We start from the raw sequence: 144,179 nt of genomic DNA on the forward strand, positions 1-144,179 counted from the left end.
AGTTATTTATTTACATTTTCTTTATAATTAGCAAGTTCTTCTAGCTTGAGTTTGTCTATTACACTTTTTTGATACACAAATGAGCTTAATTACAACATATGTGAATATAGCCTCTCATTTTCTACCCTTCCAAATGTGGAATGGTAGTAACCATCGACCATTAATTCCATAAGTAGTGAAACATAATAGGGTGGTTAGATTGGAGAATGGCGGAAGTACTCCAGTTTGAGGATCAATGGGCCAGCTTGAATATTCACATTACAAGTCCATGCATCATTACCCATTTAGTCACATATGTGTCTTGTCATCTCCTAGAAGTAACTTATTCTTTTGAATGGTCTATATGTTGTAGCCCATCTACTCCCATATGTGCCTTAACACCTACTGGAAGCAACCCCTTCATGCTTTTGAATGGACAACTCATCATCAATATCTATATGTAGGTGACTCTCTCTCTTCTGTCCTTCAAGACTATTAGCCTTTCCATTAGGCTCACTAGGCATATTATTGTTCACAACTACAAGATTGAGGGACTAAGTGGTGGAGGTTATAGAATCTTAGCCATGATTATGCAATAATATTTTGAGTTCAAAAGAATAATTCCCTACAAATTATCACATCCATGAACATAAACAATAGCAAACTAATTATTGTGTCAAGTTCTAGAACAAACATTCCTTTTCACCTCTAAACTCTATATAACAATGCATATTCATTGCCATTATCGAGGCCTTGCGCTTCTTGAAATACACTTTTATCTAAGTACTTTTTGGTTCCTTTGAGACTTTCTATAGAGAAATAAAGAAACCAAGCATTGATCAGAAGCCTCTCCAAATGACCTTTGAAAGCTCATAGTGAGAAAAAGGGTAAGTCGGATAAATGTAAAATCACAAGAAATACAATGAAATTCCTTTAAAATGTGAAACCCCAAGAAACCTTATAATTCAACCAAGTGTAAAGCACTAAGGTTCACATTTCATTGTGCAAAACCATGTATGTGTCTCAATGATTCCTTTAAGCTCATGAGACATGATCTAACTATCTCTATTAGTGCACTTCAAAAAGGAAGTCTGAAGGATTAATAGGGCAAAAAACTTTTCACACACGCACACACACACGCACACACAAATAGTACAATGCTTAATAAGGGCCAAAAAAGTGCTACTCACCTAGGAAGTTGCCCTTAAAATGCAACCCTTGGTTTCCCCTTATTAATGCCATGCATGCAACTAGGCCAAGAATTTCCTATTATCAAATGGCACACCCCCCCTCTCCCTTTGATGGAAGTAATGGCAATATAGAGGGGATGTGGACACTTAGGGGCATCATTAACTCTATCAGGAATAAAAGGGGGACAAGGATGACCCTTAATGGTGTATTTACCTTTTACTTCTAAGAAGAATGAGATCTTTTCAATGGACCTTGCTACCATGAGAAACCCATGCAAGGTCCAATAATTTAAATGAGATGACATTCCCTTCCAACTCTAAAATAGGCCATTGCCTAGGGATCATTGAATGTACCACCACCAATGCCACCTTACGCTAGAACCAACCATGAAAGAAACAAGTATCCTCTCCAATCACGCCCAATTCCACAATGAAGTTGAATAAGGAACTTGAGCTCCAAAAACAAATTGAGTTGCATATCCAAGTTGAAGGCCCTCCTACAAAATGGCAAGCAAAATTGAAGAGGTCTCAATAAGCACAAAGAGAAATGCATTAAAGCTTAATGCCTCAACACAAATAAATTGTCTTCAAGAAATATGGCTTTCCCTACATGCTAAAGCCATGGAAGATTTGTAAACAAGGAAATTATCAAGCTATTCTCACTTTTGGTGAACTCGATGATAAAATTAAAAATTTGAGACAAGGTCACAAACTCAAAAACACAAGCTATTAGTTGCAAAAGAGCTCACCCCAATTGAGTTGTAGGAGAGATTGCTAAGGCAAAGGCAACCAAGAAGGCAAGCAAATGAGCAATAATATTATGTAGCAAAGACTCAAATCTAGGAGTTTCAACAGCCCCTTAAGAGGAGGGTCTCTTTTGCCAATGTTAGAATATTTGAAGTGTGATTAATTTTTTTGGCTAGTTCACATCTAGCATTGTCATCTTGTGTGACTCCACAACTAGGACCTAACAATTTAATTAAGCCTGACTCTTGCTTCATCAAACACTTGATGTATGTAGATCACAATGCCGAATTGCCTAAATTAAATACAAAACCTTTAGTCATCAAATTGATGTTCACATCTAAATCTACACCAGCTTATGATGAAATGTCATCAGCATGATCTTGAATGCGATAACAATTTGCTATTATTCCACATTCAAGTCAGCTGTAATGACTTCCAGTCACAAAACATGTGCTCAGCTGAATACTTTATCTGACTTGGTTTTGAAATCTTGGTACAATTTGGCCGTGAGCTCTTATGAAGAGAGCTCATGTCACAACACAAAAAAAGGACTTACATTAGCATAGCTTCAGCTGGTTGGTTGACATACAGTAAATCCACACGCCATTTTAAATCCAAATCCTAACAAAACATCAACATTCGCTAGTTCACATTGACATTGTACTCCCATAACTGCTCATTCGTAAGGTGGGTTCCAAAAACATTTCCCGTTGGGGTTGTCTTCTCTGACCCACTAAGCATGTTCTTCCTTGGAAATGGGAATACAGTTTTGTGAATGATTCACATTGCAGTAGCCTGTCTAGACTGAATTGAACTAAAATTAAGTGTGCACACATTTGCAAGCGTATCCTTTCCTCTTTAAGCAACACTCAGCCAGACATACATCACTGAGCAGGGAGATTGAGCCATCCATTGCAAACTTCAGGTTTGCTTGTGTCTCTGCATGCTATACATTTCAAAGCTGTGTGGTAGCCTTAAAAACACTTGGCATCAGATCTTAAAATATCCTGACAGAAAAAAGGCACGACGCATTCACCACAACCACTGGGAAACCAAAGTAGTGCTCAAGCAATGAGACAGGCGAGCTCGTGTGAAAAAATAAGCACGTCTTAAACTCACCATACAAAAGAGGAACATGAAAATTTTGCACTAGGAACTTTGAGAGCCATGCTTTCTGGTGGGTGTCGCTTTTAACACCTCAACCCAGATCTGGACCTGCTTATCCCCTCCCTTTTCTAACAGAGGTGAGGGACCTGCAACAGGTTTTTTACAGGGTGGTGCCAGGGATGCACTGCTGGGTGGATCAGGGGGTCCACTGGGGAAGCTTTCTTTGTGAGGTGAAGTGATCCTACTTCACAACTAAAGCCTTGGATGTTTTCTGCTTCTTAGATTTGTCTCTACACAATGGACTGTTACAATAGCACTTAAATGCCTTCACTGTATGTGTACTATCATTGAAATCAATTCCATAGTCCCTGCAAAAGAATTAGCCATCATAAGTATGCATATCAAATGCATAATCAAAGAGCTTAGCACAGTTTCTCGTGCTAATTTGATATGTGATTTCAGCAAAAAACAACTTGATAGGACCAAACCACCTACTGAAAGGGCAAAAAGACTCCATGTATAACTTGCACAATATCCAAGCATGATGTACACTTGAAAGCTTAACGATCTTTTTTGAAAGTAGTATAAAAAATCCTATGTGACTGCAAGAACGGTCAGTAACTCCATTACATGGTCTACCTTGTCAGATCAGCATATGTAAAATGGTCCTAAAGGCTTTTGATAGTATCCCTTAATCCTACAAGGCATTCTAGTTTCATCAGCAGCTGTCCTCAGGTATTCTGCTGCTACTTTCAAAGACTCTGTGGAACTGTTTAGGAAATGAAAGGAAGGTGACAAGTTAGAAGTGATCTCCAAGTTGTTGCTACTTTCCCAAGTAAAAGGCCAATAGATAGATTATGATATGAAAATGATCTCCATCATACTCCCAAATTAAGAAAATTTTCACAATCAATGTTTTTAACGTCATAGACACAGCACAAGTTTCTGCAGGAAAGTAATGTTCTCACTATACTCACACAGAAATACAAAAATAGCTAGAGCCATAACAAACAACCCACACATCATGCAAAGACCAGACCCCTCAACACCCACCAGGTGAGTTCTTCCATCTCCTCTATGTCATGTAGAGCAAAGAAAGCTGCCTGCAAAATGGTCACATAAAAATGGACCCACACACAAGTAATGAGATGCATCAGCAAAGAATAATAAAGAGCATCTTATGGTTCAAGCATGACTGGCTATGGATGCCTGTAAAAAACCAAATACGAGGTGAAACATCACGTAACATGATAGTAATGTGTATCTCTGGTTTCAATCTGTACAGGTCGCATGAAAAGATTTGCATCGTTGCACCTAAAAAAACACGAAAATTTCCATCACTGAGAACCTGCACTTCATAGTTCATATTGAGAAATAGCTGCAGCCCTCACTAAATGCTTTGACCTCTTTAGTAACTTGTTCACAACTTAAGTTTGAGAGTGTTATGCTTGCACGAGAAGCTTCCCTTCAAACCAATGAGGCATTAATCTTGTTATAAGATGCTCATATGACCATGCTTTATTCACCCTGCTATTTTGGGATCTTGCTGGGGTAACAGAATACAGCTAATTTTAGTTCTTACTTGCACCTTCAGATCCTACTTGTAATCTCGAATATTACCTGTGATCATTGGCATCCTACCTTCAACCAGATACAAATCTCACCTGTGGTTGAGAAATCGTGAAACATTCCCAAAATTTGTTGCATCCTGCACATGTATGCAATGAATAGAAAATTCAGAAGAAAACTGACTTAAATCAGTCCCAAGCTTTTCCGTATATCAAGGCTAGTGGTGTATGAGTCATATGCTCCTTCAACTATAAACATGGAGAATCAAGACACAAATTGTACCTTATCACCTAACCTTAACAGCAAGGCAAGAGGGTGAAGGTGCCACTAACACAGAAGAGTCACAGATACTTCAAAACACAATAGTAATATAACTGCCGGAGTTCTAATGAATGTTTTGTTAAATTAAAGATGTGGCTGCATGTGTCATTTGTATAAAGTGTTAAATCATTATCAACCACAGTTTCAGCTAAACCTGTGTCAGGAGTTTTTACTGCTAACTAGCAAAGATAAAGAGAATTTGCAACAAGAAAAAGATTTTTGATTCTGTTGGAATAACATTTGCACAAAAAATGAAATTTCTGTGGAGGCTTGTGAATGCCATTGAATAGGACAGTTTATGTAGTATGTCCCTTGCAGTTGCAATTGCAGTAAGACTGTCACAGCTACATCATCATCAACAGATTCGGGGAGTGGAGAAGCCACACAGTACACCAGTGGTCTGTAAAGGCCATGGATGTCCCCTCCTCTAAAGACGAGATGGGCTTCATGTCCACACAAAGGCTTCTCAATAACCCTGATGCTTCTTTCAGGTTCCCCCCCAAAAGTGATAGTATCCAATTAGATTGTGTTAGAATTTGCCAATTCTGGGCAATGCCCAATGTAATTTGTCTGGTGTGGATCAGTCTTTAGAGTTAAGTTAAGACTTTAAATGTGGTGATACTAGGCTCTACAATTAAGTTAATCCAACTCTAAATAGGGTGTGGGAGTTTGGTTAGGCTAACCTTAGACCTTAGTTGTACTTTGTACTTTCATTCTCTGTCATGCAATCTTGAGCTAATTCTCTCTTGAGCTCACACCATCTACATTGTTCATTGTCTCTCATTTCTTTTTTTTTTCGTAAAAGGTAATTGTATTAATTACGAAAAAAATACAAGATTACTTGATTACAAGAGACATGACGACAATCTGAGCCATCATGTGAAGAGGTTCTAAGTACTACAAGGTACAACGTCATGGCAAAGACGCAGAAGAAATTGCCATATGCCAGGGACGTGAGTTCTCCCTAGAGAGCAAATTAAAATGCTGGAGAAGATCTAACTGCCAACACAAGAGGCCCTTAAGCCTCGCAATATGCCGCTTAACATTATAGGCGGAGTCAAAAAGAAAAGCATTCCGAATGGTCCAGTTATGCCAACAGCCCCAATATCGAAGAAAATGATACATGAGCTTCATATGTGGCTGTGCCGGAGTGGGGTATTTGGGCTGCCCGAAAACCCAATCAAAGGGGCGCAGGGTGAAACCAAACACCCCTTGCCAAACAGCCGACAAAAATAACCAGACTTTCTTAGCGATGGGGCAAGAAATAAATCGGTGGCGGGCGGATTCCACAGTAGTGGTGCAAAAGAAACAGTTGCCATTGGAGATTCGTCGCTTGGAAAGAGCTGAAGCAAGCGGAAGACCACCAATCATCACTCTCCAAAGAAAGACTTTATATTTGAAGGGTGTCTTGTTCAACCAGCCCTCCATCACAGTCGCCCTCCACCATGACCGGGATTTACGTAATCCCCATAAAGCATTCGCTTTAGTGACTAGCCATTGATGATCTTTAATCAGAAGATGATACACTTGGTTAGCAGAAGCTTTGCTTAAAGTCAGCCGGCCTTGTAGGTCCCAATCCTGCCAAGGATCCGAAGCAAGGGCAGGAAAGGGCTGTCGGCTCTGGAGCACCCTCAAAAGCTGTTCCCATAAAGGCATGTATCCACGAGGGATCCTGAAGAGCCTCCTGGCTGTACGAAACGATATAAGCACATGGCGACTGGCAAGGGTGGCATCCGCAACTGAAGACAAGCCCAAGCGTGCCATCCGGTTGAATTGTGGTCTAAGCTCATGCTTACCTTCCCATGAAAGTAAACGCGAGACTGCCAGCAATTCCAATTGAAAAGAGTTAGTAGCTAAGCGATCCTCCGCTGGATGCCACTGAGCCTTCTGGAGGACCTGTTTCCAGGAACATACCAAATGAGTAAGCAGCGACGAAGAAGAACTGGAGAACCGTGAATCAGCATTAAGAACAAGCCACCAAGAACTCCGGATTTGGGTATTGCCATGCAGAAGGCCATGGCCCTCAAGGAAATAACGGGCTATATCGACCCATGGATGATGATCCAAGCACATGGTGCGGAAAAGAGACCAACGGAGTGCCTGCATGTGAGTTTGGGCATCTAAAATAGCTCCGCCACCCATGTGTTTGGGGGTGCACGCATGCGACCAAGAGATCCAGGAAATACCTGCATGCAATGAGTCCTTCTTCCATAGCATGAAACGAATAGACTGAGTAAGAGCATTCAGAGTCGTAGCAGTCCAGGGCAACAATGGCAAGAAATATGTGAGCGTTGGCAACATAATTGTCTGGGCTACTTTGAGGCGAACATGGAAGGGCCAGGCTTGAGACTTCCAATACATAAACTTATCCACCATTTTCTGAGAAATCCACCGCAGAAGCTGCTTTGGGGGAACATCAACACCCAAAGGGTACCCAAGGTGCCTAACAATGGAGCCACGAGGAACAACCAGACCCTGCCAGTCCAAGGACTGCAAATCCGACTCCGTGCAGCTGAGAATGGCTGATTTGAGCGCATTGATACGAAGGCCGGACGCCTGACCAAAGAGACCCCAAACATCCAATGCTTTTCGAAGGTTATCCTTGTCCGCACGCAAAATCATAAAACTATCATCCGCCAGGGATTGGCTAATGAAGTGTTGTCCTGTAGGAAGCGACAGTCCGGCCAACTGAGAAGAGGCTGCCATATGAGATAACATCGAAAGAACTGGATGTGTCGCAAGGGCAAAGAATAGAGGGCTCAAAGGGCACCCTTGTTTGACAGAGCGGGCAAGGACAAATGGCTCAGTAACACCTCCGTTCAGCATGACTCGCGAAGACGCTGCATCGCTAATGGTGTAAATAGACGAGACATCCGAGCACCAAAGCCCATAGCAGACATAAGTTCAGCAACGAAAGACCAGTCCAGATAGTCAAAAGCCTTTTCCAGGTCCAGTTGAATCACTACTACCTCCTGATTAGAATGCCTTGCATAATCAATTGCCAGTTGAGCATTCAATACATTGTGCAGAATATTTCGGCCCTTAATGAAACCATACTGTAGAGGGTGCACAATGGCAGGGAGATGCTTATGGAGCCGATTCGCCATTACTTTGGAAAAGATTTTGTACATTGAACCCATCAAAGAAATTGGGCGCCACTGTGTCAACTTAGATGGCAAAGGAACTTTTGGAAGCAGTTTAATAAGACCTTGTTTCCATGAGGAAGGCATGATTCCCGTTTCCCACACCTGCTGAAACAAAGCCTGCAATGGTTTCGCCAGTTAGGTAGCAAAAGCTTCAAAGAACTCATTGGTGAGACCATCCCAACCCGGACTTTTATCCTTGGGCAAGTGTAACAAGACGTCCATAACCTCTGCCTCACAAATATCTGACTCCATAGTAGCTTGCATGTCCTACGGAAGCTGATTGCGGACCAAGTCATAAAAAACCGAACAGGCCTGATTAATTTGGGCTGAAGGTGGAGAAGTGGAACCGAGAAGGTCACGGAAATAATTCCTGCACATATGCACAATAGTCTGCGGATCCAGGATAAGGTAGCCTTCTGCATCCTCGAGTCTAGTCATATTCTCTCGAGCAGGAGAGGCGTGGAGAGCTCGAAAGAACTTATGGGTCTGACATGCACTATCTTGCAAAGTCTCCGTCAGATGTTGCAGTTTGGCCTGTTGATATGATTTCAACTGGAATTCTTTAATAAGATCAGCCACCCGCATGGCTAGTGCGAGCAGAAATGCATCATCCAGAGTGTCCACCAGCAGAGAACGAACCAAAGCCAGCAGGTCCTCTGCTGCCTGGCGGCGCCGCCGACAAAGAGAGGCATGATAGATCCCATACTGCCGAGCAACCCGCTGCACATTAGAGAGCAATCTTTCAAATGACGCAGTGCCCTGAGAGGAGAAGTCCAAGAAGAATCTATCAATCAATTGCTGCATATAGCCCTGAAAGATTGCATGCTTCAAGTAAGACGAATTGAAACGCAAAGGGAGTCTCCCCAGAAATTGCTTGAAAGGTGCAATGGGTTGTGCAAGGAGCTCGAGCTGCAGCGGGAAATGGTCCGACAAGGCATATTGCTGCAACACTTTTATTTCGAGCATCTCGGGAAGAAAATCATCATTCTGCATGATATAGATACGGTCCAATCGCGACCATGTTGTTGCATACTGGGCAGAATGGAAAGTAAACCCTGTAGAAGACGGGTGGAGCCAGGACCAAAGATCTTGCTTAAGAACAGCAAGAGCCAACTCATGCCACATACGACTTTCCGGCGCATCCATTACCAAATGCTCCGATGTGGACTGGGAAGAATCAACACACATATTGAAATCCCCCATGAAGAAGCCCCGTCTGCCGAGTGACAAGGAGGTCTGCAAAGTCTGCCAAAGCTCCCGACGAGATAACGAATCATTCGGAGCATAGAGGCCAAGTAACCATAAGAGTTCCCCTTCGAATAAAATTTCAATCACCAAGAAGCGGCCATGAACATCATTTTTAATAAGAACCGGCTGATATTTGTCATGTACAATCATGAGCACACCCGAATAATGCATGGCCTCTGTCCCTGCATAAAACAAACGAAAGCCATGGCAATCCAAAACTTTTCCGGCTTCACCGTGACTCTTGTGCTCAACAGCGCACAGGACATCCCACTGATTCTCATGCAATACAGCCCACATGGCATGTTGCTTGTGTCGAGAACAAATTCCTCGCACATTCCACGTGGCTATTTTCATGTGTATTCAAAACAAAATCAGGTACGAGGCACAGCTTGCCTCGATTTGACTTTGTCAGCGAGAATGTCCAGGACTCCCTCGTCCAAGAAATCTGCCAACACTGCAAAAGAGTTCTGCGGACTAGATTTGGAAGTAGACGGCATATCTGCTGGCTTGGGGTTGGAACGGGGATAACGACGGTCCCACGGGGTAATGACGTTGCCTCTAGTATCAAAAGCCATCTTAGCAGAGGGACCCTTTGGACGATCCGAATACATTTTCCTGGCGGGCTGAGGACGGGGGGCAGAGGAAACCATAGCAGGAGCAGAGCGCTCGGAAAACAACATTTCCTTCCTGCGTATATATGTACGCATGGAATCTTGTGAGGTAGTAGGCACAGTATTCTCCATGCCAGCAACAACCCTGTTGCCTTTTTTTGCATGTACTTCAACCCAATCAGTGGCACGGGAATCCAGAACCGAAACCTGTTGTTTACCTTTGGCCAGAACTTGGGGCTGGTGGATAGTATCCAGCGACGGAGCATCACACACCATATCTTCCATGGGCGGCGCAACATGGCCAACATCTGAAGTGTGTTGTTGTTCCGGGCATTCGGCCATAAAATGCCCCAACTATCCACAGGAAAAGCAATGGCCTGCAAAATTACCCCATTTCAAACGAAAGTGTAACGGATGCATGCCAGAGCAATTGAGGCGTAACCAAGCAGGCCTTTTTCTTGCAGTGTCCCATAACATACACAAGCGGTTGCGATTCACAGCCCTGAGACTGGGAGGGACCAAAACAGTGCCCACAGCGGCCATAGCATCCTTCAATAGTGGCCAATAAACAGCCGGACAATTTTCCACTTCTACCCACACAGGGCATTCACGTTGCAACAGACGCTGAAAATCTACCATTGGGCGCTATGGAACCACATGAACCAACCGGCGATCAAAAAACAAAGGCAGTTTAGACAGGAGAGCAGCACGGTGCGTCTCCGATTTCAACAGGACCTCAAAAAACCTCGGGACCCAACAAAAATCTCTTCAACACATTCCCCTTGTAGCAGACTGTGCAGCCACTGACGAATACGGGAAAGCACCGGGATTCGACCAGTAAAGAAGAGTATCACAACACGATCATAAAACACCGAAAAGGAGCGTAGGACAGTTTTTGGGTCCACGGTGGCTTCCAGAACATCTTCAGGTGCAGAGTTAGAAAAGACTTCCTGATTATGTTGAACATAATCGCCAAGCAAAGTGTTGGCAAATTCCAGCAAATGCTCCCAGTCAACATCCTAAGAGTCCACAAAATCCGAAGCAACCTGAGCATAGGAACGATCCTGATGAACACCGATCTCTTCCGAAGTATGCTTGGTACGTTTACCCGCAGGCTGGATGTCGGGACCAGGGGGCATCTCTTCGTTGCACGGAACCATATCCTCAGGTTCCTCAGCATCAGAATCTGGGCCAAGTGCTGCCACCGTTTGGTCTATGAAATCCAGATCCAAACCAGCCATCGTGTATCACGATCTGATCTCGAAGGAGGACTGACCCTCTCTCTCTCCCGCTCTCTCTCTCCAGGCGCGTCACCACAAGATGCTCTTTGCAGGCACCCACCGGCAGCAGACCTTACGTAGGGCAAACGGGACAACAACGAGAGCGTACCGGGTGTCGGGATAGGTGTCGCAAGTCCAGGCGACCTGGTGTGCAACAGGCGACGGCGCAGGTCGAGACGTCCTAGTGTGCAGCAGGCGACGACGCAGGTCCAGGCGACCTGGTGGGCAGCAGGCGACGGCGCAGGTCCAGGCGTCAACGGGGCGCAGGTCCAGGCGTCAACGGGGCGCAGGTAAAGCGAATAGGCGACAACTCTCTCTCCAGGCGGATGTCGCGCGCAGGAAACGGGACCTCTCTCTCTCTCTCTCTCTCTCTCTCTCTCTCTCTCTCTCTCTCTCTCTCTCTCTCTCTCTCTCTCTCTCTCTCTCTCTCTCTCTCTCTCTCTCTCTCTCTCTCTCTCTATATATATATATATATATATATATATATATATATATATATATATATATATATATATATATATATATATATATATACAGATCAGTGGGCACGCTATCCCGGACGCTGCCTCTCTGACGATGGTCAGGTTTAGGGTTTACAGGAGCTGAGCGCCTCTGCACGAAAGGACAAGCACACGCAGGCGGAGCCTCGAACAGCAGCACAGGCAAAGGAGACGGGGCGGCTGCAGACGTTGCAGCGCGACAGGCGGTAGACAAGGCGGAACGAAACAGGGCGATGCTCAGAGCCGAGACGTAAGAGACGTGGGGCTATGTGACTGAAGGGCGACGGCAGGGATCCCCACGCCCAGGACAGACGACTGACGAGCGACGCTTACGCCGCCCGCACGCCTGTGGAAGCAGCCAACGGATGACGAAGTAGGACAAGCGGCAGGTCGCGACCACGATGCGCCATCTCTCCTCCCTCCCTCTCTCTCTCTCTCTCTCTCTCTCTCTCTCCTTTCTCTCTCCTCCATAGCCAATTGAATCTCATGTTGGGTATAATAGCCACACATGCAGGTTCTGTCTTGTCGCCACCAGCTAGCACCACCCACTTGTGGTCTGTGCTGCCACCAGCTCGGCTTAGCTCTTGCAGAGGAGGAGAAGCTGCTGAAGTTCAAGGAGCTGCTGCCCTATGAGCGGCCACCTCAGTCCACCACCCTATGCACAGCACAGCCACCACCTCCACTAGTCAGTCCAGCTGATGCCGCCCAGTGCTGTTCCATAGTGCTGTACTGTTGGGAATAAAGGGCCATCGTGCCTTTTATATGTGCATGGATGTGAACACACCCTTAGCACATTGTACTTTCACACATATATCTATCTAAAAACCTAAAGTGGTATTCTCGTCATTGTACCGAAAAACGTGTTCACTCTCTACTCTGCTCTCTTGCACTCTCTCTGACTCTCTCACAGCGTCCAACGACTGCCTACTTTGATCTCCGTGTCTAACCTTGCCCTACAAACTGGTATCAGAGCGTAAGGTGCTGCAGACGGTCGTCAAGCTGGGGCAGAAGACCAGCGTGGTAACGAGAGGTCAAAGGCGAGCAGGAGAGTCACAAGTGTGCTGCACTGTCAGTCGACAGTCTAGGAACCCAAAGTCTCCATAGGTGACCAGGTCTGAGATCACGCTGCAGACCAGCGTCGACAAGGCAGCCAGGCGACAACCATACGTAGACACGCGCCAAACGTGACAGGCGCAACAGCTGCTTGGCTTGTGACGGTCCACAATCGCGACCAGCAAAATTGAGGAACAACTAGCGGGCTGCACAGATGCACTGACACGCGACCACGCGACGGGACAGCAGGCGTGAAGCACGGACGACTGGAGGCGATTGCTGCGCGACACGACGGGAGGCTTGCACGCAACGGGGACAGACGACCGGACTGCACGGACGACGGGCAGCAAGTCAACGGCCTATTTTTTTTTATTTACTTCTTTTTTTTACCCTCTTTGCCAAGTGTTCACACCTACAAGCACAGAGTGCAAATCTGCGCCTTGAAATTTGGGGGTTTTCCCAAATTTGTGCCCGACACACATTGCAGTGTCCTTTGGACCAAAAATTGCAGACATTGAATGCGCAAGCCTCAAAATTTTTTGGGGATTCTCAAATGCAAGTGAGATTTTTTTCTTGGATGAGTCAATTTCATTGAAATTTGTGCAATCTTGGCCTGAAATTTTGGGGCTTTTCCCGGATTTGGGGATTGTGATGCAAGACAAGACAATTTGTCTCAAAAATTGCAGGAATTTGTGACATTTTGTCCCCGACATTTGGGGCTTTTCATGTACATGCACAAATTGGGGTGAAATTGACCCAATTTCTAGACATTGAGGCACATTGGACCCCGTGCAATTTGGGGCTTTTGCGATTTGGGCAAAATTTGTGCAACATTTGGTCTACATGCAGGTTGAATTCCGTGCAATTTGGACATCAACACTTGGTAAAATTTGAGGGTTTTGCTAAAATTGCTTTATTTTGGCAAAATTGGATAGTCCTATGCATGACAGAGGAAATGCAGATGTGTGTTTGACGCTTTGAGCACAAAATTTTGGGGCTTTTGACCGTTCGTGTCAAATTTTATGCCCGTGGGTACATGTACAACAGAAATTGCAGCTGAAATTTTGGGATTTCTCCTGTAATGTGATGCACATGCCCTTTGGAACAGCTGTAATCAGTTGGATAATGTTGTAGCACTTGGTTTGGTGCTTCTGAAAACTTAATTACAGATCTGACATCTGTACTTTTGCATGGTCATTTATTGCTGATTGGTACCTGTTTGTACCTTGGTCACTTGGGTGACAGTTTGGGCCTACATTTGCTGGTTTTTTTGTCACATTTGGGCTGAAAACCATGGCTGCAGCAATGACAGCAGTAATTTGATGCATATAAAGAAGCTTGAAGGCGCACATAATTTTGCAGTGTGGCAAAAACAGTGCTACAATATCCTATTACAAAAGAAGCAGGCAAAGCCAATCAAAACTAAAGGGGCAAAGCTTGCGGACATGGATCAGGACGATTGGGATGAGTTGAATGAGCTTGCACGCTCAACCATAGAGCTATCGATTTCTGATGCCTTGCTCTTCAACATTGAAGGTTTGGATTCTGCATATGCTATATGGACTAGATTGGAAGAACTGTATGCACACGAGAGTACTGCAAGTAAAGTGTATTGGCTGAAAAAGCTTATGGATTTGCATACGAAAGAAGGTACAGCAATGTCTACTCACTTGAGTGAGTTTAGCTCCATTTTCAGCCAGCTAGTTGCCTTGAAGTTCATGATTGATAAGGAATTTAAGGCTACTTTCTTGCTTTGCACTCTACCAGAGAGTTGGGATACATTCAGGACTGCTATGAGCAATTCTAATGTGATCCTTTTGTATGCTGATGTAGAGAGTGCTCTACTTATGGAAGAGATGAATCGGCAGAACAATGCATCCAGTAAGTCTTCCAGTGCTTTGCATACTAGGGGCCGATCACAGTAAAAGGGCAAATATGATGGCAAAGGACGCAGTAAATCACGTGGCAAAGATCTTGAATGCCATCATTGTGGCAAGAAGGGTCACTTTAAACGTGACTGCTACAAATGGAAGAAAGAGAAAGGAAAAGGCAAGAAGACAGATGATTACAAGGAAAAGAAGAAGGGCAGTTAGCCTAAGAAGAGCAGTGTAAAAATTGAAGAGGTGAATGTAATCACTCATGACAGTGACAGTGGGAGTGATGTACTCTTTGTCTCTTCACATTTTGGTACACATGCTCTACTTGCAGATATAGATGATGACATGCATACCTGGATTCTTGATTCAGGTGCTTCCTTTCATGTCACCCCTCATCGTGAGTAGTTTTCCGCCTATACAGGGGGTCGACATGGTGTTGTCCATCTTGGGGACAACTATGCATGTGAGATTGCAGGTATTGGCAGTGTGTAGTTACAGCTTCAGCATGGCTCTGTCTTTACACTTCAGCATGTATGGCATGTACCTCAGCTCAAGAAGAGCTTGATTAGCACAGGGCAGCTAGATGATGATGGTTTTCATATCACCTTTGGTGATGGAAAATGAAAGATCTATAAGGGATCTAGGGTTATTGCCAGAGGCTGCAAGAGTGATACTTTGTATCCACTTCATGTATCTAGTGTGCGTGACCATGTTGTTGCCGTGACCGAGCAGCCAAGCGTTTCTTTGTAGCATGGCCGGTTGGGACACATGAGTCAAACAGGAATGAAAGTGCTTTCTCGTTTGGGTTACTTGCCTTGTCTTCGTTATGCTGATTTTGAGCATTGTGATCATTGCATTTATGGCAAACATGCACAAACGTCTCACAAAAAGTCTCTTTCTTGAAAATCTTCTTCTCTAGAGTTAGTACATTCGGATGTACGTCAAATGCTAGGATTGTCTTTAGGGGGAAAGAAATATTTTGTCACCTTTATCGATGATGCTACATGGAAAGTATGGGTTTACCCTATTCGTAGCAAGGATGAAGTGCTTGACAAGTTTAAAAATTCTTGGCATTGGCTGAAAATCAGACAGATAAGACACTTAAGTATCTTCGCTTTGACAATGGTGGGGAATATGTGTCCAAAGCCTTTCAGGCATTTTGTGACAGCAAAGGGATAAAAAGGGAGCTCACTGCCCCTCATAATCCACCCCAAAATGGAGTTGTAGAGCGTATGAATCGAACCATACAGGATAAGGTCTGTACGATGCTGTCTCATGCTGCATTACCCCATGGTTTTTGGGCAGAGGTTGTTATAACAGCCGTTCACTTGATTAATCGGTCACCAAACAGGTCTTTGGGGGGGGGAAGTTCCCCAAGAAGTGTGGTCGGGCAAGCCACCTTCATATGCTCATCTGAAAGTGTTTGGCTGCGAGACTTTTGTGCACATTCGTAAAGAAAAACGCAGCAAACTTGAGCCAAAGTCTTGTAAATGCATTTTCCTAGGATATGGTGACACGGGTGAAATGGGGTATAAATTATGGGATCCCGAGAAAAGGAAAATAGTACGCAACAATGACATTATCTTCCGGGAAGATCGCATGCACAAACAACCCGAAAAGACTGAGGAGGTCTGTAGGGTTGTATTCCGAGAAGAAATACCCTTTGGACAGCAAAATGTGCCCGTTGTACAGCAGCAAATACCTGCTGTAAATGAACTTGTAAATGCAAGAAATGATACTGGAAATGATCAGCCAGCTATTGCCCATGAAAAGGAGCCATTACATGTGCAGGAACAGCCAGGACAGCAAGCTGTTGATGCTGATTTGCAGGCTGAAATGCCAGGATAGCATGTTGAAAATTGAAATTTGCAAGAACAGCCAGCAAACAATGACCATTGGGTTAAGAGATCGTCTAGGGCTACTAGACAACCTGACAAATTTATTCCTGGTGCAATTAATGTGGCTGAGTATGTCATGTTGACAGACTATGGTGAACCGTCTTGCTTCAAGGAAGCAATGGACAGACAGGACAACAAGAAATGGTATAAAGCCATGTTGTCAGAGATGGAATCCCTTGAAAAAAATGGCACTTGGGACTTGGTGTAGTTGCATAAAGGGCAGAAAACCCTTCCATGCAAATGGGTTTACAAAATGAAGGTCACTTCTCGTTTCTCACCCAAGTACAAAGCAAGATTGGTTGCAAAGGGTTACAAGCAAGAGCATGGAATTGACTTTGATGAGATTTTCTCTCCTGTGGTCAAGATGACTACATTGAGAACCATTTTGGGCTTGGTTGCAGTTGAGAATATGGAGCTCATACAGATGGATGTAAAGACTGTGTTTTTACATGGTGATCTACATGAAGACATCTATATGCAGTAGCCTGAAGGGTTTGTTGAACAAGGGAAAGAAAAAATGGTATGTAAACTCAAAAGAAGTTTGTATGGGCTGAAACAAGCACCAAGAGAATGGTATCATAAGTTTGATACATTCATGCAGTCCCAAGGCTTTCATAGAAGTCAAGTGGATCACTGCTTGTACACCAAGAAGGCAGCAAATGGCAGCCCGATAATCTTGGTTTTATATGTAGATGACATGCTGATTGCTGGCAGGGATACTCATACCTTGGATTCATTGAAGCAAAGTCTTCATGGCAGCTTTGACATAAAGGATTTGGGTGATACAAATCACATTCTTGGCATGCGAATACTCAGAGATGGATCTAAAGGCTTACTGTATCTATCTCGGCAGGAGTATATTTCCAAATTTTTGCAGCCTTTCAATATGGAGGGGGGGAAAACAATTGGGGTTCCATTGCCTCCATATGTGAAACTCAGTGCAGAGAACAGCCCTACATCTGATGATGAGAAGGCTGACATGGCCAAGATACCATATGCTTCAGTTGTTGGCAGTTTGATATATGCTATGGTTGCTACACATCCTGACATTGCTTTTGCAGTGGGAGTGGTTAGCAGATACATGGCAACCCCTGGCAAAAAGCATTGGGATGCAGTGAAAGGTATTATGAGATACCTCAAAGGCACAAAGGAGTTGTGCATCTGCTTTGAAAAGCAGAAAGCATCTGTTGTTGGCTTTACGGATGCAAACTATGCTGGTCATGCGGACTGCAGGAAGTCCACTTCTGGGTATGTGTTTACTTTCACAGGAGGAGTAGTCTCTTGAATCTCCAGGCTACAAAAGTATGTTGCATTGTCTATTACAGAGGCAGAGTATGTAGCTGCCACTGAGGCATGCAAGGAGGCTTTATGGCTTTCACGTCTGCTGGGAGAGCTTGGCATCACACAGTTACATGTTCTCCATTGTGATAGTCAGAGTGCTATCATGCTAGCACGGAATCCTGTCTTTCATGCAAAGAAAAAGCACATACAGGTGAAGTACCACTTCATTAGAGATGACAGCAAGAGCATTGAGCTTGTCAAAGTGCATACAGATGATAATCTTTTAGACCTTCTTACGAAGGGTCTTCCAGCAAAGCGGTTTGCTCATTGCCGACAGATGATGGGAGTTGGATAGATATATTTATTTCAGCTTTGTACTACCTAGACTTAGCTGATTCTTTTCTCCTCTTAAGGCACAATGCCTTTAGGTGGGAGGTTGTTGGGAATAAAGGCCATCGTGCCTTTTATATGTGCATGGGTGTGAACACACCCTTAGCACATTGTGCTTTCATACATATATCTATCTAAAAACCTAAAGTGGTACTCTTGTCATTGTACCGAAAAACGTGTTCACTCTCTACTCTGCTCTCTTGCACTCTCTTTGCTGTCTACCTCAATCTCCGTGTCTAACCTTGCCCTACATGTACCACCAGCTGCGTTTGCCTGCAGTGCTGCTGCCCAATCTGCCTACTGCTCAGCAGCACTGCCGTCCAGCTGCCCTCTGCCACCACTGCCCTTGCCTGCCGCCAGCTGTCAATCCACCACCACAGCACCACTTGTCACCTTCTCCGCCAGCTGTGCCACCACTGCTGTGTCTACCCTGCATCCTGAAGCTCTTGGACTGCATGACATGCTTCTGGAGGTAAAATCACCCGAACATTTGGGGCTTCAGCCCAATTTGAAGTCCTGTGTGCACATCTTCACTGAAATTTCTGACATTGAGCAATTTCTTCAACATTTCCATGAGAAATTTGGGGCTTTTGTGATTTTTGGGTCTGACATGCATCCCAAGAAGCGGTGCAATAGCTGGTTGCTGTTAATGGACATCTCGAGGTGACATTTCATTGAATCCTAAGGTCGTAAGTATAAAATCTGTTCAGTTTCTTGAAATTTTGAGCAAACTTGGGGCTTTTGCATTTCACGCATCCTAAAACAACAAACAGGTGCAGGTACAGTATTCAGTTTCTATTTGATACACATAAGGCATGTAAATTGGTGAAAGTTTGAGGATTTATGGCATTAAATTGCCAAGACTGACTTTTTGGGCATGCATTTTGAGGTACATCAGTGTATTGCTGTTCTGAATAGTTTTGGCACGCTTCCTCAAGAGGGAAATTATTACCTCACATTCGATCTTGTAAGACCTCAAAGGTAACTTGGGATATCCTTGAGAAGATGTTTGTAGTGTGAAATAAAGCCAGAATCTCTTAACTGAGAAGAGAATTGGCAAATGCACACATGGATGAGAGTGATGGCATGACAAATCACCTTACTTACATTTAGAGAGCAGATGTTGAATATTGATGAGGAGATGGTCAATTACCTTGAACTCTCTTTTAGAGTCTTACCTTAGTTTTCACACTTCATTGAATTTATCTTTGAGGGGGGCACAACAGCTCCTCACATTTGTGGATTTAAATTGGCCTCTTATTGCAAGAGGAACAAACTCGAAAGAATGTGCCTATGAGATCAGGTGATGTAGATATGCTCTCTAGGTATCAAAGCAAGGACAAAGGCAAGCAACAGATGAAAGATCAGCCCAAGTTTGATGTGGTATAGCCATTTGGCAAGGCTGCCAAAGATTTAGACAAAGGAAAAAGAAGGGAAAATGCCACTATTGCAAAAAGCCTGGCCATTATACAGACAAATGTTGAAAGAGGTTAGCAAAGGAAGAGGACTCCGGCTTGGCTGTCCATGAGGCATCAACCACTCGGTCTTTGGATGGTGATGTGATAGCAAACTTGGTTGAGTGAACTATACATTTCTGACTAGCAACTATGACACATCTATGGCTGATTCAGCATTTAATATTGTGAAAATGTAGCATACATGATATTTTGATAGTGGGGTGTCCAGGCACATCACTTCATGGAAGTGTTTGTTCATATCCATGCGATTAGCCCTTGTAGGGAAGAGAGTTTCTTGTGTGAACAGCTCTAGTTGTGATGTTTGTGGCATTGGTACAGTTGTGATCATTACTACAAATAGATCAGATTTCCAGCTTATGGTTGTATTGTTTATGCCTAGGATCACTAAAAATATGCTTTTAGCTTCAGCCTTCAATAAGCAAGGCTTTTAGGTCATCTTTCTTTGAAGATGACAAATGCATTGTTAGAGATAGAGAGCTTGAGTACGCTCTTCAATTATTAGGGACTTTGTACAAAGGTCTCTTTTTGTTGGATACTTATGAGAAGAGATCTCATCATGCTCTGATAGTTCGTTTCCCGCTATGCAAAATGCAGAGCTTTGGCATGCTCCCTATGGTCAAGTGAGCTTTGGTAGTCTGATGGCACTTCTATGTCAAATGGTGGATGCTTTGCCTCTTGTTGATACTCCATTTCCCCATACATGCGAGGGGTGTATAGTTGGAAAAATGCATCGCTTTGCTTTTAAGAAGAATGGTGTAGTGTGTGCTATCCAAAAAATGGAGTTTATACACTTTGATGTCTGTTGTCCTTGTTAAGCTTAGATATGCATTCCATGCTGATTAGGCACTTAAACAGCCCCAAAACAAGCTTTATTTAATGAAAACCCTAAGACAAGGAGCAGTTCAAGAGTGTTCGGTGAAACCCTAATTTGGAAGGGTCCATCCCCATCTATAAAAAGATAGGCTGCCCCCATTCAGTCCCATCTCCTCCATGCAAGTTTCTCACCCTTGTGTGCAGATCTCAGCCATCAATCTCCCACCACGTGGGGGTCCAACCTTCACGATAGCTGCCATCACCTTGTTCTACTACGGCGTTTCATTGCTGCATTTTATTGTGGCATTCTTCTGCTGCGTTTCATTGTGGCATTCTACTGCTACATTTTGCTGCTTCGTCCACATCATTAGGCATCATCCTATGCAGTTGCCTCAGTCTCCTTACACTCAGGTGCTCAACGTTTGGTGTTTCTCTCACTCTATCACTCCAATTGGTGGTCACAACACTTGGGATCCATCTCTGGTGGACGTCACTCTCCGACACACTGCTCTTCCCTTAGGCACACTGTATACTCTTACATTCATTCACTTCAGAGTTGTGTTTTTTCTATCACTTCTTCTATTTGTGTTTGAGTTTTGAGCTTTGCGTTTAGGGTTTGAGTTTTGGTTTCTATGTCTGTGTTTGTCTCGTTGTGCTTCTATCATGGTCGTATACACTGTGTTTCCTCGGTCCGAACCCCAGTAGTGCCTCCACACTCTTCTTCACATGGTATTAGAGTTGGTGCTCTTATAAAGAGTATCCTACAGATATTGTGGAGTGTGCGTCTTTGCACGAGGCACACAATATGACTCGTAACTGAATCATAATGTCACATTCACCTTCTTGTGACCCCATGATGTCTTGTCGGGTTTCTCCATCATTGGAGGCCTTGAGAAGGTATTATGGACTCGATGAGGAAGACAACACTCCATATTCACCCTCCACCATCACCCTGTATGTTTACAACCATGCCAGATATTCCAAATTTCATTAACCTCACAGAGGAGTTCAAGGAGTACTTACGCAACAAGTATGGACCAGAAGACATCCCTTCTTTTAGTTTTCCTATTCCTTCCGGGCCGGTTGGTGAGGCTGGCCACCTTTCTGATCATGGAGGCAATACGACATTTGGGACGACTGGCGATCCATCTTCATCATCTTTGCCAAGCCCTATGTCAAATTCGTAACCATTCTGAGTCGTTTGAATCAAAACCCTCTCCTGTTTTGCCTTTCGATGTGCAGGTTATCTAGATGGTCAAATATATGTAAATCTTAATAGAGGGGGCTCAAGAAAGAGATACTCCCATCCCACCCTCTTCTCTTGAAGCCCTATCACACTCATTTCAAAACGTCAACTTACATTCCACATCCGCCTCTATCACACAGGGAGTTGGACCTTCTGTCTCCACTCATAGCACATTCTCATTCTCTATTCCATATTCACATCACGGTGCCTCATTGGGGGGCATTCCACCTCTTAATACTACCACCTATCCTTTTCCACAAACCATTCTGTACTATGGGACTTCGTTACACGGAATGCCACCCTCTAACACAATTTTCTCTACCTTTCCTCATGTAGGCACATCTTTCCTACTAGGACGACTGTGATGGGCATCCCCCTCCCTACCCCTAGCTACACATACCCCATGACCTCTCAAATGCAGGGATTTCGTTCCTTTGCTTATGGTGCATCCCTCACTTTCCATGGGTCACACAGGGATTTTCATCCTTTGCTCCATGTGTCCATGTCCCTCCACCATGGGGTCCTCATGTGGTAACAATGCCGATGCCTAGTCATTCCATGCAAAACATTTGGATCCACCGTGCATACTTCTCGAATGCCTGGCGGGCACTATGGGACCCATTCCCATATATATTCCTTTCCATCACAATACCAACCCTATCCACCTTATCCAAGCACTACCACTCTTGTTGCCTCCACCAAGAACGCCTTCACGGATAAGACTCCTTTCAACGGGCCAAATTTCACTACTCGGTCGAACTATATGCAACAAGTGCTTGAGTCTCAAGGTCTTTGGGACCTTGTTGTTGGTCTTGAGCCTCTGCCTGACCCTAACCTAGCCCACCTTGATTAGATCCATCTATGGAGAGCTCGCAATGCCACAATCAATATCGAGTTGATGCACGGTTTGCTTCTTGAGTTTCACTCTAAGTTACAACAGTTCCCTCTTGCATCAAAACGTTGAAATCATCTCATCGACCACTATGCGACCAAAGATCGTTCTCGGTGTATAAACATGGACTTTGAGCTTCAAGAAATTTCCATTAAGGGGATTATCTAAAAGTCAAGTTGGTCGAAAATCGGAGGTACCTAACCAAGTTTGTCACTACTGGCTCTCCGAAGTCAGATGATGATCAGGTCACATTCTTCTTGAATAAGTTGGCTAACAAATACTTTCATTTTATCTAGCACATTATCTCAGACTACCAACCTTCTACAAGTTTGAGTGTTAGATCTTGCATTACGCGAGGCTAAATAATCAAGTCCACAAGAAGTTCTCCACTTATATCTATTCAGAGAGGTGCAGGTTGGTTGCCTCTTCTTCGGGAGGAAAAACCAACAGTAGCAAGAACTTGCAAGATGCGAAGGCAAGCCAAAACAAGGGTGACACCATTTCCTCCGAGAGGGAAACAAAGAACCTCAACCCCTTTGGCAGTAAATTCCTAAGAAAAATAGAGTTTGCACTCACTGCCAAAGGTCGGGCCATGTGGACGAGGAGTGTTGTACCAAGGCCCAAGGTCTTCCTCCTAGAAAACCACAACAAACTACTACGACTACACAGTCTAGTGGGGCTACGCCTCCTGTTGCTGCCCCATCTACTCCTTTAGCCCCCACGATTGCTAGACATGTGGCACACGGACAGCCTCGGCGGCCATCCTACTCTACTCCTATGGGGTTGACTGATTGGTCTACTAGCACCAATCCTATTGCACTTTATGCATCCCTTCCTAGGAACTCCACTGCACCTTCTAGGCCTTCTTCCCCACCTCGCCATATGCAATGGTGGCCACACACTTAGCCTTTCAATTTCAATTCTTCTGCTGCATTTACACACATGTACATGTTTGTATTATTGCATTTCTTCATTCAATTTATTTTTCATTTCAATTTTGTTTTTCCTTTTGGAGCATCTCACTACTGACCTCTGTGGTTGCAGATCTTACTCTCTTTTGCAAACTTTGTTTTCAACGCATGGCTAATGTATAGGTTTGTCTAGTTCTAGTTGGGCTGGGGACATGGGATGTGTACCGTTTCCTTCATGGTTTCATCTTCCTAGGAGTTTTGCTCTTCTACCACCATGGAGCCTTCCCTCCCAAGGCGGACCGTACAACATCTCTCTTGATGCTATCATGGCAATGACTCCTACCTCGCTCTTCCAATCGGGATGCTTCTTCTCTCTTGATGCTATCATGGCAGTGACTCCTACCTCGCTCTTCCAATCGGGATGCTTCTTCTCATCATGGTTCTCAACACCACATGAAGACTGACATTTGGCTCTTCTTTCTCCTTTGGCGTTGCCATTGTAGGTTGGGAGGGGGTTCCTACCCTTCTTGGTATTCTATAGATTTCAGAACTTGTTTTCGACATCGGCCTTCGCCCCCTCCCCCCTGTTGTACCTCCACCCTTTGCATTGCATGATTTCATCATCTTTGTACTAGGGTGCTTGGGAAAGTGAACAATTTCCCCACGAGGGACGTTGTCCAAGTGGCACCTGCTACATGAGCATTTCACAACATGTAGCATACTCATTGTGCAGAGCACTACTAGATGGATCCTAAGTTGTTTCCACCAACGGTTTGTACACCACACCATCATTACTTCCTCACCATTTCCTCGTCCATCGATATCCTCAAGTGGATGGGTAGCTTGTCTGTTTTGTGATGGATTGGACCTATCCATCCCTTCTCATTCTCTTTTCTTCTACTCAATCGTTTGCAAACCATCTCACTTTAATTTTTTTTTAAAAATCAAGTTCATTGTAGTTCCATTCGCCTTTGTAGGGCTTGGTAGAGGCCACTGGGCACTCGACGAGCACCCTCTGTTCGATGCCCTATCCTCTCTGGGATGACTATTTGGGCTCCCTTGGTAAGATAACCTTCGCCTCTCTTGTCTTGGTAGGCCATTGGGCAACCATCGTGCATCCATTGTCTGATGCCCTAGCTCCTTTGGGATGGGACGCCTTGGGCAAACTTGGTTGGCCTACTCTTCTCACCCTGTTTTGGGTCTGAGAGAGGGTGTTGAGCTAAGAAATGCATTCCAAGCTAATTAGACACTTAAACAGCCCCAAAACAAGCTTAATTTAATGAAAACCCTAAAATGAGGAGTGGTTCGAGAGAGTTTAGTGAAACCCTAATTTGGGAGGGTCCATCCTCATCTACAAATAGACAGGCTCCCCCCATTTAGTCCCATCTCTTCCGTGAAGGTTTTTAACCCTTGTGTGCAGATCTCAGCCATCAATCTTCCACCACGCGGCAATCCAGCCTTCGCGATTGCTGCCACCACCTCATTCTACTACGGTGTTTTACAGCCATGTTCTATTGTGGCATTCTACTGCTACATTTTGTTACTTCATCCACATCATCAAGCATCATCCTCGGAAGTTGCCTCAGTCTCCTTACACTTTGGTGACCAGCGTTTGGTGTTTCTCTCGCTCCATCACTTCGAATGGTGGTCACAACACTTAGGATCTGTCTCTGGTGGGCCTCACTCTCCGACACATTGCTTTCCCAAGGCTCCGACACACTGCTTTCCCCTTGGGCACACTGTATAGTCTTACATTCATTTACAGCATTCATTCGCTTCAAAGTTGTGTTTTTTCTATCCCTTCTTCTGTTTTTGTTTGAGTTTTAAGTTTTGCGTTTAGGGTTTGAGTTTTGGTTTTTATGTCTGTGTTTGTCTCGTTTTTTTTCTATCATGGTCGTACACTCTGTGTTTCCTCATTGCAAACCCTAGCAGTGCCTCCACACTCTTCATCATAGTCCTATGCGGATACATTTGATGTGTGTGGTCCTATGCAGATGAGAGGACTCAATGTCATTTGTATTTTGTCTCAATTTATAAATGACTATTCTCGTTACACATAGATGTATGGTCTCAAAGCAAAGTCGGATGTATTTTTGCACTTCAGACACTTGGTTGTAAAATTGGAAGCAAAAACAAAATTAAAGGTGCAAACCCTACGCACAGATCGAGGGTGTAGAGTATATGTCCCATGCCTTTAAGACATTCTTGCTTGAGCATGGCATTACACATTAGGTGATTGTGAGGATGACACCTCAATAGAATGGAGCGATTGAAAGAAAGAATTGAACACTCATGGAGATTACCAGATGTATGCTAAAAAGCAAAGGGCTGTCACATAAGTTTTGGCTTGAGGGCCTACAATATGCAAATCATGTACTTAATAGGGCTCCGATAGCGGCACTTAAAACAATCACTCCTTTTGAGACATGGAATGATAGGAAACCAAAGGTTGATTACTTTCAGATGGTTGGATGTATAGCATACACTTATGTGCCTAAAGAGCTTTGTGGGAAGCTAGATGACAAGGCACATAAATGTATTTTTGTCGGATATAGTTCAAAGAGTAAAGGCTATTATTTGTATGATCTTCTCACTCCAAAGATTTTTGTCAACAAAGATGTTAATTTTGATGAAAACGCAGCCTATTCTCAAGATCAGCTTGAAATGCCTACCACCTTTGAGAATTGTGATGTCTTTGAGGGTCTTTTACCACTTGCATTGGGATCTGTGCCTGTTGTAAATGCAAAAACAAATGTGTTATAGCACGTTGTTGCTGCTCCATGCCGTAGATCATCCGCTGGTCTTGTTTTGCCTCCGACACTGGACCAAGCAATTGAGCAAGAAAGGGCTGCTGTAAGTGCGGCAAAAACAGTCCCTAGATGACTACTGTTGACTCTCTAAGAGAGTAAAATTGATGCTCCTCTACCTTAACGCACTAGAAAGGCTGCTAGACAAGCTACTCATGATGTAGGGGGGGACACATTTTGTGGAAAACTTGGACGTAGATGCTCTTCTTGATGAGCAAGCATTTATGAGCTCACTTTTGGATGGGGATGAGCCTACTTCAAAGGATGACACACAACAAGATGTATGTTGGTTGCAGACCATGGAAGAGAAGTTAAACTCCATTGCTACTAATGGTACTTAGGAACTTGAATTGCCACTTGGCAAGAAGGATATTGGCACTAAATAGGTTTTCAAACTCAAACGCAAGATTGATGGTTCTATAGATAGGTACAAGGCACACTAGGTTGCGAAAGGATATTCTCAAAAAAAGGGCATAGATTTTGAGGAGACTTTTGCTCCTACATCCTGCATAAGTACCATTAGATGTGTTACTACTACGACAGGCCATCATGAATGGAAAGTGCATCAATTGAACATTAAGACAACATTTGTCAATGGTGACCTACATGAGGACGTTTATGTATAGAAACCTCCAAGTTTTGTGATTAAGGGCAAGGAGTACTTGGTCTCCAAGCTAAACAAGGCTTTGTATGGCTTGAAACAAGCTCCTCGTACATGGTATTCAAAGATACATGCTTTCCCATCATGGATGGAAAGTGCATCAGTTGGACACTAAGACAACAGTGGCATGCACGAGGATGTTTATGTATTAGAACCTCCGGGGTGTGTGGTTAAAGGCAAAGAGTACTTGGTTTGCACGTTAAACAAGGCTTTGTGTGGCTTGAAACAAGGTCCTTGTGCATGGTACAAAAAGATAGATGCTTATTTCAGCAACAAAGGGTTCAGGAACAGTCCAATTGCTCCTACTCTATTCATTAAGAATGAAGGGGAGGACTTGCTGGTCATCATTCTTTGTGTAGATAATATGCTGCTCACCGGACCTAAAGAGGATTAAATTGCATATTTAAAGCCTGAATTGAAGCATACATTTGCTGTGCCAAACATGGGCCTCTTAATTACTATTTGTAGATTCAATTCACCCAAAATCAGCATGGTATCATCATGTCACAATCATAGTATATGGAAATGCTTCTATATAGGTTTAATATGCAACACTGTAAACTTATGAGTACTCCTATGGAGCCAAGGCTACAGCCAAGTTGTTGGATGCCTTATCTACCTTTGCAACACATGCCTTGACATACAGTTTGCTGTATCTTAGGTGAGCAGGTTTATGCACAGCAATTCATTGGCAAGTTAAGCGGATCTTTTGTTACTTCCAAGAGACTTAGACACATGCCTTGATATTTCCTAGGGGGAGACTTGTAGCTACAAGCTTACAACGATTTAGATTAGGTTTGAGACTGAAATACTTGGTAGTCTACTAGTGGATATTGTTTCTTTTTGGGTTGTTCGTGCATTTCATGGCTTAGTAAGAAACAACCTACAGTGGCTATCTAGTCTTGTGAGACCACGTACAAGGTAGCCTTCAAAGTAACAGTTGAATGTGTACGTATGGTTGCACAAATCGCTAGTTGATCTACAGGTTTTATTAGGGGTTTCTACATCCATTCTCTCAAACAATCAAAGTGCTATTGCAGTAGCACGAAATCTTGTGTTTCATGCTCACACAAAATACATTGAGATTCGCTATCACTATGTCAAAGAGAGACTTTATCCAGGAGAGATCATCTTGATGTATGTTCCACACAAGAAAATATTGCATACATTTTCACCAAGGCTTTACCACATGAGAAGTTTGAGGCTTTATGCAAGTCCTTAAACTTGTTACCCTTTGATGATTGATGATGATCACTGTACTTCATCACATTGACACTACGCAAGGGGAGGGGGGTGTGTAATTAGAATTTTCCAATTCTAGGCACTGCCCAATTTCATTTCTGTGGTGTGGACACTTATTAAAGTGTCAAAGTGTGGTGTGTCTAGGAGTTTAATCCAACTCTTATTAGGGTGTGGGAGTTTGGTTAGGACAATCTTAGACCTTAGTTGTACTATGTACTTTCATTCTCCGTCGTGCAATCTTGAGCTAATACACTTTCTTAAGCTCACTCTAACTACTCTTCATTGTCTTGTTTCTCTCTTCTCCATAGCCAATTGAATCTCATAGATTGAGTGTAATTAGGTCTAAATCTTATGAAATAGAGACAATTCCTTTACAAAAATCATGTTCAATTGTCATGACAATATTAGAAAAACTTACAAGACCTTTGGTGAACTAAATGTGTTTCATGAGAAAAAGACATTCAATTTCATACAAAGGAAACACTTTGCCTTGAAATAGCACTTCATAAAATATGCCACCTATTATTGAAAAGGGTTGACAAAAGTAAAATAATGCAGTGTCACCTAGATCTCCAAGCAGAAGGATTAAGTTTTGCTAAAACAACATGGAATCCAAAATTACAATGTCAATCCAGTCACAATTGGTAACCGTAATTCACTTCCTACACAAACATATCAAATTTCTGCAATAAAAACTTACATGCCAAAAGTTTGACACTCATGCGCGAAACTCAAACTTATTCTTATTAACTTACCTCTCGGTCATATGACAGTTTGGTAAGAAATTTTGCCACACCCATTTTCTCTCTTGGCTTAGACAATCTGGTCCAACTGAATTTACTAGATCATGTCTATACACACATTACAGTTCAATCACAATCCTATACAGCACTTTAAATATTTTGAGTTGCAAAGTGAAATTTGGCTGCTTGTGAACATCCAAGCACTATTTACCATCATAGGCCAAAGAGGTAAAATGGAGCCAAACAGAACTAGAATCCCATTTCTTGCTCCCTTTTCAGTTGATAAATAATTATCAAAGTACTAATTGAGCAAACAGGCCATAGTTCGTTTGGCCACCTCCACATTGGGCACTCTTTCAACATCTGGACAGATATTAATCATAGACTCTAAGGCAACTCAGTGAGCTGCAGAAGGGACAGGAGGACTCATGCAACTTCTTCCATTCACTCCCTCACATGCCTTGGCAGGTCCTCCAAAATTGAACTTGAGCCAATTCTAGAAAAGTTTCCTCTTGAGAGAGGCCAGCCTAAAAGATTGACCTATTCTCTCCTTTTATGTACTTCCATATCTGAGTTTAGCCTTGTAATTTCACCTTGGTTTTTCAGCCAGAATGGTTTTCTTTTGTTTGGAATAAGAGGTTTTGATGAGCAATACTTTGCAGTAAACCAGGCAGAAAAGCACTCACTTACCAGTACCAAAGCTTCGCTATCAGTCAAGCCTTCATTAAAATGCCGTTGCTCCATGTCATAATCGGCATCCAAGTTCATTGTATAACTATGTACTCCTTTCTTTTCATGCTCCAAATTGTGATAATATTGTTCTTCATTTGTTGTTATCTGCCAAGTAATCTATCAGCATAAAATTCAAACCAAATAACAAATATAACTTTTGTAATAATTGTGAAAAGCTGATATACAATAAAAGTATTACCTCGCCTATGTACTCAAATACAAATGACCGTGCAGGAATTTTCTCAAGTGCGCGAACACCCCATCCCTTCTTAGTTGGAGTCATAAAAACCTAGACAAAAATGATACTGAATCTCACCACTTTTCTATCTGAATGGAATGCAGTGCAATTTCAGTTTATTCCCTTACCTGCAGCTTATTTGTAATTCCACGTTGGACAACACGATTTCCACATGTTCTACTACAGTGGCACTTTGCACAACACTCTGTTATAAAGTCCCTGCCAATCATGAAAAGATTTATATTTTCCACTTCCTCCTTCTGGGTTCCCTCCTCTTTTTGACCTTTACTTAAAAGGAAACAGTGACAGAGTAGACATTTAATACCTGGAATACCTAGGATAATCATCAATGTTGTCAATATAATATCAACTACAAGTTCGCTAAGAGTATGCCAATGGATAGATGAGTGTTAGGATTGGTCAATTCTATGGGCAATGCCCAATGTTTTAGTGTGTGACATGGACACAAATAAGTTTGTAAGTTGTGTCGCTACTTTTAGAGTTAGTCTAGCTCTAGTCAAGTTGGGGATAGGTTTAACTTACTTTAGATGTATTGTACTTTCATTCTATCATTCTAGTACTAGTATCTTTTGAGTGTGGGACTGCTTTCCACTGCAACTCACTATCTTGTGTTCACACACACACACTTTTTTTTTGTGAAAATAATTGAATTACGTAGAAAATATTTACATCAGACCATTGAGTCAGCAAAGAAAAAATACAACTGAAATTCTACCACAACACAGAAATGTCACTCAGAAAGGACAGCTGGGGTGGCTCTCTCTCTCTCTCATGAAGATAATCGAATTAAGTAGCAATATTTACATCAGACCATCAGGTCAGCAAAGAAAAACAGACACAAATGAAAGGCTACCAAGACTCACACAAATATCACACAGAAAGGTAGCTGGTGTGGAGTGAACAATATCCGGCTAGGGAGCAGCAATGTCGGGAAGAACCAGATCAGCTGAAACCATAGAGGAGATCTGCCATAACACTAAACCACGAACACGGGCCACATGACCATGGATGCCCGAGGTCGAAGAATCAAAAATAAAGGCATTCCGAGTACGCCAAATATGCCACAGACCTGTCCATCTAAGGAAATGGAAGAGGCAGGAATAATTTGATTGCAAAGTAGACATAGAAGTCATCCTTCCCATAATCCATGAACGAGCTAATATCCGCTACTGAGTCATCGAGGACCACACATGGGAAACAAAACTCCAAATTTGTCGAGCAACATGGCAAGAGACAAAGAGACAAAGCAATGTCTCATCACATGTAGTGCAAAATACATAGCGACCACAGGAGATCTTGCGAGCACGCAACACATCCCTAGTTGGAAGACCCCCAATAAGCAACCCCCACATGAACACTTCACCCTGATAAGGAACCTTAGACTTCTAGAGTTGGATGAATCTTTTCTACCACTTCTTTTTGCTATCCCAAAAATGCCATAATTTATTAGCCTTTCCAATGACCCATCTCTTGGCCTCGATCATGTAATGATAGATATGATTAGTTGATCTTTTCTCAAAATCATCAGGAAGCACAAACATCTAATCTCACCAAGGAGACGATGGTTGTAAAGCAGGCAAAGGAGAGAACCTCAGAAGCTTGTCCTGTATGGACAACCAAATGTCTTGATAGCCTTGAGGCACCCGAAAGTGCTGACGAATACACCGGAAAGAATAAAGACGAGACTGCCCAGGAATGACACGATCATAGACTGCCTACAACCCCAAACGAGCCATCCGACTAAACTTATCTCACTGCAAATCTTTATCACGCCAATCCAACAACCTAGAGGTAACCAGCACTTCTCCTTGCAGCGAATTTTCCTCCTTACAAAGATCAGGAGGGTACCAAACTGCAAAACATAACATCTCCTACCAAGATGCAATCAAATGAGAAAGAAGAAAAGACAGGGAGACCTTTATAGGCCTCGTGGAGTTAAGCACATGTCACCAAGAAACTTGAATAACCGTGCTACTATGAGAGATGCCTGTCTTTTCTATGAAAATTTTTGCAATATCTAACCAAAAATGACTCTCTACACATAATGCCAATAAAAGTGCTAGTCTCAAAGCAGCCATATGCAAATTAACATCTGATAAAGCTGCTCTCTCCATCCTTTTAGGAGTAGTCACATGCTGCCACGAAATCCACATCTGGCCCAAAGGATTCCCTTTCTTTTTCCACAACATGAAGGGGATAGGTTGAACCAGTTCCAAAAGAGACTTCTTAATCCAAGGAAGTAATGGCAAAAAAAGCAAAACCATATTGATCATGATGCATTGAGCAACTTTAAGTCTCACATGAAGAAACCAACCTTGAGATTTCAGTACATGAACCGATCATGAATACGTGATGACATCCAATCAAGGGGAGCTACATCCACACCAATAGGATAACCCAAGTGTCAGGTAATATCTCCTTTAGAAATCACAACTCCTTGCCAACCCAAAGCTTGCAAATCATTCTCCATACAAGAAACCAATGTAGATTTCCGAGCATTAATATGAAGTCTCGACGCTAAAGTAAAGAGATTCCACGTAACCATTGCCCAATTAATATTAGTGCGATCAATCTCAAGAAACATAAAGGAATCAAGCCAAAGATTGACCCAAAAGTTGGGCACCATTGGGAGGAGACAAACCAACAATCTCGCCTTGATTAGTCAACTTATCCAACAATGAGAGCATCGAGTGAGTGATCAAGGCAAATAGCAAAGGGGTGAGAGGGCAGCCTTGCTGAAGAGACCGAGACAAGCCAATTTTATATGTGATCCTTCCATTAAGTGCAATACGAGCCATGGCACCCTGACTAATGGTATCAACAACAGAAATCATGCAAGGACCAAATCCCATGGTGGACATCAACTGCCGTAAGAGACCAGTTGATATCATCAAATGCCTTTTCAAGATCAAGTTGAAGCATAACAATTTACTGGCCTGAGGCTTTGGCATAATCAATCACCAATTAAACATTCAAAATGTTATGCATTATACTCCGTCCCTTAATAAAACCATATTGAAGTGGATGAACCAAGTGCGGGAATACTTTTTGCAATCTGTTGGCAATGATTTTACAGAAGATTTTATACAAAGAACCCATAACAGAAATGGGTCTCCATTGTTTCAAAGAGATGAGAAGAAACCTTAGGCAATAACCGAATCACAACAATCTTCCAGTCTAAAGGCATCCTACCAAAATTCCACACTTGCTGACATAGGCGAGTTAATGGGTCTTTAAGTTGCTCAACAGAGCTGGAAACAGATCATTAGAAAGCCCATGCTAACAAGGGCTTTTCCTTCGTGGTAAATGGGACAGCACATCCTCTTCATCCTCTGAGATATCAGCCTCCATCAAACCAACCCATTCAGGCTTAACCTGATTACTAACCAAATTGAAAATGTATCGACGAGCAGAGTGAATAGCATCAGAAAGAATCTCTTGTGGACCCAACAAAGATTTATAAAACTCAATGCACATTTGAATGATGGAAGCAAGATCAATCACCATAATACCTTGCTCATCCAACAAACACACAATATTTTCCCGAGCGTATTTCTAGCATAAACGAGCAAAAAACTGATGAGTTTGATAGTTATTACCATGCAAAGCTTCTGCTCGGGCCAGCAATTTGTATTTAGCATATTTCTCCTCCTAAAGAGATTGAACTCTACATTTCAACCATTCACTGCATGTGAGCAAGTCATCAATAGTATCCCCTGACTAATACATAGACAATGAGTAGGCCAACAAAGATTGTGAATGCTGCAATTCAGCTTGAAAAGAAGAACCGTGCTGAATACCATATTGTTGGGACAACGCACGTGCATTATCCTTAAAAACAACCCATGCTTCCATCCCTCCAGATAGGACCCCCAAGCTAAAAGAAGCAATCAATTGTTGAATACATTCCAAAAACTGATTTTGTAGCAGAAAAGATTGGTTGAAACGTAGAGGCAAATGAACAAGGAGAGCCTTAAAGGCATGAATAGGCCTGTGGGTCAAATCCAAAACCAAAGGATAGTGTTATGACAAGACATGCTATCGCTCCACCCACATATAAATGACTGTAGGAAGAAAAGAATCACTCTGACAAATGTAGATCCTATCAAGTCTAGCCCAAGTGTTTGGATGCTGAAGAGAATGATAAGTATATCCAGACTGTGAACGATGCATCCAGGACCACATGTCCTATTTCAAAGACATAGCTATCGCTCCACCCACATATCAATGACTGTAGGAAGAAAAGAATCGTTGTGACAAATGTAGATCCTATCAAGTCTAGCCTAGCTGTTTGGATGCTGAAGAGAATGATAAGTATATCCACGCTGTAAAGGATGCATCCGGGACCACATATCCTCTTTCAAAGACATAGCTGCTAGTGCATCCCAAGCTTGCTGCTTAGGACCATCCATGACCAAGTGCGGTGAAGTCGCTTGATCCGCACATACACATACATGAAAATCACCCATAACAAAAACCTTGACGAGCCATGGAAAGGCAGTGCAAGTCATCCCAAAGTTGACGGCGTTGCTAAGCAGTTTCTACCACATTCGGACCGGTTGGTGAGGCTGGCCACCTCTCCGATCATGGAGGACATACTGCATTCGGAACGTTTAGCGATCCATCTTCATCATCTCAGCGATGTCTAATGTCAGGTTTGTACAATCCTTTTGAGTTGCATGAATCAAAACCCTCGCGTGTTTCTTCTCTTGAGGTATAGGATCCGCATGGCTTTGCGTATGTGAACTTTAATAGAGGGGACTCATGAAGCAGACGGAATTCAGGTACATCTCTAGCTTCGATTTCATTTGAGCATGTCACACACACTTCTCACTTCCCTCCCATCCCTCCCTCTTCTATATCACACCTTGATCACCTTTCATCATCTTTCCAAAACCTTGGATTACACTCCACATCTGCATCACACACCCTAGGGGTTGGATCTTTCATCTCTGCTCCTAGCAGCTTCTCCTTCTCCGCCCCATTCTCTACCTCTTTGCGCCATGGTACTTCGTTAGGGGGAATGCCACCCTTTAACACAGTGCTTCTCACCTTTCAGCAAATTAGCACACCCATAGCACCTAGGATGATTGTGATAGGCATCCCCCTCACTATCCCCAATTTCCCATCTCACATGACTACTCTAACGTAGGGGTTTCCATCCTCAGCTTATGGTGTATCTTCACACCCTCGTTGGGTTACACCTACGCAGGGATTCCCATCTTCTGCTCCCCGTGTTCCCATCCCACCTCCTTGGGTTACTCATGTGGCTACCATGCCCATGCCTAGTTAGCCCATCCCTATCTATAGATCCACCTTACACACTACCCACATGTCTGGTGCGCACTTTGGGGCCCATTTCCAAGTGTACTCCAATCCCCCATCCTACTCACACTACACTTTTTCACACTATCCATCTTCAAGCACTACCACTCCTGTTGCAACGGCCAAGAATGCCTTCACGGATAAGACATGTTTTAACGGGTCAAATTTCACCACTTGGTTGAATTTCATGAAACAAGTGCTTGAGTCTCAGAGTCTTTGGGACCTCGTCATTGGTCTAGAGCCTATGCCGGCGGACCCTCGACTAGCTCACTCTAATTACATCCGTCAATGGAGAGCCCACAATGCCACAGCCTATGTTAAGCTGATGCACGGATTGCTTCCTGAGTTTCACTCTCAATTGCAACACTTCCCACTCGCGTCAGAGTGTTGGAGTCACCTTTTCGAGACCCGTATGCAGCTCAAGATTGTACTCGACATATCAATCTCGACTTTGAGCTTCAAGAGTTCTCTATTAAGAAAGGGGATGATCTAAAAGTCAAGCTGGCTGAATATAGGCAGTCACTTGCCGAGTTCGCCATTACTGGCTCTCCAAAGTCAGATGACAATCAGGTTATAGTCTTCTTGAATAAGTTGCCCAAAAAGTACTTCAATTTCATTCACATACATCATCTCCCAACCTCGATTGGCAACCTTCTGCGAGTTTGAGTGCTAGTTCTTGCGTTACGCGAGGCTACATGATCAAGTCCACAAGAAATCCTCATCATTTAGAGCAAAGGGGGTTGGTTGCCTCTTCTTTGGGAGGAAAAACCACGAGTGGCAAGAACTCGCAAGATGCGAAGGCAAGCCAATCAAAGGGTGACTCCTCTTCCTCAGATGGAACCAAAGAATCTAGACCTATTTGGCAACAACTCCCTAAGAAAAAACGGTTTTGCACACACTGCTAGAGAGCAGGCCATGTGGACGAGGAGTGTCGCTCCAAGACTGTCTTCCACCTAAAAAGCCTTAGCAGACCGCTGCGACTGCACAAGCTAGTGGAGCTACGCCTTCCGCTCCTGCTTCATCTGCTCCTTCAGCACCCGTTGTTGCTACCAGACATGTGGCTCGAGTATAGCCTCAACAGCCCATCTCTTTCACTACCCCTAAGGGACTAGCTGATTAATTTGCAGGTTCCGATTCCGTTGCACTTCATGGATCCATCTCACCTTCCCCTCCACCTCGTTAGACTTTCCCTTCGCAGAGCCCTGCTATTGGATGTATGCGATGGTGGCCACCTTCTTAGACTAGCATGTCTCTAGGTCCTTTCAGATACCCAAGGTCATTCTGGCATTCTTTTTTTTTCGCACTCTTAGAGTCGGATCCATAGGATTTCTTGACCTTAGTTTTTCCATTTTTTGTCTTCCGCTGCATTTACTCATACACACACACATTCATTGCATTTATTTTGAGTTAGATTTTCTTTCTATTATGTTTTGCTTTTGAGCATCTCACCACTAACTTCTGTGTTTGCAGATTCTCATCTCTTTTACAGGGTTTTGTCTTTCAATGTAGGGCTAACTTGCAAATTGCTTTGGTCCTACCTGGGCTAAAGACGTGGGGATGCGCACCGTTCCTTTCATGGTTTCATTATCCTAGGAGCGCTTGCTCTTCTTCTAGCATGGCCGTTTTCCTTTCCGGGGCAGATCGTGCAACCTCTCTCTCGATGCTATCAAGGCGATAACTTCTACCTTGCTCTTCCAGCGAGGTGCTTTATCCACTTCTTCTTTCATTCCTTATGGTTCTCGACACCATATAAAGACCGACATCAGGCTCCTCTTCCTTCTTCCGAATCTACATCCAAGTTGAGAGAGGATTCCTGCCCTTCTTGGTATTCTACAGGCTTCAACACTTTGTCTTTGACATCGGCTTCTCCCTCCTGTTGTACCTTACCCTTTGCATTGCATGATTTCATCATCTCTGTACTAGGGCGCTTGGGCAAGTGTATAATTTCCCTACGAGGGACACTGTCCAAGTGGCACCTACTACATGAGCATTCTTCAGCATGTAGCATACTTTGCATCTCATTGTGCAGAGCACCACTTGAGCGGATCCTAAGTTGTTTCCACCAGCAGCTCTTGTTTTCCTCAACACCACCATTCTCCTTCATCACATGGATACCTCGTCCCCTGTTTTTCCTCATCATTGACACCCTTGAGTGGATGGGCATGCTTGTACTATTTTGTTATGTATTGGGTGTACCCTCCCTACTCCCGTCCACTGGGTCATTGTTTCTCAATCGGCCACATCCCATAAAATTCACCTCACTTATTCCAAAAAAAAAAAGTTCCATGTGATTCCATGCACCTTTGTGGAGCTTGGTAGGCTATTGGGCAGCTGACATGCACCCTTTATCCGATGCCCTGCCCTCTCTGGGGTGACAACTTGGATTCCCTTGTAACATAACCATCACCTCTGTAATATTGGTAAGCCACTGGGCAGCCAACGGACACCTTTTGTCTGATGCCCTGGCCTCTCTGGGGTGACTACTTGGATTCCCTTGTAAGATAACCATCGCCCCTGTAGTCTTGGTAGGCCACTGGGCAGCCGACGTGCACCCTTTGTCCGATGTCGTGGCTACTTTGGGGTGGGACGCCTTGGGGTCAATAAACATCACAGTGGCTGGCCTAACCTTTCGGCTCAGTTTTGGGCCTGAGAGGGGGTATTCAACTAAAACACGCTTTTCAGCTAATTAGCATTCTTAAACAGCCCCAAAACATGCTTAATTAATGAAAAGCCCTAAAAAGGGAAGCGGACCGAGAGAGTTTTAGTGGCCTCCCAAAAACCCTAATTTTTGGGGCACCCTTCTACATCTATAAATAAATAGGCTGCCCCCATTCAATATTAATTCCTTCTGTGTAGGTTTCACACTCTCCAGTGAAGATTTCAGCCATTAGTCTAGCTCCATGTGGCTGTCCCAACCTTCGCGACTGCTGCCACCTCTCTCTCCAGTCTCGCAGTGACCTAGTGCCTTCTTCCAACTGTCGCCCACTGTCTAACGCCATCCCTCCTGCTGCGTTTGGCCCTGTTCCTCATCGCTAGCACCTCCACCGTCATCAGCTCTCTACGTTTGCAGCTTTTGGCTGTTGGCGACAATAGGCAGCCGTCCTCCTCCCTGAGGCGACCTTCAGTACCCTACGTTTTGGTCCTCCACTGCTAGGCAACTGCTGGTTGATGCTTTCCTCCATTAGGTGACACTCTATTTGTTGCGTTTGCAGCTTTCTGGGGCCGCCCTCTTCTCTCTGCATTCTCTACTGCTTGCGTTTGGTTCTCTAGTAGCCTCTGGTACCATCGTTTTGCAATTCCTCTACTCTCTCACTTTGACTGGTGGTCACAGACTTGGAATCCGTCTCCGGTGGATGTCACACTCTGACATTGCTTTGCCCTTGAGCACACTGTACACTCTTATATTCATTTACACCATTCATTTACTTCAGAGTTGTGTTCTCTCTCCCCCTTCTTCTGTTTGTGTTTGAGTTTTGAGTTTTGCGTTTAGGGTTTGAGTTTTGCTCTCAGTGTCTGCATCTGTCTCTTTGTGTTTTTGTCGTGGTCATACACTCTGTGTGTCCTCAGTGCAAACCCTAGCAGTTTTCTTCACATATCTTGCCACTACTCAACCACTGCCACGCATGCAAAGTCCACTTAATTGAAGAAGGAAGAGGAGCTTCTTCTTTAGAGGGAGGAGTTATTGTTGTTTTTAAAAGAGAAGAAGCACTTGTTGTTTCACCATTCGCGCAATCTTACAAGCAATCTCTCACAGCCTTGCCCCACCATTTTCTCAACTTTGCTCGCCTATTTTTGGCTTCCATTCATTTTCGATTCTGACGTTCTTCACATTGTTGCCAATGAGGACAAATTGGATGGTATGAATTACTCCCTTTGAAGTTTCATGATTCGTAACCCCCTTATGGCCAAGAATTTATGGAATTATGTCAAAGGTTATGAAGTTTGACCTGTAGCAATTGCTCCTAGCACACCTCTCGTGCAAGGAGAAGGTAGAGGACAGCTTGCTACTACCCCTAATGTTGTTACACCTAACCAAAAGAGATGCTATTCTAAAGATACACAAGCTTTGTCTTCAATAGTTCTATCATTGAAAAGAGCCATTATACCTCGCATTCCATCTTACAAACCCTCACATGTAACCTGGGTTGTTTTGGAGCAGATATTTGTAGCTAGGAAAAAGGTCCGCATCTCTTTCTTGCAAAGAGAGTTGGCAAATGCTCACATGAATGGAGGTGATTCTATGACAAATCACATCACATTCATTCAGGATTTGTGTGAGCAGCTGCTCAACATTGATGAGGTGATTGAAGACTGTGAGATGGTCAACATCACTTTTAATTCTCCTCTAGTGTCATATCTTGGTTTTCCCACTTCACTAAATTTGTCATCGAGGGGGGCAGCTCAGCCCCTCACATTCCTAGAGTTGAGAGGCCTCTTACTTCAAGAGGAGGAAACTCGAAAGAATATGACCCTATGTTCAAGTGATTCAGCCATACTTTCTAGGTATAAATGCAAAGGGAAAAGAAAGAAAAATACAAATCAGCCCAAGACTGATGTTGGGCAATCTTCAAATAAGGGCAGCAATGCTGTAGATAAGTCTAAGAAGAAGGGAAAATTCCATTGTTATAAAAAGCTAGGTCATTATATTAAAGAATGCAGAAAAGACTTGCAAAAGAGAAGAAAATTTACTCCAATATGGCTCCAAGTAACATCAGCCACTCACACGACCAATGGTGATGTTTTAGCCAACCTCATGGAGGAGATTTTCTTACATTCAGTTATGATTCTTCTATTGATGGGTCAGCCTTTAATGCAAGAGAAACTCAGCATACTTCGTATTGTCATAGTGATGCATCGCACCATATCACTTCTAGGAAGTGTTTGTTCTCTTCTATGCATTCAGTCCCTTCTGGCAAGAATGTATATTCTGCCAACACCACTTCTCATGCAGTTTGTGGTATTGGTGAGGTGCAGCAATAAATGGCACAAATTTCTTCCTTTTGGATGTTTTGTATGTGTTTGCAATTACCAAGAACTCGGTTTCAATGTCTGCTTTTAATGAAAGTGAATTTCAAGTGATCTTTGAGGGATTACAAATGCATTGTTCATGAAAGAGAGTATGATTATGCATTGAGGCTTTCTGGCACTTTGTACAAAGGTCGCTTTCTTTTGGATAATTATGTGACGAGACTTGACAATGCGTTTTTAGTTAATACGCTTGCTTGTGCAAGGAAAAATGCGGACTTATGGCATGCTACATATGGACACATGATTTTTGCCAGTCTCACGGCTCTTTAGAGGTATAAATAGTTTATAATTTGCCTATTTTGGATACTCCACCTTCCCATGCTTGTGAGGGTTGCATTCTTGGCAAAATGCATCATTTGCCTTTAAGAAGGATGGTGCAATGCGTGCTATTCAAAAATTACAGCTTACATACAATAGTATATGTGGTCCCACGCAAACTCATGCTCTTTGGGGTCATCTTTATTTTGTCACATTTATCGACGACTACTCTGGGTATACTTAGTGTATGGCTGGCCAAATCAAATATATTTATGCATTTCAAACATTTGGTTGCCAAATTGGAGATTAAAACTAGTTTAAAACTGCAAACTCTTCATATAGACAAAAGGGGGCAGTACATGTCTAAAGCCCTTGAGGCTTATCTATCGGATCAAGGCATTGCACATCAGTCTACAGTGAGGATAACTTCTCAACCAATGGAGTAGCGGAATGCAAGAACCACACTCTTATGGAAATGACTAGATGCATGTTGAAGATGAAAGCACTTCCTTATAGATTTTGGCTTGAAGGCCTTATATGTGCAAATCATGTTTTGAATCATGGTCCTACAAAAGCATTGAAGACAATTACACCATATGAAGTATGGTATAGCAAGAACCCTAGTGTGGATTACTTTCATGTTTGTGGTTGTGTTGTGTGTGTACATATAACCAAAGAGCTTCATGGAAAGCTCGATAACAAGGCAGTCAAATGCAATTTTGCTGGGTATAGCATGGAACACAAAGGGTTTATGCTGTATAACCCTTTCACATGCAAGGTTTTTGTGAGTAGAGATGCCATATTCTTTGACAATTTATGTGGTGAATTTGAAATGCCAGCCACATCAAACTCTTGGGATGTATTTGAGGGTCTTCTTTTATATACTATAGGTTCAAGGGCTGATGATCATGCAGAAAATCAACAATTACAGCATGCTGAACCTGCTCCACTTGCCCCACATCAGCCTCAAATCGCCAAGGTTCCAAGAAATGATGATTTTAATTTCACAAAGCAGTGGTAAGAACAGGGCCTCAAGAAAGTGTGTTTATGGAGGAAGGCAAGGGTTGAGCAAGTTGCCACAAGTTTCTCTTGTTAGGTTGGTTGCAATTATCTTGCAAGGAGGGTGCTAGCCTTAGTGGAAACGAGGGGCATTACAAGGTCAAAGAGGAGTTTCAAACATGCCTTGTGTAATGAGGGGCTTGTGTTAATTAAGGTTGTTTTGTAAGCCTTTTTTGCAAGGCTTAAGTGAAGGAAAATCAAGTTGACTATGATCTGGAAGATCACCACCTTAATTGTGTGGAACAACGAGAAACTCCCAATGAGATACAACTGAGCAGAAAATGGAATGTGTGAGGTGTTGGACAACTGGTGATGCCAAGGGAAGGGACCTTTGCTGAATCTGATGCCTATATGGAGGCATCGCATGCTATTCACTTGGCAAGCTCCAAGGATGTAGTTGACTACATTAATGGTGGGTTTGCCTATAAATAGACATGGCAATGGCAAGCGCATGGGGAGAAAGGGCTGACAGGTTGTCGATGTGCCATAGAAATCTTCTTCTCTTTCTTCTTATTCAAATGAGAAGATACAATTATTTGCTTCTCAAAAACTTAAGCCTTAGGCTTAAGTTGAATGCTTATGGGACTTACAACCTCGTTCACATAGGCAAACACGCTCTTGAAACTCCCAATCAACCTATCTTTCAAACCTACCACTTGAAGCTCAGGGAGGATGGACCCATTAAAGACATTTATGAAGATGAACCATTGACTCAAAGATTTGTATATCCGAAGCCTTGTCACAAGGCGTAAAAGTAGAAGTCCCTTTTGGTTTAAATAATGTTTTGAATTGCATCTCTTGGCTACTTTCTTGATCTTTCTTGAAGATTGACTCCTGATGAGGCTGAATCATGGAAGACTGCTAAAAAAAAGGCTTGTCATACTAGCATTGGATTTTATAAACTGATCCCAACGCTCCTTGTGGGCTTGTAAAAAAGAGTTTTTATGTTGTATGTGGTGTGTTTGTAGTTATTGGTGAAGAGTGTTCATGTAGTTAACAATCCTTTTGAACTTTTGTATGAAAGAGCCACTTCTTTCAAGAGGTTTATTGTGTAGTATATCTCTACCAAAATTGTAATTCCTTCCAACCTTCCTGAGGGCATCATTGACATCCTTACCTACCCAGAAGTTGCTTGAGTTGTATCGTTGGTCATGACACCATATTTGGTTTTGTCGTTATTACCTACAGTTGCAGCTGTAATCATGTGAGGCTTCCCTTCTACTCAAGTTATATCAACGGCGTCCTCAGACAAGTGGATGCTTGTCTTAGAACTGCCAGCTTGTGTGGAGAGTGTAAGTTATCCAGACAAACTACCTAATGTTGTATATAGTGTTGAGGGTGTAGGTGTAATGGGAAACATAGGGATAGCAGTTGTCATCACCCAAAAAGCACCAACTAGAAATGCCTGTTGTGGGCTTGCCAGTTGCACCAAGCAGGGGAGATAAATAAAGGTAATGAAGCAGATATCCAAGGAACCTCACGCTGGATGGAGTGGGTCAGCCGGGCCCCTAATTGCTGATCCCTGTAGGCAGGAATTTTCTTTAATATTCCCTCCAATATTTACAAGATAAAATGCACGGGCAATGTTCAATTGATCATTTGGACTACATGGACATAAGGCTTAGTCAATACAACAAAATGGCCAACATGAACGTCAACTGCTGCCAAGCTCAAGCACTACATACAACGATGGATTGCCAGCCCTCCGATCCAATGTTATTTGAGTATTTACATTCTACACCAAGTCCATCCAACATTTATCAAACAAAATCTTATAACCTTTTTATATAGGCCGGCTTCCCTCCCTTTCTCTTTAATAGGTTTATAGAAGGTAAGGTGAGATGATATACCCATTTTCTGTTGCATATCCAGATTGAAACTGCAGACCAGGTGAAACCTTCATTAGCTACCTGTATTGCAGGAAATAAGCTGAACTACATTTAACCTGTCATATCTAATTATTTCTTTTCCTGATCATGATCCAGCCTATTCATTAAACACAGGAATTATTTCTCAAAATCATACATTTGTAGCCAGCCGAGGAATAAGGCAACCATTCGCATCATAGGCATACTCTCCACGAGTGGAGTCCGTGCATTTACAGGCTTCTGATGAACTGTTCAACCACAACATTAGTCATTCACTGAACTGTATTATTTAATTAGCTCAGAACAGCACATCAATTTCTTTCATTCAGCAAGACCCAAGAGAGAAGAATACAAGAACCATGATATCTCAGAACACCTAGGTATCTCTGCTCTTATTAACACAGAGATGAAAACAGAATGCAAGAGGCAGTATATCACAATGTGTAACCCTGCTTGATCTATTTTATATGTTAAAATTCCAAACATTCCTCCTCAAAAGCAGCAACTTGTCCGTGCACCTAGGTGCCTTTGCTTCAGAAGTGCACGGTTGGTTTTGGGCAACTTGCTGATGGGGTCACATGATTGAAGTCCATTCCTTTAGATCAACTTAAATGGGTCACATCACAGAAGGTAATATCTAAAAGAGCTAGCTGTTTTGGCAAGTAATCTTGCTATGGAGGTTTTATTGTTGCAATCCTTGAGGATGCACATTCTGATATTCTTGACATATCATGTTTGAAAATTGTCATATTTTCTTTACCATTGATCGTATTGCAATATATGTGTTGCTGATGGAGACATTGCCAAGAAGCATATATACCTTCCCCCATATTAAGTGCAACAATGGATCTATGCCAATTTTTCCTGTAGACATCCATTCTTGCACACTCATCAGAATTTATCCACAAAAGAGGCATAAATATTGAGCCATGCTCCAATCAAAATGTGTGTCCTGAGCTATAAGGCAAGCTTATAAGCAATAATACTAGGGAATCTGGATGTAATTCCAACAAACATATGACAAATCCTTGGTGTTAGTTTAAGAAAAATAATAAGATAAAGAACAGAAAGTACTGTAAGAATTGGGCCATTACATGATCCATTTGTAAGGTTTCTGAAGACCATAATGAAGACTCAAGGACCTCTATCGATTCAAGGTATGATTTGCTACAAAAATGTTCATCCTAGTCATAGTTGTCAGGTACCAAAAGTACGGTATGGTACGGTACGATAAAATACGGTACTAAATGGTACCTTAAGATTTTATCAGGTACAATACAATATTAATACGAAAAAAAAATTAACTTCATTATTTTGAACTATAGATGATAGAATAGATATTAAGAGTCTAAATAGCAATGCTATTGGAGTATATAAGATGAATACTTGAGGATAACACGCCAAAACCTCTAAGGCATATGCCGCGTGCGCAACATGCGCTACAACTTACAAGTACATACATAGGAGCGGATACATCATACATGAATGATCATACAAATAAGAGGCATGTATGCTTGAGAGAGAGAGAGAGAGAGAGAGAGAGAGAGAGAGAGATATGAAATCTTAAATGTGCAAATGGCTATTGACTATGCGCGGCACTCCAGTCAGGAAGTGGTATTGATTCAATTGGACTTGGAAAAGGCCTTTGACTATGTGGACTGGTCTTTCATTGCAGATCTCATGTCTGCTATGGGTTTTGGTACTCGGATGTCCCGATTGATCTACACCATTAGTGATGCGGCTTCTTCAAGAGTTATGCTCAATGGTGGGGTTACAAAGCCATTTGTCCTTGCACGCTCGGTCAAAAAGGGTTGCCCTTTGAGTTCTCTCTTCTTTGCCTTGGCGACTCACCCGGTCCTTTCAATGTTATCCTCAATGATTTTGCGGGCGGACAGGGACAACATTCGCAAGGCATTAGATGTTTGGACGCTCTTTGGTCAGGCCTCTGGTCTTCGCATCAATGCCTTTAAATCAGCCATACTCAGTTGCACAGAGCCTGATTTACAGTCATTAGGCTGGCAGGGCTAGGTGGTTTCCCGTGGCTCCATTGTCAGGCATCTTGGATACCCATTGGGGGTGGATGTACGGCCAAAAGACCTACTGGAGTGGATTTCACAAAAACTGGCGGCGAAGTTTATGTATTGGAAGTCGCAAGCGTGGCCATTCCATGTCCGCCTCAAAGTGGCTCAGGCAATTATGCTACCAATGCTGACGTATTTCCTGCCATTGTTGCCGTGGATGCCTACTACTTTGAAGGCCCTCACTCATCCCATTCGTTTCATGCTATGGAAGAAGGATTCACTGCAGGCAGGTATTTCGTGGATTTCATTTCATGGTCACATACATGTACCCCTAAACGCATGGGTGGTGGAGCTATTTTGGATGCAGAAACTCATATGTTGGCTCTTCGTTGGTCTCTTTTTCGTGCCATGTGTGTGGATCATCACCCGTGGACCATCATAGCCCGTTATTTTCTTGAGGACAGCAGGCTACGCCATGGTAATACACGACTTCGGGCCTCCTGGTGGAATGTCCTTAATGCTGACGCTCGATCTTCCAGTCCCTCTTCCTCTCTGTTACTGCACTTGGTCGGCTCTTGGAAAGTGGTGCTCCAAAAGGCCCGTTGGCATCCAGTGGGGGACCGCTTGCAGACTAACTCCTTTCAGCTGGAATTGTTGGCAGTATCGAGATTACTTTCATGGGAAGACAAACATCAGCTCAGACCGAGATTTAACCGCATGGCCCGTTTAGGTGTGACCTCGATTGCGGATGCTACCCTTGCCACTCGCAATGTTCTTGCATCGTTTCGGACTGCTAGGAGACTTTTCACGATCCCGCGCGGATACCGTGGTTTATGGGAACAGCTTTTGTCGGAGCTTCAGGGTAGGCAACCCTTTCCTGCCCTGGCTGTGGATCGTCCTTGGCAGGACTGGGACCTTGCAGGCCGGTTGAGTCTGGAAAAGGCCTCTACTAATCAGGTGTATCATCTTCTCATTCAAGATCACCAATGGCTGGGTGTGAAAGCTAATACTGTTTGGGGACTGCAGAAATCGCAGTCATGGTGGCAGGCAACGCTGATGGAGGGCTGGCTGAATAAGGCACCTTTCAAATGCAAGGTCTTTCATTGGCGGGTAATGATTGGTGGTCTTCCTCTTGCCTCGGCTCTTTCCAAGCGTAGAATCTCGAATGGCAATTGTTTCTTCTGTACCACTACTGCGGAATCGGCCCGACATCGTTTTCTTTCTTGCCCGCTCGCCAAGAATATCTGGTCACTCTTGTCGCAAATCTGGCGCGCAGTGGTGGGGTCCTCACTAACTCCTTTCAATTGGGTCTTTGTGCGCCCAAAGTACCCCACACCGCCACAGTTACATATGAAGATCTTATTTCACTTTTTTAGATACTGGGGATGCTTGCACATTTGGACCACACGCAATGCTTTTCTCTTTGATTCGGCCTCTAATGTACCGAGACATATTGCCAGGCTTAAAGGGCTCTTGCATTGGCAGCTAGATCTCATCCGGCACTCCGACTTGCTCCCTCGGGAGGATTTGGTTCCCTGGCATATGGCAATTGCCTCTGGGTCGTTGCCATGATTGGTGTAACCCTTTTTAGTGCATTAGTACAGGGATTCCCCACACATTGGCCTAGGGCCCTCGTGTCTCTTGTAATCATGTAATCATGTAATCTTGTACCTTTTTTTCGTAATTAATACAATTACCTTTTACGAAAAAAAAAGAGAGAGATGAAATGACATGAGATGCTTTATTAACGTCTACAAGAGGCCAAAATGACCAGTGAGACCAACAATTACCAAACAAACCACCAAAGGTTTTGGTAAAGGATTTATGAATTTTGTTACGGTTTTGTTTGGTATTACTAAGGCTAAAGCAGCTACCGATGGTACATTCACTAATTCGTGTACTCTCGGAAGGTACATTAGGCCAAGCTATCCTCTGGCCTAGTTTTATTAGCAATGTGTACTAATGCTTTGGGTTGGGCGTTGCAAAATGAGCTGTGAACAAAGGTAAAATCAATAGGATTAAGCTACTTGATGATTCTCAAATGGTGCTGAATTTATTTATTGATAACACTAACATATTGTGAAAAATGATGGGACGTCAATTAGAAACGTTTGGAACTGCTTGAATACCTTATGTATGGCCTTTGGCTCTAGGATAAATCATAACAAAACATGTATGAGAAGTCTAATCAAGCTTCCACCCCCTTTCTTGGTTGATCGATCAAGGCTACAAAATCACTACCACAACAACAACAGTCAACAACCCAAACCACCACCAACAACAACAATCACGCCAAAAAAAAAAAAAAAAAAAGCTTGTTTTTTTGTGCGATTTCGTACGAATTTGTATGGTACGGTACGGTACAAACCGTATAGTGCGAACCAATTCGTACTACGTACGAGTGCAACTATGATCCTAGTCTCAACAATGATGTCCACCTGCTTGTGGAGATTTGCCATGGTTTGAAAAAGAAAACACAATGTGGATGACCATGACTGAAAAACAGTGAATACAAACACTAACACAAAACGCAAAATTGAGGAATGAAAAGTGCTGACTAATGATTAAATGTGTACACAATGCTCACGGCAAAGATATCGAACAGCAGATGGCTCTCTTGTAAGTGGGCTAAGGGAGGAGTTTGAGTGTGCCGTCCATTGGAGATGGATCCCAAGTCCAAAACCCACTAGTCAAAGCTAACGATGATGGAGAAACTGGCAGGCAATAAAGACAGCCTGTAGGAGTGTTGGAGCAGGATGATCCACCAAGAGCAAGGCAATATTTACATCAAAAACATATCAAGCCACATTTAGCACAAGTTATGGTGGATCTCATTTCACACATTGGTACACTAGTTAAGTTTGGAGTTGTGTTTGAGGAAGGGTGTTGAGCTATCCAAATACACCTTGTAATTGTGAGAATAAGCAAAGGAGCGGAAGCAAGAAAACACAAACCTAAATACTGAGAAAATGAACAGTGAGAAAATAACACGAGAACTTAGAATGAGTAAAAAACGGTCAATTGAATCCATAACTCAAAGCATAAGAATGATCACTACAAACCATATGGGTACCTGCACATGTGATGACCAGCAGTGCCTCGAGTCTCCCTCTCTCCAACAGGAAGCAATGATATGAGATGAACGAGTGTGGAATAGAGCCATATAAACAAGCTATGGAGCATAACACCAAAGAAATCAGGTCAGCCCTATGAAACTAGCTGACCCATCCAAAAGGTGCCACCCAGCTGCCCAAATAGGCACCGAGGCTAATATTGTTAGAGATTAGTCATCCCTTGGACTAGCGTTCAGAGGATACAATTGGTGCAATCAGTTCTCTCGGAGCGACTTACACATTTCCTGTCAGTTATTCGGGCATCCTTTTCAGCAGATGCCAATTTCTGGGCAGTTTCAGTGGGCAGTCCAGTGCCACATGGGCAGGGTGATCAGATTGCATTTATTGCAGCATTGTTGGCAGCCAGATTTGTGGTATTTTGGGAAGACTTGGCAGGCCTTCCAAATCTGGTAGCAATCAGCCAGATTTGGCTAGCCAACTACCATATTTTATCATTCTTTTATTACTATACATAGCAATTGTGCAGCCTGGCTTCCTCACTTCTACTTTCAGGTTTGATGAGAGAGATTCGGCTCGAGGAGATACACCAAAGGCCCTTGTACATCTGCCCTCTTCATTTCAGCATTCATTGACTGCAGATTTCTGCATTCTTCTGTTTCTTTCCTCTCTCCCTCTTCTCTCTATTCAATGTCTTTCAATCTTGTCCATATGCTTGCACATTCACTGCACTCTGACATAGTATAAGAGTAGTGTAGAAGGGCTGATTGAATTCTTGCCACTTTTCATCACGAAAATTGCGGTGTGAAATGTTCATGATGTTTGCTCTCATAGCAAACAAAATGATATGTTGAGTTTTGCATGCCAATGCTTGGGTCCTAAGATGTTGAATGTGTTGTTGAGCATAACAGTCATAAAGAAGCTAGAAGGGCAATCCATTGTCATGAGTTCGAATTGTTTTATACTTTAGTCCCAACAGTGAAGCATTCTGGTGTGTTGATGATTGTCCATAAGAAACTTCAACCTATTTTGATTAAAAGGGATGTAATGGACAGATTTCTTGTTATTAAAATTAGATATGAGAGTAAGATTTTATGGTTGGTTGGTATCTATGTGCCAAATGAGAGTACCTATGGCCACGGGAGTTACCACGAGACTATCTTAAAGAACTTTTTTCTCATTGTGGAATGGCCCACATCTTCGTGAATTATGACAGCAATTACAATACAATCATGTCTTCCACTTGGTAGGCTGGGTCTGCTAATGGGGGATTTTAAAGTGTGCGTGGATCCTTCTCATTCCATCTCAAGCATGGCGTTATGGTTCGTCTAGCCTCATGTAGTCAAAGCTACCATGCATTCATGAGATTGGGCCTTTAGTAAGCCTAGATTCTTTGCAACTACATGTGAAGATTGTTTTCCACTTTTTGTGTTTCTAGGGCTGCTGCCATAACTAGACTATCTAGAATGCATTCATTGTTGATTCTCTTTCCAAAGTACACAATCATATCACCCGATTGGGAGATCTTCTTCATTGGTAGTTTAGCATCATATAGTATACGGGCATCCTTCCCAATGATGATTTGGTTTCTTGGCATGCTATGATTTCTTCACTTTGTTTTCCAGTCATCTAGTTCACTTGTAACTCTTGAATTCTACATGTCAAGTAATTGTGTTAATTACTCTTTATGTGTGTGTGCGCGCGCATGAGAGAGAGAGAGAGAGAGAGAGAGAGAATGCTGACCTGATGGTCTGATGTAACAAAAAGTAAGAGATACAGAGAGAATGCTGACTTGATGGTCTGATGTAAATATTTACTACTTAATTCAATTATCTTCACGAAAAGAGAGAGAGAGAGAGTTACCACTAGGGTAGCCACTTGATTACGAAAAAAAAAAGTGTCTCTTGCAGCACAATGATAGAATGCTGCTTCAATTGGTTAGATGGAATGATTCAATAAAGGTCATTGTATAGACCTCTAGCAAGGTATAAATACTTACCACTTTCTAGAGAATTTTGAGGTGCCTACAAGTATCATTTTTTCTAGAGACTTCTTGCTACTTCTAGAAAAATCTACCTTTCTCAAGAATAATACTACTAAAAGTGTGTTCACATGCAATGTGCTAACATTACACACATGTGCCAATTAAAGTGCATTCACAAGCGTGTATGTAAAATAATAATTTAATGTACATGTACATACAAACATGTACATATATGTTCACACAGAACACTTCAATCAACATTTCCAACACCACCATCATCCACCTTTCTTCCTACTCTCCAAGACACCCATGCCAACCCTACCCTTGCCAAGGACCTAGTCTCCTTCATTAGAGGTGCATGTGGAAGATTTACGTGAATCGCAACTACTGCTTGCAGCCATGTCAAAGCCACAGGCGGCAAATGAGATAGAGGAGAAAGAGATGAAGTTTCAAGCTGCACGTGATCAAGAGGAGCCAAAAGTCAGTGCACCCACCCAAAAATCTTCCTTCAATGTTGTATGCTGGATTCAAGACTCTTGTGCAAGAGTCAAGGATTCACTTGTTTTGCGATTCCCCACCACCCAGCTAGATTTTGGATGTCACAGAAAATACAACATAAGAACGGATAGTAACATTTAATTCACTTGTTGTGAACCAAACTATACACTTACACATAGAATTATGGAGAACAACAAACCTACTTTTTTAAGGAAGCTTTGATATAGGGCATCTGGTAGCATGCTATGCACGATTCAATTGAGCACAAGCAAAGCTAGAAATTGGTTTTGTGTTCTCCTCAAAGAAAGGTGATTAGTGTCAAAAGGGTATATATAAGACCATCTACAAGGTTGATAGGACCTTGGATAAGCACAAAGCTAAGCATGTTATTAAGGTATTTGCCCTAAAGCCTGAGAGATAACAATGCAACATTTGCAGCAATAACTCAAATGGCTAGCATTTGGATGGTCATAGCCTTCACTGCCCATCACAAGTACCCTATTTACTAGGTGGATGTGATGTCATCTTTCCAAATGGTAACCTTCATGAGACAGCCACATGGAGTGGCTACCCGGATATATTGTCCCAAGATTAGAGGATCTGATCTATTGCTTGTGGAAGACTTCTTTGGCCTAAACCAAGCACCTTGAGCTTGGTTTATTAGGAACCTGACTGCTTCTTTGTTCAACATGCATTTAGGGTAGTGTTTTGGGAGTCCAATTATAACCCCAACCTCTACTTCACATGAGCTGACAGTTTGGTGACCCTTACCATCATGTATGCAAATGATTCCATTGCACGAAGTCACATTGAGCAAATTGCTCGTACACAATAATAGCTATGCAATGTGTTTGAACTTTGAAATGACAAATCATGGCCTACTTTGGACTCGAGGGTCCTCAAATACCATGTGCTATATTCATTTTGCAAGTAGCACCATAGATACTTGGAAACTTTTATCAAGCTCTTAGCACAACTGCTTATAGGCTATTTCTTGTCCCATGGACCAAAGGTTCCAGTTGAGCATATCCTGAGTGAAATGGCAGCATGTGTCACTAGAGGGACCAGTTGGGTTCCTGATTTGGACAATTCATACCCAACCAGATGTTTTCACTTTATTTGCATTTTGAGTTCTTATTTTAGAAGTCCCTCCATCCACGCTGGTAGACTGCATCACATGTAATGCAGTGCCTGTAAGACACCAAGCACACAGGATTATTATGGGTTCAATAGCAAGTAGCATAGACCCAAATATCCGCTCTAGGCTTCTGCTGTACCTCAGGGTCATTTGATATAGTTTGGAGCAGCAAAGCAACAGCCTACCATCACTCCTTTTCTTAGAGAGGCAGAGTACATAGCTGGTTGTTCTGCAACTCAAGATGTCGTTTGGTTGAAGCAGATGCTAGCTGAGATTGATTTTCTACAGCAACAGTCAACTGTTCTTTAGTGTGACATTTGGAGTTGTCTAGCCATAGGCCTAATGTTTCATACTCACACAAGCCCATATAGGTCTATATTCAATAAAGTTCCCTGCTTTATTTCTTCCTCATTTCTGAACCTTTAGGAACTTACCCTTGCTGTTTCCCACCATGATGAGCTATATTCTGATTTACAGAAGGAGCAATACTGCAAACAATCAATCACCTATCAATCATCTCCATGCAATCAACATACTCCAAATCAGGTGGCTGCTGCTCCAGCCTATGCTGTTGTTTAGACCTGGTACAGCATGCTTCATTCACAAAAGGTTGAAAATTTGGTCCTAGACTCTAGTCTTCTTCCTTGAACATACATGTACATCTCAAGGAGTTTACTGCATTTTTCAGCCATTGACTTCCATCAACAGCAGTCTATTCTCTCCCTCTCACCTCATCCTTTAAAAGATTGTTAACGCAATAACTGAAATGCCTTTTCTATTGACTAATTGGATATACATTTGTGATCTGTACACTCATGGCCAACTCAAGACACAGAATGCGGTCAATTCAGCAATGATTGCTCTTTCATTTTATGGTGTAAGTTTCCAATCATAGATCCTTAATAACAGAATCTGTTATCCACTAACCAGCACACTACCCCTACCATCATTCAAGAGTAGCTTGCAAGACTATTTTCCTTTAGTTGCAGATAGAATCAAGAAAAACTTGAAACAAGTTTTCAATGTCAATGAAGAGGATGCAATTGAGACACTTTCTCTACACCACTTCCCAACCAGTCAATGAACCAGGTCAGGGCTAGAGTCTCTGTTTGGTTCGGAGCCTTCTGTTGGGTATTTAACTCACGCCTCACTTACGCCTACGCTCATATGGGAGTGTCGGTGATCAGTAGGACACTGGGGCACTTTTTACTCTCGGTAGGTGAGGTTTTTTCCCCCAGACTTATAGTCTTATTTTCATATGTGCTTATGTGCTTATGTTACACACTTATGGGCACTTACCGTGTGTCAGGTGTGAACACCCCCTACAACCCTAAGGTTTAAGGGTTGTACTTTGTACTTTCATGTTACACTCTTTCAGTCTATCGGATTGGGTGTCGTGCTTCACTCTGTCTCTCTCACTCTCACACTGTCTACTGCACTCTCAGCTGCACCTCGATCCTCCCACCTCACATTTGGTATCAGAGCTCAGCTCTGAGCTCAGCGCTAGTCTGCAGCCCCTGCCAGTTCTGCCCCAGCCGCCAGTTCTGCCCCAGGCCGTCAGCTCCAGCCGCCAGTGCAACTCCACCCGCCAGTGTCAGCTCCAGCCGCCAGCGCACAGCTCCACCCGCCTGTCCCAGCGCGCCACTTTGCAGGTGCCGTCAACATCTGTACCTGCGCGCGCCCTGCCCAGCGCGCCACCTGTCAGCTGGAGGCGCCGCCTACTCCGCCAGCGCGCCACCTGTACCTGCACACGCCCTGCCCAGCGCACCACTGGCCTGCACGAGACATCTGTCTGCAGGCACCACCTCCTGAACGTGCAGCAGCCCGCCACCAGGTTCGCCAACCTGTTCCTGTGCGCAGACATTGCCTCGGGATCCGTGCACGTTGTCAGTCAGCTGCAATCATTCTGCAAAGGTAACATTTTGCATTTTTTAATTCAAACACAGGAGTTCGAGCAGCAACAGGATCAGTTTTCTGCTTTGGGACACGTGCTTGTGTCTGTGACAGAGACACATTAAATGCACATTCTAGGGTATTTGTGACACAAATTTTGGCAAAAATTTTGGGGATTTTGATATTACAGTGTTGCTGAGCACTGTTTGCACCTTGGGAAGCGTGCATTAAAGACAGTTTTCGACAGAGTACACCCTTGCACATTAATTGCAGAAGTGTGCTTGCTGCAATTTCTGGAAATTTGCAGATTTCCAGTCCTTACTGCTTTGACATTGCTCATTTGTCTTTGGAAATTTGTCATCATGGCAAAGTAGGGAGGTGATGTATTTACGTATGTATCCAAAGAAAACAAATTGGATGGAAACAATTATTCGCCATGGTCATTCATGATGAAGAATGTATTAGTGGCTAAGAATTTATGGGATTATGTCAATGGAGAGGAAACTCGACCGGGAGTTGTAGCTCCCGTTACTCCTCCTCCTCAAGGGGCACGTGGACAACGGGGACCTCAGCCCGCTCCACCTCAGCCACTTCCTCCAAGAACTGCAGCTCAAAAAGCTTGGGATACACGTGATGCACAGGCCTTGTCGCTGATTGCTTTGGAAGTTCAGCAGTCCATCATCCCTCACATTCGTTCAGCATCTTCTTCACGAGATGCATGGCTGACTTTGGAGCATATGTTTGCAGGAAAGAATGAGACTCGAATCTCTTTCTTGAAGAAAGAGTTAGAGACCTTGAAGATGAATGAGGGTGATTCTATGCAAGATCACTTAAATAAGATTCAGGACTTGCGGGAGCAGCTCATGAATGTAGATGAGTACTTTTTGGATGCACAGTTGATATCCACCCCCTTGAATTCCTTACCTCCTTCGTACTTATCTTTTCATACTGCATTGAACCTCACCATGAGGATTGCCGAGTACCCGCTCACTTTTATTCAGCTGGTTAGTTTGCTTCTAGAGGAGGAGCAAACAAGGAAAAATAGTGGTGTGGATGCTATAATCTCTGAGCAGGCTTTTGTGGCAAGACAAAAAGGCAAAAACAGCAAGGTGAAAAATGCTCCACAGAGTTCTGGTACTTCTGGCACGTCACAGAATCAGACACAAGGGGGGACGCAAGCTAAAAAGGAAAAATGTCATTATTGTAAGAAGCCAGGCCACTATATCACTGAGTGCAAGAAGCGCATTGCCAAAGAGAAGAAGGAGTCAAGAATGTCTGTTTCTACCACTCCTTCCACTGCTAGTGAGTCCGCGTCCTTTGTTGTAGACAGGGACTATTGTTTTTACACATGCAGTTATGACATCTCTTGGGCTGATAGAGCACTTAGCTCTACAGAGGATGCTGACACTTGGTTCTTTGACAGTGGTGCTTCTAGACATATTACATCTCGCAGAGATTTGTTTGCTTCAGTTAGTGCACCTCCCGTTGGGAAATCTGTACAATGTGCCAATAATGCATCATACCCTGTTCGTGGTATTGGGGAGATTCAGCTCACAGCCATTGATGGCTCTATTCTCCGCCTACAGGATGCTTTGTTTGTGCCTGGGATCAAGAAGAATTTGCTTTCTATTTCTTCTTTGGCACGTTGTGTTTTGCACGTCACATTTGATGATAACCGTTGCATGGTTAGAGATAAAGAACGCATGACTTTGGTCTTGACAGGATCTTTGTGTCATGGTTTATATGAGTTGGATGCTCTTTCAGTAGATCAGTCGGCATACTTGACATCCACTCTTACTCCTGCTATGATACAGGCGGAGTTATGGCATACTCATTTGGGGCATGTAAACTTTGGCAGCTTGATGCTTTTGCAGCGTACTCAGATGCTGGATGGCTTACCTCTCTTGGAGAGACCTCCTGAGCACTTATGCGAGGGATACATTTTGGGGAAAATACATCGTTTCTCATTTCCCCGTGATGTTACTTTCAGAGCAACAACCAGATTGCAGTTGGTGCATTCAGATGTTTGTGGACCTATGCAAACAATATCATTGGGCAGTTGTTACTATTTTGTGACATTCATTAATGACTTTACACGTTTTTGCTGGGTCTACTGTTTGAAAAAGAAGTCAGAAGTGTATGATGCATTTTTGACTTTCACTGCACTTGTTGAAAAATCAATCTAGATGCAAAATCAAGACTCTCCGTTCGGACCGAGGGGGGGAATACATCTCCTCTATGCTGAATTCTTTTTTGAAGCAGAAAGGCATAGTCCATCAATACACTACTGCCTATACTCCACAGCAGAATGGGGTAGCAGAGAGAAAGAATCGGTCACTCATGGAGATGGCCAGATGTATGTTGAAGGCAAAGAGCTTGCCTCATAGTTTTTGGATGGAAGCAGTCATGTGTGCTTGCCATATTTTGAACAGATGCCCTACCAAAGCCTTGAAGACCATCACACCTTTTGAGGCTTGGAACAGCCATAAACCTTCTGTTGGCCACTTCCATACCTTTGGGTGTCTTGCCTATGCCCATATTCCACAGGTACTTAGAAAAAAGTTGGACAACAAGGCTGTTAAGTGCATTTTTATGGGATATAGCAGTGAGAGCAAAGGCCACAGACTCTATGATCCCGTTACAAAGAAGGTTTTTGTCAGCAGGGATGTTGTTTTTGATGAAAAATCAGAATTATCCTTGGTTGGTTTGGACACATATCAGGCCGCCCGTGATGTTTTTGAAGGGCTGCTGCCCATTACTTTTGGTGATTCAGCTAGAGTTTCAGAAAATGAACCTAATGTTTAGCCGGCTGCTCCTATGGAAAGTGCAGAAATTCAGCCATTGGCTGATCGGAATATTCAGCATAATGCTGAAACTGAAATTCAGCAAGAGCTTGCACACAGTCAAGAAGCTAGACAGTTACCTAGATGGTATTTGCAGACTATGCAAGATAGTCCTTTGGATGCACCCATGGCTGGTCGTACTAGAACGCAAACTCGTTTGCATGATTCAGCACATACCATGGAGTTTGTTATGGCAGCAAGTACTTTTGATAATGAAGAGCCTGAATGTTTTGAGGATGCACAACACAGTGTGCATTGGATGGCAGCAATGCAAGCTGAATTAGATTCTATCACTAAGAATCAAACTTGGGATTTGGTGTCTTTGCCATTTGGAAAGAAAGCCATTGGAACGAAATGGGTCTACAAACTGAAAAGGAAAGCAGATGGATCCATTGATAAATACAAGGCATGGCTTGTAGCTAAAGGCTACGCACAGAAAAAGGGTATTGACTATGAGGAGACATTTGCTCCTACTTCCCGTATGATGACCATCAAGTCTATGATTGCTTTGGCTGCACATTATGGTTGGACAGTGTATCAGCTGGATATCAAGACTGCATTTTTACATGGAAACTTCAAGAGGAAGTTTATGTACAACAGCCCATTGGTTTTGCAGTTGAAGGCTCAGAACATTTGGCATGCAAGCTCAAAAAGGCACTATATGGTTTGAAACAAGCTCCTAGAGCTTGGTATGCAAAAATAGATGCTTTCTTGCTTGGTCAAGGATTTCTAAACAGCTCATCTGAGTCTACCCTTTACGTATGTAAAGAAGGGGCATCTATGCTGATTATATGTCTTTATGTTGATGACCTTTTGCTCACTGGAACACATGCTGATCAGATTTCAGCATTCAAACAAAATTTGCAGCAAACTTTTGACATGTCTGACTTGGGAGTTTTGCATTACTACTTGGGCATCCAGTTCATACATGATGCTCGAGGTATTGGGCTATCACAGTCAAGGTATATTGGGCAGCTTCTTGAGAAGTTTGGCTTACAGGATTGCAAGCTAGTTTATACCCCCATAGAACCTAGACTGAAACTGTCATTACATGATGACAGTGATTTGTTTGATATACATACATATGCTCCTGCAGTTGGATGTCTTATCTACCTATGCAACACTAGGCCGGACATACAGTTTGCAGTTTCAGCTTTGAGCAGGTATATGTATCAGCCACGTATGTCACATTGGTAAGCTGTCAAGCGTGTTTTTGGTTACTGGCAGGGTACTCGATCTCTTGGGTTGCTTTATGCCAAGGGGAGACCACTGCAGTTACATACTTACAGTGATTCTGATTGGGCTGGTGATTATGATACACATCACTCCACTAGTGGCAATTGTTTCTTTCTTGGCTCTTCTTGCATTTCTTGGCTTAGCAAGAAACAATCCACTGTTGCCACATCGTCATGTGAAGCTGAATAGAAGGCAGCTTTCACTACCACAGTTGAATGCGTATGGCTTAGATGTTTGCTAGCTGATCTGGATGTATCTGTTACAGAGCCTACTCCTTTGTTCACTGACAGTCAGAGTGTCATTGCAGTGGCACGGAACCCAGTGTTTCATGCCCCGCACGAAACACATTGAGATCCATTATCACTTTGTCAGAGAGAGGCTACATGCAGGTGATATCAGCCTTGTCTATTGTCCTACCACCAGTAATGTGGCAGACATCTTCACCAAAGCTCTTGCTAGTGACAAATTTGAAGCATTTCGCGATGCTTTAAATTTGATATCCTTTGGTGGCGGATGATCCTTGTACTCTTGATCACTCTTCACTCCAGGGGGGTTTGTTGGGTATTTGACTCACGCCTCACTTATGCCTACGCTCATATGGGAGTGTCGATGATCAGTAGGACACTGGGGCACTTTTTACTCTCGGTAGGAGAGGTTTTCCCCCCCAGACTTATAATCTTATTTTCGTATGGGCTTATGTGCTTATGTTACACACTTATGGGCACTTACCGTGTGTCAGGTGTGAACACCCCCTACAACCCTAAGGTTTAAGGATTGTACTTTGTACTTTCATGTTACACTCTTTCAGTCTATTGGATTGGGTGTCGTGCTTCACTCTGACTCTCTCACTCTCACACTGTCTACTGCACTCTCAGCTGCACCTCGATCCTCACACCTTCAACTCATGGGAGAGTAAAGTCAACAAAGACAATAGTGATGCATTGTAGACTCAGGAAACACACGTAGCAAACATATCAAAATAATTAAGTTCGAGATATAATCAATCATGCATAATGTTTCTCTGTTCATAACACAAAGACATATACTATGTATGTTACTTCTTCCCCTTCCCAACCTAAACAATCTCATAAATCTCCAAGTTACCAACCTGTGAAAGCAAAGCTCTTTAAAATTTTATTATAAAAAACAAATAAGTAAGACCTCACCTCAGACAGTCACCCAAGCACGTGCAGTGAAGGTCTCCAATTCTGCTGAAGGATGTATCAACATGTGCAGCTGCCAAGGTCCAAATTAAACAAAGCAAGTCGGCTTCAAGAAGTTTCGAAAGCTGAGGGCTTTCAGGTAGTAGTTTGCAGAAATGTTTTCAGATACCTGCCGATATTATTGAACCCCTTATGTACAAAAAATCCTCAGGTAAAACTTCTGAGGTGTACTCATTCACACATGGTATTGGCATATCCTCCCTGTATCATTCCATTTAACATTGAAATAAAGCATTTGCCCACATGAAGAAGCCCAATTCTCAACAAGCCACACCGATACCAAAAATAAGCCCATTACAGAAGACCAAGAAATTTTCACTTACAAGCCTCTGCTTATGTCACGGCTAACCAAAAATCCTGGTACCATCACATTTGAACTCCTTTCTGTAACATTTTCATATGCATGTCAGGGAAAACCTCAAATGGGATGAAGACCTACCATGGAGGAAAAAGAATAAAAACCTCAATTGCTTCAGAGACCAAGGGTTACATGTAGAAAGGGGAAAATACAAAGGCAAACATTTTCAGGGCCGATAGTGCTGTCACATAAATGCACACATGTGCTAGCATAGGCATGTGCACATACACACACACATGTGCACACAAATAATTAAGACCATCATGAGTTCAAGACTAGTGAAAGAAAAAACCATATGTGAAAAGACTTGTCCATCTGCATTGTTACACCATAAGCGTGAATACACATTAGATATAATTCATGACAACCAGCACTTTTGAAGTAGATGCAGCCGCCTGTCAGATAACTTTAAATAAGACTTCAGAAATAACACAGTTGAAGGCATTAAAATAACAAGGAAGTTCCATGATTCAGAAATCAATCCATTCCAGTAAGTATGTTGTAGAAACAAACTGTTTTAAAGAACAGGGCTGCCCTTGTTCCATCAAAGTTTACATCGTGGAGTGTGTGAAAACCTTCAAAGCATGATGAGTTAGTTAGGCCTTGCAATGAGAAAAAGTCTTCAATTTTGACCTAACCTTACACTCTGGCAGATTTTGGGAGCAACAGTGATATCTTCTTTTTTAAGGAAAAAAAAAATCTATGAGTAACATCTTGGAAAGAATCCCTGAGGTAAAATATAAAGTACAAAAAAATGCCCTGTAACAGACTACTATGTACATCGTACATACATTGGTTAAGTAAACAACCAATCTCGTGGGCAGTAATGCCAGACAATAGCACATTTTTACTTGTATGCTATGAGCAATCATAGAAACAGTTGCACGTGGGATTAGACTGCACCCAACTTGTTCGTGTGGCTTGTCAGTCATGAGGACTCGTGATTTCTATCTTTGATAAAGCTTCTCCTCTTTATTCTTCCTAGCCAACTCCAGTGGCTACATGGAGGAAGCCCTGCTTCTCTCTGCCTGCACCAGCAGTTCATATCCCTGTTCTCCCAAACCTACCAGAGACTTCATAGGTTGGATAGTGCCAACTATTCCCTTCAGAATCTGAAGGCACAATCCATTTTGGGGACTTATGGAATATCCTGTCTTGTGGGATGATGGTGATTCTACAGATGGAACTGATTTGTAGTACAGGATCAATCCTCCCAAATCCTTGACATTTTCCTTTCCCAACTCTATTGACGTTGTGTTGGTTCAGCAAGAAGTAGATTAATAACAAGAGCCAAGTCTCCTAGGATGAGGGATCACATCATGATGGAGCAGCTTCGGAGTGAGTTGGCAACCCATGGGAAGGTGGATGCATCGAAGGATGTGGTAGTCACACTGTTTACTCATTTTCCCTTCCCCAACTATGACTTCTTTTATTCAAAATTTTGCTTATCCCATGGTTGTGAGAGGATCAGCTGCAATACACGTCGCCCCCCCCCCCCCCCCCAACCAAACCCTCCATTCATGATTGTGCCACTACCAGCCCATCATGCAGGCATGCTGCTCCTTTTGCAACCTTGCTGCTGTTGCCACACCAAAAGGACACCGTTGGGTTTGGAGGTTTTGGCAAGCAAGTCTACTGTATTTCAGCCAGTTATTGTCAGGAATCAGCCAAATAATATCTCAGATGTCATGACTTCTGCCATCAGGCTGCCAATTGCCCATGGACTGGGCTCATCAAGATGGAAAGAAGGCTTCTCAGCAGCCAAATCCAACCCCTATGACTAATGAGAGATTCATTCAAGCCCACTGACATTGGGGTAGGGGGGAAGGCAACAGGAGGGCTCCTCAGCAGGATGGGCCTCCTACAGGTGTAGCCTACACTATACCTTGGCCACCTCCTACTTGGGATAAAAAAAATTCAAGCAGATCCCTCGACATCTAGCACCCCTCCAAGAAACCCAAGAAATTGATAGCCCTGAACAACTCTTTGTATTACTCTTGAAAACCTTAGACAACTACAATAAAATCCTCCCAGCTGAATACATTGTATTTGAGACAATAGCTCAAGCAAAACACTACTTTAATATTGCCAAAAGAGCTCGGTATATGCAAGAAGCAACCCAAAGCCACTTCAGCTCACTTCTTTGATAAAAACCCTATTCTAAAGACTCAATTACAGTAGTAATAACCCTGTGAAAACACACTTACAGCAGTAGGTAATCTGCAATACAAATGTGCCATGAAATTGCCTATGCCTAGGCAAGACTCTAGGGAAGAATGGCACTTGGATCCAAGCAAAATCACTTGATCACTGAGAAGACTTTAGTTCAGGCCTGCTATTTCAGTTATTATAGTAGTAATATCTCTCTATTAAACCCTCAAATCTGTCCATAACATGTTCTCTCTTTATATAGAAGATCTCACCCTTTAGTTTGCCCTGCTTTATCTTGTGCTTTCCCTGCCTTCTGCTTTTCAAACTCAAGGAGTTTCCCTTCCAAGATCACAAGGAGAGTGTGCTTTTCATGGAGTTTGTTGAAGAGAAAAATTACATTAGATGGTGCCTTCATTCCCACAAAAACAACCTCACAGAAGCTCACATGCTTTCTCCTGATTGTTGTACACTTAGTCCTTTGCTTGTTAATTACTTTTGCTTTTGGCTCTTTAATGTGTCTTTTGGCATTTGTCCATGGGTATAGCCCACTTGAATGGTTACTCTCTTTTGTCATTTGGGCATAGACTCTGCAACATTCATTCCTACTGACTTGACCGGACATCACTTACCCTCATTACTTTGTTTTACTCATGACAAGTCAATTGCAACTCATTTTACCAGACATTCACTTCACAAGTATTTTACATATCTCATACTTCCCATCACATGCTTGTCTTGACATTAACAACTCTCATTTTACCTGTCAACCATTGGTCATGACACATGGATGAAATCATAGTATTTATATGTAACCCGTAAGTTTTCCATTGGTGAACACATAGTGCCACAACACCATTGTGGCAAAGTAAGCTAGCTCCAGCTCCCTCTATTGGATGTGCTCTTGAACATCCTGATACTAGATCTCAATGTGCTTCATGTGTGTGGATTGTGGTTGTGGAAATGCAATCTCAGCCATCCTCCTACTCAACCAAGCAACATCTTGGACAGCCGCATAAGTGGTTGGATACTTAGCCTTCATGAAAGAAAGAGCAACAGTAGGTTGTCACTTGCTGCTCCAAGAAATGACACATGTTCCCAAGGTAAAATAAAACTTTATAGTAGATCTTCGTGAGTCTATATCACCAACCCAATTGGAATCTATCCAACCCATTAATGAGACCCCCTCTCCATACAAAATTCCATAGGTTGGGGTGTCCCTTAATTACTGCAAAACCCGTAAAGTAGCTTCCAATGGGGCATGAAGAGGTCTTTGCATGAATGAACTCAAGAGGGTAAGTGCAAAATAAATATCTAGTTGGGTTTTAATGAGCCATACTAGGACCCAACTAGGCGCATGTATAGTGACATTTGCCACTACATGTAAGGAATGTTGGGATAACCTAGACCTTGGATCCATGGGGCATGAAATCGACCTACAAGAAGTCATGCCAACGGCTGTCAACAACTTAGTCACATATCTCCTTCGTGAAAAGAAAATGCAAGTGGGCATCTGAAACACCTCTAGCCCAAGGGATAAAGTGAAGAAGTCAAATATTTGCATCTCAATCTTAGTGCTCATCATCTCTCTAGTGCGTGCAATATGCTCCAACAACTCCTAGTAATGATCAAATCATCAACATACAAAGTAAGATATGTTGCTAACCCATTAGACTACTTGAAATAGAGGATGGGGTCATAATCAGATCACTAGAAACCCTGGCCATGAAAGAAGTGGTCTATCTAAGAAGCTAGGACAACTTGGTTTGGATGATGCAAAGTATCAAGAAGTTTTAGATTTATGTGAGGCAAGATGGAATTCTTATCACTCCGTGTTTTGGCCACATAAGCATAAAATGAATACGTATATTCAAGACAATCCCATCCAATCTAAGATTTGATAGTCTCTAACCTACACTAGACAACTCTGTCTAAGGCATCTTGCCCTTTTCTATAGTTTTGGAGGCATAGATCCAAATCTTTGTATTTTTGCCTTCAGTCTTTCTCTCTCTATAGTCCATAGGCTGTAGCATCTATAGCAATATTTGGAGTCCGCATAAACAAATCCTCTAAAAACTTCTTCATTCTACCTTTTCCAAAGTCCGTGGCAATGGACAGACCTGTTTCACTAGCACAAATCTTCCCATCCTTCCTCAAAATCTAATTTTTTTGCATAGCATTTCTATAAGCCTCACAGTATTTGTGATCACACTCGTTGTTGTCACACCACATGCAGCTGCAAACAATCTCTTTTCGATTTTGATCTCTAAGTATAGTAGAAAAACCTATAGACTGTTTATTTTCTTGTATTTTTACTTTTTTCATCTGCAAGTCGTGCATACCCTTGATCAATTCAGCCATTGTTTCATCTGTGATAGGAATAGCCATAGAAACACCATGTTTAACCATAGGTACAAGTGTAGATACAGAAGTAGAGATAGGAGTAGAAAGAGAAGAAGACACCGAAGTAACAAATCCAACCTACATCCTCGCTCTGCACCTTTCTCTCTTCAAAAGTACGGAAACAATATTCTTAGTATCCTATCAATTTGTCTTCAACCCCTCTTCCTTGGTCTTATCTTCCAACAACTGCTCTAGCCTTAGCTGCAAAGCGGGGGTTGCAACTTGCAAAAATAATTCCACTTTCTTTGTATTAAGAGCTAACTACTCTCCAGAATCCAAGTGATAAACTCTCACATAAGCTCAATAGCAACCAAGCCTTTGTTGGGTTTTTGAACACATTCCTTGAAAGTTCTTATTATCACCAAGTATGAGTCTTCAAGGAAAATTTCTTCTTTCATGGCTTTCTTGAATTTATCCCAATCATCATCCTTTACATAAACCTCCATGATTCTGTTTTTCAAGGCTAGAATACATATGCAAACAAAATACAAGCTCATCCTATGTGGAAGAACCCTAAAGAATTCTGTCTTTATTGCATACAATTTCAGATACTCTGATACTCTCTGTCCATCAAACAAGTTCATCAGGCTTTCACCACAATAGACTTCAACTTTATTGAAGCCTGTAATCTCTGTTGTTATTGCAAATACATATTGATGGTTTGAAGTAACTGTCGTACTTCATTAGAAGAACTTGAAGATCCTGTAAATCATGGAGATCCTAAAGAGCCTTTCCATCTTGTTGATTCTAGTCATGGCTTTTCACATCAAGTTCACCAAAGGTCGAAAAGGGGGGAGGGGGAGAGAAAGAGAAGTATATATGTGTCGAGCATCAAACCACAAGGGTTCAAGAAAAGAATCAAGACAAATGGAAGATATAAAGATTCCAAAAAGATTTTGTGTATTGCTCTTGAAAGACTTGCACAACTGCAACTACACCCTTGTGTCACAAACATTGTGTCTAAGTACATTGCTTGGACTAAACTCTTTCAAGAATATAACTTGGACACTCTATGCAATCCAAAAGTATTCTACTACAATAATACAATGAGAAAGAATGACTCTTTGATAGCCCAAAGCATCCATCAATAGTACACAAGTAGAATGCTTAAGCAAGAAACCCTATATTAAAAATCTAATGATAGCAATCCTGTCCTGAACTTGCTACAACTTGTTTTCTCCCTAACTTTTTCATCCGAACTCAAAATATGGTTGTCTTAAGTACTCAAATTGACCAAAACAAACCTCATCTACCAATCAATGTGGACAAAATTGTGAAAATCTCCCAAAATAGTTGAAAACGCCACTTTTCGTAAAACGCTTTGCTTTTTTGTATTTTTAGGCCTAGAGGCCTTACAACATTCAAGATAACTCCTTACATGTGTTTTGATCCACCCAAAGTTATCATTAAGTTAACAAACTTAATAATGGGTATTCAAACTATTTTGGAGACCAATTCTAATCCTAAAAAAACTTGTTCACATCCTGAGTAAGTATCCCATAAGCATGTATCTGGAATATTTACATAGATGTCTTTTCCTTGGTTTCCCTTATTAAACATGTACCCACACGACAATAGGGACAATGTAGTACATATCTTCATGAACACTCTTCCCATTGCCTTTGATTCTTCATCTTTTGTATCCCTTAGGAGTTTAGGTACACCCAATATCCAAGAGGGGGTCAAGAGGAGGTGGTAATGGTCATGATCATCTCTTGGTTGTGAGCCTTATTGAGCTAAAAGATGCATTACACGCTGATTAGCCTCTTAAAGAACCCCAAAACATGCTTAATCAATGAAAAACCCTAAAACGAAAAGCGGTTCGAGATAGTTTTAATGTAAACCCTAGTTTGGGAGGGTCCATCCACATCTATAAGTATATACGCTGCCCACCTTTCAGCCTCGTACTTGTGTGTTGGTTTCTCACTCTTTTCTAGTGTCCATGACAGCCAACCTTCCTCTAGTAGCTGTCCAGCCTCCATAACAACTACCACGTCATCTTCATCAGCCTTGGCACCTAGTGATTACTCTCTTGCTTCCACCTTGCAGTCTGGCGTCGTCCCTATTGCTGCATTTGGATCATTCAGCCATCGCCAACATCTTCCTCTACCTATTGAGCTTACATTTGCACTCCTACTTGGCAATAGGCTCTCTACAGTCAAGCAACTGTCCCTACAGCTGTGTTTGGAAGTTTCAGCCATTGCCAACATCCTCAAGCCCCTCCATTACTATCACCAGGTAAACTATTGCTTCTAATGATCTATGCTTTGGTCTTCTACACCATCCAACTACTACGATTAGTGGTTATAGCACTCAAGATCCATCTCTGATGGATGTCATACTCCAACACTCTACTGCTCTTCCCTTGAGCATCCTATACACACTTACATTCATTTAGTGCATTGATTCATTCACTTCAGAGTTCTCCTTCTCTCTCTGTTTGTGTTTGCATTTTTGTGTTTTTGCATTTTTGAGTTTTACGTTTTGCATTTAGGGTTTGAATTTTGCATGTCACTGTCTATGTCTTTGTGTTTCTGTCGTGGTTTTACACCTTGTGTTTCCTTAGTGCAAAACCTAGCAATTTCCGAACATGGTATCAAAGTCAATGCTCTTGTAAAGAGTACCATGCAGATATTGTGGAGGCTTGGTTTTGTGCAAGACACATAAACAACTCGTAACCAAATCACAATGTCTCAAACACCTTTCGAGACTCCATGATGTCTTATCGGGTTTCTCCATTATTGGAGGCCTTGAGGAGGTATTATGGACTTGGCGAGAAAGACGACACCCCACCTTCACCTTCACCTTCTTTTTCTTCTCCTATTCCAGATTTTAATCTCATAAGTCTCCTACCAACTTTCCTACACAATCTGGACCGGTTGGTGAGGCTAGCCCCCTCTCCGATCATGGAGGACATATGGCATTTGGAACGATTGGTAACCTATCTTCTTATCTTAGCCATGCCCAATGTCAAGTTCGTACAACCCTTTTTGAGTCATATGAATCAAAACCATCTCCTGTTATTCCTTTTAGTGTGCAAGATCCGGATGATTTTCAATATGTAAACATCAATAGAGGGGACTCTCAAAGCAAGCATCCTTCATCAGGTATATCTACATCTCTTGTTTCATATGAGCATCTAAGCCACTCTTCTCAAATCCCTCCCATCCCACCCTCTTCTAACCCGCACCTAGATTTCTTCTCTTCTTCATTCCAAAACCTAGGATTACACTCTATTTCTGCATCCAGCACCCTAGGAGTTGGATCCTCCATCTCTACTCCTAGCAATTCCTATTGCTCCACACCATATTCCAGCTATCCTCACTTCATTGTCACTTTCCACCCTAGAACATCATTAGAGGAAATGCCACTCTTTTAACACTGTGCCTTTAACATACACCATATTCCAACTATCCTCACTTCATTGTCACTTTCCACCCTAGAACCTCATTAGAGGAAATGCCACTCTTTTAACACTAGCCTTTTACATACCCCTTTCTACAACGGAATCAATCTAGCAACAACTCCCTAAACACTACCAGAGATCAGGCCATGTGCACAAGAAGTATCATATCAAGGTCCGAGGTCTACCTCCTAAGAAATCCCAACAGATCGCTACGATTGCCTCCACTCCTGCTGACTAGTCCAATGGGGCTACGCTTCCCATTGCTACCCCATCTCCTCCACTTGCCCTATCCTCTCTAGGGTGACTACTTGGACTCTCTCGATAAGATAACTATCACCTCTGTAGTCTTGGTAGACCACTGGGCAACCACCATGTACCCTTTGTCCGATGCCTTGGCTGCTTTGGGGTGGGATGCCTTGGGGTGGCCTTTCTTTCTAGTCCTATTTTGGGCTTGAGAGGGGGTGCTGAGCTTTAAAAATGCATTACATGCTGATTAGCCTCTTAAACAGCCCCAAAAACATGCTTAATTAATTGAAAAACCCAACGGAAGTAGTTTGAGAGAGTTTTAGTGTAAACCCTAATTTGGGAGGATCCATCCCCATCCATAAATAGACAAGCTGCCCACCATTCAACCTCATCCTCGTGTGCAAAGTTCTCACTCTTCAATGCAGACTTCAATCCTTAACGTTCCTCTATTGGCTGTCCAACCTCCGCGACTACTGCCACATCATCTTCATCAGTCTTGGCACCTAGCGTCTGCTTTCCTATTGCCGCCTTGCAGCTTGTCGCCCTCCCTACTCCCACATTTGGAGCATTCACCCATTGCTAGCACCTTCCACTACCTATTGAGTCTGTGTTTGCACTCCTACTACCTGGCAACAAGCTCTCTACAATCAGGCGACTGTCCCTACAGCTGTATTTGGCGGCTTCAGCCATCGTCAACATCCTCAGGCACCTCCACTGCCGTCACTAGGCATCCTACTACTTCTGTTGATCTATGTTTTGGTCTTCTACACCCTTCGACTACTCCAACCGATGGTTATAGCACTCAGGATCCATCTCCATTGGACATCACACTCGAACACACTTTTCTTTTCGAGAAAGGCTTGAAAGTTTGAAAGGTGCCTCAAGGGTATTCCCAAGGTTTGAACTCACGCACCCATGTACACACCCACACACTCAAACCACTTGAGCTACAACCTTGTTGGCACACTCAAAAACTCTACTACTCTTTCCTTGAGCATTTTGTACACTCTTGCATTCATTTAGTACGTTGATTCATTCACTTCAGAGTTCTCTCTCTGTTTGTATTTGTGTTTTTGCATTTCGAGTTTTGAGTTTTGTGCTTTGCATTTAGCGTTTGAGTTTTTACATGCCATTGTCTATATTTTTGTGTTTCTATCACGGTCATACACTCTGTATTTCCTCAATGCATACCTTAGCAGTTTCTTCGCAAGCCCTACATTGAGTCAATGAAGGGAAATTATGAGCTTTGCCTAAGTCCCACTCATTTTGGTCATTTTTTGTCCGATTGTCCTTTGCCTTATTTTTGGGCCCTCTTCAAACTCCCATCTTCTTGGCCTTGGAAGCACATGAAAGTATCTTTAGGTTTCTTTAGAATTACACCACCCTATGTATTTTTAGGGTTTCTTGCATATTTTAAGGGCACACCTAACAATTTGTCATTATCACTTCTTGCCTTCTCACTTCTAACACCCTCAATATAGCTCATGGACATAGCAGCTAGAAACGTCAGAAACATTTAGAAACGAAATGTCAAAAATGTATTTCGTAAGTTTGTTTCAAGAGGAGGTAAAATAAGAAACACGGGTTTTTTTATATAGGGATTTTTAATAGTTTTGACCAAGGAAAGAGGTTCTAAACCTCTATGGAACTCTCTCTTAAACAAAGAATGGCCAATTGAGCTTGAGTGATAATAGAGTCAATTGAGAATAATACATTACATATCCATGATCCATTATTGACTTGTCACTTATGTCAAAGTTAGTCTTTGGACAAGCTATACTATGGTTTAGAACTCAAACATTATGATTCATATATATCATACAAAGAAAATTGAAATTAACATGTAAATAGCCTATCTACAATATGGACCGAGTCAAGTTGCAACATCATGATTCTCATTTCAAAACAAACTGACAAAATGTCAAAATTGAGAATGAATTATAATATATCATAAATAACTCATAAATGAGACTAAAGTCGTATAATATTCAACTCTCAAGACAAGAATAGTACTAGATTGACAAAGTTCAATAACTAAAAAAAATCACAAAAAAATCAATCTCTCATCCAAAATCTTGAGCCCTCACGAGTCATTACACATAATCATCACTAAGTTTAACATTGTCGAACAGTTTTTGTCAAAAAAACCATGTTTTGGATTCCAACTCACCAAAAAAAAAAAACGCCCACATTTTTTATTCTCAGAAACGTTTCATACTTTAAGAAACGTTTTGTAAGTTTCAAATTCATGGAAATGCATTTCTTAGCTGCTACGCTCATGGAGGGGCTAACCATTGTATTCAGCTTTCATCTAGGATTCAATGGAGTTCCCTCTTCAATGCTTTCATCATTTCTTCTTGCTTGAGTTTTTCTCTACAGCTGCTGCCATCTCTTATAGTATCCACATGTTGGGCTGGGACTTTATCTTTGACCCAAGTTATTACTTCTCATTACAATTGTAGTCTCAACTTGTACCATGGAAGAGCATCCTGAGGGCTCTCCTCCACACCTTCTAGATCCCACACACGCTACAAGAACCCTACCATAACCAAGCCATGTGCCAAGTACTAGACTCTTATCTGCAACAAGCTACAAGAAGAGAGAGAGAGAGAGAGAGAGAGAGAGAGAGCTTTTTGGGTGTGATTTGTCCTCAAAGGCACTGAGACGCCATATTTGTGCCAATATTGAGTAGTAGTTGGCTTGGCTCTGATCTTGCTCATTTGTATCCTCCTCCCCAACCCTGGTGGTGTAGCCAAAGAAAGCAACCTCACAAGGGCTATTGAGGAATCAATCTCTCTAAACCCACTCTCATGGATCCCACTACAATCTCTATACCTCCATCCGTCCATCATACATATAAGTGTGTTTGTGTCAATGTACCATTTCTTGTCACATTCTACCATAACTCTGATCCTCAACCAAGAGCAGCATGTAAACTCTACCTGATCTAGCTTCTCCCTCATAAGTCAACCATCCTTTATCCACTGTAAGATGAATAGTCTCAATTGGTCCCTATCACAATGAGTAGGATGTCTCCTCTAGAGAAGACACATATCCAAATACCACAACATTGCAAAGTGGTTGTCTAATATCTACCAACCCACAATCTAATAGCAGTCCACACACACAATATTCGAAGAATCCACCTGTTCATACTCTACCCTTGGGGTGGTTAACCAAGAGAAACACAACCTAGTAGTGCCAAAGCACCACTTATCACCCAAGACAACCAATAGAATGTAGGAAAAACCTATCTTTGTGAGTTGTGACTACTTGGTTAGCTTCCAATCCACAACTTTAATGCAAATTTTGTCAACAACTGCCGAGGGAAAGTAAAATCCTATGGCACCTAATCTAAAACAGCCTAGACTCTTTTGCACGGCCGCTTACAGGCAGTCTGGAATCAGCAGACACCACGCCACTTGGACCAAGACAATTCGCTCTCTATACTACAGCACCTGACGAGGGACATTATAGGGTGACATTGATACTATCCCCTCTTTTTGTTGTAACCTTCTATAGTAGGCGTTGACTTTCAGCTTCATTTTTGTATCGCATGACGAGACTACCCTTAATGGACATGGTGTCCATCTCATGGGTCTTTTTGGGATTTTTGAAGATGTTAATAAAGATTTCTTTCTTTTTCACTCACTCCCTCCCTCCCTCATATGGAAGTGAACACCTAAATCAATCTGTCTAATTGAAAAAGCTATTGTGTAAAAATAAACAAGTAGTCAAAAAGAATGAAGCTAAGGCAAAAACTGAAAGTGATTAAGAATGCAGTAATTTACAGGATAGTTCTCAACCTTCCCAAAGCAGCCTGTTCCCTGCTGTGTCTATTGTCTCCACCTGATAGGACCACCAAGAACAAAGGATGCTTAGTTCTAAAACTCAAATGAGCTGAGCAAGAGATATAGATCTTGGTGTCTGTGAGCCTTCAATTTTATTTTGATCTCAGTACAAGAAAGAGAATCAGACTAACTTACATTTAATGTACTCTTCCATGCTGCAAACAACTCAAAAGCTCTTTCACAGTCCCCTTCCTCCAGGCTTGATTCAAGCTTCTCTAATAGGGAGTCATCCACACAATCAAGCACACCATGCACCTCCCTTAAATCATTAGTCACAACCATATCAAGATTCCCACAAAACTGCTCCTTTCCAGTTTTGACTATACTCTTGCTTCCTGCTTTTGCTTCCACTGGTTGAGTACAAGCATCTACCCCACAAATCATAATGTTTGCCTTAATTGCATCCTTGTTTCCACAACAATAGTCATCTGAGGTCATGAAAGTATGGATCTCAACTTTTGACTTAATCCTCTTCAAGCCCTCACTTCCATTTCTTTGTTTATGGCTTGAATCCATCTCAAAGTTAGCTGCTGTAGGTGGCTCCAGCCCAATACAAGATCTATCCTCATGCACATCATTCACCTCTAACAACGTGTATGATGATGCCTTCTTTAAAGTCCCACAACCGTTTGCGATTCCATATGATGGGTTGAGCTTATTTTCTGGCATATGAGGTATCTTGTTGCACCCATTGCTGTTAGAATGCATGCACTGCTGGGAAAAATCCTGAGGGCGAGATGCCAAGTCTTTGCATCCATTTGATAACAGCATCCTAGCCTCAGGCTCATCCTGTGGCATGACTTCAAGGCAAGACAATTTTCCTTTCTCCAGTCCTGCTCTCCTCACTGAATGTTGAACTGGTAAAGGGTCATCTTGAGTATTGAAATATTTTACCTGATCATCATGACATGAACCAATACCTTTTTCCACCCTCTTATTAACAGTACCTTTGTATAACCTTTGATGCATAGTTTTACATTTGCCACTGGCTATGCATAGTGACTGTGTGCTTTCATGTTCGTCTGAGATTACAATAGCAGAATCGGCATCAGGTTTTTGGCTTTTGACCTCAGAAGCATTTCTTTGGATTTTTGCTTTGTCCTTTCTACTCTCAAGATCCATCTTTTGAGGAAGTTGTGAATTACTGTAACCTGGTCCCTCTAACACCTGTGGGGAGGTTGATATTTTCTTTTTGAAATGCGATTGTGTTTTATTTTGATATGATGGAACATATCTTGATATACAGTGATCTGGTAAATTATCATCCTTGCTGTGATAAGCATTTCTGCCACAAGGGGTGATGTTGGATGAGTCATGACAAATCTGCTTTGCAATACCTGGTGTTTCACACTTATTCAGCAGCATTTTCTTCTTAATCAAATGCCTTTTTGAAGGTTTATTGCCACTCTCTCTGATAGGAGAGGCTTTCCTTAAGTCATGAGAAGAAAGATCCCCACAAGCCATCGATAGAGACTGCTGAATTGCCTGCTACAAGTCAGAGGAATGCACACATACTATCTGTAAGCCAATATTCCAAAAAGTTCGGCCTATCAGCTGATGACTAATTAACAAACATATAGGGCAGGATTACCATTTCTGTATTATCGAGAATATGTTCAACAAGGACAGTAAAATTATCTCGTGGAATCCAAGCATAAGCTTCCTCAACACTCCCATACACCTGCAAACAAATTCCCTTTTCAGCCATTTCTCCACACATGGAAAGCAACAATTACTGTGCTATGCCATAACAATGAAGAAAAGGATGGATTTTCGAAGAAGAAACATTAAAAAAGAGTACACTTTTATAAGTTAGACACACATTCAATAATTATAAAACTCTCATTCTTTGAATGTGCTTAATGAATGGAAAAGAAACTTCTGTAACCTTATATGAATACATCCACCATACTGCTCATATACAATATATATAGATCTATAAGGGACACTTGAATGTGTTGGATATCATGCCCAAAGTGAAAAAGATAAAGCAAAGAGAGTGATAGACACAAAGAGACTGAGAAGCAGGGGATAGGACTGCCAAGGAGAAAGAGAGAACCTTTCAATTTCATCAAGCTCAAACGCACAAAATTGTAGACTGACAAGCAATGATAGAAACTAATGTGAGTTGAAAGAGAAGTAATGTGCAACAGGTTGCACAAACATTAGAATGATTTAATAAGCTCCTAATTGGCTTTCTCACACAGCCCTATATAGGGCTTGTATCGTATTTTACCTTCGAGACGAACATCGATTCATAGCTGGCCAAATGGAAAACGTATTTTGATTTATATCAGTTTGATGACCCTCAGCATATCAAACAAATACAAATCATGTTACAAGGGATGGGAAAGCATATGCTTGGTGGGCAGGGCTACGCCCTGATGCCATAGACATGGGCTGATTTTCAATCCATTTTTCAGAAGCATTTCGTGACTAATGATGCATTGAAATTTTCCGTAAATTATTTGAGCCAGATATGGGAAAAAAGAGGTTGGATGCATATTCATACGAGTTTAAAGATTTGATACAGAAAACAAAGGCCTTGGATGATCCTCAAGTACTGCTCTACATGTGATACTTGTAAGAGTGCAAAACAGAAAGAGGAAAGTGAACACAGAGAAAAGGAGACAAAGAGAGAACACAAGAAAGAGGAGCAATGTGACTGCAATAACTGAAGATACAAGGCTGCAACAATCAACCCCAACATGTAGCTCTATGCATCAATGTGGGTGCCAAACGGTAGCAGGGGGATGAGAGAATGAGGAAGGTTAGCTAATCACGAAGGATCAATGATGGATAATAAAAGTGGGAGGGCATGCCACCTATGTATAGGCGAAAAAGAATGCCCTCCATCTAAAGTGTCTAAAACACAAAAAATGATAGACATATACAATGTTAGAGCTCCTAATGTCCTCGTTTGACTCAGACTAAGGCTCACACGCAAGAGATGACCACACAAGACACACGACTGCTAACAATACCTATCAAAGTGAAGCAGTGCCGGAGTGAATAACCAAGACAAAGAGTGAACAAAGACAAAAGAGAGAGAAAGAAAAAGATTCGAGCGAGAGAGAGTGAACGAGCGAGACAGACAGAGGCAACTTGATCCTAGCCTCGCGCCCCTACCTTCTTGCGCAGCATCACGTCCACAGACCTGCACAACTCTGCGCGGCCCCTATGCGCAAGACTCAGGCAAAGAACGCAACAAAGAGACAGAGCGAGAGAGAGAGAGAGGGGATCATGGACGCTGTCACCTGCGCTGGCCCCTGGTGTCTGCCATCGTGACCTGCACACTGCATACCTGGCCCGCCAACGTGACCTGCCTTTTACCTATCTGTAATCGTGCTGTGCTGCAGCATGGAAGTTTTGACCAGCGTATCGCAGAATTGTCAGGATCAAAGGGGGTGCTTGCAGAATACGTCCTTGCATAGGCTGGGAAACGACAGTAACAGGGACAGATAGATAGACATTTTACAAGGACAGATCTATGCCCAGGAGGCAGCAGATTACTGACGAGCAGAGACTGTAGACAGTACATTCTACTGTGGCACGTGCAATCTGCCCCTACGCACAGACAAAGAAAGCAGACCCGCCTCTGTACACAGAGAGAGAGAGAGAGAGAGAGAGAGAGAGAGAGCTGTTAAAGTGGTGATACAACATGGCTGGTCTGGATATGGATTTTATTGACCAAACGGTGGCAGCCCTTGGTCCTGATTTTGAAACAAAGGAACCAGAGGATATGGTTCCTTGCACAGAGGAGATGCCACCTGGTCCTGACTTCCAGCCTGCAGGCAAACGCACCAAGCATACTCCGGAAGATACAATGGATCATCAGGATCATCGGAAACGTTCTTATGCTCAGGTTGCTTCTGATTCTGTGGATTCTCAGGATGTGGACTGGGAGCATTTGCTGGAGTTTGCCAACGCTTTGCTTGGTGATTATGTTCAACATAATCATGCAGCGTTTTTAGACTCTGAAACTGAAGATGTTGTGGAAGCCACTGTGGATCCCCAAAATGTTTTGCGCTCATTCTCAGTGTTTTATGAACGTGTTGTTATACTCTTCTTCACTGGTAGGATCCCAGTGCTTTCCTATATTCGCCAGTGGCTGCAAAGTCTACTACAAGGGGAGTGTGTTGAAGAGATTTTTGTTGGTCCTCGAGGCTTTTATGAGGTGCTGTTGAAATCTGAGAAGCATCGTGCCAATCTGCTGACTAAACTGCCATTGTTTTTTTATCGCCGTTTGGTCCATGTTGTGCCATGGCGCCCAATGGCAGATTTTCAGCGCTTGCTTCAACATGAATGCCCAGTGCGGGTTGATGTGAAAAACTGTCTGGCTATCTATTGGCCACTGTTAAAGGATGCGATGGCCATTGTGGGCACTGTTTTGGTCCCCCCGAGCCTAAGGGCTACGAATCGTAACCGTTATATATGTTATGGGACACTCCTCGGAAAAGGCCTGCTTGGTTACGTCTTAACTGCTCTGGCATGCATCCTTTGCACTTTCATCTGAAATGGGGTAACTTTGCAGGGCATTGTTTTTCATGTGGAAAATTGGAGCATTTTATGGCCGAATGTCCAACGAAGCAACCGACTTCAAATGCTGAGCATGTTTTGCCTCCCAGGGAAGATATGGTGCTTGATGCTCCGTCGCAGGATGCGACCCAGCCACCTAAAGTTTTGGGTAAAGGCAAACAACATGTTTCGGGCTTGGATTCCCGTAACAATGATTGGGTAGATGTACGTGCCAAAAAAGGTAAAAGGTTTGATGCTGGCATGGCGGATACTATGCCTAATGCTTCACAAGATTCCTTGCGTACTTATACGCACAGGAAAGACATGTTGTCGTCAGAGCACCCTTCTCATGCTATGGTTTCTTCTGTTCCTCGCAATCATCTCACTAGGAAAGTATATACGGATGGTCCGAAGGGCCCATCTCCTAAGTTGGCTTTTGATGCTAGAGGTAATGTGATTACCCCATGGGATCGGCATTATCCCCGTTCCATCCCCAAGTCAGTGGATACACCGTCTACCTCTAAATCTGCCCGTTAGAACTCTTTTGCCGTGTTGGCTGATTTTTTGGATGAGGCAGTCCTTGACATTCTAGCAGAAAAGGTTAAATCGAGGCAAGCTTTGCCTCCTTCCTGATCTTCTTTTTGAATATACATGAAGATAGCCACGTGGAATGTGCGAGGCATTTGTTGTCGCAATAAGCAACATGCCATGTGGAGTTTATTGCATGAGAATCAGTGGGATATCTTGTGCGCTGTTGAGCACAAGAGTCGCGGCGAACCAAGAAAAGTTGTGGATTGCCATGGCTTTCGCTTGTTTTATGCAGGGACATATGCCATGCATTATTCTGGTGTGCTTATGATTGTACATGAGAAATATCAACCTGTCCTTATCAAAAATGATGTACATGGTCGTTTTGTGGTGATTGAAGTTTCATTTGAAGGAGAGATCTTATGGTTACTTGGGCTCTATGCTCCAAATGACCCTTTATCCGGGATCTTTGGAATACTTTGCAGACCTCCTTGTCACTTGGCAGATGGGGTTTCTTGATGAGGGATTTTAATATGTGTGTTGATCCTTCACAGTCCACATCAGAGCATTCGGTGATGGATACTCTGGAAAGCCGTGTGTGGAACGCATTTGCTCTTGCCGTACTTAAGCAAGATCTCTGGCCATGGCTACACCCTTCTTCTACAGGGTTTACTTTTCATTCTGCGCATTATACATCTACATGGTCGCGGTTGGACCGCATGTACATCATGCAGGATGATGCTTTTCTTCCTGAGATGCTGGAAATGAAAGTGTTGCAGCAATATGCCTTGTTGGACCATTTTCCTCTACAGCTTGAGATGCTTGTTCAACCCATTGCACCTTCTAAGCAATTTCTGGATAGACTCCCTTTGCGTTTCAACTCGTCTTATTTGAAGCATTCAATCTTTCAAGGTTATATGCAGCAATTGATTGATAGATTTTTATTGGACTTCCCCTCTGATGGCAATGCTTCTTTTGAACGATTGCTCTCTAATGTGCAGCGGGTTGTTCGGCAATATGGGATCCATCATGCCTCTCTTTGTCGGCGGCATCGACACGCAGCGGAGGAATTACTAGTTTTGGTTCGTTCTCTACTGGTGGAGACTCCAGATGATGTATTTCTGCTGCCATTGGCTATGCGTTTGGCTGATCTTCTTAAAGAGTTTCAGTTGAAATCTTATCAACAGGCCAAATTGCAAAATTTGACTGAGAATTTGCAAGATAATGCTTGTCAGACTCATAAGTTCTTTCGTGCTCTTCATGCATCTCCCGCTCGAGAGAATATGACTCACTGATCCTCAGACTATTGTGAATATGTGTATGAATTTTTTTCTAGACCTTCTTGGTTCTACTCCTTCACCTTCTGACCAAACTACTCATGCTCGCTCACTTTTCTATGATTTGGTCCGCAATCAGATTCCACATGACATGCAAACTACTTTGGAGACAGATATTTGTGAGGCGGAGGTTATGGATGTTTTGTTGCACTTGCCCAAGGATAAAAGCCCCGGTTGGGATGGTCTCACCAATGAATTCTTTGAGGTTTTTGCTACCAGTCTGGTGAAACCATTGACGGCTATGTTTTAGCAAGTGTGGGAAACGGGGTTCATACCTTCCTCATGGAAAGAAGGACTTATCAAACTGCTTCCAAAAGTTCCTTTGCCATCTATGTTGAAACATTGGCGACCAATTTCTTTGATGGGTTCTATGTATAAAATCTTTTCCAAAGTAATGGCGAATCGGCTCCATAAGCATCTTCCTGCCATTGTACATCCTCTTCAATATGGTTTCATTAAGGGCCGAAACATTTTGCATAATGTCTTGAATGTGCAAATGGCTATTGACTATACAAGGCAATCTAATCAGGAGGTGGTATTGATTCAATTGGACCTGGAAAAGGCTTTTGATTATTTAGACTGGTCCTTCATTGCAGAACTTAAGTCTACTATGGGCTTTGGTACTCGGATGGCTCGTTTGATCTACACCATTAGTATTGCGGCTTCTTCGCAAGTTATGCTGAATGGTGGTGTTACCGAGCCTTTTGTCCTTGCACGCTCTGTGAGACATGCTTGTCCTTTGAGTCCTCTCTTTTTTGCCCTTGCGACTCATCCAGTTCTTTCAATGTTATCTCATATGGCAGCTTCTATCGGTTAGCTAGATTGTCTCTTCCTTTTGGACAGCACTTCATTAGTCAATCCTTGGCTGATGACAGCTTTATGATTTTGCGTGCGGATAATGATAATCTTCACAAAGCATTAGATGTTTGGACTCTCTTTGGTCATGCTTCTGGTCTTCATATCAATGTTTTGAAATCAGCCATTCTCAGCTGCACAGAGTCAGATTTGCAATCACTGGACTGGCAGGGAATGGTTGTTCCCCGTGGTTCCATTGTCAGGCATCTTAGGTACCCTTTGGGTATTGATGTTCGGCCGAAGCAACTACTAGAGTGGATTTCACAGAAACTGACAGCTAAGTTTCTGTATTGGAAGTCACAGGCTTGGCCTTTCCATGTTCGCCTCAAAGTGGCTCAGACAATTATGTTGCCAATGCTCACATATTTCTTGCCATTGCTACCTTGGACTACTACTACATTGAATGCTCTTACTCAGTACATTCGTTTCATTTTATGGAAGGACCTCTTACATACAGGTATTTCATGGATTTCTTGGTCACATGCATGTACGCCCAAACGCATGGGTAGTGGGGCTATTTTGGATGCCGAAACTCATATGCTGGCACTCCATTGGTCTCTTTTTCGTGCCATGTGCTTGGATCATCACCCGTGGGTTTTGATAGCCCATTATTTTCTTGAGAATCACGGGCTTGTGCATGGTAATACTCAAATTCAAAGCTCCTAGTGGCATGTTCTTAATGCAAACTCTCGGTTTTCTAGTCCTTCATCATCCCTGCTTGCTCACTTGGTATGTTCCTAGAAATTGGTTCTCCAGAATGCTCAATGGCATCCAGCAGAGGAGCGCTTAGCTACTAACTCTTTTCAACTGGAACTGTTGGCAACCTCGCGATTACTTTCTTGGGAAAGCAAACATGAGCTCAAACCAAAATTTAACCGTATGGCACGTTTGGGCTTGACTTCAGTTACACATGCCACCCTTGCTAGTCGAAATGTGTTGATATCGTTTCGTACAGCCAGAAGGCTTTTCAAGATCCCTCGTGGATACCGTGATTTATGGGGACAGCTTTTGATGGTGCTCCAGAGCAAACAACCGTTTCCACAGGATTGGGACCTTGCAGGCCACCTGAATTTGGAAAAGGCCTCAGCTAACCAGGTGTATCATCTTCTCATTAAAGATCATCAATGGCTGGTTACTAAAGCTAATACTGTATGGGGATTGCGTAAATCTCACTCATGGTGGAAGGTAACTGTGATGGAGGCTGGATGAACAAGACACCTTTCAAATGCAAGGTCTTTCTTTGGAGGGTGATGATCGGTGGTCTTCCTCTTGCTTCAGCCCTTTCCAAGGGTCGAATCTCCAACGGCAATTGTTTCTTTTGCACCACCAGTGTGGAATCGGCCCATCATCGATTTATTTCTTGCCCTCTTGCTAAGAAAATCTGGTCACTCTTATCAGAGGTTTAGCGAGCAGTGGTTGGTTTCTCGCTGAGCCCTTTTGACTAGGTTTTTGCGCGGCCCAAATACCCCACACCGGCACAGTCGCATATGAAGATCTTGTTTCGCTTTCTTAGATACTAGGGCTATTGGCACAATTGGACCATTCGGAATGCTTTTCTTTTTGATTCAGCCTATAATGTTCAGGGACATATTGCTAGGCTTAAAGGCCTCTTGCATTGGCAGATAGATCTCATTCGGCACTCTGACTTACTCCCTCGGGGGGACTTACTTCCCTGGCATATGGCAATTTCCTCTGCATCTTTGCCATGACTTTTTGTAACTCTTTTGTCGTTTAGTACTCTAGAGAGAGAGAGAGATTTTACACACGATGGCTTAGAGCCATCGTGTATCTTGTAATCATGTAAACTTGTACCTTTTTTTCGTAATTAATACAATTACCTTTTACGAAAAAGAAAAAAAAAAGACAGTGAAACGCAGAAAATCTGTAATGAAGAATGCTGTTTAAGGATGCAAATATATACGCGGGTGAAAAGAGAATGTCTGCCTATGTCTCTACCTCGAAGATCTCACTCTCCATGACCCCTGAGGGCAATCTCCACAGGCTGCAACCTGAAAACTGAGAGCACAACTATGCAAAAGTGTGAAGATTGGGGCCAATAAATAGGCCACTAATGATGCACCAAAATAATGCAGGTCGGCTGCATTAAACTGCAACCTGAAAACTGAGAGCACAACTGTGCAAGAGCGTGAAGATTGGGGCCAATAAATAGGCTACTAATGATGCACCAAAGTAATGCAGGTCGGCTGCATTTAAATGCAGCCGACTGGACAGAAAACTGTCCGACTACACGGTCCTCGACTACAGCCCCACTGTCCAACCTGATATGTGTCTCCAGCCTGTCGCCTGCTAACGTCAGCTGCCACATGGACTGCCTACTGTACCTGCTGCTAGACCTGCCTGTCCAGGGAATGTCAATCTCTAACACCCCTCTCATATCTTGGACACGGCAGAAGGCTAAAGGATCTTGAATGCTATCAAAGTAAAGCCTAAGGAAGCACTTTCGTAAACAAGTCTACAAGATTGTCCTCTGTCTTGCAGTGGACCAGGGAAATAGTCTCATCCAGAAGCTTCTCCCGAATGAAGTGGTACTCGATCTCAATATGCTTCATCCAAGCATGAAGCACAGGGTTCCTGGCCAAGGCAATGCAACTCTCATTGTCGGACACAAGAACAATAGAACCTCGCTGTGGACAGCCAAGCTCCTCCAAGAGACTGCAAAGCCACACTGTCTCATAGTTAGTAGAAGACACCACCTAGTACTCCACCTCATTCGAAGATAGGGCAACCATGGGTTGCTTCTTGCTACTCCATGAAACAACACCAGCATCCAAGGTAAAGCAATAACTTGTCATGGATCTTCAATGATCCACATCGCCAACCCAATTGGAATCACTCTGTCACATAAGGACCAAGTCTGTAGCACTTATTGTGAGAAAGAGACAAGATCGAAGCTCAGCACAGAAATCAATAGACAGTGTGTGAGTGAAGCACAACACCCAATGCAATAGACTGAAAGAGTGTAAACTAAAAGTACAAGGTGTTGTACAACCTTAAACCTTAGGATTGTAGGGGGTGTTTATACCCGAACATGATAAGTGCCCATAAGTGTGTGACATAAGCACATACGAAATAATACCATAAGTCCGAGGGAAAAAACCTCTCCTACCGAGAGTAAAAAGTGCCCCAATGTCCTACCGATCACCGACACTCCTGTGTGAGCGTAGACATAAGTGAGACGTAAGTGAAATACCCAACCAACCCCCCTAGAGTAAAGAGTGATCAAGAGTACAAGGATCATCCGCCACCAAAGGAAATCAAATTTAAAGCATTGTGAAATGCTTCAAATTCGTCACGAGGAAGAGCTTTGGTGAAGATGTCTGCCACATTACTAGTGGTAGGGCAATAGACAAGGCTGATATCACCTACATGTAGCCTCTCTCCGAGAAAGTGATAATATATCTCAATGTGTTTTGTACGTGCATGAAACGCTGGGTTCCGTGCCACTGCAATGGCACTTTGACTGCCAATGAACAAAGGAGTAAGCTCCGTAACGGATACATCCAAATCAGCTAGTAAACGTCTAATCCATACGCATTCAATTGTGGTAGTGAAAGCTGCCTTGTATTCAGCTTCACATGATGATGTGGCAACAGTAGACTGTTTCTTACTAAGCCAAGATATACAAGACGAGCCAAGAAAGAAACAATTGCCACTAGTGGAGTGACATGAATCATAATCACCAACCCAATCAGAATCACTGTAAGCATGTAACTGCAGTTGTCTCCCCTTGGCATAAAGGAATCCAAGAGATCTAGTACCCTACAAGTAATAGAAGACACACTTAATAGCTTGCCAATGTGACAAGTGTGGCTGATGCATATATCTGCTCGGGGCTGAAACTGCAAATTGTATGTCTAGCCTAGTATTGCATAGGTAAATAAGACATCCAACTGCTAGAGCATATGTGTGTATATCAAACAAATCACTATCATCATGTAATGACAGCTTTAGTCCAAGTTCCATTGGTGTACAGACTGGCTTGCAATCCTGTAAGCCAAACTTCTCAAGAAGTTTACCAATGTATCTTGACTATGATAACCCAATACCTCTAGCATCATGTATGAACTAAATGCCCAAGTAATAATGCAAGACCCCAAGTCTGACATGTCAAAAGTTTGCTGCAAATTTTGTTTAAATACTGAAATCTGATCAGCATGTGTCCCTGTAAGCAAGAGATCATCAACATACAGACAAATGGTCAACATGGATCTCCCCTCTTTACATACGTAAAGGGTAGACTTAGATGAGCTGTTTACGAACCCTTAGCTAAGCAAGAAAGCATCTATCTTTACATACCAAGCTCTAGGAGCTTGTTTCAAATCATATAAAGCTTTTTTCAGTTTGCAAACCAAGTGTTCCAATCCCTCAACTACAAAACCAATGGGCTGTTGTACATATACTTCCTCATGAAGTTCCCCATGTAAAAATGCAGTTTTAATATCCAACTGATGCACAGTCCATCATAATGAGCAGCCAAAGAAACCATAGACCTAATGGTAGTCATATGGGAAGTAGGAGCAAATGTCTCCTCATAATCAATGCCTTTCTTTTGTGCATAGCCTTTAGCTACAAGCCTTGCCTTATATTTGTCAATGGATCCATCTGCATTCCGTTTCAGCTTGTAGACCCATTTTGTTCCAATGGCTTTCTTCCCAAAGGGCAAAGACACCAAATCCCATGTTTGATTCTTAGTGATAGAATCCAATTCAGCTTGCATCACTGCCATCCAATGCACACTCTGTTGTGCATCCTCAAAACATTCAGGCTCCTCATCATCAAGGGTGCTTGCTGCCATAACAAAATCCATGGTATATGCAGTATCATGCATACAAGCTTGCCTTCTAGTACGACCAGCGATGGGTGCATCCAAATGACTATCTTTCATAGTCTGTAAATACCATCTAGGCCTTTGTCTTGCCTCCTGATTGTGCATAAGCTCTTGCTAAATTTCAGTTTCAGCACTTTGTTGAATATTCAGATCAGCCAATGGCTGATTTTCTGCATTTTCCAATGGAGCAGCTGGCTGAACATTGAGTTCACTTGCTAAAACTCCAGCTGAATCACCAAATGTAATGGACAGCAGCCCTTCAAATACATCACGAGCAGCCTGATATGTGTCTAAAGCAGTCAAGGACAATTCTCATTTTTTATCAAAGAGTACATCCCTACTGACAAACACCTTTTTAGAAACAGGATCATAGAGTCTGTAGCCTTTGCTCTCACTACTATATCCCACAAAAATGCATTTGACAGCCTTGTTATCTAACTTTTTCCTAAGTACCTGTGGAATGTGTGCATATGCAAGGCACCCAAAGGTACAAAAGTGTCCAACAAAAGGTTTCCGGCTGTTCCAAGCCTCAAAAGGTGTAATTTTCTCCAATGCTTTGGTGAGGCATCTGTTCAAAACATGGCAAGCACACATGACGGCTTCCATCCAAAAACTATGTGGCAAGCTCTTTGCTTCAGCATACATCTGGCCATCTCCACGAGTGACCGATTCTTCCTCTCTACAACTCCATTCTGTTGTGGAGTATAAGCAATAGTGTACTGATGGACAATGCCCTTTTGCTTCAAAAAGGAATTCAGCATAGAGGACATGTATTCCCCCCCTCGGTCTGAACAGAGAGTCTTAATTTTACAACCAGACTAGTTTTCAACAAGTGCAATAAAAGCCAAGAATGCATCATACACTTCTGACTTTTTGACCAAAGAGTAGACCCAACAAAAGCGAGTAAAGTCATCAATAAAAGTCACAAAATAGTAACATCCTCCCAATGACTTTCTCTGCATAGGTCCACATACATCTAAATGTACTAACTGCAACCTGGCTGTTGCTCTAAAAGCAACATCACGGGGAAACGAAAAACGATGCATTTTCCCCAAAATACATCTTTCGCACAAGTGCTCCGGAGATCTCTCCAATAGAGGTAATCCATCTAGCATCTGTGTACATTGTAAGAGCATCAAGCTGTCAAAGTTCACATGCCCTATCCTAGCATGCCATAACTCTGCCTCTATCATGATTCATAGCAAGAGTAAAAGTGGATGCCAAGTAACCTGGCTAATCAACTGAAAGAGCATCCAACTCGTATAGCCCATGACATTTTTGGGATATAAAGGCTCGATAACCTCCGTGTATAGTACACGCACATTGTACATGTGAACGCACCCTTTACATGCCCTAAGTATAAATACATTTTATTCTTTGTGTACCAACACATTGTTGGTACACTCTTATCGTCTCCTACTCTCACACTGCTCACACTCTCTCAAGCTGTCACACTCACTCATTCACTCCTGCTCGAGCTGTGTCCCTATCGCTTCCAACAACTGGTATCAGAGCATTAGGTCTCGCACGCTTCCCAAGATTGACAAGTCTGGTCTGACCTGACAGGATCAGCTGACAAAAGCTGGGCGCAACTGTCAGGTTGACGTAAAGGACCAGGAGGGACCAAGATCAGTCGAGGTGTTGAGCGTGTGGCAACCAGCAGGTAGTAGTCGCAGCGTGGAGCAAGCAGCCCCAGGGAGCACGACAATTCACGTAGGCAACAGTCCCGACGACATGCAGGGCATAGGCGGGCACGACGGGCATGAGACTAGGTGTGAGACAGGCGCACGTAGCGACAGGTCCAGCTGGGCCGCCATCGGTGAGGTCAGGTCGCATGACTAACGTGACAATCAACAGACCCCCCCCCCCCCCTCGGTCAGTTTTTTTTTAAATTAAAAATTTTTCCTTTAATCTCTTCAATTACCACTTGCCTTGGCGAGAGTTCACACACCAGAGGCACAATTTCAAAATCTGTGCAAATTTGGCCAGAGAATTTGGGGCTTTTCCCAGATTTGATCCCATCTAGGCCTGACAATAAATTCCGAGTCAGAAATTGCAGACATTGTGAGAGGTGACCCAAATTAATTTGAGGATTTTACCAAATTTATCGGATTTTCGCTCTTTTAAGCAAAATTTTCCTAACATTGGATCTCAGAAATTTGGGGCTTTTCATGTATTGGCAAAGCTTTACTCAGTTGGGTCAGATTGGCTGATATTCATGCAATTTTGGACTTGAAATTTTGGGGATTTGCGTAGAATTTGGTAAATTTCTGCATCTTTTGCCCGTTTGTTGGCTAGTTCATGTACAAACAGCAGCAATTTACTTCTAGTTGAGAAAGAACAACAGTGCATTTTGCTGGTACAGCTTGTGTTTTTTGCAGATTGGTGCATTTACTCTTGTGTTCCTGATAAAATGGCTGCAACTTCTTCCAGTTCAAACATCAAGAGTTTGATGGAGATCAAACAGTTTGATGGTCATGGCTTTGACCTTTGGAAAAACCGTATACAAGGCATTTTGTTCCTGAAGGATTGTGAGGATGCTTTGCAGGAAGATAAACCCGCACTAATGTCTAATGCAGATTGGGCCAGAGTGAATAAAAAGGTTGTGGCTTGCATAAAGATAGGTGTCACTGATGACATTTTGACAGACATTAAGGGTTTAGACATAGGTTATGCAATATGGGAGAAGCTAAAAACTACTTATGAGATCACCACACCTGTTGATCAGGTGCATTTAATGCGCAAGTTGGTGAATATGCGACTGGATGAGTCAAAGCCTGTAGCTGAGCACTTTAGTGCATTTACAGGGATTCTAAATCAGCTCAAAGATGCAAACTTGGACTTTTAGTGAGAACATCTGCAAGGTTATCTTGTGTTTTAATCTTGGTCAATGTGATTTGACCATCTTCCAAATCTGTCTGATAAAGTGATATCACACATCTATATGATTTGTGCATGAATGATACATGGCATTCTTAGCCAGATACACAACACTCTGGCTATCGCATCCCAAAACTGCAATACCCATAGACATGCCGAGATCATTTACAAGTCTGCTCAACCATATAGCTTCCTTAGAAGCTTCAGTAGCTGATATGTATTCGACTTCAATAGTACTCAGTGTAACAATATTTTGCAACTTGGAACACCAAGAAACAGCCCCACCAGCAACTGTAAAGACATGCCTGTCGGTGGACCTACGAGTGTCCAAGTCACCTACCATGTCTACATCACAAAAACCCTACAAACTAAGTGCACCCTGCCCATAGCAAATACACTTTCTTTGTGTACCCTTGAGGTATCAAAGAATACACTTGACAGCCTCCCAATGTCTTTTGCCAAGATTTGACATAAACTTGCTAACAACTCCCACTGCATGAGCAATGTCTGGACGAGTAGCAAGCATAGCATACATATGAAAGCCACAAGCTGATGCATAAGGAACTCCCTTCATAGCATTTGCTTCCACGTCATCTTTCGGGCTATTGGCTTTGCTAAGCTTGAGATAAGGAGATAAGGGTACCCCAAAAGGCTTAGCTTCAGCCATGTTAAATCTGTCCAGTACCTTTTCAATGTATTTTTCTTGAAATAAAAACAGCAATTTCTACATTCTATCTCTGCGAATCCTCATGCCCAAAATATGCTCTACATTCCCTAAATCTTTCATGGAGAAAGCTAATTTCAGCTGATTTTTTAGAGCATCCAAGCTAGTCTTTCTTTTCCCAGCTAGCAATATATCATCCACATACAAAACAAGTATGATGGGGCTGCCATCTGTATCCTTTTTCATGTACAAACAATGATCTGCATGGTTGCATGTAAACCCATGAGATAGTATTAAAGTGTCAAACTTTTTGTACCATTGCCACAATGCTTGTTTCAGCCCATACAGGCTGCATTTTAGTTTACACACCACCTGCACTTTTCCAGGAACTACAAAGCCCTCGTGCTATTTCATGTAAATTTCGTTATCAATGTCACCATGCAAGAAAGTTGTTTTTACATCCATTTGATACAACTCTAAATCCAAAACAACAGTAAGAGCAAAAAGCACACGTAAAGTGGTCATCTTCACAACAGGTGAGAAGACCTCTTGGAAGTCAATCCCTTCCTTTTGTGCATAACCTTTGGCAACTAGCCTTGCCTTGTACTTGGGTTTTCCATCAACTGTTTTGACTTTGTACACCCATTTGTTTGGAAGTGGTCTCCTTCCCTTTGGCAATGATAGAAGATCCCAAGTATCATTTGCATATAGAGATTTAATCTCTTCCAGCATAGCTAGCTCCCACTTATTGCTAAACTCACATGACTTGGTCTCCTTGTATGGAAGAGGCTCACCCTCATCTGTAAGCATCACATAATGCAAGGAGGGGTCAAACCTATGTGGTTGCCTTCTTACACGTGTAGACCTACGTACCCAATGATCAACATTTTCAAAAATTGGATCTACATCTAGAGGTATATTATTTTCAGCATTTATTGGCTGCTGTAAGCCATTTTCAGCATACTGTTCGTATTGTACAGCACCTTCATTTTCATTACCAGCACCTGCATTTTCATAATCAGCAAGTCTATCTTGCTGTCCATCACCTCCTTGTGCTCCTATTTGTTGTTCATCATCATCTGGCTCAAACATAATTGGCTGATCATCAGTTTCAGCCTGTGGTATTGCACCATGAGGCTCATTTTATGAACTAATAGGTGGCTGCAAACTCTGAAATTTGACATTTTTCATATCTTCATTAGAGGCTAAAGTACCTTTCAGCAATTTTGCCTCATTGAACACAACATTACGGCTGCGAATAATTTTCTTGGACTCAGGTAACCACACTTTGTAGCCAAATTCACCCTCATCACCATAGCCCATGAAAATGCTTTTGGTGGATTTTGGGTCAAGTTTGTTCCTCAGCTCATCTCTAACATGCACAAAAGCATCACAGCCAAATATGCGTAAATGGTCATATGAGGCAGATTTGCCAGACCAAACCTCCTCAGGGATGCCATTATTTAAGGACCTGTTTAGAGAGCGGTGGTCAATGTGAACCGCGGTTTTGAGTGCCTCTCCCCAAAATTCATGAGGGAGATTAGCAATGGACAGCATCCACCACACTCTTTCACATAAAGTCTTGTTATATCTTTCAGCCACCCCATTTGAAGAAGGGCTGTAAGGAGCTGTGAGCTCCCTCTTAATACCATGCAAGTCACAAAAAGACTTGAATTCAGTAGATGTGAACTCACCCCCATTATCAGTTCTCAAGCATTTCAGCTTTCTACCTGTCTGAGCGGTCAAAAATGCATGAAAAGTTTTAAAAACAGCAAATACTTCACTTCTCTTTTTCAACAAGTATAACCAAATCTTTTTGGAACAATCATCAATAAAGAAGACAAATATGCAGTACCACCCAATGATTTCACGGGCATACTACATACATCAGAATGCACTAAGTCCGAGACATTGGACTTACAAGAGACACCAAAGTAAAATGAATTTTTTATTTGCTTTCCAAACTGACGCTCATTACAAAAATCAAGTTTAGAGCCTTTTCCATCAACCCTCTTCAGAGAGGTAAGGACATCAAGTCCTTTTTGGCTCATATGGCCTAATCTCTTATGCCATAACTCCAAGAGGCTGCAAATTTCAGCAACTACAAGAAACTTGCCATTCAAGGCTTTACAGTGCAAACAATACAAAGTGCCCTTCTTGGTTCCTTTTACAATCAGCATGGAACCCTTTTTCACTTTCCACAAACCACCACCAAATAGTGTGGTGTAGCCATGCAAGTCAAGCTGACCAACACATAGTAAACTCTTTTTAAAGCCAGGCACATATCTGACATCTTTCAACACAAGCTCTTGCCCATTTGTCTAAAGACAAATGTACACTGCCAATCCCATCAATGCTGCAAGCATGGTTGTTTCCAAGATACACCTTTCCATAACTGCCTGCTTTGGACATAGCAAAACACTCCAAGCAAGTCTACAATCCAAGTCTAAGTGACACCATCATCAACTGACAAAAGTGCATCAATCACATCAGCCTTGGTAATCTGCATATCCTGCATGTCACATACAAGGGCATCGTAATCAACTGCACATAATACATTAGCCTCTGTATCTGAAAGCTCCTCTATGACCACACTAGAGGCCACATTGGCCTTTTCCTTGCCTTTGGCTGTCTCAAATGCATCTGTCTTATCCTCCTTTTTATCTCCTGCATTCCTCTTTCTGTCACCAGGTGGTGATACTTTTTGCAGTTTCTTTCCTTATTTACTTATATAAATATTTTATTTTTATTTTCTTTAGTTGATGTTGCTTTATACCCCCAGAGTTCTCTTGGATTAAGCCGGGATCTTTGCATGGCCAGAAGAGGTAGCCATTGGGACAAATTGGACTAATGGTTTGTATGAGCCTTAGGACCGGTTCCATATTGAATAGGCACTGAAGAATAGAATGCCAGTGGTTTGGGACTGTGTGCCTAGCCACCGGAGATGGTGCAAGACAATGAGCCTGGCCAAGACAGAAGATGCACATGTGAGAATGCTCACGGAATAAAAGTTACCGTAACTGAGCCACGTTACACTTTTTGATGTGATTGCAATGATAAAAGTTGCTCAAAACAACTTGAGGAATGCAAGGGTCACCATCTCTAAAATTTAGGGAGTTACTATTTTTGAACCCCAGAATATATTCGTGTCATTATCTTCGTTTTTGCACGAGAATTAATTCCCTAGTCTATGGCGAGGTCAAATTTTGTACCAATCATGGAGAATTTTAGACCAGAAGGTTTAAACGGGAAAATTGTTACATGTATGCCATGTGGCACAAATTCTCAAAAGAGAGAGACAGAGAGCATTAAAAAAAAACGTAATAGACATGAGGGGCAAATCTAAGAGTGAAGTTTTGAAGACCTAACGGCAGAATGCTGCAAGTACATCAGCTATGGAACTCATGTACGGAGGTAGAGCTTGCTTCCTCTAGTCAACTCTCTCTCTATTCTCGGAGGAAATGCTTTGCATGATGGGTTGATTCCATCGAAGGTACAATTCTGTGTTTTCTTTGTACTTCTGCTGAGGAAAAAGCCTCACTGTCCAAGTTCGGGAGCAACTGTTGGCTTCTCCAATGCAGGAACTAAAGAAAGTGATAACCATGCCACAAAGGAACAGGGTTTTTCAGCTCTGATTTAGTGTTGTTTGTGGAACTGTTTTACTGCTGGAATGATGCAAGGGACAAAGGGTTTGTAGTCCATCTGGTATGGAACAGATTTGGATATGCTGGAAAGTAAAAACAATAAATACAGAGTTCTGCAGACTGCAATTCTGCACATGAATCATTGAGTTATACAAAAAATGCTTTCTTAAAAGGGATGTTATTCTGGTCATGCTATATTGTCCTTATGCAGCTGGGATTTACTCAAAAAAGATGAAAACCAATTGTTCGCAGGTTATGTATTTTGGAACATTTCATTTTTTGTAACTTTCCATCTTTTAATTGATAAAGAAATACGGAGAGGGGAGTCGGTCTTCGAGGCCAATCTGGTGTTGAGCAAGGGAGTGAGGTCTCTGTTTGTGCATGTGTATGAAAAGACCGGGTATTAATGGAAGGAACTACCACTTTATGTGAGTCATAGACTGGTTTCATGGTTCCATCCACGGGATTTGAAATCTTTTCTGTAAGAATTTAAGCTCGGACAATTTTGGGCACACAGGTTTTACAGAGATCACAGGACTAGAGAGATGGCAGACATGGATAAAGGCAAAGGAAAACTCCCCCATGAAAAATAGAGTTCTTCTTCTACTCATAGACACTGAAGAAGAGTATTGGTGCACAGGTGTCAACACCTTCTAGAACTGAGATTGAACCACAAGATGAGAAGCAACAAGAGGAGGACTTGTTTATGGCAGAACTCCTCAGTATGGTTGGCTCTTTCAAATAGCTGGTAAAGAATCCTCGGATGCAAAAAATTTTGAAGTCACATAATGAGGATTTTCAGGCTGATTCATTACATCATACCATGGAGCGCTCAAAAAGGCAAACCTCTAATGTGCATGAGCATGCGGAAAAGACACCAAACATGGAGACAGTCCAGTGCAACAAGAAGCACAAGCACAGGACCAGGGAGTGAATGGTCACGGCAGTAATGCACAAGTGGCACAACAGACTATTCCTCCTCAATTTGCTACTTATCCTGGTTACTTTGGTGGTGGGTAAGTTTTTCAAGCAATAGCTGGATTACCCACTAGTTATCAGAGATACTTGCCTAGAGGGCCACCAGGAATGATGCCTATTGACGCATTGAACCCACTTTATGCTAATATTGGTCTACAGCCCGGTTAGCAGACTTTGCAGAATCCTTATTTGATGCTTGGAGTACAAAATGCAAAGGCTGGTTGTTTTCAGCCTAGTGGGCATATGGCAGCTAAGATAAGTGAAATGAATGCTGATAATGCACCTAAGGGACTCCCCTTTCTACAGCCACCTATCTATAACAACCTTACATCAAAAAGTGCAAAGCCTAAAGACTATAAAGAGGGTGGTCAGGCATTAAAGTTTGAAACCTTCAGTGGTATACAAGATAAGCTGAAAGCTTTGACATTTATACAGCAATTTGATACAGCTTACACTGGAGGGAATTTTACTGAGACTTCTAAGCTGCGAAAGGCTGCAACTTTTTTGAAAGGTAATGCTTTACAGTGGTGGAACATATTGTTGATGCAAAGATATGTACCTACCACTTGGGTCCATTTCAAACAGTTTGTTTGCAGCCTCATGGTTAACTAACACGTTTGAAGTAGATGTCACGACTGCATGGCATAAATTGGACGCCGCAAATTGTGCGGATTTAGAAGAGTACAATAAGAAATTTTGGGAAGCACTTTTGCCCATGAGTTCATACGAGACAGTGCCCCTGTCAGAACAAATTGAAAAGTATTGTTGCGGTTTGCCTGAAGCCATTGACCGAAGCCATCAGGGATTATTGTACCAAGACTAGGATTACAAATATGGTACAGTTAACTGAAAATGTTGGTGTGGCAAATGCATTGTTGAAAGGAAAAGCTGACAACTTTAAAGACATTGAAAAGAAGGATTCTCAGTTTAAGCAGGATCCTAGCAAGAAGAAGAAGCAATTTCAAGAAAGGACCAGCTTTACAAAGAAATCTTTTTGGAAGAAAAGATTTCAGCAACAACCTCAGACTTCTTTTCAACAAGGCAAAGGATAAAAGATGCCACTTTTTGGCACATCATTTGAAGAAAGAAAGGCTTTAATGATGGCCGGGAAATGCTTTATATGTGAACAAAAAGGCCATATTGCTTCTAAGTGCCCACAGCAATCTTCTAAAGATGCAGAGGATAAAGATGTGCCAAGTAAAAAGAAGCCCAGCATTGGCTGAGTGCCTAATATGGTGGGAGATCGATCAGCTAGTGATGCTATAGAATTGTGAAGAGCTTGGGGAAAGATCAAAGATTCCATAGTGCTTATTTTCTTTGATCCTGGAGCTCGTGCAAACTTTCTCCCCCTGGCATTGGCAGCTAGGCTGGGTATACGTCCCGAGGAAATGGGACAAGTTGGATAGGCTGTTTTGGCATGCCCAAGACATACTGAACCTGTCACCCCCATTCTTCGTAAACTCCGTATGCACATTCAGAGTTATGTGGACACAGATGAGTTCCATATTATGCCTTTAGAGGGTTGTGATGTTCTGTTGGGTATTCCATGGTGCCACAGGAAGCATGCTATCTTGGATACTTAAAATAGAACGATTACTCTTGTACATAGGGGCAAGACTCGTATTAGATGTGAAGCTTAAAGAAGAGTCTGTCCCAGTTGTTTCTACTTATGCAATTACTTCTGCAATGAAAAATCATATTTGTGCGTATTTGGTTTTTGCAAAGCAAGTTAATGAAGTTGACAGTAGTGTGTCTATACTAGATGAAAGTAGAAGGGCTTTCTTGGATAAATTCAGTGACTGTTTCTTAGATTCGTTACCAGGAGAGTTACCCCCTGAGAGGCCTGAAGATCATACCATAGATCTTATTCCAAGGACTAGTCCACCCAATAGGCCATCGTACAGGGTCAATGCAACGCAGCAAAAAGAGATTATGACAAAGGTTAATGAGTTTTTAGAGAAGGGACTAATTCAGCCCAGTAGTTCTCTGTTTTGTTCACTTGTGTTGCTAGTTTACAAAAAGGACGGATCTTGGCAAATGTGTATTGACTACAGAGCCTTGAATATGAACACGATCAAGAATAGGTTTCCGATTCCGAGGATAAATGGCATTCTTGATTGATAACAGGGAGCAGGAATGTTTAGCAAGATAGATTTGAAAAGTGGGTACCATCAGATCAGAATCAGGTCAGAGAATATCCATAAGACTGCTTTTAGAACGACATTTGGTCTCTATGAATGTTTAGTCATGCCATTTGGATTTACCAATGCTCTTGCTACGTTTAACAGGATGATGGATAGAATTTTCCGCCCCTATGGAAGTTTTGTTGGCACATTCTTTGATGAAATGATTATCTTTTCAAAGATTGAAGAGGAGCATAGAAAACACTTAGTTAAAGTCTTTAATGAGCTTAATCGTAACATATTGCTCATTAATGGCAAGAAGAGTGAATTCTTTTTGGAAGAGATTCACTTCCTTGGGCACATAGTTTCTAAAGATGGTGTGAAGATGGATCTTGCAAAGATAGAAGCAATTGTCTCTTGGCCAGACTTGAAAACCGTTCATGATATCCGCAGTTTCCTTGGCCTATGCTCTTACTACAAAAGATTTGTAAGACACTTTGCAGAGATTGCTTCTCTTTTACATGCACTGGAAAAGAAGGATGTCAAATGGCAATGGACTGACAAAGAGAAATCAGCATTTAGATGTTTGAAGGGGAAAATGACTACAAATCCAATACTTATTTTGCCAGATCTGTCTAAGCCATTCGTAGTGCTATGTAATGCATGTGAAAACAGCATTGGTGCTATATTAATGCAGAATGGTCGAGTTGTGGCATACGAGAGTAGAGTACTTTCTATCATTGAAAGAACTTACCAAATTTATGAGAAAGAGTTATTGGATGTGATCCATGCACTCTCTAGTTGGAAGAACTATTTGCTTGGTGCTGATTTTGTATTGCAAACAGATCATCAAACACTTGGATACTTTCTTACACATGCTAAATTGTCAAAGAAACACATGCGTTGGGCAAATTTCCTATCTATGTTTCATTTTCAAATAGTGCATGTGGAAAGCAAGAAGAATGGAGTTGCAGATGCTTTATCTTGCAAACTACAGATGTCAGCTCTTTCAATTTCTTATCACCATGAATTGGATGATATGAAAGCACAGTATGCTGATGACGAAGATTTCTCTGAAATCTATGAACAGTTCATCAATGGCCAACATCACGATCATTATGTGTTCAAAGAAGGCTTTATCATAATGTCTGGAAGACTATACCTTATAAAACAGCTAAGGCCAAAAATTTTATTCGAAAGTCATGCTCCGCCGTATGCAAGACATCGTGGTATTGATGCTATAGTCAAAGCGATAGAGACTTTCTTCTATTGGCAAGCCTTGAGATCTAATGTTGATGCATATGTCAGATCTTGCCTTGTATGACAAAAGGTCAAATTTGATAGACTGAAGGCACTAGGGTTATTGCAACCACTCCCTATTCCAGAAAGGCCATGGGACAGTATCGCCATGGATTTCATTTTTTATCTTCCAAGAACTTCTTCAAGGAATGATTAAATCTGAACTATCATTTGCAGATTCAGCAAATAGGCAGATTTCATTCCTGTAACGAAAAAGGTTAAGTCAAAATACATGTTAGAGATATTTATGCATAATATCTTCAAATACCATGGAATGCCACAATCAATTGTCAGTGATACAGACCCAAGAATGACTAGCTTGTTTTGGAAAGCATTCTTTGAAAACATGGGCACTACACTAAAATTTTCATCTTCTTTCCATCCACAAACTAATGGATAGTCTGAAGAAGCAAATTCGATTGTTTTAGATCTACTGAAGTGTTATGTTTCAGATCATAAGACTTCTTGGGAACACTACATGTCATTGGTTGAGTGTGCATACAATAATACAGTGCACTCAATCTACTGGCAAAGCACCTTTTGAGATTGTGGAAGGTGGAAAGAAAGTGTCTCCAATTTTGCATACAAAAGATAACATTTTTGAAGCAGTTCGTTATGTAAAAGATTGGAAATAAGCATATAAAATGGTCAAGTATGCCTTAGAAAAGTCACAAGCTAAACAGAAAATAGCTGTTGATAGTCATCGTCGGGAATGATTGGGTCTTATTGCGTTTTGAAAAGGCACGTTTGAGAAAACAGAAGGGCAAGTAATGTTTGTTTCCAAAGCTGAGTATGCGTTACTATGGCCCTTTCCAGGTCTTAGAGAAGATCAATGACGTAGCATATAGGCTGAAATTGCCAGAGAATTGGAAAATTCATAATGCATTCCATGTGAGCCTGTTGAGGCCTTTTATTGGTGAAGTGCCAAAAGATATGGTTCAAGAGGAACAGCCTGAAGTAGAGAAATTAGATGAGATTCTAGTTCCTAAGCAAATCCTAGCATATAAGGATAGGAAAGTGAAAAGTAGAGTTATAGGAATATTGTTAGTGAAGTTCAAGAACTATTCACCAATGGATGCTAAATGGATAGAAGAGGCTGAATTGGCAGATTCGCCTCAATTATTGCAACTTTACCGAGAAGCTTTCTTACTGGAATCTACAATGTCTTAGAATGCTTTTTGAAGTAATGTACGTTCTCTATTGTATAGTTGAATACTGCATTTCATTAAATAATGCACAATGTATGGTTTACACTTAGCATTAACATGTGTATCATTGAATGAAATCTCAGTGCTTTGAAGTTGTATTTGTTGCACTTCAGTTGAATGATTATACATATTGTGACACTAACAGTTCACGGATACGTGCTATCGCCCTGTGTTGCATCCGGAAATATGTATATTAGAAAGACTCCTAGTAACCATAGTTGGATACAGGATGTGATCCTCCACCTATGTGAGACTTGAACTTATAGTGGCACAAATAGTAGTGAGGTAACTGCTACCATCGCCCCGTGTCATCTGTTAGCATGTGATACATGCGATGGCACTAATAACATGGAGAATCTTGCTATCGTCCTATGTCATCCATTAGCATGTGTGGCATGCAATCGAGGTTGCTTGCTTCTTTCAAGAGGAGGATATGTCACCAGGGGGTGATAATTTTTACAGTTGCTTTCCTTATTTGCTTATATTAATATTTTATTTTTCTTAGTTGTTGTTGCTTTTAACCCCCAAAGTTCTCTTGGATTAAGCCGGGATCTTTGCATGGCTAGAAGAGGCATTCATTGGGACAAATTTGACTAATGGTTTGTATGAGCGTTAGGACCGGTTCCATATTTAATGGGCACTAAAGAATAGAATGCCAGTGGTTTGGGACTGTGTGCTTAGCCACTAGAGATGGTGCAGGACAATGAGCCTGGCCAAGACAGAAGATGCACATGTGAGAATGCTCACGGAATAAAAGTCACCGTAACTGAGCCACATTACACTTTTTAATGTGGTTGCAATGATAAAAGTTGCTCAGAACAACTTGAGGAATGCAAGGGTCACCATCCCTAAAATTTAGGAAGTTACTATTTATGGACCCCGGAATTTGTTCGCGTCATTATCTTCGTTTTTGTACGAGGATTTATTCTCTGGTCTATACCAAGGTCAAATTTTGCACCGATCATGGAGAATTTTAGACCGAAAGGTGTAAACGGGAAAATTGTTACATGTATGCCATGTGGCACAAATTCCCAAAAGAGAGAGACAGAGAGCATTAAAAAAGAACGTAATAGACATGAGGGGCAAATCTGAGAGTGAAGTTTCGAGGAGCTGAGGGTAGATTGCTGCAAGTACATCAGCTATGGAAAGTACTTCTTCGTCTCTGACTCATGTACGGAGGTAGAGCTTGCTCCCTCTTGTCAACCCTCTCTTTATTCTCGGAGGAAATGCTTTGCATGATGGGCTGATTCCAGCGAAGGTACAGTTCTGTGTTTTCTTTGCACTTCTGCTGAGCAAAAGCCTCACTGTCCAAGTTCAGGAGCAACTATTGGTTTCTTCAATGCAAGAACTAAAGAAAGTAATGACCATGCTACACAGGAACAGGGTCTTTCAGCTCTGATTTAGTGTTGTTTGTGGTATTGTTTTACTACTGGAATGATGCTAGGGACAAAGGGTTTGTAGTCCATCTGATAAGGAACAGATTTGGATATGCTGGACAGTAAAAACAGTAAATACAGAGTTCTGCACATTGCAATTCTGCACATGAATCATTGAGTTATGATCACAGAAAATTCTTTCCTAAAAGGGATGTTGTTCTGGTCATGCTGTATGTAATGTCCCCCCCCCCCCCCCCCCCGTGACTCCAGGTGGCGGGAGGCGCCGTCCTCCCCCCCCCCCACCCCCCACCTCATAACAGAGCGGCCCCTCCTCCCTAGACGTCTGGAAGAGGCTCCCCTCGACGATATGCAGAGGTCCCCCCCCTCCCCCGGGTCATCCTAGACAGCCCTCTTTTCCGTCGTTAGCAACGAAACCCCCCCCCCTCGATCAGCGCGGTGAAGGAGAAGAAGAAGAAGAAGAGGAAGAGAGAGAAGGAGAAGAAGAGGAAGGGAGAGAGAGAAGAAGAAGAGAGAGAGAGAGAGAGAGAGAAGAGAGAAAGAAGAAGAAGAAGAAGAAGAAGAAGAAGAAGAAGAAGAAGAAGAGGGAGAGAGAGGAGGAAGAAGAGGGAGAGAGAGAAGAGAAAGAAGAAGGAGAAGAAGAGGGAGAGAGAAGAGGAGGAAGAAGAAGAGGGAGAGAGAAGAGGAGAAGAAGAAGGAGAAGAAGAGGGACAAAGAGAAGAAGAAGAGGGAGAGAGAAAGAGAGGAGAAGAAGAGAAGAAGAAGAAGAAGAGAGAAGAAAAAGGAGAAGAAGAGAAGAGGAGAGAGAGAGAAGGAGAAGAAGAGAAGAAGAAGAAGAAAAAGAGGAAGAGAGAAAGAGAAGGAGAAGAAGAGAAGAGCAAGGAAAGAGAGAGAGAGAGGCAAGCCGATGCTAGAAGGATAAGAGGAAAGCACTCTTGGAACAATGGGCTTCTTGCGTCAAGGGTAGATCTGGAGTTGGAGATTACGAAAGTATCGACAAGTCGAAGAAAGACCAAGGTTTCAACTGGGAGATGGTGCTTGAAGAACTTCGGCGTTTTCGAACCCTTTCTCTATCTATACTTATTGTTCTATTAGCAGGAATGAAAGAACTTCTATGGTTCTACACGCTCATAGGTCATAGTCTTCATTTTAATATCCATTGAAGGGAAAGGATACTCATAAAAGCTATATGTTGGTTATGTATTCTTTCATTCCTAGCTATTCATAGATGTAGATGATCGTATGAAATTTCATATGTGATATTGCCAAGTTATGAATAAACTTAATGACTAGCAAAGAAGGCTTGGAGTCTAGCCGTATAAACCCTAAGGGAAAGAGCCACCTAAGCAAATTAGGTGATTGTTATCTTAGAAGAACTTCTACCTCAGAAAAGGTTGTAAATTCCTTGAGCAAGTGTTTTGATACATCCTAGTTAAGTTCTGGATTGTGCATGCAATGGGATTGCGATGCCTTGAAGCAAGTAGTTGTGCGTTCCACTGTTTGTTAATGTGGTTTTTGGATGTTAATCCAAGTGGGGTGTGATTGATGATTTCATGGCCGAGTCTATGATGATGGGTTGCCATGGGAACAAAAGGAATGTTTTCCCTTGTAAATGTTATCAGGCTGGTTGCTTCAGCTGTGGATGATTTCCTAAAAGGATAATTAAGGAAGGATGGCGCTAGCTACCCCCCGCAAACCGCCAAACCCTAACCAAGGGGGTTATGAATCCGTGCCGGGAATGTGGACCGAACCCGCCGCAAAAGGTCTCTCTGTGGAAATTACTTGCCATAGGAAGACGCTTGGGTGCCAGTGGAGGCTCTGGCCGTAAATCCCAATGCCTCCGGACCCTACACAAGAGTTCTACGTGACTCGAGATGGGATCTCGAGGCCTTGATACTAGTTACAAGGCAGAATCTTGGTAGGATAAACCTTCGGGTTTTTATTTCCGGGATACGAAATGATTATTTCTGCGGAGGCAGAAAGAAACACTTAATTCTCCCGTATGGGCAGGAGACAAACATTTAATCTAAAGATAAGTTAAGGAAGTGTTTGATCTTGCTTTATCTTGTCTTTGTGTCAGTGCCCTAAATTACGTAAAGGAACCTGTGATTAACGGGTTAATTAAGGAAGCTGCTTTTACATGTCAAACATAATGTGGTAGGTAATTAGATAATTAAAACAACCCCCGAGGGAAGCGTGGTAGATGTGACCAATGGGTCTATCCTACGGAAGGGTGGTCTCGGTTAGCCGAGAGCTTCCCTCAATGGAGCTTATTTGATGCGAACGTTAGTTAGACAAGGACCTTAGAACTTGTTAGTTGAAACCCTGATTCATACCGTTTTAGGGGACCGGAATGGGACTATACCCTCTCGTTTCCCATTCTCTTTGAACCAAGTGCGGTATGAGTCTGCTTGGGTCCAATTGTATCTATCCAAAGTAGAGCGACTGTCGACCAGCGCTAGAAGGCTATTAGAAAGACCTAATTACAAGGAACTCGGACTTCAGGTCAATCCTAGTGGGAACGGCCGGATAAGTTCCATTGCGGGGCAGACTCCAGAGACCCTAGTTGGCAAACCCCGTGTCATTCCTTGGGAGTGCCGGGCGGCTTCTTCTAGATACATCTCTCGATGGACTGCTAAGACGTATCCCGCGATTTGAGGAGCGGGCATATTACACTGTACTGTCCTTATGCAGCTGGGATTTACTCAAAAAAGATGAAAACCAATTGTTCACAGGTTATGTATTTTGAAACATTTCATTTTTGTAACTTTCCATCTTTTAATTGATAAAGAAACACCGAGAGGGATGCTCGTCTTCGGGGCCAATCTGATGTTGAGCGAGCGAGTGAGGTCTCTATTTATGCGTGTGTGAAAAGACCAGGTATTAATTGAAGGAACTGCCACTTTATGTGAGTCATAGACCGGTTTCACTTTCTCTCTTGTTTCTTCTTGTAATACCTGTAATCAGGTTTCTTGTGGCCCTTCCGACCACAGTGATAGCAAGTAATGTCACTCTTTTCCTTTTCTTTGCTCTTGCTCCTATTTCTCTATCCTACATTTGCATTTTTCTTTTCAGCCCTACCTCTTACATTATAAGTTGAGTTGCTGCCTTCTCCACTAGACATACGTCTAATTTCTTCATTCAAGATTGAACCCCTCACCCCATCATATGAGAGGTTGGGGTTATTGCTGAGAGAAACCACCAAGGTCTCCCAAGAGTCAGGTAGTGTCATGATCAAAAAGATCGCTCTAAACTTATCATCAAAATCCAAATTTGCATCCTTGAGTTGATTTAAAACGCCTGTAAATGCACTCAAGTGCTCAGCTGCAGACTTTGACTCATCCAATCGCATATTCACCAACTTACGCATTAAATGCACCCGATTAACACGTGTGATGATCTCCTAAGTAGTTTTCAGCTTCTCCCATATTGCATAACCTGTATCTAAACCCTTAATGCCTCTCAAGATGTCATCAATGACACCCATCTTAATGTAAGCCACAGCCTTTTTATTTACTCTGACCCAATCTGCATCAGACATTAGTGCGGGTTTATCTTCCTGCAAAGCATCCTCACAATCCTTTAGGAACAATATGCCCTACATACGGTTTTTCCAAAGGTCAAAGCCATGACCATCAGACCGTTTGATTTACATCAAACTCTTGATGTTTGAACTGGAAGAAGTTGCAGCCATTTTATCACAAACACGAGTAAATCCCCTTGAACTGCAGAAACACAAGCTGAACCATCAAACACACTGCTGTTCTTCCTCAACTAGAAATAAATCTCTACTGTTAATACATGAACCAGCCACCACACGGACAAAAATGTAGAAATTTACCAAATTTTGCACAAGTCCCCAACATTTCAGGTCCAAAAGTGCATAAATGTCAGCCAATCTGACCCAACTCAGCAAAATTTTACCAATACATGAAAAGCCCCAATTTTCTAGGATCCAATGTCAAGAAATTTTACTCAAAAAGAGTAAAATTCTGACAAATTTGGCAAAATCCCTAATTTGATTGAGGTCACCACACGCAATGTCCGAAATTTCTGACCTGAATATCACTCCCAGGCATGGACGAGATCAAATCCAAGAAAAGCCCCAAATTTTCGGGCTCAAATTTGCACAAATCTGAGGTTTGTGCCTCCAGTGCATGAACCCCGTTTCGAGAAAGAAATTTCAAAAGGGATTTTGAAGAAAATAATGGTTTTTGATAAAAAATAAAAAACGGAATGAGGGGTCCATTGCCCCGTCAGGACTGGTGGTGCCTATTCTGCCGCGTGGCTCCCGTCAGCTGCCGCGCCCATCAACCCCGCGCTACCTCATTGATACAGTCATTTGTGTCAGCACGCAACTGCCCTTCGTCTGATTGTTGCACGTTGTACCGTGTAGTCCCCTGCCGTCCCACTGGACCTGTGGCTTGGTCCCCCATTTGCCGCCTGGATTGTTCGCATGCCGCTGCCCGACACGCTGGTCACCAGGAACTCCAACTGTCTGTTGGTCATCAGCTCCGCGGTTGATCCCGTCATATCTTGGGAAGTGTGCCCTCTATGCTCTGATACCAATTGTTGGAGCTCAGCTGTGTATGTGCAGAAGTTTGAGGAAGAGTGAGCGTGAAGTGTGACGGCTAGTGAGAGAGAGAGGAGTGAAAGTACGATTCGATATGAGTGTACCAACAATGTGTTGGTACACAAAGAATAAAATGTATTTATACTTAGGGCACGTAAGGGTGCATTCACATGAATAGCTCAATAATGTGTGTGTACTATACACAGAGGTTAAACAGACCTTTATCCCAACAAATACCACAATCTGCACAAAAACGAGCAAGCTCATTAGAAACAAATTCTCTGCCCTTATCCGATCGTAAGGTCTTCAATTTTCGGCCCAATCGATTCTCCTCAAAGAGCAACCAATCTATAAAGTGGGAAAAATCATCCACAATTAGCATGAAATATGAGCTCCCTCTAAGGGACTCCGTCCTCATCGGTCCACAAAGATTGATAGAAACAAGCTCCAAGGGTACTAAAAACCACCTTGAAGCCTTGCTGGGAATGGCATCACGAGTTTGCTTCCCACGGATGCAGGATACACAAGCTGTTGGCTCACCACAATATCCAGCAAAACTCAAACAAGCTATCCCATAAATGCCTTCCAAAGGTAATCATAGTTGAGGTGGCCAAACCGAGCATACCAAAGCTCAAACTGAGTTTGAGAGGTAAGAAGAAGAGAAGTCAAGGCAAAAGAATACAGCAACTTATAGACTCCATTCTCCTCATAACCTGAAGAAAGAACTTGTCTCGATCCACGATCAAGAATCCAAAAAGAATACGCATCAAATTCAACCAAGAGACCAAGGCCACAAATCTTGTGCACCAAAAGTAGATGGTGTCCCAAAACTGGCACATAAAGCACCTCACCACCTTGCCTATCTGGAATAAGATGCATGTCACCCCATCCTTGAATAGGGATAGAAGAACTATCACCAATGAGAATCTGGCCATGAGAAGGCCACAAATGAGAAACACCTGCTGAATGAGTTATGTGCCGTGAGGCACCACTGTCAACAATCCACTCCCGAGTGTATGGGACCGCCAACGCAACATCAGAAGCTTGTAGGGTCATGCCTCAACCACCTCCAAGTGGAGGAAAGCAACTGATGAGGGAGTAGCCGCTACTCCAAAATCCTTGGAAGATTTCTCATTCTTCTCCTTTTCCTTCTTCTCCTTATTAGGGCAATCCTTCTTCCAATGACCTGTCTTGCCACAAATGTGACAAGTAGACTCTTTTTCCTTGTCCGTCTTTGATTTGTCCACCTCCTTCTTTTGGTCCTTCCCTTTCTTCTAAGAAGACTGACCAACCAAGGCCTCTAATTTAGAAGCATTGGTCCCTTTCAACTACTCCTCTTGGTCCAAGACCATAGGAACCAACTCCTCCCACCGAAGAGTCTCAAACCACTCTAAAGCAATCAAGGCAAAATAAAAACCATTGAAACAAGGCAGTAACTATGAAAGAAGAGGTATTGCCATACCTTCCCTGCATTTTGAATCTACATCTGAAGCTGCCTCAACTTGTTAATATGCTCTCGCATAGAAGATGACTTGTAAAAACCATTGAAACGAGGCAGTAACTATGAAAGAAGAGTTATTGCCATACCTTCCCTGCATTTTGAATCTACATCTGGAGCTGCCTCAACTTGTTAATATGCTCTCGCATAGAAGATGACTTGTTGACACTCATCGTCCTCATCTACACTTCCAAAGAAACTCGTTTCATGGCAGTCATACAATTATACATCTGATCAAGCTCCAGCCGAATCTCCCAGGCCACCATCAAATGCTCAATATGAGAGATAACAGCTGTAGTACATGAGAGAAATAAAAACGAGCAAATGCAAGCATTGAGTTTGTCCCACTTTGCCAACTCCAACTTATCACTGGAAGAGAGTCTAGACTCGTTTTGCAAAGAAAGACGATAAATAGCCTCCGTAACAAGCTCTGCCAAATCATAGGACTCCAAAATGGCAAGCATCATAACCCACCAAATGCGGTAGTTCTCACCATCATCGAGCTTTTGATCTAATGGAAAAGTCAGTAACACAGGCTGTCCACGATCGCTCAAAACTCTGTCTCCGCCTCAAAAGACATCTTCACCTACAATGCCTGCACAAAACACAAAAGGCAGCCCCCTTTGACAGTGTAAAAGCAACCTGTTAGGGCTCTTCCCTGCTCGTCTCGCTTCTTCTTCACCTGCAGAAGACGATGAAAAGATAAAATCTACACTTGAAGGGCCCAAAACGCAACCTTCTTCCTTCTCTAACAACAAAAGCCAACAGCAGCTTCAGCAAATCTTCTCCTTCTTGCACGCCTACGCTCACATCAGCCTTGTTCTAATGCACAGCCCTCCTACTCGCCCTTGAAAGCTGAAAACGCAGCCTTGTTTCGCACTGAAATCTCCTCTTCAGGAAGGTCCTCTCCTCTTCAGTCCTTCAATGCTCTCATACCATGTCAAAGTGAAGTAGTGCGGAAGGGAATGACCAAGACAAAAAGTGAACAGAGAGGGAAGAGAGAGAAAGAGACAGTGAAACACAGAAAATCTGAAGTGAAGATTGTTGTATAAGGATACATATATATACACAGGTGCAGAGAGAATGTCTGCATATGTCTCCACTTCAAAGATCTCACTCTCCGTGAACCCCGAGGGCAGTCTCCACGGTCTGCAACCTGAAAACTAAGAGCACAACTATGCAAAAGTGTGAAGAGTGGGGCAACAAATAGACCACTAATGATGCACCAAAATAATATAGATCAATTGCATTAAATGCAGCCGCCTAGACAAAAAACTATTCGACTACAACCCCACTGTCCGACCTAACATGTGTCTCTAGCCTATCACCTACTGATGTCAACTGCCACGTGAACTGCCTATTACACCTGCTTGTCCAAGGAATGTCAATCTCTAACAATACCTTCTTAGATTGCTGCCAAACTACCAAAACAAGGTGCTTTGCAGTCCGTTATACCCGCTAAAGAATGTCTACAGCTATCCAAAAAAAAATTATAATACTTTGGTTGTAAGTAGGGGCAACAAATCGATAAGGGGTTTCCATCAAGCTGCCTTCATCTTTAGGTCAAAGAAGTCTTCTACCCCAAGAGCGACTTGCCAATCGTATTTAGTTGCATAAGAAGAAAAATGGTAAGTGCAAGGTCATCGATGATTGCTCAAAGGGTCATTGCTTCGCTTGCCATTAGACAAGTCACTTTCCTGTAATTGAGAGTGCCTCCAAAATAAGAAAGCAAAGTCTATGACTTCAATAAACACTATTGAAGTTCCAAGTATTTCTACTAAATTTTTATTAGAAGACTATTTTATTAATGCGAGTAATAGCAATGGTTGTTCCATCAATAAAATTGTATTTGGCCCTTATGATCTTTTAAAGGTCACTCTGCATATAAATGGCCAAGAAGTTACAGTTTTGTTCAATAATGACTCTACCCATAATTTCCTTTATTCTCAGTTGGTGTAGAAACTACACCTCCAACTGATACCCATTGATCAAGTATATCGTGTTCCTTATGTAGAGAGCCCCACTCTGGATCGTTGGGATCAGATGGTACCAAGTTTGGATCTTTCGATATAGCACTACCATCGACTTATGGACTTCTGACATATGAGCCTTAGCCATGTCAATGTCATTCTTGGCATGAGATTGTTCTTTGATAAATATTCTTCTTTATACATTAACTACAAAACTTGCATACTTTCTTGTAGGCTTAATGGTCATTTCTATGTGATCAAGGATTGCTTACAATTCATGATCAAAGATATGCATATAACTTCTATGAGAGTGTGCAGCAAAAAGAATATATGAACGCAAGGACAAACAAATAGAGAGAGTGAAACCAGTCTTCCTTCTCAGATAGGGTGGTAAAACATGATCAAGAACTTAATTACAGCAATTAATAATTAACCATAAACTAAAATGCACACATTACCTTAACAATCTTGAATAATAGACACCTAGTTGGCCCTAAAATTGGCATCCCTTTCGATATTTTTTTAACTTTGGTTGCTAATGGACAGTGTACAAGTTGAGATTGCACAATTTCCTTTGCTAATCCAAAAGCCCCTTGCTGTACATATAATCAACAAGCAATTTGGGCTCACTTCCCCTTGATTTTCACCCAAGACTTGTACAAAATGGAACCACCAACTGACCAAATGCTGCCCCAATTTACAATGGTTGGCTATGTCTTGGCATCTGAAATCCTTGTCAATTCCATGAATTTCAGCTACTGGTTTCAGTGTATGATGCCTATTCTTGTTGGCACGGGTCCCAAGGTGACTGTCAAACCCTAATTTTTGTAGAAATTTAGGGTTTACAGCAGAAATCCTTCAACTGTCCACCAAGAACGGCTGAGATCTACTATAAATGGCTAAGAGATGCTGAGAATGGTTGAGCACAAGCTCGAGAAGGAAAGAGAGTGCCAGAAGAGAGAGAAATTTCTGATTTTCACACGCGAAAACCTGAAATCTGATTGCTATTTGTACCATATAGCATTTAATGTTGTTGCCAACTACTCAAGAGGCCCCAAATTGCAGTGGCCAACCCCAATCTACTGTCGCTAGCTCCTAGTTGATGTTTTCCTGTTGCCACCTGCACCAGATTGGTCTTCCCTGCTCCTGGCTGCCTAAAATGGTCCTCCAATGGCTACAGATCAGACCAGCAACATCTCCTTCCTCTCTCTTACAAGCTAAATGAACTGAGTCCATCTCTTCAGCCCCCAAAAACGCTTTTTTAGTTTACATCGGCATTTTTGCCAAGTGGCAACCTTCTAAACCCATTCAACATTATTCAACCCCTAAATTAATTTTCAAATTTAAATAAGTCTGAAATTTAATTTTAGTCCTTCTGGCCTTGCCCAAAATTAAATGTGCCCATCCATAATTAAATTGACTAAGCCATTTGCAACCTGGAGTAGTCCCCAACCTCTGTTAATCCTTAGACTGGTATTAATTAATTAATTAATTAATGCTAGTCCCTAGTGTCACCACTGACACTTATTGGACAAACAACTATCCTAGGGTCAAAACTGACACCAACTAACTACCAAAACCCAGCTCACGTAACTTATCACAACTTTTGCCTTTGACACCCATTGCATCCTCAAGGTCCTTGGCCTATTACCATGAAATAACTGCCATGTGCATCACATGTGCTAAACAACCTTGCACATTTGATTAATAATAACTTAATCAAATGTTATCAACAAGATTAAAGCATCTCAAAATTTCACATCCTCATGACAGAGAGACTGCAAGAAAAGAAGAAAGAAATCTCAAGGAACAAATGTTGAATACAAAAGGAGGATTAATGAGTCCCTGCATACAGCCCATAGCATTAATGATGGTACCAAATCAAGCTAATGATGACAACAATGCTCACAAGCAGGAGATGACAAGGCATGACAAATATGACTACTAATACCCCCCCTCAAATCCTGGATGTAACGGAAGGCCAAGGGAGAAACAAATCTTCGAGTGGCAAGAGAAATGCCAATGTCGATGAAGTCTGTTGATGAAGACTATCGATGAAGAAGCTCTACCAACAAAGAACTTATACATGAACAAAGATATATACAAGAAGTCCAATAGGCAAGAGCAATCAAACTTCAGAAATGGAAGAATACCGATAGACAACCACAATATGAATTTTTGAGTGAATACATAAGAAAATGCATCCAAGTCAAAGTAATATGTTAAGGAAAGTTGGCCACTACACCGTAGACAATATCCACACTTGAAAATACCAACCATGCTATGATCTTGGGAAACCCCCTTTGAAACACTAGGGAACAAGAAATCCACAACCACATCACTGAGATCGTCCCCCTTTGAAAGGGATGGAGAATACGAGGGAACCATTGGAGGAGAGGATGAGGGATGGGAAGATACATGTGGAATAAATGGTGTACAAGTGGAGATGGTTGTAGCAATAGACAACTACCTCAGAGGACCCTGCAGAGAAAAGAGGAATGGAGCTTGTAAAGCCCGCTCTCCTACCAACTTGTCGTAATAACAGCTCCTGTAGAAAAATCCTCAATACAAACGGGCTACTTGGTGAAGACAACCTGGGTACCAAGTGTAGTAAGGCCATAAATTAAGAGGAGTGGAAAGCCCTAGTCCGAAACATAAAGGAAATATAAAAGAAAGCTCGATGCACATACAGCAAATCACCTTGTGGAGTCGTATGACTAGAAGCTCCACTATCAACCAGCCAAGGCCTCTCAAAAGACTAGGCAACCACTAAAGAAGGCTCCTCCAACTCAACAATGTAAAGGAATATTAACTCATGGGTAACCATTGGAGTAGAGGTAGAAGGCTTGAATGTTTAAGCTCCATCCTTCGCTCCCGAACGAAGATGAGGATACTTCTTCCAACATTTCTCCTCTGGATGAGTATAGGCATTTAGGCTTCTCTGAGTCAGAGTCAAAGCTTGAAGAGCTCTCTTGTTATTTAGCCTTTGAATTCCCTTTCCTCTTCTTCCCCTTCCCGAACCTGCAACAAAAGCTTTAGTAGAGGTGGATCCACTAGCAACCTCTTTGGCACGCTCATCATGCTCCAAAACAAGCAAACAAGCTCCTACCATAGAAGCTTCTCACGGGTCCTCCATGTAAGAAGGAGAGTGTAGAAAATAGCAAGCTAGGGAAATGGCAGCTGAGTCAAAAGAATCATGGCCATATCCTCTGAAGAAATCATCCTACCAAGGGATACAAGCTCATCCCTCATATCCTCTAACCTATTGATATGATCCTTCATGGAAGGAGAATCATCACAACAACAATCATCCATAATTTCTTGCCAAGAGTAATCCGGTGGGCAAATGTCTTCTGATGATACAAAGAAGCAAGCTTTGTCCACACTTCCGCTACTTTCCGCAACCTACATACATGCACTAGAACAAAATCTTGTAAGCTCATACAAAGGAAAGATTTAGCTCTAGAGTTGAGTTGATCCCATAAACTTGCATGATCCAACGATAGGATCCTCCATTGGACAAGGAATAGGGTGGGTAACAAACTCCCAAAGATTGAAGGTATCAAGGATACAGTCCACTTTACACAACCAAATCGAGTAGTTTGAACCATCAAGGTGGTCTTCTTTGGGCAAAGAAGAGAGTACGGGCACCAATATAGAGAGTGCCATAGATGGCATTTTGAGGCCAGCAAAACGGGCCCTCTGAGAAACATGGAGAAAAGGGGGAGGAGAGGGACCCTGTACAAACGAGCTAGGTGACCTCCATTCTTCAGGATGCACGCAACAGTCCTTGTGATAATCTCGCCGCTATTTGAGGTAATGAGAATCCTCCTCATCTGTATCATCAAAGCCATGAAACTAGTTGTAAGACATCTTTGATATCCTGCAAAACACCCACAAGAAACCTGTGTTTTGGCTGTAGACAGCCCCAAAATAGGAGGAAGCAACTACATGATCACAAGGAAGCTGATGTACAGGGTCTGCCTAGGGGAGAAATACTATTGCTTGCACAAAGAATGGTATGTTGGTTGAGAAGAGATGTCGCCTAGCCAAGAAACACGTGCATTTGCGGGGCAAAGGACTATCACTTGATTGAGGAAGCCCGTCGCCTCCAATAGGAGAGGGAGTTGGCAACAAATCTGGTACCTAGCATAAGAAAAAATGATGCCTACAAGCAGATTGGTGCATTTTCAGCAAAATGCTGACATGGAAGGCCGCCTGGCAGCTTGGGGTGGTCTTCTCTCCAATAGATCAGCTCTATGTCTCACTTAGGCTCTAATACCATGTGAGTACAGAGCAGAAAGGAAACACAAACACAAAGACAAAGGAACTGAGAGAGACTACAAGAAAAGAAAAAAGAAATCTCAAGGAACAAATGTTGAATACAAAAGGAGAACTAATCAATCCTGCACACAACCCATAGCATTAGTGAGGACACTAAGTCAGGCTAATGATAACAATAGCACTGGAGGCAGAGTAAGATGACAGAATCGGAGTATGCACATACGAAGGAAGAAGAAAGAAGATGGACCAAGTGAGTGGGGGAGACTATAAATAACCAAATATCCCCAAATCTCGTGCACTTGCAATCTCGGCCCTAAAAATGGGCCAAATAGCATTTAATGCTAGTCCCACCATCATTTAATGCTAGAAAAATATTAGATGTGCATGGAAAAATCCTAGTTTTCCTCAAAAACATTCTTATTTATAGTAAGCCGTTGGTGGAGCATGAGAAACATTTACATATCACCTTATGTCTCTCAAGACAAGAACAATTGTCTATGAAACTATCCAAGTGCGAATTTATTTACACACAAGTTATGTATCTTGGTCATGTAATCTCGAACAATGGCATTCAAACTAATCCCAAAAAGATTCAAGTAGTGCTTGATTGGCCTATTCCATGGACCATAAGGCAAGTAAAATCTCTCTTAGGTTTTACTGGATTCTTTCAAAAGCTCATAAAGAACTATACTCATGCTGCTAAACCCTTAACACATTTGCTTAGGGTTATCCGAAGCAAGAAAAGGCACGTTAGTCCGTTAATTGTTTGGACTAGTTAGCTCGATCAATGTTTTCAAACATTGAAACCATTGATAACCACTGCACCAATGTTGCAAATGCCCAATGATCAGGATATCCGCAAGAAAAATTTATATATGTGTCACAATGCACCGAGCACTAGACACCCTAGCATCCACCAAACTTTGGCATTGGTTACTTGGTACTTTTATTAGTTGCGTATTAAGACCATGGTTGAGTCTTATGTGTGAGTACCCACAATGTCAACTTAATAAAGTTGAATAGCACCGACAACCAGGGACATTACATCCTTAACAAATTCCCGATAGAAAGTGGAGTAGCACTTCTATCGATTTTGTAGTAAGATTGCTCTGTACAAATTGAGGTCATGACACAATTTGGGTTGTAGTCAACTGATTGATAAAAATGGCTCGATCCATTCCTATAAAGACGACTGTGAAAAGCCATGAGTTGGTTGGTCTCTTTATTAAATATCTTTATAGACTTTATGGTTTGCCCAATGAACTAGTCCATGATCGGCGGGATCATAAGTATAGTCATTTCTGGCAAAGGATTTTCCAAAAAACTCAAAACTCAATTGTCCATGTTGTTTTCCTCAAAGCATCTTGAAACCGATGGACAAACCAAAAGGACAAGTCAAACTATGGAGGATATGCTACATGCATATGTCTCCTATAGGCATTCTGATTGCGAGCATTATCTTCCTTAGATTGTGTTTGCTTATAATAGTATTAAGCATTTGGCTACTAGCTATTGCTCGTTTATGCTTACGTACGGTTATAAGCCGAAACCATCAATTACCATAGAGCTCAAGGGGATGAAATACAGTCCGTAGTCGACTTTCTACATGATATGCAAGAGATATTGATGATTGCTAGGGAAATAATTAAAACGGCCCAAGATCATGCCACGTTTATGGTAACCAACATCATGCTCCTCGAGAGCTCCAAGAGGGCATGTGGGTTTACCTTAAAGTCCCAAATATCTCTGATTCGATGACTACCAGTAAGTGCTATAAATTAGCTTCAAGATAGTGAGATCCTTTCAAGACTACCGAGATAATAGGTAGCATATCCTATGAGCTGGATTTACCTTTAAAAATCCGAGTTTACCCAAAGTTCCACATTGGTTGTTTCAATTGAGAAAGTCCCGAATTTGTTTTTAACCTTAGAACTTAACAATTTCTTTGAACTATTTGTCCTGAGTATTTGGTCAACGGAAAGACTGCTTGGAAACGAAGGCTACTTGGGAGTCGATATGTTCGTTGAAGGGTCGTTTTCCTCACTTCATCCCTAAGGACATTATTGCTAAGAACAACAATCATTCATAAGGGGAAAAGTGTTACATCCCTAGACATCCAGATGGGTGCTAGTAGCATTCGTCATAGTGGTCATGAAGTGACTTAGTGTGAATGCACTAAGGACACTTTGCAATTGGGGTAGCCAAGTCCTATTTATAGGACTCAAGGCCCTATTGTGCACAGCATTGTGTAATGGCCAACAAATCCGTACACCGAGATAGTGTGGTCGGTGGTATGGGATGCCAATCCTTTGAATATGGTCATGACCCAGAGTGTTGCTAACTCTCAAGCTCACGAGTGACCATGTTTGGCTCTAAAGATGGGAGATGAGTGTAATGTCCTGTCCCTTTTAACTATGGATATGGATTGTGTCATGTCTCATATGCAAGTTAGGTCCAAGGGGGACATCTTGCAAGCTGATCAACTTATTTATATTATTTATTGGTAGAAGATATGCTTTAAAACATATACTTAGACATACATAATTAAGCTTTCTCAACTACACTTGGAGCAAGTGCTCTATGATACCATGAACATGAAATACACAATATATGAGCTAGTGTACTATCTCATACATAAAGGATCGGTATAGAAGACACAAAGTAGCATGTGAATAAAGACAGTCTTACCATTTCGCAAACTGCAAGGACTGCTTGAAACTAATGTAACAAGCAAGTAGAAGAATTCGTATACACAACCACAAACATGAAAGCAAAAGACAATCTGAGGTTTGTAGCAATATAAAAAAGTTGGTTTTCAATCCAAAATTTATGCATGCAATGGAAATTTTAGTATGACATTAGGATTTCTAATGTTGTAAAGAGCACACACTTTTCAGCAGATACAATCTCCCCTTTCAACAAATAAACATACACGCACATAATTTGGCTTGGTAACAACATTTTTATGATTCAAGCTAGCCCAATGTATATTTCAAAATAGTTTTAAGAAGTAGCTCTTTGTCAAGAGGAACCACAATTTATTGCCAACAAGTGAACTTTTACTGAAAAGGTAAGACATGGAGCTTATATACACACATGCAATGCTAAAAAAGATTTTATTTTTTTTCATGAAGATAATTGAATTAGATAGTGAATATTTACATCAGACCATTAGGTCAACATTCTCTCTGTATCTCTTACTTTCTATTACATCAGACCATCAGGTCATCATACTCTGTCTCTCTCACTCTCTGTGTAACTAATATTTACATGAGGCCTGTAGGCTCTCACAACAACCAGAACAATCTATTACATGAACAGTACTAATAGATCACACAAAAGGAACATATGGAGTAGAGTGCACAATCGCCAACTTAAAAGATTTTTATCTTTTAGGTTGGCTAAATCTACATTTCAAAAGAGTTTCAGCAAAAAATTCTTTATTGAGTAAGGCATGCAACTTATCCACAAGGTTAGATAAGATTTCTTGTTACGAGGTCATGAAATTTTAATACTTTGCTTACCATTTGATTAAAAGTTAATCAAATGTGCTAATGTGACTTGCACATGTAAGGTGCAAGTTAATTATTTCATAGTGTGGGACCTAAGACCGTGACATCTCAATTAGTGCCAAAGACAAAAGCTGTAATAAGCTATGGCTGACAAGTACTAGGTGGTACCCGGTGTCAAAGATTCTGGCTTAGAACAATTTATTAGCCACTATTGTTCGTTGGTGACATTAGAGACTAAGCATTAATTCATTCTTTAATACTAGTCTAAGGGCTAATAACTACTTAGGGATACTTGGAAGGAAAATTGGCCTAGCCAATTTCATTATTGGCTGATGGAAGTAGACACTAGAATAATTATTAGATTAATTTTTAGAATTTGTATTCTAAAAATTAATCTAATAAGCTGGATAATGCTAGAAAATGGGATTAGTAGGCTACCACTTGGCAAAATTTGCCCATGTAAGTGAGAAAAACGTTTAGGGACTGGTGGAAGTCTATTACAGCCATTGTGAGAGAGAAGGCTGTTAGAGAGCAAGGAGATGCTACTGATGTGATTTGCAGCCGCCATGGACTAGTCCTACTGCAAGTGAAAAAATTGGAGGCCTCTAGGTGCAAGTGATAGCAGCCCACAGTCTCTCAACTACAAGTGACAACATACAAGAAGGGGCAACAACCTTTCTAGTGGTCCTCAGCTGTAGGTGACAGCTTCCATGGCTATTTGAGCAAGGCAATAGTAGTTTTTCAGCCTTTCTCCCAATGAAACTCTAAAATTTTTCTCTCTGCAACATTCTCTCTCATCCTACATGCATCTCTCAAGTTATCTCAGCAAAATCGAGCCATTTAAGTCATCAAAGGTGGACATTTTGATTAATCTATGCTTGATAAGCCCTAACTTACTAGCAAAATTTAGGATTTGACAACCACCTCAATATGTGTGCTTAGAATTAAGAGCCTAAGACTTAAATTCTAGCAGCAGAAATTAAAGAATTTCAAGGAGATTCAAGAGGCCAGCAGTCAGCCCATATCAAGTTTGGGGCTTAATTTGTCTTTCAAAGAGCAAGATGAAGGCCAATCCCCAAGCAAAACAAGAGGCAAATTGATTTGAAGGATTGTTGGTCATTTATGACAGCAAAGAGGCAATTGGAGAGCAAAGGAGATTCAAGGAATCTCATTGTATTCCATCCATATTGCAATTTAAGATAAAGAAACACCGCAATGGATGCTAGTTTTGGGGCCAACAGGCTATACAAGTTTAGGTGGTAACATTTGCATTTTCAATTTATCTGAATGTTATGCCTGCTGGAATTGTTGATCAATCAAGGAGGAGAAGGCTAGTTTCATTTCTTATTTTTCAAGTTGGCTCAATGTACACTACAAATAAGGTTCAACTGATGATGCTTTGCTACAAGCAAGCAAACTTCAAGGTAAAGGCATGACAAGTAGCTTATCTACCCACCCATCCTAAGTTATTTCATTTTTCTTACATACTTTAAGTTCTACAATTCCCCTCGTTTCTCCCAGCCTTCACTTAGGCTATCCAATGTGATTTTGTCAATCTTAGAGTGCAACAAATACGGAAGCGTAAACCCGGACTAAAAGAAAATGAAAACGAAGAGAAGAGGGAGACAGAAAAGAGACAATAAAACACAGAAATTTGCGGTGAATGAATGAGTAAATGAAGCAGGCATATATGTGTATGGGTTGTTGAATGTATCTTTGCGAGACAATCTCTCCCCCTAAAAAGACAAGTGAAAGTGAGCGGAGGCTGGCCAGCCTATAAATAGGCATAAAATAATCATCAAATGATCAGGTCGGCCGGTTTATCCTAGCAAATAATGACTAAAAAATGTTGCGCCCATAATGCCTATGCCACATGGCTTCTACACAGCCTATGTGGCTTATCTGACTACCCAAAACTGCTAGAAGATACCAAGACAATTGCATAAAATGTTTGACTTGTGCCCAAGAAATGTGAGACTATGCCCAAGAGTACTACCTATACAATAATACACTGCCAATGACTATCCAAGGGATCAATAAATCTCTAGCATCCCCTCTCAAATCTTGGACGGAGCATAAGGCTCAAGGATCTAGAATGCTCTCAAAGAATAGTATGAGGAAGAGCCTTAATAAACAAATCTACCAAGTTGTCCTCCATCTTGCAGCACACTACATCAATGGTCTCATCCAAGATCTTCTCCCGAATGAAATGGTACTATGTCTCAATGTGCTTTGATCTAGCATGGAATACAAGATTCCATATCAAAGCAATGCAACTCTTATTGTCGCAATGTAGTGTAGTAGAAACTTTTTGAGGGCAGCCAAGCTCTCTTAACATCCACTGAAGCCACGCTATCACACGTGGTAGAAGACGTTGCTCGATACTCCACCTCTATAGATAATAGGGCAACTATGAACTACTTCTTACTACTCCAAGAGATAGCATCTACACCTAATGTAAAGCAATATCCTGTTGTTGACCTCGTGAGGTCAACATCTCCAACCCATAATCAAAATCCGTCCAACCTTATAGAATCAAGACTGAATCTCCTATACCAATTGAATAATGAATACCTAGGCCGAGGCTCCCCCTTAAGAACCACAAAAATTTCATAGCAGCCTACCAATGAACCAACTTGGATTCACTCATGAACCTTGTGGAAAAATGCTAATCAATCCGAATGTTTAAAAGCCATATCAATGACCCAATCAATTGCTTGTAGCATGTAGCATCCGCCACCACTGGCAGTAAATTTGGATGGGTCGTAGCCTTCTAGTTTAGATCCATGGGAGTAGAAATAGCCTTACACCCCTCCATCTCAAAAGTACTTAAAAGCTCCTGCACATACTACTATTGGGAGATGAAAATCCCCCTCAGAGTCTACCAAATCTCATGATCTAGAAAGAAGGGGAGAAGACACATATCCATCATCTCAAACATCTCATATAGTGCCTCCTTTGTTTGCATGACCTTTTGGGCATGGTCACTAAAACCGGTCTATGACTCACATAAAGCGGTAGTTCCTTCAATTAACACTTCGTCTTTTCTCACACACACACAAACACACAAACAGAGACCTCACTCCCTCGCTCAACACAAGACTGGCCCCTAAGTCCGGCGCCTCAGTATTTCTTTATCAATTAAAAGATGGAAAGTTACAAAAATGAAATGTTCCAAAATACATAACCTATGAACACTTGGTTTTCATCTTTTCTGAGTAAATCCCAACTGCATAAGGATAGTTCAACATGACCAAATCAACATCCCTTTTAGGAAAGTATTTTCTGTAACCATAACTCAATGATTCATGTGCAGAATTGCAGTCTGCAGAACTCTGAATTCACTGTTCTTACTATCTAGATCTCTGAATTCACTGTTCTTACTGTCCAGCATGTCCAAAACAACATCCCTTTTAGGGAAGCATTTTCTGTGACCAAAACTCAATGATTCGTGTGCAGAAATGCAGTCTGCAAATCTCTGAATTCACTGTTCTTACTTTCCAGATCTCTGAATTCACTATTCTTACTGTCCAGCATGTCTAGAACAACATCCCTTTTAGAAAAGCATCATTCCAGTATTAAAACAGTCCCACAAACAACACTAAATCAGAGCTGAAAAACCCTTTGATGGATGCAACCCATCATGCAGAGCATTTCCTCTTGAGAATAGAGAGAGAGTTGACCAAAGAGAACAAGCTCTACCTCTATACATGAGTCAGAGACGAAGAAGTACTCTCCATAGCTGATGAAACTGCAACAATCTGCCCTCAGCTCCACCATTGGAGGGTCCTATACCCATTCTTTTTGATAGTCAGAGTGCTATTGCAGTCACACGAAATCCTATGTTTCATGCTTGCACGAAGGTGCATTACCATTATGTCAAAGAGAAATGCTATATAGGAGAGATCAGCTTGATGTATGTACCCACACAGAAAAATGTTGCAGACATTTTCACCAAGGCACTACCACGCGAGAAGTTTGAGGCTTTTCTAAAGTTCTTAAACTTGTTACCCTTTGGTGATTGATTATCCTTGTACTTCATCACATTGGCATTGTAGGGGGGTGTTAGAATTTGCCAATTCTATGGGCAGCGCTCAATGTAATTTTTGTGGTATGGACACTTATTAAAGTGTCAATGTAAGGTGTGTACACCTAGTGTCTTAGAAACTTAAAGTAGTGACACTAGGCTCTAGAGTAAAATAAACCTAACTCTAGTTAGTTGGTGGAGGCCGGTTAGGTCAACCCTTGACCTAAACATAAGTTGTACTTTCATTGTATCTTTCATTCTAGCAAGTACACTCTTTTCTTTTTGCTTCAGCTCACTCTCTTGCTGTCATTGTCTGTCCTCTCTCTCAATAGCTGGCTGCCATTTTCCAACAAGCATGCAATAGCTTGGTCTAAGGAAGAGAAAAAAAGAAGTAAAGGCTGATAAAGTCCATATCTTGTAAACTCCATTTTTCTCATGACCTACACAAAAAACCTATCAAGAATCTCTATCCAAAACTCAAAAAGAGTCCTTATCAAACTCAACCATGAGACCAAGAGCACAAATCTTGCTCACTAAAAGAAGATGATATCCCCAAACCCGACACATAGAGAACTTTTGATCTGTAAGTACAACCTTACCCATCTAGAATCAATTGCATATCACCTTTGCCTTTGATAGGGACCGAAGAGCTATCGCCCTATAAGAATTTCCCATGCATCGAATGTATACAAGCAAATACCATCCGTAGACATCATGCAGTGGGATGCGCCACAATCCACTCACAAGGTTAGGGGGCCAACATTGTTGCATCAAAGCAATCAAAGAAACATCCTCAACATATCCAAATGGAGAAAGGAGGCCAATGAAGGAGCAACCACCGCTCTTGAGTCCTTCGCAGTTTTCTTCTTCTTAGCATCCTTCTTATCCTTGTTGAGGCAATCCTTCTTCAATGACCTATCTTGCCACAAATGTGACAAGTAGACTCCTTGGCTTTATAAAATTGACCTTCTCATCCTTCTTCTTATTGTTATTATTTCCCTTTTGTTGGAAAGATCGTCACGTCAATGCCTCCGACGTTCAAACGTTGAGTTGTTTGTCTCGATCCATGACCATCAAAACCTTTGAGTTGTTCCTCTTCATCCATGGCCATTAGAACCAACTCCTCCCACTTAAGGGTATCCTTCCACCCTAAAGCAATCAAGCAAAATAGAATGCACTAAATCAGGGCGATAACTATGAAAGAAGAGTTATCGCCACTACAATTACCGAATCTTATTGACATGGTCCCGTATGAAAGTGGACTTAAACAATCCAACATCCGCAAATGTACCTTCATAAACACTTGCTTCATCAATGTGAGCTATCACAACCGAAGTGCAAAAGAATGGGAAGGAGCGGATACGAGCATTCAATTTGTCCCAATGTGCTTGTACATTGACCAACTCAACTTTCTCATCAACAAGAAGTTTGAAAGCATCACGGATTGTAGGATGGTCTAGAGCCTCAAGCACGAGCTTCGCCAAATCATAGGACTCCAATATAGTAAACATCATTACCTACCCTGCTAGATGCAGTTATTCTCTCCATCACACCTTTGATCAATAGAAAGAGCAGTAACACAAGGACCTTACGATCCATAATAGCCTAAAATTCCACATCAATCTCGAAAGAGACTTGAATAACCCATAATAGCCTGAAACTCCACATCAATCTTGAAAGACATTGTCACTCGAATAACCTAACCAAAAACAAGGACAACCCTCTTTGACTCCGAAAATGCAGCTTGCTAGGGCATCCTCTGCTCATCCCGAACTTGTTTCAACTGTCGGAGGCAATGAAAACTCAAAAACTACACCAAAGCCTGAAAATGTAACATTTTCTCCTTCATAAACAGCAAAAACCTACAAAAAACAGTAACTTTGCTCCTTTCCTACACTTCCCCTAATCACCTTAACCTTGTGTCAATGCGCAGCCCTCCCACTCACCCTTGAACACTAAAAACACAAACTTTCGTCACATTGAAATCTCCCATTCAGGTCTACCCGCGATCAATCAACCCTTCGACACTACTCTAATACCATGTCAAAGTGTAGAGAATGTAGAAGTGTATGACCGGATTGAAAGAAAATAAGCACAAAGAGAAGAGGGCGAGAGAAAAGAGACGGTGGAACGCAAAAATCTGCAGTGAATGAATGCTGAAATGAAGAAGGCAGATACGTACACAGGCTGTTGAATGTATCCCCACAAGACGATGTCTCTCTTCACCTGAAAAGACAAGTGAAAGTGTCCAAAGGCTGCTGGCCAGCCGATCAATAGGCATAAAATAATCATTAAATGATCAGGTCCACCAGTTTAGACTGGCAGACTGCTGCAAATAATAAATTGCAGCAATAAATAACAATAAGAAAATGTTGCGCCCATAATGCCTATGCCACATGGCATCTACACAGCCTGCATGGCCAGCAGACTGACTCCGGAACTGCTTGAAAACTCAAGATGACTGCATAAAACTGTCCAACCTATGTCCAGGAAATGCGTAATTGTGCTCAAGAGTGCTAACTGTACAACAATACACTGCCAATGCCCGCCCAGGGGGTGAATAATTCTCTAACAGTCAGTTGCTGAAATAAGCACACATTCTTTATCAAATAACTTCAACTGATAGCACATATAGACAACTTGATTACAGCTTCTCTTGGTTCTCTTGAACAGGTTTATATGTTTCAAAGCTGGCTCAATGTACGTTTCACAAGAACGTCAACATACAACTCTTTCTTGAGAGAGGGACCGTGCTTTGACACTAGCAGGCGAATTTTGACCGCGAGCCGTATTTGCACATAACGTGCAAAGTTTCTTAAACAGGTTTTTTTGTTTCAAGATGGCATCAATGTACACTTCACAAGAGCGTCCACAGACAGCTCCTTACTAAGAGAGACAATGCTTTGGCACTAGCAGGTGAGCTGTGACCACAAAGCTTATCTGCACAAGACATGCAAGGTTAGACGGGCAACAGACCTGCACCAAATGGTTGATGGCGTGAAGAACATCCGCCTCCGCGAACCCTAAGTCGAGCGCCATGGCTTGCTGGAGCAGGTCTTCAATGCGTCGCTGCTGGTACAGCTCAGAGTCATCTCCGGCTCCCATGGCTTCTCTCTTCTATCCAAAGACTGGCGATTTATTTTATGGCACTCTCGACTGTAACGTTTATTGTTACTGCACTCTCTTTCAGGAAGGTTGTGCATATGCGCATTGCGTACGCTACCAATCACAACATCGACGCAGTTTTCACACAACATGCTTGCCTTTCTTTTAACAACTTGTCACTATACACTAGCACTTGCCACTTGTCACCTTCTCATGTTTGGCCCCACTTGGAAGAGTGACTTTAAGTGAGAAATTACAACCTTTAAGAGGTGTTTTGCACACAAATAATAGTTCCAAAGAATGCCAAATAGAGCTTTTGTATATGTGAATTTCTCAAATTCATTTGCACGTAAGAAACACTGTTTAACCAAGAATAATGAAACTTTTATATTCGAGAAGTATATAGATAGCATTGAATAGTGGTTAACCAAGAATAATGAAACTTTTATATTCGAGAACACTGACAACATGCCATCATATAAGGCCATCAAGTGTAACCTATGCCCCTTTTGGGGAAAGTTAAGTAGAGGAGCCTTTTCTTCTACAAAACATGGAAACTATAACCAAAAGGTGAGTATGAACATGCCAACTACTGTACAAAGCCTCATGTGAAGCCCTTTTAGTAAGACACATGGAAAAATATAATAGGAGTATCAAGTGAGGTAGATTGAATCAAAGTGAGGCTATTTAAAGGGAGGTATTTGTTAATGCATCACTATGGTAAATGTTAAAACTATGTAGAACTTTTAGTCACTTTATTGAAGACAATCAAAGGTGCATTAAAGATCTAATTTTTCTACCTCATTAACACCTAAATCCTAGAATGTTTCATTTGCAAAATAATGAAGAGGATGTGTATTAGCTAGCATATATCATTGTGGTAAATGATAAAACTATGTGTAAAAAGTCTAGCCACTTTATTCAAGACAATGAAAGGTGTTTTAAACACCACATAAGCTCTAGAAATGGAACAAGGATTTGAACCAACATTGGTGCCCAAAAGAGGGTCCACACACTTTGCCACATACCACTAAGATACCACTTCACCATTACATATTTGTTGTGACTAGACTGTAGTTGTTTTGTTATTGGCCCCTAGCAATGCTCGCATTATTTTAATAGGACGATATTCTCTTATTGGCCCCTTTGTCCTTGATGATATTGATGGTTTTAGTGAAAATTATGGTTTTTATCTATGAAGTGAGGGATTCAAGATGGAGCTTCATCTATGCTTCAACGGAGATGTAGTAGGTTGAGATAGAAGAGAGCATACACAACATGTGTGGGTACAATGACTTGTCCCTCTTTAGGTTTTTTAGATAGATATATCAAATAGAGTACAATACTTGTAAAGCATATATTCATTCCCAACAACCTTCCACCTGAAGGCAATGTGCCTAAGGGTAGAAGAAAGAATTAGCTAAGTCTAAATATGTACAAAGCTAAAAGCACCTATACCTATCCAACTCCATCATGGTGACAATGGGCAAACCGCTCTATTGGAAGACCCTTCATGAGAAGGTCTATAGGGTTATCATCTGTACGTGTTAAAATATTGAGGATGCATGCTAAGGTGGATCACTGATGAGCAAGTAGACAATCATAATGAGACATAAGTAATGACAAAGAAGAACAATTGATATTACTCAAGCATAATGCAAGTACAATTGAATGAGAATGATTGATCAAATGAGTGTGGGGATGAGTGCCTTTTATAAGCTTACAGTAGGTGGTATTAATAGGTGGAAAAAGGTGGAAAGGGACATGGTATTCACGAACTGTGGTTTTAATAAACCATGCATACATGACCTAGTCTAAGGCTTTATTTGCAATGTGATTCTTTGCCTTGATGTTCCTTAAAAAGAGGCTATAGTGGGTGTGATTTCACAGTTCTCAACACCCCTCCTCAATCACAACCAAGAAAGGCACTGAGTATAGAGAGGTTGTTATGAGCAGAACCTTGCTAAGTGTACACATGGAAAGAAACAACTATGTAAAGCTAGAGGTTGTCACAAGGCCTCACTAAGTGTGTATAGAGAGGTTGTTATGAGCAGAACCTTGCTAAGTGTACACATGGAAAGAAACAACTATATAAAGCTAGAGGTTGTCACAAGGCCTCACTAAGTGTGTAGAGGCTGTAGTGTGCAAAGGTTACGTGAGGAGTACAAGAGCTTATGGTAAGAACATTAGGCAAGTACACATTTAAAACCTAAAAAAGTCTATCAAAAAATGAACTACAAAGGAGGGATTGGTGGTGAGTCCTATCCTTTTGTTCTTGGCTATCTTCTTCTTCTTCTTCTTCTCCATTGTTGTCTTCATCTTCTTTGACTGTTGCAAGATATGCTCTTTCAGATCTTTTCCTAGCATGTGACATAACTTCTCAATATGCCCAGTTTTCTTACAAAAATCACAAACTATGCTCTTCTTTCCTTTGTCCTTCACATAGAGGAGTTGTTGGTCTCCTCTTGGGGTGCTTACTTCTCCTTTACTCTCGATCTTCTTTTCCTCTTCAAGGAGAGAAGCTTTGATATCCACAAGCTTCAGCTTTAGCATGTTGATTAATGTGGCAGACACATTATCATACTCAGGTGGAAGACTTTTGAGGAGCACTCCAATGCAAATGTCTTAATCCATCTTCAAGATGATTCCTGCAAGTTGTGTCAACAAGCTTTCCATATAATTCAAATGAGTTGCAAGTGGGGTACTACTTTTCATGTCAAGCCTAAAAAATTCAATTAGTAAGCCATATTTGGAGGATTTTGAGTGAGCTCCAAATAAGGTTTTTAACAAATCCCATGTTGCTTGAGAGGTTTCACAATCATCAACATGATGAATGTAGATGTCATCAAGTTTGAGCTTGATAATAGCTTGAGCCTTAATATCATTTTTATCCCATATGATTGAGACTGCAGCTTCCCTTGGTATCTTCTCTTCACCACTTGTGATTGACCACAAGCCTTTCTTCATAAGGATCAGTTTGATCCTAGTTTGCCATGTGTGGAACCCAACACCATTGAATCAGCATGAGGGTGAAACTTTGCCCATTTTGTTGGCAAGAGCAGCAGCAACTAACTGAGAATAGACCAACAAAGAGTTGAATTTGAGTGTTTCAAAGGACACAAGAAGATTAGTGTTAACCAATACTAGGTAGTATCAAGATATATTATGTAGTTTGCATGGTATTCACGAATTGTGGTTTTAATAAACCATGCATACATGACCTAGTCTAAGGCTTTATTTGCAATGTGATTCTTTGCCTTGTTGTTCCTTACAAAGAGGCTATAGTGGGTGTGATTGCACATTTCTCAACAGTATGTACCTTGACAAGCCCAATGCTCTTACTGTCAAGTACATCCCTGATAAAATGATGCTTCACATGTATGTGCTTTGCCTTTGCATGAAAGACAAGATTTCATACTAGCATGATGGCACTCTGACTATCACAATGGAGGATAGGAACCTCTGTAATGCCAAGCTCTTTCACCATACGTGAAAGCCATAAAGCCTCCTTGCATGCCTCAGTGGTTGCAGCCACATACTCCACCTCAATAATAGACAATGCAACACACTTCTACACCCTGGATATCCAAGAGACCCATCCCCTTGTGAAGGTGAATATATACCCTGAACTAGACTTCTTGCAATTAGAATGACCAGCATAGTTTACATCCATAAGGCCAACGACAGATGCCTTCTGCTTTCCAAAGCAGATGCACAAATCCTTTGTCCCCTTAAGGTATCTCATGATACCCTTCACATCTTCCCAATGCTTTTTTCCAAGATATGCCATGTATTTGCTAACCACTCCCACCACAAATGTTATATCAGGACGTGTAGCAACCATAGCATACATCAAGCTACCAATAGATGAAGCATATAAAATCTTGGCCATTTCAGCCTTTTCATCATCAAATGTAGGGTTGTCCTATGCACTGAGTTTCACATATGGAGGCACCGGTACACCAATTGCTTCCCCCCCTCCCTATTGAAGTGCTGTAAAATCTTAGAGACATACTCATATTGTGATAGATAGAGAAGACCCTTTGATCTATCGTTGATTATACGCATTCCAAGAATATGATTTGCCTCACCAAGATCCTTCATGTCAAAACTATTGTGTGTAGGCTTTGTTTCAAGGTGTCCAAAGCATGAACATCCCTACCTGCAATCAGCATGTCATCCATGTACAAAACCAAGAGAATAAGGCTACCATCTACTTCCTTCTTGGTGTATAAGTAGTGATCCACTTGACTCCTATTAAACCCTTGAAACTGCAAGAATGTAACTTATGATACCATTCTCGCAGTGCCTGTTTAAGTCCATATAAACTCCTATTGAGTTTACATACCATCTTTTATTTCCCCTCTTCTGCAACAAAACCCTTAGGCTACTGCATATAGATGTCCTCATGTAAATCACCATGTAAGAACGTAGTCTTCACATCCATCTGTATGAGTTCCATATCCTCAGATGCAACCAAGCCCAAGGTGGTTTGGGAAGTAGTCATTTTGACTATGGGAGAGAAGATTTCACCAAAATCAATCCCATGTTTTTACTCATACCCCTTTGCAACAAGCCATACTTGGTACTTTGTCAAGGAACCAAAAGTGACTTTCATCTTATAAACCCATTTGCATGGTAGCACTTTCTACCCTATAGGCAAATGCACCAAACCCCAAGTGCCATTAGTCTCTAGAGATTCCATCTCTAATAGCATAGCCTTATGCCATTTCTTGTTGTCCAGTCAATCCATTACTTCCTTGAAGGCCATGCCACAAAGAAACACTTGGCAACTTGGTTATGGTGACTACATGGTCATGCACACTAGATACATGCAATGGATACAGAGTGTCACTCTTAGAGCCTCTATTAGCAATGATTCTAGATCCCTTAATATCTTCCATTTTCCATCCCCAAAAGTCGTGTGATAGCCTTCATCATCTAGCTGCCTTGTGCTTATCAAGCTCTTCTTGAGCTGGAGTATTTGCCTCACATGATGTAAGGTAAACACAAAACCATGTTGAAATTCCAACTGCACACTACCAATCTTGCAATATCACATGCATAGTTGTCCCCCAACGGACAACACCATGTCTCCCACCACTATAGTCAGAGAACCACTCATGGTGTGGTGTTACATGGAATGAAGCACTCAAATCAAGAATCCAAGTGTGCATGTCATCGTCAAAATTTGCAATTAAAGATTGTGCACTAAAAGAAGAAGCAAAGACTATATCATTGCCATTGTCACTCTCGTGAGACTGACTACATTGACTTTCTCTATCTTGATATTGCTTTTCTTTGTAGGTTGGCCATTCTTTTTCTCATCCTTGCTATCATCAGTCTTTTTAACCTTGCTTTTCTCTTTCTTACACTTATAGCAGTCATGCTTAAACTATCATTTCTCACCCCAATGATGGCACTCTACATCTTTGCCATGAGATTTGTTGCATCCTTTATTTTCACATTTTTCCTTCAGCTCTAGGATCTGCCTCTAGTATGCAATGCATTGGAAGACTTGTTGGCTACATTATTATGTCTATTTAGCTCTTCCATAAGCAAAGAGCTCTCCACATTGAAGTACATTAACATGGCATTGGAGTTACCCATGGCCATTCTGAATGTATCCCAGTTTTTAGGCAAAGTGCATAGCAAGAAAGTGGCTTTGAATTCATCATCAATGTTAAACTTCAAAGAAGTCAATTGGTTGAAAATCGAGTTAAAATCATTGAGATGTACAAACATGGTTGTACCTTCCTTCATGCGAAGGTCCAATAGCAGCATTTTTTTGAGCATACAACTCCTCAAGTCTAGTCCACATAGCATAGGTAGAATCCAACTTCTTTATGTTGAACAACAAAGAGTCTAAAACTAAAAGCTCTACCATAGAGCATGCAAGCTCATCCAAATCTTCCCAATCCTCTTTCTCTATGCTTGTTGGTTGTACCCCCTTTGTCTTAATGGGCTTCACCTGTTTCTTTTGCACCAAGACATTGTAGCACTTCTTCTACCATATGGCAAAGTTATGTGCATCCTCAAGCTTCTTGATGTGCAAAAGGTTGCTACTATCACTACTGATAGCCATGATTATAGCCCAAAGATGGCTTAAATATCACCAAATAAAAGCCTAATCTGTCACGCAAATGACCAAGATGAAAGACAAGTACCAAGTAGCAATATTTCTGAAATCTTCGGCTTAGTACCACCTACTGATCATGTCCAAGCATAGCCATGATTATGGGTTCAAAATCATACATCAGTACATTACTAAATAGCATTTGATAGCATATTATGGATAACTTGTCTACATATAAGACCTACTATTGATAGTATACAGCATGAAAATCTCTACCAAATATGCTATCATTGTACAAGCATATGCCAATGATTTAGTACCAAATCAATAACCAAAGACATCATATAGGAAGCATAAATTTGTGCCAAATGCTCTCCTAGATATTGTACTTGCAACTTGCAATTTTATACAGTGAATGACAATGTTGGCAAGTCTAAATCCAAGCTCAAAACATCCCCATAATCACCTTCGAGTTCATAGCATCCATGGTAGACATCAATGCATTGTAGAAGCACCCAAAATGGTAGGCATAAGCATTAGGTATAACATAAACCCTATGAAATGCTCTCCTCAATGTGTATTCTAGCAGCTATATCACTGTGAAAGTTGAGCCAATGAATGCTCAAGACAGTGGCAAAATGATGGCTGAGCAATAGGCAAACATCCCCAAAGTGTCCAACATTAATCACTATGAAAACCAAGCTAATGAATGCTCAAGATGGTGCGAAAATGATGACCAAGTAATAGACAAACATCCCCAAAGTTTCCAACATCAATCAGGTATAAATAAGCATCATGTAGACATCACCTCTAAGCATGGAATCTTCAGGACAAGAAGCTTCCCTATTTTACATAGCATGTCTACTTGTAATTTCCAACCACACTAACTGAGAGTGTGGAGCTCAAAGCTCAATGCCAAGTCAAAGATCAAGGCCAAGAACCAATGGCAAGCATCTAGGAGTTGCCAATGAAGTGTGTACGTGACCAATGGTTGCTAAGAAGGAGGACATGCTGATCATGACCAGTGTAGGGTTGCCTGTAAAAATGACACAATCTATGTGCTGCTAACTATCTTGAAGGGTTGAGAGCAATGATGAAATGAGGGTTAACAGAGCTTAAAGGGGTCCTAAAGAACCCTCTCACAAGTCCTCAATAGGGATACATCAACATAGATGAGAGTAAGCTCTAATTTGAACCTTCACAAGTTGACCATGGCTGCCAATCCTACATGTATTGAACTGTCTACTAAAGCAATGTTGGGGAGCTCCTCCAGATGTCCAGCTTTGATACTAGTTTGAAGTGAAGGACAAAGCTTCCTCTATGCTTCAATGGAGATGTAGTAGGTTGAGAGAGAAGAGAGTAGACACTACATGAGAGAGTATATCCTATTAATACTACAAGACATAACTTGCCTACTTGTTGAGATTAACCTTTATAATTTTCCAATCATGATGCTTGACTATCCACTATAGTTGCTTTACATGAGGGCTTCAAAGATTGATTTTGGTATGTGAGTCATTCTAGCCATGTGTTGGAATTACAATTAATGCTCAAATGTTCAAAATATTATCCACAAGGGATGGGATCAAGCCAAGAACAAGGTTGTTTCTAGAAAGTGAATCACTTGTAAAGTAAGAAAGAGACAATACACTTTATAAAGGCATTCAACATTAAAAATGTATATCTTAATGGACATTAGATTTCAACCAAAATAATAGCATCTATCCATTAGCTTTATCAATGGGTTGTTAGTTTTGAGTGCTTTATATCTAGCAAGGATTTGCATTATGCGTGCCTTTCTTATTGTGGTTATACTGCCTCGTGAGATGAAATCACCAAAGTCACACATGGATATCACACAACCTTGTTGACGATTCCTCTTTTTTTTCAACAAAAAAAAAATTCTAGTTTATAGTGTGTAGGGTAGGGACAAATGGTAGGCCATGCAAGAGCGGTCAACTTCTAAGTGTTAGGACTTTCTTTTCTAAAGATTCATATTGTCGTTATACATTTCATGTTTGTTGAGATTCATAGTGTTGTTGTATAGAATCATAGTTGTTGCCCTTAGAGCTTGATCAACATGCACGTAGCACATTTTGTCTATCAAGGTGGACAACTGCACCAACATAGCCATTGCAAATTCTAATTTGCACGCTAAACACAATGTGAAGGCAGAGGGGGGGAACATCTCAAATCATAGTGGGTGAGAAATATGTTAAATCACACAAATTTGTTTCAAAAGGGGAAGATGATTCTAGATTTCAAAAATAGATGGCGGGAACAAATATTTTAGCTAGTTCAAGATGTTCCAATGAGGACGTTGAGGTAAGTGCACTATTTGTGGGAAACATTTTTCAATGTTAATATAAAAACCTTCAACCTTATTTTTTTCCAAAATTTTGGTCATATTATTACTTTTTAAAAGTTTTTTCTCCAAATATTTCAATGTTTTTAAATTTAGCAATTCATTTACACCAAACCACAAATTTTCATGAAAACTAATAAATAATATGGTTAAAAGGTGGTAGGATGAGCCATCTTTTATGCTTGCACATGCATGTGCACCTATTAGTACTTACATGGTAACAAACGTGATGCTTGATTAGCCCAAGGACGTTGTGGAGATAAAAGCTGGATACCAACAAAGTGGTGGCTCACATTGCAACCTTTCACCACAGGGTTGCAATGTTTTTCGTATTGAGTAAAATCCCTCTAATGGCTCTCACTCAATACTAGTTAATGAGTACATTATACTCAGATGTTATCCAAGATGTGTTTAAATGCCTTATGGATCATGTGAGAAGTTGTTGTGCATAAAAGAGATTGGATACCCTTATTTTTGGTTACCAGGAGGCAAATAGTGGATTAAAAGGACATTCTTTATCATGCATGTCCAATTTGGATTAAAGTGAAATATTTTCCCTTTTCTAATATTGGGAAGTTGCCACTGAAAGGGGAGAAGGATCGAAGCTTGCACGCGAGCTATGGCGGGAGAGCAAGAGCAAGAAAGAGAGAGACAAGAAATGGGAACTCCAACAGTCACAATGTGTGACCGGGCCTTCCTTTATTCAAACTGTCACTAAAAGAATAAAGAATAAAGTGACGTGACGGGCGCCCGCCACCTGCAGTGTGCAGTGGCGGGTACTGTCAGTGTAGTAATACACGGGGCGGCACGGTGGAGGCGCCTTTACCCCCAACAACCTCCCACTTAAAGGCGAATCTGCCCTAGTGAGAGAGAAAAGAAAAAGAAAAGACAGTACAAATGTACATAGGTACAAGGGATGAGGAAAGGTGACATCTCATCCAACGCCCATCAACCTCCTGAGGAAGGCAAAGCGCTCAGTAGTGAGGGTCTTCGTGAGCAAATCTGCAGGATTCTCGTCAGTGGAGATCTTGACAAGGTCAACAGACCTGTCCTCCACGACACCACGTATGAAGTGATACCTCACCTCAATGTGTTTCGTCTTCGCATGGAAGACCGGATTCTTAGCCAACTGAATGGCACTCATAGAATCCGAATGCAGTGTAGGTGTAGCATCAATCCCAAGGTCAGCAACTAGACGGCCTAACCATATGGCCTCCTTACAAGCCTCAGTGGCTGCAACATACTCGGCCTCAGTGGTAGACAAAGCCGTACACTTCTGAACCCTGGACATCCAAGAGACAGCCCCTCTAGCATAGGTGAATACATAGCCAGAAGTGGACTTCCTACTATCTGCATGTCCTGCATAATCGGAGTCAGTGTACCCCACGACCCCTGTATCCTGGCTGCCATAGCAAATACACATATCTGCTGTGCCCTTCAGGTACCTCATGATACCCTTCACGGCATCCCAATGTCTGCTGCCAGGTGTAGCCATATAGCGTGCCACAACACCAACTGCATGCGCAATATCTGGACGAGTGGCTATCATGGCATACATCAAACTGCCCACGGCTGAAGCATAAGGGATCTTGGCCATCTGGGCCCTCTGCTCATCTGTCTGCGAACAATCGGCCTGTGATACCTTCACATAAGAAGGTAATGGACAGCCAATAGGCTTTACGTCCTGCATGCGGAAGCGCTCAAGGACTTTATGAATGTACTCCCGCTGTGAGAGATACAAAAGTCCCTGATGCCTATCGCGCTTAATGCGCATCCCAAGTATATGTGAGGCCTGTCCCAAATCCTTCATCTCAAAGCTCTTCTTCAGCTGAGATTTAAGAGCATCTAGCTCATCATGAGCTTTCCCTACTATCAGCATATCATCAACATAGAGTACCAAGATAAGCAAACTGCCATCACGGGCTTTCTTCGTGTAAAGACACGGATCCATAGCACTCCTGCTGTAGCCCTGTGACTGCATAAAGGCATCAAACTTATGATACCATTCCCTAGGTGCCTGCTTCAAGCCATACAAGCTCTTCTTCAACTTGCACACTAGGTGCTCCCTGCCAGGTTCTGCAAAGCCCTTAGGCTGATCCATATAGATCTCATCATGCAAGTCCCCATGTAGAAAAGCCGTCTTGACATCCATCTGATATAGATCTAAGTCAAGCTGTGCAACCAAAGCCAAGACTAAGCACAGGGTGGTCATCTTAACCACAGGAGAGAAGACCTCATCAAAGTCCACACCATGTTCCTACTTAAAACCCTTTGCTACCAATCTAGCCTTGTATGCCGGCTTGGGGTGTCCAGGGGTACTTTTCAGCTTGTACACCCACTTGCATGGCAAAGCCTTCTTGCCCTTAGGCAAGGCAACCAAATCCCAAGTCTCATTCTTATGCAGGGAGTCTATCTCAGACTGCATAGCCCTCTCCCAGGAGTGACTATCACCCCTGCGCATAGCCTCATCATAAGTGAAAGGCTCTCCTGCATCTGTAACCAAAACATAATGCATAGAGGGCTGAAATCTGTCAGGTGGACGTCTGTCTCTAGCAGACCGTCTCACCGCAGGCTCTGCTGCCTGTCTAATTGCATGTCCAACACCCTGGCCCTGTGGAGGAACTCCTGTAGGCTGTACTACTGGCTGTGTTGGAGCTCTAGGCTCCTCCTGAAAGATCACTCTGCGGATCTCAACCACCTTCTCAGGCTGCCTGTGCATCTTGTCTTCATGGAAGACGACATCATGGCTGCGTACTATTTTCCGCGCCTGCGGATCCCATAGGCGATAGCCCATCTCTCCTGACTCACCATAGCCAAGGAATATGCATTTAATGCTCTTTGGATCCAATTTACTCCTCTTGTCCTTGGGCACATGGCAGAATGCCTCACATCCAAAGACACGGAGATGCGCATAAGAGGGTGGCTTACCAGCCCAAACTTCCTCTGCAACCTGGAAATCCAATCCACTGGAAGGCGATCGGTTTATGACATGCACTGATGTACTAACTGCCTCAGCCCAAAAACTCGGGGGTAGGCCTGCATGGCTAAGCATAGAGCGCACACGCTCCTGAATAGTCCTGTTCATGCGCTCAGCCAAACCATTCTGGGGTGGGGTGTAAGGGGCGGTCAACTGACGCTTAATACCCCTGTCATCACAAAACTGCTCAAAAGCATGCGAGACATATTCTCCCCCATTATCTGTCCTAAGGCATTTCAGCCTATATCCAGTCTGGTTCTCAACAAGAGCAAGCCATCTCTGAAAAACTGCCAAGACATCGGACTTCTGCTTTATGGGATAAGCCCACACTTTCCTAGAAAAATCATCAATGAAGGTAACGAAGTACTTTGCGCCACCCATAGACATGCAAGGCATAGGCCCACAAACATCGGAATGCACCAATGCCAAGGGCTCACTCATGCGTGGCCTACCCGATTTCTTATGCGTAGACCTATTCTGCTTACCATAAAGACAATGATCACACGAGTCAAAACATGCATAATCCAAAGGCGGAAGATACTGCAGACCAGATAACATTTTCATTCCTTTCAAAGACATATGCCCCAAACGGGCATGCCAAAGTGATACATGTGGGATAGAGCCCACTGCCAAAACATGGTCTACAGAAGACCCAGATACAACAAGAGGATAGAGGCTGCCAGCCTTGGCGCCTCTAGCAAGCACAAGTCTGCCTTTGGTAATCTTCCAGGCAGAATCCCCAAAACAGACATGAAATCCTGCATCATCCAATTGTCCTGCAGACATAAGACTACGCGTAAGCGCAGGTACATGACGTACATCCCTGAGCAAAAAGGAACTGCCAGTGGAAAACTGCAACTGAATATCTCCACAGCCCACAATATCAAGAGACCTGTCATCTCCAAGTCTGACTGATCCAGATACAGTACGGTAAGAGTGAAACCACTCACGGTAAGGCGTCACATGGAAGGACGCACCTGAATCCAATAACCAGCACTGTGCATACATACTAGGTGTCTCAGTCAAGTGTGAAGCATCAGAAGAACTAGCTGCAAGTATAAACTCATCACCACCATCGGACTCTTCAGTCTGCGTGACATTAATTTCCTCAATCTTGACGTTGGACTTCGCAGGTACTATGCTGCGATCAGAGGACTTCTCCTGCACTTTATCTTTCCCCTTATCCTTGCGCTTCTCATTGCGCAACTCATGACACTGTGGTCTAATATGGCCCTTTTTCCCACAATGATGACAAGTGACATTTGCATTGCGTCCACGCGACTTACTACGCGACTTGCCACCACGAGATTTAGACCGACTTTTCTGCGAGTCACGGCCTCGGCCATTACCACGGTCATACCTGTCATTCCTGCCTCTAACTGTCAAAGCATGACTACCACGAGAGGCATCCAAGTTTTTGCGATTCACCTCTTCCTGAAGAAGAGCACTCTCAACATCTGCCAATTTTAGAGTAGCACTAGAGGCACAAAGAGCAGTGCGGAATACATCCCATGACTCATTCAGAGTTCCAAGCAAGAAAAGAGGAGTTACTTCCTCTCCAAAGGTGATATCCTGCGAAGTCAGGTTCTTCAGTATAGCATGGAACTGGCTCAAGTGAGCAGACATAGTCGCATTATCCTTCATGCGCAGATCCATAAGCTGCTTCAACCAGTACATCTGACTCGCCGGACTTTTCTTATCATAAAGATTCTTGATCTTATTCCATAGATCCCATGCACTCTGTGCTTCCTCAAATACATTATAATGTACCTGTTCAGTGAGAGACAATACAATCGTGGACTTGCATAGCTCATCAAGTTCAAGCCAGTCGTCATTGTCCATAGTTTCAGGCTGCTCCCCACTCAACCGAAGTGGCTTAATTTGAGATTTCTGCACCAAAACCTGCCATATTTGACTCTTCCAGTAAGAGTAGTTGGTACCATCCAACTTTGTAATGTTAAAGATGGCACTATCATGCGAAGATGACGCCATTATGCAGCCTGGAAATGCCCAAACAGTCCAAAACTGCTTGCTGTTTTACTGCAGAAACTGCCCAAAAATGACCAAAACGGGGTCCAAAGGGCGAGCAAAGTGTGCCAAAAGTGGCTGCCCACTTAGTACTAGGTGCGATACACCAAATCAGGATATTTTAGCATGAAAAGTACACCTCAGTCCACCAATAACTGCTTGCTGTAATAAATTGCAGGTATGCAGTCTAGAGAGCAAACTGTCCCAAAATAGGATCCAATGTCAAGCAAACAATGCTAGGTCCAAAGCCGGCATGAAATGGACATAAGCAAGGCCAATGACAGTGAAAAGAACATGAGCTCAACACCAAGCATGTCAAAATAACATCTGCCAGTGAAAGGCACACCCCCAGACACTCTAGGCAAAGTGTTCCTGTAACTGCCAAAACCTGACACAAATAGGTATCTGCTCAAAGAGAAAGATCCAAATATGAGACTCAGCTCATAAGCATCCTGTGAACCAAGAGTACATCAATGCATATCCATAAAGATTGGAGTATGATCCCAAAGTCTCAATGTGTATGTAGCTGCTCAAGACATAAACTGCTCCAAATACATGTAAGTGCTCCAATAGCATGCAACTGTCAAAGGTCAAGAAAGCATGTAAAATGCTCCCACTGGCACAAAAGGCGTACAAAGCGAGCTCAGAAGCTCAAACAACCCAAGAGAAAGCACCAGTGATAAGTGACCCTGTCAATGCATCAAGCGCATTCGAGAGAGCATGACATACATGAAGCACCGGTCGTATTAACCATGAACCAATACATAACCCCAAATAAGCTCTCGGTCAACTCAATGACATCCAAATAGCAACCAAGATCAGTGATCAAATAAGCCGGGAATGCTCAAATACATCCAAATCCAAGCTCCAAATGTCAGTATGGCATACACGAACCAAATAGCATATGTCACGAACCAAAGCATGTAATGCAAAAGCCTAACTGTCAAGCAGAGACATGAGGCATAGGCGGTCCACGAGCATGCCGAGTCGGTCCAAATGCCAGTGAAGACGGAGCTAATGCGAAGCTCAAAAGCATCCCATAATCTCATACATATGCTCCAAGTCGTCCCCAAATGTCAGAGATATCATGCCAAAGCTCAAAGCATACATCCGGTATCGGTAGGTAAGTGCCAAAGCATGTAAAGTACCTTCAGCCCACTGTTATTCCAGCATGTATTTACTGTTCTAAACAGTAGATTTCAGCCCTAAATTCAAGCCAAAATCATGGTCAAACCAAATGCATACATCCCCAATACATCCGGGTAGGAAGTAGACCGCATACGGGCATCAAACAAGGTAATCGGAGTAGAGTATAAGCATTAAATGCCAATGCCAAGTGTGGCTGCCCTGTTTCCAGCACTGTATAACAGTAAATAACAGTCCCAAATCAGCCAATATTTCAAGCCAAAATCATGGCATAATCATGTGCATACATTCCCAAGGCACTAGGCATCATGTAGACCGCATACGGGCATCAAATAGCACAACCGGAATGGAGTATAAGCAACAAATGCTAATGCCAATGGTGCTGCCCTATTTTCAGCCTGTTATGACAGTTTATGACAGTCCCAAATCTGAAGAAATCAGCCCCGAAAGATCAAGACCAATGCCCAAAGCTTGAATGACATCAAACATGAAGTCTATAGCCCTCTTGATCAAGGTAGAGAGCAAGAAGCAATGGCCAAGTGTGGAGCTGAAGTAGATGAGTGCTCACAGCCTGGAAAAAATGATGCAATCTGCCCTGTTGGTGCTGAACTTGCTGCTGCTCCACATGGGCTGAAAAGGGGATAATGGGGGGCTCAATGATGGCCCAAGGTAGGCACATACCAAGCCATGAAGGCCCAATGCAAAGGGGAGGGAAGATATGAGCTATGGAGCTCAAGAAGAGTGGCTGCCCTTTGTTCCTGCCCTGTTTCAATTTGAGAATATACTCAAATGCCTGCAAATGCTGAAGCAATACCTCAAGGGCAAGGCCCTGATGAAGCTCAAGAAGGCCAGGATGGAGCTCGGGAAGCCGGGGAGAGTCGGGAGCTCAAGAGGTCGGCTATGGCTGCCGGGATGGAGACCCAATGCGTGAAGCGAGTCGATGCGAAGGTCGAGAAGCACCGAGTCGAGCTCGAGCAAGAGAATGCCAAGCTCTGATACCAGTTGAAAGGTGAGAAGGATCGAAGCTTGCACGCGAGCTATGGCGGGAGAGCAAGAGCAAGAAAGAGAGAGACAAGAAATGGGAACTCCAACAGTCACAATGTGTGACCGGGCCTTCCTTTATTCAAACTGTCACTAAAAGAATAAAGAATAAAGTGACGTGACGGGCGCCCGCCACCTGCAGTGTGCAGTGGCGGGTACTGTCAGTGTAGTAATACACGGGGCGGCACGGTGGAGGCGCCTTTACCCCCAACAGCCACTAGCATTACATATCATTGGTGAGGTCTTGGAAGATCTAGGAAAATACTATCATAGTTGTAATATTACACTCTAGTTTATTTGTTATTAAATCTTAGAGATCACTTAAATGCCCACCTCTCACCTACTCGCCTATGTTCCAAGTATAATGTTGCAAGGTCCCTAAATGAGAAGACATAATGGGCATAGTAAAAAAACTAGATAGTTATGAGATGGCCTTGTGAACTTAACCGTTAGGTCAAATGGAAAGAAAGAATGAAGGTAATAGAGTATAAACTCAAGGTACTTGTATTGAATGATGTGTCACAAGGTGCACCTTTTCATATGGTATAAAGAAGATTATCATGGATATTTCAATGAATATAATATGCCAATATAGTTGGATAGTGCTTAGTGAGTCGATCAATCCTTTGGAGCTAGTCAAATTGTATGGACAATGGGTCAAGTTGGACTACTCACATGTGTCCATGGTTGGTTGAGTTGCAACAATGTATATACATAAATATTGCTACCCTCTAACATAATTGCAACTATTGAGCATTCACACCTTTTAAAATATTCTACATCCAACATCTATGCATGTCACCGTCATGGCTTTAGGAGCGCATGAGTGGATAGAGTCTTTAACCATCAGTTGTATCAATTTGATATAGCAAATTGAAATGTAAGCAATTTGTACTATTGTTACATGTGTATTTGATTCTTCTCTCTCTCTTTCTCTATAGCTCAATAATATCCATCAATAATATCCAAAGCTATTGAGACTTGGAAAATACTGACAAGTTAACATGGGACACTCAACCAAAAAAGATTCAAAAGTTGGAGAATCATTGAACTTCTTCATACAAATCAAGAATTTGTCTAATCAAATGGCATTGTTGAGGATAATAAAGGTGATTGATGAGTGGACTAGGAGACGTATCCAAGACCCCCACCCCCCCACGATGGTCTACATAGATTAGAACCCCTACTCTCAACTCTAAGGTGCTACACTAATGTTCCTAGAGGATGAGATGTTGCTCAAGAGTGATGATAGATTGATGGTGGAAATGCCATATGTGGCAAACACCAAAACTAAAAGTGAGAAAAATAAGGATGGAAACAACAAGGTTATAAGTACTATCATAGAATGTCTATATATTGACAATCAAATTCCACTGTCAAAATAAGTGACAAAAATATGAATCATTCTAACATCAAAATAACCTCAATGTATGTGTGAACCATTGACAAAATGACTAAATGTATCAGCTTCTAAAAATGGTAACTATATGTCACTAGAGTCAAATGTGTGAAGGAAGTTATCAAAGGCACCAAGAGTGAGTGAAAGCATTAGTTTCACAAGGTGCCACAAACAAAAAGTATTATAAATATTAGTGCAAAAAATAGCAAGTGATATTCTACAATTGAAATAGTGAGAACAGACTACGTCTATTTAAAATTGTATCACTATTCATTCTTCACTCCCATGACTAGTCCATGGTATTTAGAGCCAGTTTGTAAAAACACTTGTAATACTCATAGATATTGTAAAATCTAAGTACCAAGCTCACTCAAGTGTAAGAATCTTTAGGTAAAACTAAACTATCAAGGATCTTTTGTAACAAATAGAACAATCTCATGAATGCATTAAAATAGAAGAATCTCATCCCTACATTATAGAATCTTGGGGGCAATCTATAAAAGCCTAGTTTAAAGGCTGGGCTTGTAGATGGACAAGAGAGGAAGTAAAGGATTGAGGGTGCCACCTAAAAGGAGAACCTATGTACATCATATGTCAAAATGAGTATCGAGCTTATTCTTATGTATATAAACTTGTGAGCTCTTGCTTCCACTATAGCTAAAGCTTAAGAGAGAAGTGTGCGCATGAGGGAGAGAGCGAGTAATTGGAAAGAATAAATTCTTTGCTTCTTTCTTTCTTCTTCTTCTCTTTAACCATCACCATGTGGGGTTGAGGGAGTGATAGCTTCACCTTGAGAGAAAGAGAGTTAGAGTGTCTAAGAGGGTGAGGGGAGAGAGTGAGGGATTGAGAAGGAGAAGCTTCTTCTCAATTATTGCATCCATTCTCCTCATGTTGCTTTGCCACTATTCATGATGGCAATAAAGGTGAATGCAAATTGGGTTCAAGAGATGGCTTAACAACTTCAATCAAGCATCACTTGGATGTGAGGCCTTCATTAGAGCTCCATTTGTCAAACCAGATAACAACTAGGAAGGTAAGTTTAAATGACTCAATTACACCCTTTGAGATTTCTTTGTTCTTTTGATTCATAGGTTTGAGCTGATAGAGCATAGTTGGTTTTACCCTCCTCGCTCCATTTTCTTGCTATTAATACCAACCCCCTATCACTATTTTACCCAATTATTACATTTACTCATGTTGTGTCTCCTATTCTCTATCCTAAATTCAATTGATGAAATTGAAGCAAAAAGATAACTTTGATCTTTCCAAAAAGGAATCCCTTTGATGCTTGAAATAGAAGCATCATCTTGTTACTTACATTGGGAATGAAAGGTGTCTCATTGGCAATGCCTAAGACCCAAGATCAAGAACCATGACTAAAATCAAGCGGAACTTATACTTGTAAGCTCATGACTTAAACCAAAACTTATCACACTCCTTGTTGCATTAAAAGGAGCATTTGATCTATTTGTCATATCAATAGGTCAACTCTTGAATATGCACATTAGACCTCCCTCAAGGTTAGTTGCACTAGCTCTTCACCAAGAAGCCAGATTATTGCTCTCGATGCTAGGACCAGACTAGATGTAAGTGCTATCTCTATTAGGGACTTGTTGTTTGGCTAGGAGGCACCAAGGAGCTAGTGGGGCCCAAGTTGTAATTGCTTGGGCATTTTAGGGCTAGCTTACCCCCTATGTGTTGGACTTACAAGGAGAATGAAGATTGCACACACACGCACACACACACGCACATGCACACGCACATGCACACGCACACGCACACGCACGCACGCACACACGCACACACGCACACACACACACACACACACACAGAGGATGTTATGTTTGTGGTGATTTCAATAGCTCTCTTGTGAGCAATATCTTATTGTCTTATCACTCAAAGAATAAAGAATGAGTGTGCACATATATAGTTAGGACTAGTGAGTGAGGTGGGCGTTCAGCCACATTGGCCTTTACCTAATGACCTAGGACAAAAATAATGAGAGAATATGTGAGGTATAATATATGTGAGTTGTCCTCACCCAATGCCATCAACTGCTTGCAATATACAAACTTTTCATAGGGCTGACTCTTGGTGAGAAAGTCTATAGGGTTATCATTGGTATGAACTTTGAGAAGTCCTCACCTTTCCTAAGCACTTGATGAATGAAGTGATACCTCACTTCTATCCGCTTGGTTTCCACATGAAACATGCAATTCTTTCCCCACATGATGACATTCTGATCATCACTATGTAACAATAGCATGTCTTCACTGAAACCCAAGTCTCCCACTAGATGAGTAAGCCTCCCCCCTTCCATATTGAAATGCCACAATACTTTCTTGACATAATCTTATGGAAAATAGAGCAATCTTGTTGTTCTATCCCCGATTATGCACATGCTAAAAATGTGATTTACATGCCCCAAATCCTTCATTTCAAAGGTTTCCATTAACCTTTTATTCAAGGAATCAATTATATTCTTACTTTTCCTAGCTATCAACATATTATCCACATAAAGGGTCAACACCATCAATATGTCATCTTTAGCCTTTTTATTGTATAAATAGTGGTCCGTCTCACTTCTCTTGTAGCCATGTGGTTGCATAAAGGCATAAAGTTATTGCATCAATTCTCATGGGGCTTGCTTTAATCCATAAATACTCTTTTTTTTAGCTTGTAGACAAGCTTTTCTTTGCCATGTTTCACAAAATCCTTTGGTTGCTACATGTGGCTCTCATCATAAAGGTCACCATGTGGAAATGTTGTCTTGACATCCAATTGTACAAGGTCCATGTCATCTTTAGCCACCAAGGTAAGCATAGTACAAAGAGTAGTCAATTTCACCACTACTGAAAAGATCTCATTAGAGTCCACTCATTTTCCTTGCTTAAAACCTTTGGCCACTAACCTTGCCTTGTACTTTGGTTTAGCATTATACATGCAATCTTTAACTTATATATCCACTTGGATAGCAAAGTATGTTTCCCCTTTGGCAAAGGAACCAACTTCCAAGTCTGATGCTTCATAATGGAATCCATTTTAGATTGCATAGCTAGCTCTACCACTTAAGCTTATCATCATGAGCCATGGCCTCTTTATGACAAGTTGACTCCTCATAATCTGTCAACATCACATAACTAACCCTTGATTGAAATCTCTTAAAGGGATAAGAGATACGAGTAGATCTATGTAGCACAACGGGTTAACTTTGAGTGGAAATTTCTACCTCCACTCTTTCTTCATGAGGTTTTGTAGGGCTCTCAACCTATTGTCAATAAATCTCTTTATTTCTTGCTCAATAGTCGAAGCATCACTTGTGCCCTCTATTTGTATACTTAGTGCACCAACACTTGCCTTACATGGCCAAATTAATAAGTGGAAAAAGTAACATTTCTTGTTTCCACTTCCTTAAGAGGCTACCTAGGCATATTCTTTTCATTGAAGATCACATCATTACTATGGAGAATCTTTATACCGTTTGGATTGCAAAGGTGTTAACCCATCTCGCTACTTTGTTCATAGCCCAAAAAGATGTACTTAGTGGATTTTGATTCTAACTAATTACACTTTCTTTAGGACATACACATAAGCTTTACAATCAAATACTCTTACGTCATCATAAGAGGGCTTCTTACCCCCACTATGCCTCTTTAGGAATGCCACAATCCAAAGTAGTACTAGGTGACCGATTTATCAAATGCACACCAATCGCCATAACCTCAACCCAAAATCCTTGAGTAAGACCAGCATCAGATATCATTCTAAACATCCTTTCATTTATCATCTTGTTATGCTCTCCAACACCATTTTGGGCAAGATTTCTAGGTGCCATGACTTCCCTTTTATCCCACATGCTTCCAAAAAATTTCTAAACTCATGGGAGACATATTCTCCACCATTATCAGTTTTGAGACACTTAAGTCTCTTATCAAACTAATTTTTTGCAAGTGCATGAAACTTTTAAAAACAAGACAAGGCATCATCTTTCCTATCCATAGTGAAAGCCCATACTTTCCTAGTTTCATAATCAATGAATGCCATAAAGTAGGATGCCCCCCTATGGACTTTATAAGCATAAGCCCACATATATTGCTATGAACTATGAAGCAGCTCACTCATTTTTCTATTTTAGTTTTTCTTATAGGTTAAATGCATATGATTTGCATGTATACGATGCTCATAGATTTTTTTTAGAAAAAATCATGAGAAGGTAAGTAACCCAAATGAGATAGCATTTCCATTTCTTTTCTAGGCATATATGCCAACCAATGATGCCATAGAGATACATTGGTGCTTGGTTATTATTGCAATTACATGATTCTAGATAGAATATACATGAAGTGGATACAAAGTGCCACATTTGGCTCCTTTAGCAACGACAAATGATTCCTTGTGGACTTGTCATAATTGGTTCCCAAAAGTAGTAGAGTATCCCAAGTCATGTAATTGACCAATAGATATCAAGCTCTTAGTAAGCTCGGGTACATGGCATACTTTTCAATGAGTAAAGGTAGATCCTTTTTGAAAAGTAAATTGCACATTACTTGTACTAACTATATCACATACATAGTCATTACCAAGATGGACTAATCCACACTTATTTTTGTCAAATGAATGGAATCACTCCCTATGAGGAGTCACATGAAAAGATACAATAGAATCAAGTATCCAATATTGAGCATGTTGTCTATTTGTTGCAACTAGCATATGTATAGGAAGATTAGAAGTGAATATCACTTCACCATCCTGCATTGATTTCTTCAATATTTACATTCTTTCATGTCAGCATCCTTATCTTCATTCTTATTATCTTTTTACTTTGGCTTCCATTTATAAAATTGCTTCTTATTATGACCTAATTTACCACAACGGAAGCATTCAATGCCTTTCTAGGACCTAGACTTGTTGCCTAACTGTCCACACTCTTAGTTCTTACCTTTATACTACTTTTTACCTCTTTCTTCCCAACTTGCTAATGTGTGACTATTTTTGCCTTGGTCCATGGATTTTCTATATCTCTTTGGCCAATAAACTACTCGCGATATTAGTGTCACTAAATTGATTGTTATTACATATTCTCTATTTAATAAATTTATGTCAATAAATTAATGACTCACTTTTCTATAAGTGTTGATGATGATCTAGCATGAGACCATTTAGAGACTAGTATTCCTAGTGCATCACGTAATGGGGAGATCAGAGCACTGTGACGGGGATATTTGGTACAGGCAATATAAGTTATGAAAAGGGGGAAAGAAGTGTCTTCCAAGTGTAAGAGTGTACACAAGAACCAAGCAATTACACATAAATGAAGATGGATTGAGTTCTAAGAGGAGGAAGTGCATTAGCATTGTGTATATGTATTTATGTGTGCACCCAGGGACCCGTGGGAATGTTTACTTGTGTGTAATGAGCATTGCATTCATTTGGGGTCATCCTCTCCCCTACAAGTCAAGGTTTAAGGTATTTTCTTTCATTAAGAAAGATGAGAGAGGGAATTCTCTCACTAAGAAAGACGAGAAACGTGATCCTCTGGAAGTGAGGAGAGAAGTGATTTTCTCTTTCTAAGGTCTAAAATGACACAAGTTTTTGTGTGGAATTCAATCTTAAGGTTGAGGCCCAAGGCAATCTAATGAACTCTCCTTATCTGTGACTCAAGGTGGTTGCATGGACTACAAGTTAAGAGTACAGTTTAAAAAGTTATTTTTTTGAAAAATCCATTTTTAAAATATCTCGCAATAGAAAAAGGATCTCAAAAAGCGGGCCGCGTGGATTATAAAAAATAGCGAGATCTACAACTTTTGTGTTGGACGTTTTTTCCTCCAAACAATGCACAAAGAGATCTCTTGAAATTAGTGCTGCAGAGTGGAACAACCACATCTTGCATGAAGATCAACTCAACTCTCTCTCCAAGAAGAGAAGCTCTTGAAAGCCTATAAAAGAGGAGGCTCTCCTTGGATGTAAGGGAGAGGTGAAGGAAGCATCACTTTGCATGTATCCAAGAGGAGAAGAGAAGGTGCAAGTGTTGCTGAAGCCCTGCTGAAATCAAGTGCTGTGGAA

The 144,179-nt window shown here is 41.9% G+C and overlaps 1 protein-coding gene across 7 annotated transcripts; it reads right to left on the reverse strand.

Annotated features, from left to right (window-relative positions):
- Positions 1 to 1,001: 1,001 nt before the first annotated feature.
- On the reverse strand, positions 1,002 to 121,198 carry LOC148014212 (uncharacterized). Of its 7 annotated transcripts, none has more exons than XR_015688587.1 (17): positions 120,956 to 121,198; positions 73,430 to 73,519; positions 71,974 to 73,323; positions 71,794 to 71,836; positions 59,750 to 59,810; positions 59,536 to 59,627; positions 59,370 to 59,439; positions 43,677 to 43,767; positions 43,502 to 43,530; positions 30,089 to 30,179; positions 29,922 to 30,011; positions 29,681 to 29,827; positions 4,688 to 4,731; positions 4,271 to 4,337; positions 4,077 to 4,126; positions 3,036 to 3,391; positions 1,530 to 1,666 (listed from the first exon to the last, which is right to left on the reverse strand). XR_015688587.1 is itself a non-coding variant. In XM_087666248.1 (16 exons), exons 1-16 carry the CDS (start codon positions 121,082 to 121,084, stop codon positions 1,540 to 1,542), a joined length of 2,574 nt encoding a protein of 857 aa, XP_087522374.1. In that variant the 5' UTR covers positions 121,085 to 121,198; the 3' UTR covers positions 1,002 to 1,539. The 7 variants fall into 7 exon arrangements, 4 of the variants coding, with proteins under 4 accessions (XP_087522374.1, XP_087522376.1, XP_087522373.1 ...); XR_015688586.1 differs by having other exon boundaries at positions 71,974 to 73,326; XM_087666248.1 differs by lacking the exon at positions 3,036 to 3,391 and having other exon boundaries at positions 1,002 to 1,666; positions 71,974 to 73,326.
- Positions 121,199 to 144,179: the final 22,981 nt, after the last annotated feature.

Source organism: Lygodium microphyllum, chromosome 25 (assembly GCF_053477565.2).
Source record: "Lygodium microphyllum isolate KBCC chromosome 25, Lygodium_microphyllum_v1.1.10, whole genome shotgun sequence".
NCBI lineage: Eukaryota > Viridiplantae > Streptophyta > Polypodiopsida > Schizaeales > Lygodiaceae > Lygodium > Lygodium microphyllum.

Coding starts and splice junctions, on each gene's coding strand:
- LOC148014212 (XM_087666248.1), bottom strand. CDS start 121,084: ATGGGAGCCGGAGATGACTCTGAGCTGTACCAGCAGCGACGCATTGAA. Junction 71,837..71,973: donor CATGGAAGAGTACATTAAAT/GTAAGTTAGTCT, acceptor TGGTCCTATCAG/GTGGAGACAATAGACACAGC. Junction 4,127..4,270: donor GAGATACACATTACTATCAT/GTTACGTGATGT, acceptor ACCATTTTGCAG/GCAGCTTTCTTTGCTCTACA.